Consider the following 127782-nt stretch of genomic DNA (forward strand, 5'->3'; position numbering starts at 1 on the left):
AACTTCTTTAGAGAGTGACATCCGAAATAGTCGACAAAGGGGAGCAATTACACCAGTCGAGCAATTTTTCAATATAACTGCCGGTAAACCGTCAGGGCCAGAGGAGGTAGACGACTTCATGCAAGCGATTGCCGTCCGAATCGAATCCTCGTCAATATGAATGAGATTTAAAGAATTATTAGATTCTGGAACGTTGAGCGCGGCGAGTGTAATTTGTTGCGGGCTTAAAGTTTCGTTTGTAAAGACACGAGATAATTTTTCCGAAAAAAGCTGGCAGATTTCCCGCTTACACGAACCAGTAAACTCTCCAAACTTCATTATAGAAGGTAACTCAGACTCCTTCCTTTGCTCGTTCACGTGTTTCCAAAAAGACTTCGGATTGGATTTCAATTTCCGTTGTACATTTTTCAAGTAGCTGACATGACAACGCTTGACAGTTTTCTTATATAATTGATTGATCTGGACATATTGATTACGCAGTGTGTATCCGCCATGTTTTGAATACCGTTTTAGGACGGCTCTTTTAGTCGTTTTCAGTTGTCTCACTACGGTGGTCTGCCATGGTGGATGCAGGGACAGCCGTTTGGATCGTTTTGGTACAAAGAAGTCAATCGCGTAGCTCATGACGTTAGAGAACGTTTGTACAGCAGCGTTGACATCATCATTGTCGAGAATTTCCTCCCAGTCAATATGTATTAGAAAGTCGGTCATTTTAGTGTAGTCAGCTTTATTAAAATTATAGCTGATGATGTCGGTCGTGTTGTAGCCATCTGGTGGAAGATTAGAGTTGAGCACAATATGAAGTGGCGGGTGATGTCGAACAGATTTGACCAAAGGAAACGGTGAGGCACTAATTATAGGTGCAACATCTGCTCTGCTCGAGAAGCATAGATCCAGCATTCGGTCGTTTTCGTTGGCAACAGGATTCGATTGGCGAAGTAAGTTCACACTATAACCGTCGAGCAAGGTCGTAATGCCAACATGGAATGTTGAAAGCGTCGGATCAGCGAAAAAGAATCCACCGGAAGTTCCTTGCCATTTGATTCCGGGAAAATTGAAGTCTCCAACAATTAAAATTTCGTCGATTGGACGCGCGTGAGTTGAAAAAATTTCATGAAGGGACTCTAAGTGAGCATTGATTAGAGCAAGATCGCGACATCGATCAGGTGGAAGATAGACCACGCAGAGGAAGAGTGTGAACTCGGCTAGCTTGACACTGATCCACAATTGCTCGACACGACTACCAGGCGTTGATTCGATCAACTGCGCTTCGAAACGTCTATGTACCGCAACGAGCACCCCGCCTCCGGTAGATTTGGGACTGTTAAGAGTACTGCGATCGGTTCGAAAAACTTCGTAACTGGCACCAAACCCCTGGACAGACAGCGTGTTTTCTCGGAGCCAAGTTTCGGTAAGAGCGATAATGTCAAAACAATCGTCTGAACTTGCTAACAAATACTCGTCGACACATGAGTTCATACCACCGACGTTTTGGTAGTAAATCTGCAGATTGGAGTTACTTGATCGGACTTGCGATGGAAGGCTGGAAACTGGGATCGGATCAGTGCTAGAACCGTTCAATGCAGATGAGTACTTGCCATTTGTGGTGGTTTGGAAGACCCCCTTTTCGTTTCCGCACACAGGACCGGGACGGCTGACGATCGCTGGCGGCAGTGGCTCGACTGTGGGGAACGTATCGGGGGCTTCCATGATGCTAACTATGTTGCGTCCCAGTCCAACCTCAAACGATAAATCACGCGCATCAATGGTGCTGGGCAGCAAGAGGTTTCCAACGAGGGGTAGACATCTACAAGCGCGAGCAAGATCAGGACTTGGATGCAAATAAAAAAGACAATACTTGCCGTGGAGAAATGTTTGGAAGACTCCTTCATCACACCCACACACAGGACCAGGACGGCTGGAGGACGCTGGCTGCAACGGCTCGACTGTGGTGAGGGGTTCAGGAGCTTCCAAAATGCCTATAACAGTGCGTCCCGGTATATTTCCATGCAATCTCATAACGTCATTGGTGTTGTCAAGAGGGAAAAAGGCGATCCAGGTGTACCTTGCTGTTCCATACTCACAGGCGTACTACGGTCATTCTTATCTGGAGTAGGCGGAGAAACATCGATAGGCGGACACCAGACATCCTGCTTCCGGTTGTCCTCAAACTCGCGAAATAGGACACCTTGAGGCCATGTGTCAGGATTAAGTGCAACATCACGATACTTAGCAGGAATTCCAACTTTGAAGGAGATAAAGTTCAGGGTGTTGACGTCCATTCCTTTTTTCACCAGCGGGATGACCGAAATTCCGTCATTGCAATTCAGTCCATCTTTCGTTAGTTTTTCGACCATCTCTTTACTAACGCTGGGATGAAAGCGAGAGAGGTAGATCCATGCAAGAGGGGAAGCTAGCGGAACCGTTGCAATATTGCAGTTTTCGGCTGGTTTCCGCCCACCCATCAATGAACTGCTTGTCTCAAATACCTCTTCGCGACGACGTTTAGCAGCCGGACGAGAAACTGGATTCGCTGGCACCGATGACGAAGTAGAAACGATGCGAGACAGGCGAGATATTTGCTGGCTATTTTTTGTTATTTCGGCTTTCAGCTCAGCACATATTGACTCAGTTTTTTCAGCAATAGCTGAGACAGCACACCCAATGGAGGAAACTGTCTCGCGAAAACGAGCAAGTTTTATCAATTTACAACATTCGTCACAAATCCAGAGCAAATTGGGGTTCTCGTCAATTACTTTCAAAAACGGCTTGTTTAGTTTTGCGCACTTCATGTGGACTACATGATTGCAAAAACCCGAACACCCTATGAAATCATCATCTGATTTAACGGTTTTAGCACACCGATCACAAGCACTAGCCATCGTGCACAAAACTCACAATGCTGACACTGAGGTTCAGATGGCGCCTCGAACGGGAAAAATAGAGTGAGTAGTTGGATTTCTATATAAAACGAAATCTTCGGTAGCCGGCACTATCGTTCCAAACAAATCACAAACAGCGACCAAACGGATCGAAAAAACACTTCGAAGTCCTTCGCCTCGACACGACACGAAACACAATCCGGATCTCGTCGAAATCGTCAATAACGCTTTCTTGCTTTGTGCATGCTTATTCCAGCTTTTCGGCTCCGTGTCCATACGACATATGGTAAATGCTGAAATTCGAAAGTAGCATCAACTACATGTCCGAACTTGTTTTTTTTTTATTCCTACCATACGGTATATTCAGTGGACTTTGTTTTTGAGAAGATACTACAAATAACAGACTTCACTACATTTTATTCATACGACCCATTATTGCCAGACTGACAGTTGTATTACCTGACTTGACGGTGCATATTGGGTTTTGGAAATCCATCTCAACTTATGAAGTGAATATTTTTAAGCTAGATATGTAAGTATATGGAATCATTATTCAATTGTTGTTGATAGAAAAATATATAAAATTTTGCCGTTCAATATTCTTGTGAGCACCGCAGTGACTACCAAAGATATGAAATTGAATCCTCCATTCTATAACCATGATCTATTGGAATGACATCTTTTAACATAATTGTATTGAAGAAATTACATTTTATTTGCGAATAGGGTAACAGAGGTATTTTGGCCACTTCATATATTTTGGCCCACCTAACAAACTATATGGATTCAATCGATCTTAGGTAACCCATGTTGCTTCAGTTTGAAGCTAATCACATTAAATTACCTATTGCGGAAGGATTTTTCAAAGATATTTAAACATTTGGTGGATATTTTTACAAAGTGGGCCAAAATAAAATCGATCCTAAAGCGGGCCAAAATACCTCTGTTACCCTACATATAAATACAGATATTTTATACGAAGCAATACAGATTTTCTATAAAAATATCTGGCAGCTCTGGCCAAAACCATTACTAACAGAGATGCCAAGTCGGCAGATTTGACAGTAAATCTGAAAATTTCTAAAATAAGCTGAAGACATCTTTTTGTTGCACTTTTAAAATCACCGCCGTTTGTTTAGCTTGCTAAATCGATTCCGTGCATCATCTTTTATTGAAAGCTTCAGTCCGCTGATTTGTTTTAGAGTTTACGAACTTTTTCACTAGGTTACAGACTTGCATCTCTGATCACTAAACAAGCAGTGACCGATTTATGCAATCATTTAATGGAATTTAAGCGTTTTCTATGATAACCAACGTTGCCTGGTATACCAATTTTTGCCTCCTGTGCCGTAATACAGATATTACTATAATTTCTTCTTGCGCTTTACACAGTAATGAACGGCGTGGTGAGGACCACCAACAGCAGCAAAAAAAAAACAGACAGATCATCTGGCAAAAGATTATCAGCATTCAGTTTCTGAATACCGGGACTGAATTTTGGATTAGATTCTGGAACCAAATCCTAAAACTGAGTTCAGAACCTGCTTTTTGCGCCACCAGAATCTACACAATCAACTAATACGAACTCTTAACTATATTAGGAAATGTGAAAGAAGTCTGTGACATTACTCAGCCGCCTTTAGATAGGAAGTATTACCATGTTAGAAACTATTTCCGCAATTGATACTCGGTTCCTATCATTTGCTAGCATCATCGTTTTCTTGGTTTATAAAGTAGAAGACGCTGAGTTGTTTTGAGTTTTGCATTTTTAAGTCAATAGTGGTTTGAGGATAATTAAAAGTGATTATCTATCTGAAAATGCCACCCAATAAAGGAGCCATTAAATTGTGTTGAAGTCTCGATAGCACTGAACATTTGTTTGGAATCGCTTTATATTTGAACAAATTTTATTTGAATTTAGCAACAGCTCTTATCGAACGTTTTGCGGCCCTTACACGATCATTGAAAGTATCATTATTAAAAAGTAGTGTTTTTTCTAATGAACGTGTAAGGGCAGTAATGATGAATTCTCCATACAAATTTGGAATGTCATTACTTTAGTAATAATTTAAAATGACATTAGTAATTCTTGTGTAACGGTCGCATCAATTAGGTGAAAAACTGTGAACAAAACGTTGACTTGAATTTACGAAATTGTCATCAGAGGGAAAAATATTTATATGTTCACAATTAGAAATGCTGCTTCAATGATATTACAGCACTAGCGCCTATGTCTGGAAAAATCTCCGTCACATAGAGCAGAGAAACATTACTTTTGGTATGCATCTTCCGGCAGTAAACATCAATTAACGTTACAAAATAGTTATTAAAACAAAAAAATGATAACCTTTATCCATTATATGATTCCCTTAACAATTTTCTTTGCATGATTCTCATCACGAGCTCTTTTAGCTCCTCGACTTGGGCTCTTTTGACGAATGATGAAAAGCGTTCGCAGAAAATTTATTAAAGAAATATTAATACGCATATGGCGATCGGTAATACTTAAATATATTATAAACACTTACTATCTTTAATGTGCTGGCCCAGGCCGTTGACACATCTCGGAATAAGACGACGACAGGAAAAAAAAAAACAAAATATGGTGTCGTCTATAAAAAATTATCAGGTACAAAAAGAAGTTTTAAACAGTAAGCTTGCTTACCTGGCATTTGCATTGCTTCTGCATCACAATCACCAATTGTGTTTAAGATTTGATCCACTTATAAAATTTTGAAATACGACTTGCAAAATGGCAGGTTGAACACTTGCACTTAACTTTATATTTGATACACGTTAATACAAATTTACAACAATTCGGCGAAATAAGAACGAACATTCCGCAAAATAAAAACACTTGCTGTGGACTCAGCATTTATTTTACCGAACAATTTGACAGCAGCAAATACAATCTACTTAGCTGATAAAATCAGTACAAAAATAACATTGTACAGTAATCTTTCGAACAAGTGCTGAATTTTTGTTTTTCTATTAACTGAATACAGTTTAAATATGAACGGATGGACCAGTACTAAATTTTACCGAACATCGAATAAGCAAATAATTGTGTCTATCAAAACCAGATTCGAAACTGACTCGAATTTTAGATCAATAACGTTCAAACTAGGATCGAAACTGGCTTTAAGCAAACGGTTTGACAGCAGTTAGGGTTGAAACTGGGTTAGGTATGGCATCAAGCGAAAACGACATTAATGTGTGTAACCAATGTGAATTACCTGAGGGTTCAGTGGAGTGTGATAAAGACATGAATGCTAAAATATGCAATATTTGGTTTCAATAATTTATTTGACTCTCTCTTATTCTATTGCATTGTATATAAATGTTGAAGGTGTTAGAGAATGTGAAAATATTCTGATTACCACTGATTGCTTTAGACACAATATTTAATATGAAACTCTTTTGTAAAAGCACTCTTCCCGTGCATACAAAAATACATTAATAACAGCAGTGTAAATACTGAACTACATTTGAATCTGCTAAACTTTGATTCCACTAGGAATTCACCTGACCAACAGTTCGTTATAACAAAAATGATGGAAACGTTGTTAGGATTCTGAATAGACAGAATGTTATTTTGAGATAAATTACTTGGATCTAGTTCTGCAAACCTGTCCACCAATATACGACTAAATAAAAGATTTAGAATGAATAACATATTATTACAAATTTCGAAGCATTTGTAAACGCTTTCTTGTACGAATAATTCTTTTCTACGGTGATTGCCATTGGTAGGAGTATAACACAAAAAAAACATGTGAAATGCCGAATTACTACTAAAGTTGCATTTTTTGTTTCTACAGTAGAAGTAATTTTCCTCTCGAATAAGTAAAATCGGGAGTGTGGGAGATAGTACTCTGTGATTGGTCGAAATTTTACTAATTGCATCAAATTTGCCAGTCGTACGTTATTTTATTCATTAAACTACAAGGGGATAACCTTGCAATTGGTATCAACATCGTGTCTTTGTTAAAAGTAAAATTGCCAAGCTAGTGTGAAATGAAAAATGCCTATATTCGTTGGTGCATGATGAAAATCGAATGCGTTAAATGTACTTTTTTAAAGTTTCTTCTAGGAAAAATTTTGATTTCGTCGTCGCAATTCTTGTGAATTGACATGTATAAATGCGAAGGGAGTTTACTCATCTTTGTATATGTTTCTTCTATCGCAACCAGTGAATATCAGTTATGTTCGATCAATACAGGATGGCATATTTGGTTCCTGTGAAAATTGTTATACTAGAGCACATCAAGACCGCATTTAAGGCGCATTGTACGGTGGAATTGTTTTCATTGGTTCAACATCACTTTACTTTAGTTCGATATTTTATGATGTTGGTAGGCTTCAACATTACTTTACTGAGATTTCTCATGATGATTTTAGACTAAGTGCGTAGATTTCAAAACCAAGTGTAGAAAAATTGTAAAGCTGCTCTAAAACAAACGAAGGACGTTATCTGATGTTTCAATAAGTAATACTAACAATTAGAAGCGGAAATCTTCACGTGATGCCAACAAGAGATTCAAAAGTTACTAAGTGTTACGCCAATCCAAACAATTCGAATGGTAGTAAAGTTGTACATTTGAATGCTAAACAAAATAATTTACATCTATCAACTAATTAACGTGAGTTTTTGATTGGCATTACAATTGAAGGCGACAAATCGTTATCGGTTAACTTAGCTGATAAAGTAAATCTAGTAGGTCGTTACAGTTGAAATGGTCTGTTGCTGTTGTTGGACCTGGACGGACCGATCCCCCTGAGCGATTTCACCGTTGCTGACGGCTTTGTACTTCAGAAATGCGTCGTATCCGTACGCGATCATGGCACAGTAGCCGAAAAACTGGAAAAAATACTTGGTTTTTAATATTTGTTCATACATTTTTTTATCTGAGCGATCTCTATGTCTTTCAATGGAGCTAGTAATCGTTATTTTTTATTACTTGCATAAACGCATATTTTAAAAATTTTAACTCACTGATTACTTTCACTAATTAAAAGACATCAAATAATTAAGTTGATCATATCCTAGATGATAGAAAGAATTATTTAAAAAGTTGCGAAAAAGTGACCCATGTGTGGAAACACGACTACGTGGAAACCAAAACTGCCCGACTAACGCAGCACCAATATCTCAGGTTTACTTACCGCAGCTGCCTGAAACGCCTCAACGTTGGTCGCGGCGGCCAGCGATGAGGCCAGCATGTAGAGCAAGGCCCACGCCGCACAGAAGTACATTTCTATTTTTAACCACGGTATCTTGTGGAATCTTTCGCACACATGAAATAGATAGAAGACTAGCATTATGCCCGTGAACCAGAACCCCATCATGGCGACAGTGTTGAAGAAGGAACCCCGCGAGTGGTAGCTGAAGTACGAAACCTCGATGCATATGAACCCAATCAGGTTCAGAACGATGCACACGATCTTGATGATTCCGGGAATGGTTCTTATGTATGCTGGGTCATAGCGTATGTACGGTTGGGTGACTGTAGTCGTCTGGGTCACGGTTGCCGTTTGCGAGTAGTCTGCCATGCTGGGTGGGGAGCCTCGTCGAATGGGGATGATAAGTGTTACTGGAAAGAAACAAGTGAGTGTTAAGTACCTGAGCTCAAAACTAATTAGTGAATTTTAAAGCAAGCAATTATCTCTAACAAAACAAATCGATAAATCGCGCATACACTATTTCCTTTCGATTTATTCAGGAGCTCGAGGACAACGTGTTGACATCACTGTGAAGAACACGGTTTATACTTGATGTCAACGTGAAGAAATCTCACCACACACATGCAAATGCGCAATAATAGAGATGACTCAAAATCTTGAAGAAAAAATCACATCTACGCCCAGTCAAGGCAAAGAAATATGTATATTTGATATTAATTTCATCACAATCAACCACACGTATGTTGAAAAAAGAGTGGCTCAACGAATGGGCGTGCTGTCTATAATATGATAAGAGCTTTTTTTCGGGTCTAATCAAATGCAAGTTCCAGGAGGAGCGACGAAATGCAACACTTACCTAGACTAGATTTCAATGACTGGATAGTTCTCAAGAACGGCACACTTGTTGGACTTGATCGTCACAACATACGCAAACGGCAGACACTTTCGCTTCCCGATCGAATACTATTTTATTTTTATCAGAAATGTATGCTACTGTCAAAACGTATCACTTTAGTGGCAATGTTGGTTCGTCTGTTGATCAGTAACTATCGAATATGATAGGCGAAAATGAGCGACCAGTGCTCAATCGGCAACCAGTGGTCGAGTCAAAGTTAACAGCATATTCACGCAAACTATCGACACAGCGAGCGTTTGTTTTTAGAGGCGTATTCGCGAGCGGTGAAGTAATCATGGCATCGCAGCCGTCGCAGGCGTGTTGCATTGCGTCGAATGAAGGAAAGTGTGACGGAAAATAAATAATAATATGCTTATGCTGTAGTAGTACGACGTGGGTGAGTGAATGAATATATGTGTGTTGATGTAAGAATCGATGAAAAGATGCTGTCAGAGCTTTCTGTCAGCAGAAAGTGATCGATAAACCAAACATTAGCCGATCGAGGGAACTCAGTGTTTTTAATATTTTGGAATAAGAAATAGGTCTTGCTATACGTTATGAAATAATTGGTAGAAGGATTTCTAGTACTAAAAAGATCGAAATTTCGAAACTTACATTCTATATGAATCGTACTTTATTAAACTGGGATATGTATTTCATAGCCCAAACGTGTAAAGAAAGCCCTATTGCAAAAACCGGAATAAAATATTTCGGTGCAAACACGGTTTTTCTCGAAACGGTTAGATCCGAGATAATAATAATAACGGCTATCCTTTCATCCGCCTTTTGTGTTTTTTAAGAATTACACTTGATCAAATTTTCTGGTGTTAAAAATTTGTATACTACGTACTTCATGTTTGATACGTATTATAAAGCGGGGGAAGTGTTATAAAGCGCCCCTGTTGGCCAAAACGCCCCTGTTCCTTTTTTAATACTTCGAATACCAATGGGGGTTACAAAGTGGGAACGCTAATTTTGACTTAGCCATTTTTGGACCGATTTCAAAATTTTTGTTACCATTAGAAAGATAAATTCATTCGGAATAAAATCCATTTGAAACAATGGAAAACCGAATATTCTATTGAAAGTTATTATAAAAAGTTCCAACTAAAGTCTTTTGAAAAAAAAAAAGTGGGAACGCTTACTTTGGCTGGCCATATCTCAGCTGTTGGAAGTCCGATTTTGAAAATTTGTTTATCATTAGACAGGTACGTCTATCACAACATAAATTGAACAGAAAATTTTTCAATTACACTTTGTTAATAAAAGTTATAATCAAAAACCTAACCAAAAGTCCAAGCATAAATTATCGAAATCTTCGTATTTTCGACATATCCTTACATTTAAAGCAACGACATATGCATTTTTATATACCAACTAGCTGGCCCGTCGAACTTCGTCTCGCCTGAAATTATTTTTTTAAATTTGTGTTTTCGGACAGCAGAGTTGTCAAACGTTAATGTTTCTTTCCATTATTTTACTGATTACTTGGCTTACAATAAACGAATTACGACAAATTCATATCCAACATCATGAATTATTGTGGATATGTTCAATGCTTTTGTTACGCAAAAACTAAACAAATGCACCAATTGCCATCTCATCCTTCGAGTCAGTGTATTGAACAGAGATTGTATATCTCTCTCAAACTAAAGATTTGACATGTGGGATGATGGATTTGATTGAATCATATCTGACTGGTCGTAGTATGACCGTGAAAATTGGCGACTGCGTTACTCCATCATTCATCGTGAGCTCTGGCATTCCTCAGGGAAGCCATCTAGGACTATTCATATTTCTGATATATCTAAATGATCTAAATTTCGCATGCAAAGCATGAAGCTATCATTCGCCGACGATTTCAAGCTGTTTCATCTCATCAAATATCTGAAAGAATCAAACTTCTTGCAGTCACAGTTGGATGTATTTTTTAACTGGTGCAACGTCAACAGAATGGTTATAAACGCCTTCAAATGTTTCGTTATCTCCTTCTCTCGTAAACGAACCACGATCATGTATGATTACACTATTTCGCAAACTGTACTAAAACGGGAGACATCAAATAAGGATCTAGGAGTGTTATTGGATTCAAAACTTAGTTTCAAAGATCACATAGAATCTCTAAAGCATTAAAAATGCTAGGATTCATCTTTCGCATCTCAAAAAATTTCAATAACATATACTGTCTGAAATCGTTATATTGCGCTCTAGTTCGTTCTACACTGGAGTATGCTGTTGTTGTTTGGGCACCATATTACCAAACTGATAAGCTGCGCATTGAAACTGTTCAGCGCAAGTTCATTCGTTTTGCTTTGCGTCGCCTGCCCTGGAGAGATCCATTTAATCTTCCAAGCTACGAAAATCGTTGTAGGCTCATACACTTCGATTTGCTATCTGTCCGCCGTGATACACAAAAAGCTGTTTTCGTCGCGGACCACATCCAATGTCGAATTGATAGTGCAGATCTCCTACAACAGCTAAGTTTTGACATTCTTCGGCGTAATTTGCGGTTTAATCCCTTTCTCAGAATTCCTCGTGCTAGAACTAACTATGGCTTCAATGAACCGTTTTCGAGTATGTGCCGCGTATTCAATACTTGCTCTGATGAATTTGATTTCAATTTATCTCGTAACACCATTAAAACCCGTTATCTCCGAATCTTTTCCTTTTCTACTTTTATTTACATAATTAGACGATATGAATAGTTGTTAGTTAGCTTTGTAGTTTAAATAAGGGTAACTAAAGATTTCGTTATGTATCATTTGGTCAAATGTTATCTGTTGATACAAAAGATGAGAAGGTTTTATGCCGGATGGAGAAGGAGAACCAAAATCTCAGCTCCAGCAGGCTTTTCCCTTGCTCCTAAATAAACAAATAAACAAATTAACAGATGGATGAAAAAGAGATGACCAAGATAAATACTTTAAATTGACCCCACAAATTTCCAAAAGCAGCCCTCGGGGATGGTTGTTTGTCATTGAATGTTAAGACTTATTTGTACTGAAGACGTTTAAAAATTTAATAGCAAATCCTTAGGGATTATCGAAAGTAATAAACTAATTTTGAACGGTTGTCCATAACTTGCTTCACCGCTAGTGATATTATTTAGTCGTGTTTGATGAATGTTCGTAGCAGGATAATGACAGGATCAATTTTCGATTAACGAATTAGCGATAAAATGAAAAATACTTGGACATTCGAAAGTTCAAATTACCCTTTTATTAAATATTGTGTCCATTAACTTTGACATGAACGCTGGATTCGTTCAAGAATTGTATCAAAAGGTCTCTCATTCGTCGAGCCACCACATCGTTTTTCTTAGTATTCAGTCCTGAGAATCATGATTCTGTTCTAGCGGAGTGAACATGAGGAGTGATTATACCAGTATTCTTCTTATTGTTAAAGCCAATGTATAAAACAGCAGATCTCACAACTAATGGTTCTTACATGCCACGATTTCTCCTTCAGATATGATATTCACGATTCCCATATGGTAATTCGTCAAATAATCCAAAGTTCGGAAAATGAAATGATTTGACTTAAGCAGCTTACAAATGTCATGAATACCATCCGTTTTGAAGTAAACCACTCTTGAAAACTCACCCGAATCGGCTGAACAAACTTCAGCATGCTAAATGCAAGGAAAATATTTTCATCTGAACTCATTATTTCAACAGCAGAATCCTATCATTGATACGTAAAAAAATCGTTACATAATTTTATTTGTTCAACTCACGCCCACGATGGCCAACATAATTCATCTAACTACATCTACTGGTAAATGATAACTTAGAACTTGTGCTTCTGTTTACGGTATAGCTAAAACAGTCATTTGGCAAGTAATGATTTTGATACCCTATTAAGCACGTGTTTCCAAATGACGAATCAATCATGCATGTAAAATCTCCACCCAAATCTACTCGTTGCGCGCCAAAAGATTCTTTCAACGATCTAGTATTCCTTTCTTCGACGGCCAAACACTTATGCAACTCGTTATGCGCCAAACACCTATCAATGATCTAGCAATCATTGGCGACTTTTTCAGTGGAAAATTCCATTGTCCATACAAAATAACTTTATTGGTTTTTCCCACTTTTCCGGTAAGTTTTCCTAATTTTTTTGATGTACGAACCCGGTGGGGGTAAAAACTGATCAAACAAAAAAAAAAGCATCTCAATCCGTCCATCCGTTCTTACGTGATGCGATTACAAAGAATGATCTCTGCATTTTTATATATATATATAGATAGATTGCATTTGATATCAGCTATACGTTTCAGAAGAAATTAATTTCAACTTTACTGGAAATGTTTGAAAAAATTCGATATTTTCACAGAAATTTTAGAATATTAGAAGAATTCGAAGAATGCTAAATACAACTAAGCTTTTTGGTACACCAATCAATTGAATTTGATACCAGCTATAATGTATGGGAAAAAAAAGTTTCAAATTTACTAAAGAAAATCCAAAAATTTGATTTATCACAGATCATTTCAAAATAAAAATTAAATTAAACCTGACACTCAGCATGAAATTTATATCGAACATTTAGGCATTGTTGATCACCAATCGTTTGAATATTGCTAAATGTTCGATATGAATTTCACGCTGAGTGTCAGGTTTAATTTAATTTTAATTTTAAAATGATCTGTGATAAATCTAATTTTTGTATTTTCTTTAGTAAATTTGAAACTATTTTTTCCCGTACATTATAGCTGGTATCAAATTCAATTGATTGGTGTACCAAAAAGCTTAGTTGTATTTAGCATTCTTCGAATTCTTCTAATATTCTAAAATTTCTGTGAAAATATCGAATTTTTTCAAACATTCCCAGTAAAGTTGAAATTAATTTTTTCTAAAACATATAGCTGATGTCAAATGCAATCTATTGGTATATACAAATGCATAATGCAATCTATTGGTATATAAAAATGCATATGTCGGTTTTTCAGTGGAAGAACGCCCGCCAGCACTTCGAGGCTCATCGTATGAGTCGATTGCATGCAACCCAAGGCAATACGCAAACAACGATACTGAATTCTTTCCAGCTTGATGAAATGAGTGTTCGCCACTGATCGGAAGCAGAAGCATCCGTATTCCATCACGGACAATATCGTTGTTTGATACAACCTGATCAGGTCTCCTGGGTGGGCACCCCACCATGATCCGGTTATTGTACGAAGAAAGTTGATTCTTTGCTGGCATTTTTGTTTCAGATACCTAATGTGACATCCCCAGGTGCCTTTGGAGTCGAACCAGACCCCGAGATATTTAAATGTGAAGGCCTGAGCTATGGTTTCACCCCCTAGTTGAAGCTGTAATTGTGCTGGTTCTCGCTTCCTCGAAAATACAACCAGCTCAGTTTTCTCCGTAGAGAACTCGATACCCATTTGAAGAGCCCATGATGATAAGTTGTCGAGAGTATCTTGCAATGGTCCTTGGAGATCGGCAGCTTTGGGTCCTATAATAGACACAACGCTGTCGTCGGCAAGTTGTCTTAGCGTGCAAGATGTGTTGATACATTCATCGATATTACTTACGTAAAACTTGTATAAAAGGGGGCTTAAGCATGAGCCCTGAGGAAGACCCATGTAGCTGAATCGTATTGTCGACAAATCACCATGCGCAAAGTACATGTGTTTCTCAGACAATAGATTATGTAAAAGGTTGTTCAAAACTGGCGAAAGACCATGCTGATGCAACTTCATAGATAGGATATTTATAGAAACTGAGTCAAAAGCCCCCTTAATGTCTAGGAAAACTGACGCCATTTGTTCTTTACGAGCAAATGCCATTTGAATTTCTGTTGAGAGCAACGCAAGACAATCGTTCGTTCCTTTGCCCCTGCGGAAACCAAATTGTGTATCTGAAAGTAAACCATTAGTTTCGACCCAATTGTCTAGACGAAACAGAATCATTTTTTCGAACAATTTCCGAATACAGGAAAGCATAACAATCGGCCGATACGAATTGTGATCGGAGGCTGGTTTCCCTGGTTTTTGAATGGCGATAACTCTGACTTGTCTCCAGTCGTGTGGGACAATATTACCCGTGAGGAACTTGTTGAATAAATTCAGCAAGCGCCTTTTGGCGGGGTCAGGCAGATTTTTCAACAAGTTGAATTTTATTCTGTCTAATCCCGGGGCTTTATTGTTACATGACAAAAGTGCAAGTGAAAGCTCTACCATCGAAAACGGTGATTCGTTTGTATTTGGTGTCGCGGCGCGTGTGATCTTCTGTTCCGGAACAGAGTCTGGGCATACTTTTTTAGCGAAATCGAATATCCAGCGGTTGGAGTATTCCTCGCTTTCATTCGTGGTGTTATGATTGCGCATTCGTCGGGCTGTGTTCCAAAGAGTGCTCATAGATGTTTCTTTCGTTAAGCCGTCTATAAACCGACGCCAGTAACCGCGTCTCTTGGCTCTAATCAAGTTCTTAGTTTTAACGTCTAACGCCGCGTAATTCCGGTAATTATCAGGTGTTCCATTTTTTCTGAATTTTTTATACGCGGAGGCTCTCTCCGCGTTTAAATTTGTGCACTCTTTGTCCCACCACGGGTTGGGAGGACGGATGTTAGTTTTTGCGCCGGGTACACGTTTCGTCTGAGCTTGAATCGCAGTATCGAGAATCAAGCCAGCCAAAAACGTGTACTCTTCCTCCGGAGGAAGTTGTTGAGTTCTTTCAAGTTTCTCAGATATCGAGGTCGCATAGCTATTCCAATCAATATTTCGTGTGAGGTCATACGAAACATTGATTGTCTTCGATGGTTTTAAGCCGCTGGTGATTGATATTACGATCGGTAGATGATCACTACCGTGGGGATCAGGAATTACCTCCCACGTGCAATCCAACCGTAGCGATGTCGAGCAAAGGGATAAATCCAGCGCACTTGGTCTTGCTGGTGGTGCAGGAATCCGTGTCATTTCTCCCGTATTCAAGATTGTCATATTGAAGTTGTCGCAAATATCATGGATCATAGCTGATCTGTTATCGTCGTGAAGACAGCCCCATCCCGTACCGTGTGAGTTAAAGTCTCCTAAAACCAACGTCGGTGCGGGAAGGAGCTCTATGATATTACTGAGCCGCCGATGCCCAACCAAGGCTCTAGGGGGAATGTAGATGGAAGCAATACAAAGGTCCTTACCTTTGATTGTAACATGACATGCGACAACTTCAATACCTGGTATCGAGGGGAGGTTAATTCGATAAAAAGAATAGCACTTTTTGATCCCTAAAAGTACTCCTCCATAGGGATCATCTCGATCCAGGCGAATAATGTTAAAATCGTGGAAGTTTAAGGATATTTCAGAAGTTAGCCAAGTTTCGCACAATGCAAATGCGTCACATTTCAGATTATTTACTAGAAATTTAAAAGAATCTATTTTTGGGATGATACTTCTGCAATTCCACTGTAAAACAGTGATTAGATCCGTGACCTCGGTGGATGATTTAGCCATCGAAGGATACAATCGCTGAGAGAAGGGGCCAATTTGCAGTCAACTGCTTCAAATATGTTTTTACTGTTGGCATGAAACCAATTAAAATGCTTCTAAGAGGGTCTGAAATATTGAAAGTTGTAAAAATCCAGTCCACAACATCAGAGAACTTGATAAGTCCAGCACCTAGTTGGTTCTCTGGTAGATTTTCTGGGACGCTTGGGGATTTTGTAGTCCCGGGAAGTCGTGGGAATTCCATCTCGGAATTGAGTTTTCCGAGACCAGGAGCTTTTTGCTTCGGTGTTGTGTCCCGATTCCCGTTAGCTGTAACTTTTCGAAGCCCTTCGGAAGACATCTTCGAACCCTTACTAGGTAGCTTATGAGAGGATTTATTTATTCTTTTCCTACAGCTATGAGGGACCGCCGAAGATGGACCTTCCAAAGGGTCGTCAGAATCGCTCTCGTCAGTTGACAAGCAGGCATATGGGTTCGTTGTCTGTTTAGGAGGGGTGGCACTTTTAAGCATCTCTGCGAAAGAACGCCTGGAGTGCTCCTTTAGGGAACGCTTCATTCGATCACCTCGCAGTTTGTAAACGGGACAATCAGAGAGGTCATGCGAACCCTCCTTACAGTAGAGACACTTTTCAGCATCCTTACCGCAAGAGCCGTCCGCATGAGCTTCCCCACAGTTAGCACAACGTGGCTTATTGCTGCAATGGGTAGCTGTATGCCCCAGTTGTTTGCAATTAGTACAGTTCATTACTCGGGGTACGAATAGGCGAACAGGCAAATGAACCCGGTCCAAGAGGATGTAGTTGGGCAAAGCAGAACCGGCGAAGGTCACACGATAAGAGTCTGATTGGGGATAGGACTTTGTTCCATCCCCGGCGATCGATACTGAATGCAATCGCTTGCAATCCAGTATCTTGACATTCTTAAGTGAGGGTCTTTAAAACAACCCGCCCCGTACTTAAGAACGTCCTCGCAAGTCAAACTCGAATCGGTGACCACACCGTCGATTTCTACTTCGCGAGCTGGCACGTAGACGCGGTACTCCCGCGTAAAAGGATCATTTTGAACGAGCTCATTAGCCTGTTTTGAACTGGTAAACAGGACCCTGAGCTTGTCTGGACGTATCTTATCAAAACTTTTTATAGTATTGTATCGCGAGGACAGGTCCCGCGATATTTTTAAAATATTTAATTTTTTTTTCTTTCGATTTGGTCCGGAAATAGACCGCATAAGGACCGGCCGGTAGTGCGAGCCCATCCGGATAGCTCTTTATGCGAGACTTTTTATAGTCAAGGGAAGTCTCCATTTGATCATCGGGAACGGGGGGGTCAGAATTTAGACTAGACATGTTGCGGAGCTACCTCCGCACAGAAATAAGTGAATCGGGGAGAAATAGAACAGTCGAATGCAGGAAGGAAAAAAAAAACTAAATAATGATACTTAACTTAAATCCAACGGGGCCACCAAGGCCTAGCCCTCGTCGATCGGCGTATCGCCGCTGCGATGGTGTGCAAAAAACCTCCGAGAGGAAAAAGCACACTCTTTTTTAATCCGCACAGTGATATCACGTAAACCGCTGGGCCTGTTTTGATCGATCGAACAATCACCGGCTAACGGTACTGTTTCGATCGTCCGCTCACAACAATACACTGCTTCAGTATATAATGTGCATAAAACCTCTCACAGGAAAAAGCACTATTGTCTATTACACAATAGCGATCTAGTTTTGATCGTCCGGTCACTTTATCACACACGGCACTGGTTTTCAACGCTTTCGCAGTAAACACAAAGCACGTCCGTTCACTCGGAAGGTTGGAACGGCAATGATTGATTTCCACTTGTAATTAATTGATTATGCCATTGATTTCTGATGCAAAGAATATCTTCTTTATCTGCTTTTCTTCTATATCGGCATTTCAAGGGGCATATTGCATCATTGTTGTGGGGCATACCACTGATTTGTTGTGAGGCATATGCAAGCTTATGGCAAGCGAAAAAACTGAGAATATGATCGTTTTGGAAAATGTGTTTGTATCAATCAATTCTCATCACTTCTACCGAAATCATTGAAAATTATGTTCCTCAGGCGTATTGCAAAGAAATACCTACATTCTCGAAAAAAATATATCAGTACATTTAGAAATATCTCAATGTTTGCTTAAGGGGGGCATATTTTAACACTTTACCCTATATCATAGATCTTCATCCCACACCACAAAAAAAAAGATGCTACAATTTTTTGCACTTACCATCGGTAGATGTCAATGTATATAGATATCAATGAATACAATCGAAGTTCATTTTTAAGTGAAGAAGGTGCATGTTTTGGGTAACAATAGTCGTAGATCTTGTTCTGAAGAAAAAAGAATATTGTAGATTATTTCTTGGGAAAAAAATTGATAAGTTCACCTTGAGCCAATAATTTGAAATTGCGCATTCTAGCATATTGATACGAAATACCATTAAAAATCATTCTCGTTCCACACTATTCATTTTACTCTATCACAAGCGCAGTCAGTTTTTTCATATGTTCAGGGTAACCAGTTTATCGAAGATGCGTTTAAAATTTAATTTCAAACATTCTAGTTTTCCTATATTATACATATGCTCAAAACAAATGTAAAGCATTGATTTATATTGAAATATTAATTTTGATCAATATATCGTCGTGGTTTGATATACAATCGTACACAGTCTTAGTTTTTGATTTGTTATTACACATTAGAAAGTTGAGCTACACTGCTTCAGTGCATCTGTATTGGATTGCGCTACACAGAATAAACAAAATTGAACATGTTTTGTTAGAAGGCAGTTTTCCGAAAGAATAAAGAGTTTTTCATCAATATACCGTATATATTTGCACGGAGAAGAAAAACAGCTTACTTAAATGGTAATTCAGTTTTTTCAAGCATATTACACCCAAACCTCTATTTACGAACCTTATATATGTATGTATGTATGCTTACACACTCACCCGTCTGCATATACGTGTATATATTTATACATATAAATGATCGCTTTTACTTCACTAATATTTATATGTATTAAGAAATACAAATATTTGCACACATGCGTACGTATATTAATACATATATACATATATAAGTTACGTAAATGGAGGTTTGGGTGTATTAGGTTGTTCTAGAGATAAGCATATACCGGAATATTCATTTTAAAATTCCCGCGCTTGTCCAATCGGTAAACTTTTATTCTCTCAACGTTGGCAACACTTTTATACATATTCTGTCAAATTTTGACGCATATCGTAGGATTAGTTTTTGTTTGACGTCTATACAAAGAATTTGAGAATAATTTACATTCCATTTAATCCGAAAATGAGTCTTAAAGAAACCATTCATGTTGTCTTTGAATGAAATATGAAATGAAATGTTTATTTCAACCATATATAATGCTTGAAATATGACAGTTTTTCCAGAGCATAAATTTAACCATATGTTCGAATAGAATATATATAGCCTATGCAAGTTTGATACGATTATACTTAGATTTATTTCCAAACACATTCTGTATAATTGAATAATCCGTTATTTTAAAAACAATTTCAATCAAGACTGATAGAAACTGAGTCGTTCATTTCTCTTTTAACGGAATTGTTTCAAAAATGAAATTCTGAGAAGGAAAATAAGTTTATCTGAGTTATACGCCATGGGCCGGGTAATAACGCTTCCAGCTCGTCTTTTTCTATAATTTTTAAGTCATCTAAGGTGTAATTGCTTGCTGAAACTGACCACGAATAAACATTAAATATATCATCTTCAGCAAGATACACTACAAATTACTGAGAAAACTTTCGTTGGCCGCACCTGAAAGCTCAAACGTTTTGAAAAGCTCCGCCCTTTTCAGAAGTTTCAATAAAAATATTTTCGTTTTCTTGACCCAACGCCAACGCCGTTTTCTTGACCCAACGCCAACGTGAGCCAGAATTGCCAGACAATTTGATTTGCACAGACGTGAGAAACAAAGTTTAAACGCATAGTACTATTAAAAAATAATCTGCAGCACACAAATAAGCTAACATAATTGAACACACCCATTTACTGTCTATATAATAGATACCAGGTCAAATAATTCAACATCAGATTTAAACAAAATACCTTTAGAAAAAAAGGTGACAATAGATATGAAGGTTTATAATGACCATTTTCATGATTGACTGTAACTAGAAGGCTCTGTTTGAACAAACTATATTATGGTTTTATGGAACAGTTTAGCTACTAACATATTAAGCGCTTAAGCATAACAATAAAATATGATTGTTTTGAACATGAATATGGTGGTTTGTCAAATAAATTTAGTGTTGAATTAACTAACAGTTAATATCAAATATCAAATGTGATTATTGTTGTTTCAACATGCCCAGTTTCTTCTATATAGATTTTCTCTCGCGGATTTTGCTTAAAGAAAAAAAAAAAGATTTCCATACCTTGTTATTAAAATTCCAGCGAAATAGAAACCTTTGCTCGAAGAAGCCACATGGAGCTTCTTCGAGCAAAGGTTTCTATTTCGCTGGAATTTTAATAACAAGGTATGGAAATCTTTTTTTTTCTTCAAGCAAAATCCGCGAGAGAAAATCTATATAGAAATGTGTTAGTTTCTGATTGATGTGTGGTAGTGCAAGTAAACTGGGAAAGGTTTCATTCAAAGTTTCTACTTTTCTTGAATTGTCATAATAAGCAGAAACGACTGATTTGTTTCATTTTCAATTGTATGATAGTTTTATCTGATCAAATCCGGAAAAAGATGATATAACTGATTTCACGCACACATTATCGACATTACCTATACGCTTGCAAGGTGTCTTTCCCCTTAAAGCAATTTTACACTAGAAGTCTGTAGACTGAGTTCTGCACTTGTTTGAAAAATTAATTGAACAAGATTGCCAAAGTATTGATTTGATTTTTACATTCCGCAACTTCTCTTTGTAAATAAACCTGTTTTATTCCTACCAATCTACACCAAAAGCTCATCCGATTCCGCATCAGCATGGTTAAGTAAGTACGCCATCGCAGGAAACACTTTTCAGTCCGATTTTTCTCAATGGTTACGAGACCCGGACTATGTTTGCAGAGGATCATCGCGCCCTTACGTCATTTACCTCTTCAGGTCAGAAAACTTTCTGATCCTATGTGCGGGGGTTGGGATTCGAACCCAGGCGGGTTGCCTGAAAGGCATAGATTTACCGTCATTGCACTATGGACCGAAACGGGAAATTAGCGTGACAAAAATATTTTCGCTATTAAATATTAGTTTTTTGTAGTTGGTGTCTTCACAAAAGTTGTTTGTAATCAAATGGCGCTCCTTTTGATGAAAAATGTTACTAGGGTGGTTCTCATTTAGATTGAAATCAAAAATATAACTTTCCTTATTGAACTCAAAAATGATTTTGTTGTACAATAAAGTTGTAGGAAATTTTATTTTGAGCAACTTTGCTGAAAAAAAGCACCTATCTAACTTTTCATTTGATCGAGTTACATCAATTTTCCCGAGTAAAAGTAGGGTGGCTCCTGAAAAAGCACTTTTTTTGTTCTAACTTTTTTTGGTTCCTGAAAGTAAATAAAAATTTAAGAGAAAATTATAAGGGTCTTAAAAATACCTTCAAAAATCTCAAAAACATTGCCTAACTCTTAAACGGCTTGACGTATCAATATACTTCCTTCAGCAAAATAATAGTATCAAATTAGTTCTACAAGTGTTCCATACATTGTCCTTTCCAGAAATGACACACAAAAACTACAGCCGAAAATAGATTTTTTGTAAGTCAAAGCACTTCCTGAAACCCAAGAAAATCATTAGTTTCATTTAGGGGTTAGCCAAATTTTGTGCTAGGGCACATAACCTTTTTTATTATTTTTACGTTTCGTCTTTGACTCATCAGTGCAGAGCAGTTCAAATTGAACTGCTTACTGCTAAACTCGGCAGTTCAATTTGAATCGCTAAGCAGACGTAAAGTTTCTGCTACTTACAGAACACTTTTTGTTTTGCAACGGAGTGCAATTTTCTGACGTGCCGAACGAAAACATGTTTTCGACTATTTCTGGCCGATGCAGGTTTGGTCATTTAGGGGTTAGCCAAATGGCGGTGCTTAGCGGTTCAAATTGAACTGCCGAGTTCAGCAGTAAGCAGACGAAACGTAAAAGTAATAAAAACGGTTATGTGCCCTAGCACAAAATTTGGCTAACCCCTAAATGACCAAACCTGCATCGGCCAGAAATAGTCGAAAACATGTTTTCGTTCGGCACGTCAGAAAAGACATTGCACTCCGTTGCAAAACAAAAAGTGTTCTGTAAGTAGCAGAAACTTTACGTCTGCTTAGCGGTTCAAATTGAACTGCCGAGTTTAGCAGTAAGCAGTTCAATTTGCTCTGCACTGATGAGTCAAAGACGAAACGTAAAAGTAATAAAAACGGTTATGTGCCCTAGCACAAAATTTGGCTAACCCCTAAATGACCAAACCTGCATCGGCCAGAAATAGTCGAAAACATGTTTTCGTTCGGCACGTCAGAAAAGACATTGCACTCCGTTGCAAAACAAAAAGTGTTCTGTAAGTAGCAGAAACTTTACGTCTGCTTAGCGGTTCAAATTGAACTGCCGAGTTTAGCAGTAAGCAGTTCAATTTGAACTGCTCTGCACTGATGAGTCAAAGACGAAACGTAAAAATAATAATCATTAGTTTGTTAAAATGAGTAGAATGTATTTATTCGAACCAAAACTCATTGTGCATCGTTTTCCGGTTTTTACAGGCTATTCGGAATACAAGTGGGTGAGAAAGAAGGGCCAGTGTCATAGGCGTCTCGGCACGACGTGGATAAAAATATTCGCATTTTACTAACTTGCACCAGCTTGTTGGAATGGTTGTCGAGATCATGAAAATTTCTGTTCATTGATTTATCATGGCCAACTAGTTCGGAATAACCATATTACACAGTATCTCTAATCCTCAGTTGCTCAAACTCAATTGAAGTAGTTTTTTTTGTAATAAATTATTTAAAATTGTTCTGCAATGTATTTTCGGCTGTAGTTTCTGTGTGTTTCATTTCTCGAAAGGACAATGTATGGAACACTTGTAGAACTAATTTGATACAATGATTTTGCTGAAAAAAGTATGTTGATACGTTAAGGCGTTTAAGAGTTATGCAATGTTTTTGAGATTTTTGAAGGTATTTTTAAGACTAATTTAAATAAGTTAAAAAAAATAACACCCTTATAATTTTCTCTTAAATATTTATTTACATTATGACCTTTCAGGAACCACATAGGATACGTTTATATCGATCTGGCATCTAATGAATATTGATATTTGAAGCTTGACTAGTTTTTGATGGAAAAATAATCATAACTTTTTATTGGTAGCTCATATGAAAGAGCTTGGTTAAGCAAAATTATGCGCAATAATTAGTACAACAACTCTTCTGAAGAGAACTTTTCCGTATAACGTTTCACAAAAAAGTGCTTTTTCAGGAGTTAGATTTCTGATTTCAATCTAAATGAGGACCAACCTAGTAACATTTCTCATCAAAAGGAGCGCCATTTGATTACAAACAACTTTTGTGAAGACACCAACTACAAAAAACTAATATTTAATAGTGAAAATATTTTTGTCACGCTAATTTCCCGTTTCGGACCACTGCGCATTGTTATAGGCGGATCGGCACACGAGTTGAGAGAGGAGTCACAATACATCTGGATGGGATTCGGAAAAAAAATACTAGTGTTTTTTTTTTCTTTCTAATTTGCACCTGATTGTAATCAAGCTAATGCAAATGGTAATGCCATAGCATAACGTTTTCATTAAAAAGAATTTTTTCGGATTGCTATAAAAAATAAGCTAAGACCGATAATTACTTTTGATAAATTTCACATAGAAGATAATTATTTAAGCTAACTTGGAAAAAAATGTTACGCCCTTGCGAGCGGCAACAACGGTATTACACATGTACTCGGTGCGATTCGATATTGCCGTAGAGAAGGTTGTTTGTGCATTTTTAATGTCATCTCGATCGGTCGTATCTTGTGCACAACTCTGAAACTTTTTTTGGATTTGAAACCGTTTTTACCGTCACTTTTAATCTTAATTTTATTTGACAGTTCAGTAGTATTATTTGCATGCTCGTAAGGCAACTTGGTTCAATATAAGTCAGACTTAAGGCGAAGCCCATTGAAGCAATACTACTGTACTGTCAAAGATGAACGCTTGTTCATTTGTGAAGTCACGATGAAAAATCTAATATACCAAAATGAAATATTTCCTTCATGCAAAAATTAGACGATGAACAATATTTTGAAATAGAATAATAATGGATTAGAAGGATTTGTTGTATCAATTGGAAATAGATATTTACAGAGTAGGTAACGGTTTCATAGTTTTTAGTTCTTTAAAGCGCAGCTATCAATTAAACAGAAAAACAGTACCATATGCTAAAAAGTTTGAACGCAACCCAGTTTGCTCAATGACGTCGTTTGTACAGCGCAATTAAAATTTGACATTGTGTGACACCCGTGATCCATTTGTCATTTATCATCACTTAGCCAACCACTCCCTTCACGTTAGTTGATATGTACGATCATACGCGGTTTTGAGTGTGTTCATGTCGCAAAAATTTTAATTTCATTTATGTCATACACATGTTGGTGATCCTCTACGTTGATTCGTCTCGAGGGAATACAGCAAAAAGATCCTCGTTTAAATTGACATATGAGATTTGAGACATGAAACTGCTTGTGAATGGAGTAACAAATCAAGTGTTTTAGAGCAAAGCTAACAAGTGTTGTTTTGATATAGATGACTGACCCGAGCTGATGAGGATTATCCGACTCATTGAGAACAGTTGGCAGACATGTCTGTATTGAAATTGAGAAATAGGGATCACGTATTCTCTACAGGGCAAACAATTTACAGGTTTGAGAAACTGTTATGATCTATTGATTTGTAAAATGGTATTTTGGGAATGTTAAATATTTATTATTCTGGCGTTCACGACGAAATAAAGAGTCAATCCATGCCAAATTAACATATTTCGGCGCATACCAATAGCATTGCCAGTATTAAAATAAACTTTATTTGTGTGCCCCAAACTAAATGAATGACCTTTCTGTTTTGCTCGGTGAGTCCCGTCAAGGTTGCTCAACAGACTAAAAAATTTCACTGATGTTTGTCGTTGTTGTTTTCTGGGTCGCGAGGAGCATTTCAAAGAGGGGTCCCACGGATGTCTCACGGTTTTAACGCCGTTAGTAGTGTTCTTCTGTTTTTGGTGGGTTTATAAGTTTGTGATGACCGTCCCAGGTGGCGTTCAGTGTTGATGCAGCTACCGTTTATCTAACCCCTCGCGATGCCGGGAGCCCGTCGATCCCTACTGAAATCGGTTGCGCTAAGGAGCTTGTATGGTTGGAGCCAGAGATGTCCATCTCCTCTGTGTGACGAAGAGCAAGCAAAATTTCTCCCCTCGCACTGACAACTTCAACGAGAGCTCTTTTCTTTCACATATATACACCACTGTTGTATAAAGTGTGCACGCATCATGAGTGCGTTTGTTTATTTCCTTTTACCTCCTTCACTGAATCGCACCAAAGTGCTAGAGCATTAGATAATAAATTCTCTGAGGTGGATGCAGATACTTTCACAGAGGTGTACACGCCGGTGAGCACTCTGGTGTATGGTTTGCGTAGAAGAAGCGTGGGCACGCAAAATCAGCAAAATAAAACAATTCATCGTAAAATTTTCGGTTTTCATTGCAAATTTTTCATAGCAAGGCCAGATCTACTCTCTATTAATTGAAGTTCACAGAAGTGTTCGCTCACCAACACGCGCCAGTGATCACTTGGGTGTATTTAGGCGAGAGCACGTGAGAGCGATTCGTGCGAAGAGAATATTATTCTCTCGCACCAGCACGAACTCAAAGTCTGTCTGTCTGGACAAGAAAGAAGTGCGCTTTCCGCTTTGTGTGGAGCGGAGCAAATTTATCCGCAGTGTGTAGTTGAAACCTACGCTCTGGTGTATCACTCTAGTGAAATGCCATCTCTGGTTGGAGCAAATAAAAATGGTACTTGTTGAGTTGAGTTCATAAAATACGAATGTAGTTTCCAACAGACTTTATGTCTACTAATGTTTCTATACAGGAATACAGTGTACAGGCGACAGTCAATAGATGAGACAACTAATTGCTCACAAATTTTTATCTAATACGTACCCGTAAATCTATGGAATTATTTAATTTGAACGATTAATTTTCTGTTTTTTTGTTATAATCCTTCACCTTTTGCCACTGCATATTTGTTTTCGACTGTTCTATCATTTTTTTTAACTACATTCATGAACAATTTACATGTCTCCCTCCGTGCAAAACAAATGGACGTCTGCAAAGTCTGATGACCTGTGGCCTACTTCTGGAGTTGTTCAGATGACTAAATCGATTTGTCGAATTTTTGATTAAGTACAAATCGATGTAGTTTTTAAAATTTGCAGTTTCACCTTTTTTTATAAATATAAAAAATCGGTATACAATTCACTCAATCTTTAGAAAAATTTCCCGGAGGGCCGAGTGTCATATACCAATCGATTCAACTCGACGAACTGAGCAAATGTCCGTGTGTGTATGTGTGTGTCGGTCGGTCGAGATCTCTGAGATGACTGGACCGATTTTGATCAAACTAGTCGCAAATGAAAGATCTACCCGTCGTCTCGAACGCTATTGAATGTTTTTGAGATAGGATGTTTACTTTTTGAATTATTCGAAGTTTGATGTTGAAATGTTTTTTGACAATATTTGTCACAATTGACCTTGAAAACAGAATATGTTTTCAAACTTAGATTCCGCACAGTAATAGCTATCCAACAAGCCATAGATTGTTAAAATCCGTCCATTTTCAACAGAGATATAGATATTTTTGTGTAAGCGTTACGGCCGTTCCGGCATAGTGCGAAAAGACTTTTAGACTCATACGAACAGTCCTATGCTCCCATATAAGGTTTCTGAATTTCATTTCGGTCCGACTTTTAGTTCCAGAACTACAGGATGATATGTGTAATGAAATTAAAGTAATGTCACTCATTTTGCTCGTAGATGACTGAACCGATTTTGTCCATCTAACATTCAAAAAAAGATATTGAGGCCTGAGGACAGTGTGTTTTAGGACGTTTTAGAAGGCTATTTTCACGCTTCAAATCTGGATTTCTCAGAAACTGTGACGAATATCAAAAAACCCAACTGACAATCTCTTAGAAAATTAGTTTAGATTATTCTGTAAAAATTTCAGAATGATTCATTGACTTTAGCGGTCGGGAAAGTCTTTTTTCTGAAGGAAGAATTGCGTAGCTGAAACGCCGTCTTTCAACTTGTTAATTGAATATATCGCCTTCAAAAGCATGGATCAAAAAATCCATCCTGACAATGTCTAGATAATTCAATTTAGATGCGATTAGTGCATAAAAACATATATGTTGTCGTGATAAAAATGAAGTTAATGTTATTTTTGTGAAGGTAAGTCGATTTCTATGACGATTTTTTCTGAGAGAGAAATAAAATCGGCTCAGAAAGGCTGCCAAACAAGCGGTAGTTTTATTGTATTTTATGTAATGTAGTCAAGCTTGTAACCGAAAATATCAAAACTTTCATGGCCCGGCCACATCGAGAGTCATTTTGCACATTTGCGAGAGAACATGGAGAGAGATATAATACGCACAGCGAGCCACGTGGTTTTACGCGACCTACTGGCCTCAGCCCTTAAGTTCCCCCCTTAAGATTTTTAATCAAATCCGACTTCAGGTTCAGGAGGTACAAGGTGATTAGTGTAAATATTTCACATAAATTCATCAAGACTTTGGCCTCACCGATTTCCGAATTCCTTTTCCGAAAGTGTCGGGAATAGTGAAGTTAAAAGAAGGCCAAAACGAATTTAACGAAAATCAAAATTATTAAAATTAACTAAATTTGTGAATTTTATCCGATTCTGATTTATTATTATTATTATTATTATTATTATTATTATTATTATTATTATTATTATTATTATTATTATTATTATTATTATTATTATTATTATTATTATTATTATTATTGTTATTATTATTATTATTATTATAATTATATCGTTTATTTACCCCCGGTTTTAACCTAATTATGATCGTTCACCGGGGAAATTTTGACTTCCGATTTTGAAATTATAGGGTAATGAGTTTTAAAATTCAAACGGTCATAGAAGATGACGATACAAAAAAATCTTCGAAGTTGGGCTCAAAACTATTTCAATTTATTCGTCATACTAATTCGTGGACATACGAACTATTTTGGGTTATAGTGGTATTTGAATACCGTTTCTTGAAGTACCATCAATAAAGACAAAAACTTTAAAGAGGAACTCACTTCTACATCTCATGGCCATGCTTAATCGATTGTCACGCATTTAGATTGAAAGGAATAATTTTAAGGTTTCATACAATTTCTATCTTCGATTCGTTTGCAGTTCTAAATTTTTAATTATAATACATTTGAAACGACGGTCATCAAAATAATTTCATAAAAACTAAACACAACGAAGAATATTTACGCGAAAATCACATGCTGATTGATAAAAAAGGTATCATCTCACTGCTAGGTGGATTAAACACGTTTTGCCTTTCTTTCTATCCTGGTTCTCAGTTTCCGGTTCCTGAAGCACCGGAAATAGTGGTCATATATTCCAAAATGGATCTCATTAAATTTTCTCAGCGATGGTTTGACCGATTTCCACAAACTTAGGTTCAATTGAAAAGTCTCATGTCACTTAAACTGGCGAAACAAAAACCGTAAAAAAATTTCTAAACTGGACTCAAAACCGTTATTCCCAATCTTAGGGTCAAATGAAAGGTCTTATGGTCCCATCGAAAATTACTGCATACTTTCGGATACAACAAAAATTTAAATCGTGATTTAGAGTACGATGGTAAAATCGAAGAAAATCTTCAAAATTTGAATAGAAACTAGTAGAGTTTGTACGTTATGCTAGTTGGTGGCCGTACGAACCGACTTCGATTATACCGGTTCTCGGGTTCCGGTTACGGAAGTACATATAATAGTGAACCCACTTCGTTTTCTGAAGGATGACCTACGCGAGCAAAACACTGTTTCATTATGTATGTTATACTAGTTAATGCACAAACAATCGCTTGGTTTGTTTCAAAACTCGAAGAGAAACATTTTAAATAGAATACCTCAGTATTATATATATGTATATATATATATATATATATATATATATATATATATATATATATATATATATATATATATATATATATATATATATATATATATATATATATATATATATATATATATATATATATATATATATATATATATATATATATATATATATATATATATATATATATATATATTTCGGTAAAGAACTCGAATTTCAAAAAATCATATCTCGAAAATTCCACGTACCATATTGAAATAAATAAATACGTGTCGAATATTTTCGAGTTCTTTACCGAACAAAATAGTCAGATGAAAAAAAAAATTACGTTAATGGAGGTTTGGTTGTATAACATTTACAACCGATTATAATCTTTCAATGAAGAAAACACTAATTCGCTCGAATGATCAATGATACAATAGGTCTATGATATGAAAAGTACGAAATATATCCACGGCTTTTTACAATAATGTTTTCAGCAAGCACGAGCAAACCTCCGAGTATAGTAGCTTATGAAGGATCAGCTATCATACACAACTTGATATTCTTGTTCATGGAATCAATAAATTTAATATTATCTTATTTTGCGACATCTATATTGAAATCCCGCACAACTATCATCGGTGTATGTTTACGAGAATATAAAAATAAATTACGAGTGATGAAAAAAACTTCTTTATTAAATGTCAAACGAAAAATTTCCTCTTAATGTTAATGAACAATAAAATATCTGACACCACTTGCGCACTCTGAAGTCAACAAATCGCATTGAAATCAATACACACAAAATTCAAATAAAAAAGAACTGAAGAAAAATGTGAAATTTTTTTCTATTTGAATCTGTGGGACTGTAAACCTTCACTAAACTAAGTATATTCACTTCCGATTCGCTTATTTCAACAGATAAGAAATTATTAGAAGGGCTGATTTTGCATAATGTTCCCCATCCCATCTTGTATTTTTCTCTAATACAAACGACCAGCAGCAGAATGATCCAATCGCTCTTATTTGAAGCAAAGCTGTCTCTGCGAACGTTCCGCAACAGAACTGCTTCCTGTGCGAATTGATTCAATACTAAAGCTATTTTGGCGAAGGGTTTTCAACATACAGAATTTTGATGTCGACTATTTCATTTCGGATTATCATGTTTCAGTGAAAGAAACTACCAAAATGTTGTACGGGATTCAATTCTGCCATTCAGGAGAGCGAAATTTAGCAATTTTCTACGATATTCAAAACTGTACGGAGCATTTCTCTCAAACGCGAAGCAGTCAATTGCTGGCTTTATTCACACTCGTTTGGTGCAATTTGCGCACTGCGAAAAGTGCACAAAGCTAATTAAATTATTCCAGATTTGCACTACTTTGATGATTTTTTATCTCCGATTTCCAAAGAAGCAATCTTCATAGTTCTTTAGATAATATTTGGAGCCATTAGAAGGACACTTGATGCACTTGCTTTACTTCCTGTTCAGTCAACTGTCAGTCATAACCAACTACGAGAGAGGCGTCATGAGTTTGCTTCTTTGATACTCTTTGGGATCAGGGTTACTTTTCCGAAAGCCATTTCGCCAAAAGCCGTTTCGCCGAATGACATTTCGCTGAATGGGCCACTTCGCCGAAAGGGTCATTTCGCTAAAGAAGACCGTTTTGTTGACCTACAATTTCTTGAATAAAGATGGGTTCTTGTACTATTGAATGAAGATTGGTTCATGAACCTCAGAACGGATGTGGTATTTTCCGTTTACTAAATAAAAAAATATCGAATGCAGCTTCGCCACATCGATTTGATTCGTGTGCTGTCCGACCTCGGTACCGCTCGTTCGGACCAAACTGAAGCAAAGAAACCTAGCTTTGATTAGACAGGGCAAAAGATTCGGTTACAGGTTTGTATGCAAGAGGCCGCCGCTTCCGCATCTTGTAGTTTTCAATATAATTGTGATCATTATATTTAAAATCTAAAATATATGTTCAACCTTAAAGACAATAGAATATGGTGATATTTTCATTTTTGTTTTCTTTTACGCTTTCCTTCGACTGGTTAGTGCATAACAGTTTATGTTCACCTGATATTCCACCTAGCAGTTCAATATAATCCGCTAGACAGTTTGTTTTGAATCAAGAAAAGGTTGAGATTCAGTAAAATAGCTAGCCAACTCAACAAGAGTATGTTACTCCAATGGCGAACTTCATGGCGAATATCTCAAACAGTTGCCAGCTGAATTCGGAAACGAACAGTCAAGAAAACAGTTTCATTTTTTTTATGAATACTCATGGGGAACCTAAAAAACGTAGGATTTCTGACATTAACCTCAATGCTACAAACATAACATGTAAACAGCCATAGAACGCATCAGGCAATCGTCGCCTACTGTCATTCACTTCAGTGTTCTGAAGGGAGGGAGTAGAAACAACAAGAAATCCCTTGTCTTCTCTTCTGTTATAAATTAGTGAAAGCTGGCGCACTCTACACCCATCGTTAAGTCAAGTTTTCTTCTCGATGCAAGCGCGAAAAGGCGGTCGATTGAAATTGAAACTGAGCACAATTGTGAGCACTCTCCCTCTCGGGATGTACCTATAAATTTATTTGTATTCTATAGCCCGTGGTAGGGCGGCCGCTTTGGGTGTTCTGGTACCTCTGACATGACATCCGTCAGTGCTCATTTAACTTCGAAGAAAATCACATTCATTAGGTAGCGCGAAGCGTCATTTGCAAACAAGTGCACTGATTCGTAGAAGGGAAGCGTACTACGGGGGGCAAGTTCAGCATAATCTGTCTTCAAATTTTGCGTTACGTTCCCGGTTACGCTTTGTGGCAGCTCTGACCGCGTTGTTGCTCCCGTGAACATTCCTAACGGGCCACATGTGCATCTGGTGCGTGGTTCCATGCAAGAATTTCATTGATACTCGCCTGAAGGATAATTCACTAGCAGTCTGTTGGAGGAGGTAGGAGACACCCGCCAGTTGATTTATGCTCTCCTCGCCACATGTCTTACAGTCCAACTGCGAGCTAGCGTTTGAAGTATATGTGAGTGTAGATTTTTGTTTCTCGTGAAAGTACACATTTAAGTAATTATTCATACGAACGAAATCGGGTGTGAATCGTGGTGAGATTGATGTTGAGCCAGGTTCAGGTCGTTGAGCAGAACCAGACGGCGGCCACGGATCACAGCAGGGTGGTTGTGATGTGTGCTAGGTAGTCTGTGGTTGCCAAAATAGACACTGTGCGATCTGTTTATTTTTGCCATCTCGTAATAACAGCATGTGTTCGACCCGCAGGATCAACAGTGGAATATCTGTAAATGATCTGTCTAGAGTGGCCAAGTAGTACAGCATGAATAAGTGCTTTCACCTAGATTGTCAAGCTGGCGAGATTAAAAAACGGTTTTATTTTTTTACTCAGTAGTTTCAAGCAACGCTGCTCAATCAATCATTGCTAGACTTCGTGATAAAAAATCAAACACGTATTTTTCAATCAACAGTATCGGATGGTATCGATAATAAATCTTTTATCTTGGAATTTAGAAAACATATGAAATAATTGCAGAAATGTATTCTGTTTTTGAATTAGTTTCATGTTATTAATTTTCCAAATAAATAATTCATGAGTGTTATAGAATGGACACTTTTTTAATTGTGATGATTCGATAATCTCCGTGCAAGACAGGATATTCAAAGAAAATACACGAAAGGCAAAACATGTATTGTTGAGCCTTTATTTAAGTTTTATACTTTTAATTTAATGCTTTTTATACGTTTCTAATTTTACATAATTTTATGAGTGCTATTCTGGTGGGGGTTTCCGGGTTACAAACATTCCATACCAGATGATCTAGGCTATGATGGTCACATGAACACTGGTTATTCAGAAGCAAGGCAATTATCAAAATGATAAGTCCTTAGTTCAGTCGGTGTTGAACAGTCGTTGGCACCGCACGCGTATAGCTCTTGGCTCTTAGAAAAATTTTCTGGCTCCCTAGAGTTTTATTGATTCAAGGCTTCAGTCTTTTTCAAGGCTACCGGAATCACTAACAGTCTTTTTAAAGACTAACAATTAGTCAGCCTTTCTCAAGGCTATACAAAGAGTGCTATTAGAGTGACTAAGTGATACAAAGAGTGATATTAGAGTGACTAAGAAATTATTCAGCCTTTTTTAAGGCTAGCTATTCAAAGAACTATTCTTCGAACTAATCAGTCTTTATCAAGGCTTTTCCAAACTAGGAGTCTAATCGAAGACTAATTTAGCCTAGTTAATTTAATTCAAAATTTCATTCATTTCAAAAATGCCTGCGTCCAACCGGAAAGGCAACAAGCCTAAGGCTAAAAATAATTCAATACGGAATAAATCACAATCCGTTATTCAACATTTTTCTAATAACATTCACGATCTTATAGAATCTGAATGTAAAAATAAAAGACAACGGACGGATTTCCCTCCCGCTGATTCCATGCCGTCTAACAATATTTACGAGATTCTTCCTGAATCCGATTGAGAGGAAAATTCTTCAAAAATTTCCAAAATGGACGCCTGTTGTTCTGGGAAGAAACATCAATGTATGCCACCAGTGACGGTGATGATTTCCGACTTCAAAGCATTCCGTACTGAGCTTTCCACTTTTCTCCCGGAAGAAAAAGTCTCATTTCAAATCGGACGAAGAGGAGAATGTCGAGTCATGGTTGATTGATTGGAAGATTACGAACGTCTTATTCGATATTTGTCCAAGAAACTTCATAATATCATGATATAAAATTAGACAGACCCTTCAAGGCTGTCTTGAAAGGCTTATCAAATGATCAAAGTACTGATGAAATTAAAAATGAACTAAAAGAATTGCTTGGTTTTGCCCCTTCCCAAGAAATATTTAGGAAAAAAGAGCGAATGGTACTTCTAAACCACGCTCTGGAATTTCCCATGAATTTTCCCTAATACACTTCAATCGAAGTTATGTAAACAATTTGAAAACTTTAGAAAAAGTACGTTTCATTTCCCACATTAAAATTCATTGGGAACATTATAAACGGCATAATCGTATTGCAAACTTAACGCAATGTCGTCGTTGCCAAGGCTTCGGCCATGGAACCAAAAATTGTCATATGGATATACGGTGTTTGAATTGTGGTAAATTGCATTCGAAAGACGTTTGTCCAATTAATGAAACCACTGATAAATTTTCATGTTCAAATTGCGATGGAAATCATAAATCCAATTATTTGAAATGTCCTGTCAGGGAAAAAATTTTAAACGCTCGTTCGCTTAGACAACAAGTTAAATCAATGACCTTAAATTTACATAACATACCTGAAAATCAAAAAACCGTTACAAATGCCACGCCTAATTCTTCTAAGGCACTTATTTTTTCGAGCTTAAAACAAAACACCTATTTTAATCCACCTAGTGGTGTAATGATGCCTTTCTCATATTACTTATTACATCATAAATATAACCGTGAAATTCGCAAAAACAACTGTTTATTGAAAAGAAATAGGATAATTTGTTCGGATCTAATCTCACAAACTCTATAAATCCTGTTTAACCTGTAGTTCCGGAACCGAAAGTTGTATCCACAACAAATTGAGGAATTCCGTATGAAACTTTAAGACTTTTCTTTTGAACCTATAAGTTTGTGAAAATCGATTTGGCCATCTCTAAGAAAAGTGAGTGAGACCTTTTTGCAGTTTTTTTTAATTCTTCCGAAACCGGATTCAGATAAATGGAATAGCCGAAGTTGGTTCGTTTACTACCAACAAATATGACCTACTAAGTGGAATAGTTTTGAACGTAGTTAAACCTATACTTACTATCTCTTCTAATTTCGTTGAAAAAATGTTAACATTTCACGAATATTAAAGTGCACGTTGATCTACCATAAACATATAACTCGACCAACCAATCAGAAGCAAGGTAACATTGGGAAACCAAACCAAGATATACCATTCGGTAGAGTTTAGAATGCGCTTTTTTGCGGTACCACATTTTCAGAAATCGCACGATATGCTCATAATAGCTTGTTCAAAACCCGTTTTAATCCACCTAGTGGTGTAATGACACCTTGCTCATATCAATCATACTCCCATATACAATACTGTATTTTTCAAAATAGTTTTCTTCGATTTTTGAAAGAATAACCGAAACCGTCTGCTGATAAAAACTATCAATTGGAGTAGTTTTAAGGCCGATTTAGAATTTATTTTACGTTTTTTTGCCCTTCTAAGTGATGGTTAAAAATTTTTAACACGCTTTACCCTATATTTCCGGAACCGGAAGTCGGATCCGGATGAAATTTGGGAATTCTTTTTGAGACCAGAAGAATAAGTAGACGAAAAAGTGACAAAATCAGAATCGACCTTCTCCGATTTGGATGAAACTTTGCACATGGCTTCAGTATGGCAAACCATAAGTTTTGAACCGATTGTTGCATTTCACAAAAATTGCCTTTTTCAAATCGTTGAAACTCGGAAACCGTTAATTGTACAAAAATGGCGTTCAGGAAGAAGTTGTAGGGAATCGATTTAGTACTCTAAAAAAATATACACTGAAAGAAATTTTTCATTTTTTTCTCAATAATTACATAATAATCTGAAAAATTAAATAAAAAAAATCAGGGTTTTAATATTTTTTGATAATTTTATTTTAAAGCTCTTATTAAAACCTACAGATTGATGGCTATCCCATCCGTGCCTTTATTGAAATTTCGAATATATCTGTAAATTGTTTTAGCTGTAACTTCTTCATTTTTGAAAAGGCACGGATGGGATAGTCATCAATCTGTAGGTTTTAATAACAGCTTTAAAATAAAAATTATCAAAGAATAAAAAACTTAAAACACTGATTTTTTTTTATTTGGTAATTATTGAGAAAAAAAATGAAAAATTTCTTTCAGTGTACATTTTTTTAGAGTACTCAATCGATTCCCTATAACTTCTTCCTGAACGCCATTTTTTGTACAATTAACGGTTTTCGTGTTACAACGATATGAAAAAGGCAATTTTTGTGAAATGCAAAAACACATACGCCCGTTTTAGTCGTGAGTCGGATTGACCTCTCCATCTTTTCAAAACTTATGGTTTGCCATACTGAAGCCATGTGCAAAGTTTCATCCAAATCGGAGAAGGTCGAGTCTGATGATCTGCTGAGCATTTCTGAAATTGTTCACCACATGACCTTTCATATAAGTTTAAGTTTGTGAAAATCGGTCAAACCATCACTGAGAAAAGTAAGTGAGATCCATTTGGGAAAATATGATTACTATTTCCGGTGCCTCCGGAATCGGAAACCGGGAACCAGGATAGCCGGAATCGGTTTGTTTGGCCATCTACTGATAATGACAACCGATTAAAGTAGTCTTGAAGCCAGTTTAGAATATTTTTGTTCGTTTTTTTGTTTCGCTGCTCTAAGTGACAATATACCATTTTTGACATACTTTACCCTATAATTCCAGAATCAAAATTGGGATCCAAATGAAATTCAGAAATTTTGCTAAAGGACCATAAGACATCATTTGTATCTAAGCATGTGAGATTCTGTCACGCCATCTCTGAGAAAAGTTAATACACATATTTTCAGGAAGTCAGATGCAAACAAAATTAAGGAATTTAGTATGGGATCTAAAGAACTTTCATATAAATCTAAGATTGTCAAAATAGATTTGGTCATCTCCGAAAAAAGTGGTGCACTTACTTTCACATTTTTTACATATTTTAAATCGTAATTTCGAAACTAATATTCAGGAATTTTGTATGAAACCACAAAACCTTTCCTTTGAATATAAGCTTGTGAAAATCGGTTCAGCCATCTCCCCGGGAAAAGTTACTGCAAAAGAACATTACATACACACACGCCCATACACACAGAGACATTTAGTGTATTTGACGAACTGAGTCGAATGGTGTATTGCTGATTTGTCAATAACATGTTAGTGTCGGGTACACTCAGTGAAGTGAACATGTCGAAATTCTTGTCAAGTAAAGAGCATTTGCGAGAAGTGTTGATTCATTAGTTTGTTTTAAGAAAAAAAAGTGCTGCTGAGCCCTGTCGAATTTTCGTTGAAGCTTACGGGGAACAAGGTCCATCGGTTGCGACTTTGATTTAACCGATCTAAAAACGAGAATTTCAGTGTGAAAGACAAAGAACGCACAGACCCATCCAGAAACCTTAAAAATGTCGAATCGCAAGGATTGTTAAACGAAGAGAAAAGCTCAAAAACAGAGGTTTTTAATATCTTGAATCATGCTTGTACCGAAGCAAAAATATTGAGAGAATTCATTTAGGGGTTTTGGTATTTTGTGGGAATTGGTGCAAAGTGAACATGATGTTTCATAGTTTTACGTTTCGTCTTCAAGTCATCAACTCAGCATTAGCAGTTTGTGGAAATTAGAATGCTCTGATTATGATATTTCCAGGGAAAAGTCGCCATAACAAAATTCAGTTTTGAAATTTTGGAAACATAGATGGGAAAAGTCAAATGAATGAAAAACTTGCAGAAAATATCATAATTTTGAAAAAAAAGATACGTTTAGAGGCAATTTCGAACCTGCGTTCTAATGCATTTCGTGCATACGTGTTTTACTATTTCCGCCACCCTGAGCTGTTGTAGACAAAGTTCTTCAACAGAACCTAGTTAGTACCGCGGGCATGAAACATGTTCTAATCCTAGCTGTCTCGGCACCTTCTATTCAAACATCGTCTCTGTCCATCAGACAAACCAGTCTTCTAGCTCTATCTCTGCCATTGAGAGTATTTTTCCGAAAAATGATCTTTTCTGTGATCATTAATCTGACTTTTGCAAACTATGAAGTTTGACTACTGAGCGAGACTGTAAAATGTAGGTTGGTCAATTCATCGGAATCGAACCAGTTCCTAAACAAATTACAAGCTGATAATATTTTTGATACTGAGGCTATAAGTGAAATGATAAAATGTTTGGAGGGTAATGATGACATCCAAACTATAATAAACTGTTACTAGTTCTGCAACTCAAACGGATACAGGCTCTTCGAGCTTGATGGAGACGAATAAAGTATTATTTTAAATACTGCAGTAGCCTTATTAACCTTAGACGCGACACAGTAGGAAATTTTCTGATAGTCAAAATTCTGGAATTCATTTGCGAATATGTTATTTCTTTCGAGCTTAGGCGTTTCACGATAAAATATGATTGTGAGATCATACTAAGTGTAAAGAAGGGATAGGATAAAACTTCTAAGAAGTAATCGACAATATTTCCTGGTATTTACAGTTTGTACTGATAATGCTAACTAGTCTTTCAACATAAATATTTCTATTAAATGGATTGAGATGAAATATATTGCATTGTGTCACGATTCGGCAACTTCAAAATGTTCTTTTAATTTGAAAATAGGGCGCTTACTGTTTTTACAATGATACAGTGATAGTGGATTACATATTATTAATATATCTAACCTTTTCTTTGAATAAAATACAATGCAAAAGAGTATGATAGTGTAATGCGAAAAAAATTACCACGAATCGGTTTCAATGAAAACACAGCTGATAGTTGAATTACGCTGTCAATTTAAAAAAAAATTGATACTAAAATTGAAACCAATTGGCATGCAATCCGCAATGGAATCCCTTGGTAGTCGGTGCTGTTGAAAACCATCTGTTGGGAAACTCCGTTTCTCCTTTAAATCGAATGAGCGTGTTCTCAAGCTTCACTGACGTCGTATCCCGAGCAGAGTGTGAGATCAAATAGAAAACTCATTTTGATGTTGTGATGTTCGCATTTATCGATTACTCAATTTGCTGTTGTTTTGGTCGTTTTAAAAGGCAAAAAATCAAAATCGAAAGCAAAAAGATATTCCGATGATATCAAACAGAAAACTGTTTTTGCTAACAGCGAAAGCAAACTGAAATCTAAATAAGATATAGATTTTTTCTTAATTTAATTTATAAAGTTTTTATTTATACCCGGTTTTAACCTAATTATGGTCTTATCGCCGGGTATCAGTGGGGGGGGGGGAGTTTTGGGTGGGGGGGATTTTTGGGGTTGGGTGGTTTGGAGGGGGTATTTTTACATTTCATACGTTTTACAATTCATTTCTTACAGACTAGAGTGAGAGAGAGTGTGAGGTGAGAGACATTACATTTTTGTGTTTTGGTGGTTTATGTTGTATCGGGGGGAGAATCGGGGGGGGGGACAAGATGTGTGGCTTTATTGTTAACTGGTTATGTATGCTAGGGTGGGGCAAGTGGGGGACTGAGAGAGATGGAGACGGGTTGTGGGAGGTTTACGGCTATGATTCAATGGTTAAGAAGGCGAGCAAGGGGGAAGAGAGAGATAGAGACGGGTGGGGATGGTGGGGGGCTTAAAACTATAGTTTGTGATGCTGGTCCAAAGGTTGTAGTTCCAGATTTTTTCTTGTTAATAGCAAAACTAGTTCTCAATTTGAAATTATTATCAAATAACGAAAACAAAACTGGAGTGCATAATCAGTTTTTGATTTGCTTTAAAAAGACATTACTGAAAACCAACAAGTCGCGAGTATAAGCTAAAAATAGATTGGGCAAAAAACCCGGGATAGTATACCTTTAGGTGATATCACTAGCAACAATAAAAAAAGCGCTCCACAGAGGGACTGGGTTTCGAACCTAGGTAATTTGAATTCCGAACTCTCTGCGAATGCTATGGACTATGATGTTAAGCTGTAAGTGGATGGAGAATTTTCGATCATATGACAAGCAGTGTTGATTCGCAAAGCTGTATACAAGTAGTTTTAGCCGATGTACACTCGTTTCATCGCATCCGTCCCGCAACCGTCGTAAATGATAGTGCGGCTATTTGACAGGTATGAAAATGTCCTCTTTTTTCTTTCTCGTATCCAAAAGCTGTAGCATCTCATTTGATCTCATTCTACTCGAGTATATAATCACTTTGAAATACGAATTTCGAGGCTCACAAGAGCGAGCGCTTCAGAATAAAGCCTTTTACAGCAAAGGCTCACTGAAGACGTGAATTAGGAATCTGACAAAAAGCAATCCCAGATCATATATTATTTCGATTCCAAAAAAAAAAATGTCTGACTTATTACGACTAATTGGGACAATGAACCAGTATCTCACCTCTGGCCACAGACAGCATCACACTGATTTCGAAAGTTTTTAATTTTTGTGTAGACTTAAATTCGGGATCATTCGATGAAGATTTATTTCGGAGCGAACATCAAGCAATTCATTTGCTTGCTTCAGATAAAATGGAGTAAACATAGATAATTTATGGAAATCTGATTATTTGGAGAATAGGGTTTTCTAAGTTTTTCAAATATTAATGCAAAATAGCTAGTGTGCAAAAATACGATCTAGCTCAGAACCTGAAATCTCCAAAGCTTTTTTCTGTGGAAAGTTGTTCAGGATGTCAAGGTCTACATTATGAAGAATATGTTAGATAGGACGAAACTACTGAACGGATTGCTATCAATTTTGGCACAGATACTTCTTGCTCTTCAGAGATGGTCATAAGTGTATGTTTATGGGGAAGGGGGGCCTAGCAAGGGTCTTTAACAGGAGATCATAAAAAACATTATCTAATTGGATGAGTATCGATACTTTTTGAAGACCATTTTGAAGGATGAGTATCGATACTTTTTGAAATTGTTGGTTTGAAACATGTAAAGGATAAATTGTATATACGATAACTCCAAAACAACTCAATAGATTATTAACTATTTTAGCACAAGTAACTCTTGCTGTTCATAGTTTCTTATAAGAGATATTTTAAAGAGGAGGGGGCGGGGGAGGTGCTGGTTGGCCAAATGTTTCGAGTTTTACGAAATCGAAATTTTTCGACAGGCAAAGATATTTATTACAAATAAGAGATGATCGTTAGGATATTTTTTCTTGTCGAGATCAGATATTCATTGCACAGGTGAACAAAAGGTTGGAGTTTGTAGCAAGTGCCTCTAAAAAGAGGTTTATTGTGAAATTTATCTTATTCGTCGACAAACGAGGGAGGATATAGACTTAAAGAAAAGAGTCTCGAAAATCAATTTTCATCCCCCCCCCCTCTCTTTTTTTGACGGATACTTTTCACATTACTCAGAGGGTAGAGAGCGGTTGCAAGTTCACTAACAAAAGGCAGGGGGAATAAACATTCTTAACCAAGGGAGGTAAAATTGATCTGAATTGACGAAGAAATCATAAAATTAATGAGCATTTTTTTCATGTAAATTGAGAAAACTGTCGAACCGAGCTGATGAAAATAAGTTTACGATAACATTTGAATTAACTGAATCGTTATTCTATAGAACGAAAGTGTTATCTAACGTAGTTCTGAACAGCCTTTCGTTATCCAATAATCATTATCACAATCTTGAGCAATTGTGTGGAAATAAGTTGTGTTTCACTACGCTCTGAGTATTTCAATGGTCAGAACAATTTCTAAAACTGTTTTTGCGGCCTTGCCTTCACGAAACATTTCTGAGCAACGCCGGGTAATTCAGCTAGTATGATATAAAGAAGAGCGTATTATTCAAAGGACTTGTTAGTTGATACACGGAAAAACAATCACTTTGGCAATGCCGTTCGTCGATTTCTGAACCACAGACAATAACGGTCAAAACAACGACCGAAAATAATAGTCAGAACATTTAACATCTTTTTTTAACTAAAAGCGAAAACTGTTAGAGAATCTGATATTTAACGTATCCCACCAGAAGAAAATCGTTGACGTCAAATGTCTTTTTGATATCAAGTTCCTGAAGAAGGTCTTTCTGTGGCTGACGATTAGCGAGATGAGAATGCCCAGGAGATCGCTAACTTCAGATAAACGTGGCACCAATCATCACCAACCTATCCAATGTTCTCCAGATGTGTGGTGCTACAACAATAATCTCGCAAGTAAAAATATACCTTATTGGTGTAAAAGCAGCAAAAGTTTTGACAAAAATCTTTTCCTTGATCACGGTTATGGTTCCGGACAACTGCCACAGTAAGCATTTTTTGTAAAACGCAACGTAGAATTAAAGGAATATTTGTTCCTTTAAAATTTATTTTTGCATTTTTGTATCGCCTAATGGAATTAGTCCTATTTTGATGCAGTTATTAAGTTGTTGCTTTTGAATAACCATTTTTGGAGTTTCCAAAAATTTTTGCTCGCAAGTTTTTTTTTCAAAAGTAACAGCTAAAAGATAACATAATGTGATATCAATTGAAAAATTGATGAGCTGAGATCAAATTAAGATTTCAATGTGATGTTGCTATCAAAATAAGATTTCAATTTGCTCTCGTTTTGATGTTTGACTTTGCTCGGGATGCGTGATTCATTCATCCGATGCTGATTACTTATGAATTGTAGCACGTGCTGATTTGTTTTCCATCAGTGATTTGTAGCGAAATTTCTTACTGCACTGCTTGATTTCCAAAAGATGCATCGTTATTTCGCGGATGAGTTCTGTTTTTGCCGAAATACTGGAATATTGTCCACTGTTTTGCCGTTAATGGTCGTCGTTTGGATAATTCATAAATCTTTTTCAATTTTAGCCTCTATCATCATCAAGAAGATAAACATTATTCTCTTTACTCAAATAAATCTCCAGTGATCATCAGTACGTTCCGACAAACCGGATTTGAATGGAAAGCATCGTTTCTAACTGGATCAAAAATACACATTTTCCAACTTCGTGATCTTTCCTGTTCGCAACCTTTCGATATTTTATTTATAATCATCCATTCGCGAAGTGATCAACACTGTGAATCAATGTTTACCCTATTTGTAGCATATTGTTTACGTTCCTAATTACTTCAAAGTGGCTCGTTTTTCGCGCTTGTTTTGCTATATGAACGGAATCAGCAGTTCCCGGGGGATAGATGATTTGTGCGCTGCTCGACACCGGGATGAATGAAGGGCACAAGATCCTCACTGCACGTTGATGTGCTGCTCTTGAAAAGCTTTTCTCGATGAACCTTGGCTGGTATTCTAAATACGGAACGAGTTTGTAGAGCGGTGAGTTTATTTTTCGATCGGGTACGTCTAGTGTCACCATTTTAATTCGCACCGTCTCTACCTCTAGTACTTTTTATTACCTACCGCTCACACAGGTTTAAAGTCGGAGTGTTGTTTAATTGCCACGCAGATTAGGACGTTGTGAGAAAATCGTGAAATTATTTGTGGCAATTTCTCTAGTCGTGTCGGTTACTGACCGGTGGTCGATTAAGGGGAATGTTTTGACCAACCGAGATTTTCAGACAGCACTATGAGCGAGAATGTTGCAGCTGTTTGGCGAGCGGCGCTTTAACCTATGCGAAATGTAGTCTATCTTGCGCAAGTGATGAAAACAGCGGTACGACTGTTCGGACTCGTGGGTGGGTGCGATGTGCTTATTTGAATCATTCAGTTCCAAGAAAGTAATTTATTACACTGTCGGACAATCTTGACATGATAGACGCACGACTATTGGTTACTGAATCGTATATCGTATTCGCGCGGAAAATGTTTCGAATTTCTAGCTCAAAAGGGACCGATGAGTTGTGTTAAGCCAGTCTATGATAGATATGTCACATGTGACAGCAAGTCCAATTACCACAATATCATAGGATACAAGAGGTCGAAAATAATCAAGGGTCGAGTAAAACAAAACGATAAATTTTGAAAATGCCGCATGTAGGAAATTGTCAAGAGCTTGAGCGACCACTCCTGGTTGTTACTCCGTTGATGATTGAAATTAGTTGAAATTGTAGTAGAATGCAAGGAATTTTAAACCAATAGTCTTATCTGTCATTATCTAACATCAATCTATACGAAATTTCTTTCATCGTATTATTAAATCTAATTTTTTCATAACCAATCTAACAGATAAGACATATTTTGTGCTCTCTGAGATAGTCAAGTGGTTTTCGTGATTTCAAAAAAGTTTTGTGCATATAAAAACTTCATTAGTTTTTCGGCATTAACGTATTAACGCACTGCATAACTCGAATGATCAAACAATCGTAATTAACGTACCGGTATAAAAAGCAATAGCAAACTTATATCAAACAAATAATTCATTTTGATATCATTGCTTATTTATGATTTTTGCCTTTCTCATATAGAAAGGTTATGCAATCACTGTGAAAACCGACTTTTGAACCTAGGCCCGGAGGGCCGAGTGTCATATACCATCCGACTCAGTTCGTCGAGTTCGCAAAATGTCTGTGTGGGTATGTGTGTATGTAACGTTTTTTTGTACTAACTTTTCTCGGAGATGGCTGAACCGATATAGATTCAAGTGAAAGGTCTTGTGGTCCCATACAAAATTCCTGAATATTATTTGGGTCCGACTTCCTGTTCCGGAATTATGGGGTAAAATGTGCAGAAAATTGTGAAAATAAGTACACTAACTTTTCTCAGAGATGGCTGAGCCGATTTTCACAAACTTAGGTTCAAACGAAAGGTCCTGTGATCCAATGCGTAATTCCTGAATTTCATGCGGATCCGACTTCCGGATCCGGAAATATAGGGTAAAAAATTGTATACCATCACTGAAAATGGGGAAAAACCTTAAAAAGTTTTCTAAATCGACCTCAAATCTTTTCAAATTGATAGTTTTTATCAGTAGACGGTCAAACAAACCGACTTCGGTTATTCTTTTTAGAATCGAAGAAAAGATATTTTGAAGAATACCACAGTATTATATATGATAGTATGATTGATATGAGAAAGGCATCATTACACCAAAGTAAAGTTCTGGCATTACATCCCTTTTGTGGAATTTGGCCTTTCTGTTTCAACAGACTTCGCAGCCGATTCTTAGTGTACAGAATCATTGCATGGCTAGTACTATGGATCCTACTGACACTAAGAATCCTTCCAGGTCGGGGATCATTACACCACTAGGTGGATTAAAACAGGTTTTTATATTTAAATTGCAAAATAATGTTACAATTAGGTATGGTAGCTTGTTTTGCTGTTATTCCGCAATGTAGTCAAATAATCTATGTAGGTATAAGACCAACATGTTAAATAAATTGTTAGAAAATTTTGTCAACTTCTAGAGAAGTTTTGAAAGTTTTCAATAAATTCAACAAAATAAGCTGAGCATTTCATGTAAGAAAAGTATAAAAAAGTCTCCAAGGAACAATCTCACCAGTATCCTTCCTCTTCTATTCGCATTGCTGTTGACAACGTGAGATGAAACACGACCACTGAAAAAATAAAATAAAACAAATACTCGCGAATGGGTTTGCTGCAGACCAACTTCAGATTTTCCGATTGAATCACACGATTGACCTGTAATTTTTTTACACATTCCATAGAAATCTGATAACACCGACATTGATATGCATACGGCGCTTTGATCGGTTAATATCGTTGAATTTTGGTGCGGTAAATTATCTGTTTCCGCCGCTTGAGCATTTTTAGTTTTGCGAATCAACATTTTTCAATAAATAGCTCTCTCACTACTGAACACACACTTGCCAAATCTGCACTATCACTCAAAATAACTGTTTCAACCAAATTTTTAACTATACGTATCAAACAATACATTGAAAATAAACATTTTTGAGAGCTGCACTTAGACACCGCATCGTACTCCCAGTGATGCCAACTCCTTTTCCTTTTCAATAAATTTAGCAAAATGCAAGAAAAACTGAAATTTTATGTGATATTCATTAAAATTTTGGAATTTTCAATGTACAAACTTAGCAAAATTATAAAGCAATATTATTATAATATGTCATTCATTTGATAACTTCAATCGCGTTCCTTCAAAGGTAATTCAAATACATTTTAAGTTTAGCCACTGTTTTCTACATTTCAATATAACCATGTTATTGTTTTGGTATTGGAAATACCTCAATTGGATATCACTCTGCTCATGCGGGTGACAATTTAAGGTATTCTGTTTAGCTATTTTAGCTTTTAATTCAACCTCACGAATATCATCATATTTTTCGCCTCGAACAGTCATCGGGCGCGGTTCGCTTTTTCGAGCGCTCCGCAAGTAATTTATATTTATTTATTCTTTGACGCGTAGTCTACGTCGCGCGCGGGCTTTTTTCATAGCCTTTCGGACAAATTTTATTTAGAATAATGAAGTGCGGTGTAAAATCGTGTGTTAATATTGACGATCGCTTCCTTTGGAAATGCGAATTCTGTGAAAAATCGTACCATTCAGCCTGCATCGGCGTGCAGCGGCATCAAGAAAATTTTATTCTGGCATTTATGGTACCAGTGTGTGCCGACTGTCAACATTTAATAATGACAGGAGCTGAAACTCTAAAACTACTTCATCTACAGGAGCAACTTCTAAAGCACACAAAAAATCAAACGGAAACGTATCACCGGACCACTGCAGACATGAAAACCCATTCGACAGTGTCGAGCGCTTGCTCATCGACGTGAAGCAGTCATTGTCCAGTATCAGCAGAAACGACCACAACATTTGCGGTAAAGTAGGTCAGCGCATGCAGTCATTCGAGGCCTCGTTACACAGTGCCATAAAAAACGTTAGCGATTTTAGTAAAGTCAATGACCAGCACATCAAGGAAATGAGCGAACGGCTTCTTCGCCTCGAAGAAAAATTCTTACTACCTACGAAATCTGAAGTCCCTGCAATAATACCTAACACTATTCTGGAAGAATTGAGAGATGAAGTCAAAGCAATATCGACTTCAATCTCCAGTATCGGAACCAAAGACCAAAATACCAAACCTAAGTCTCTAGCTGAAGAACTCAAAGAGAAGGAAATTCAAACATGCGACAGTGGCTGGCGCTTTATTGGAAGTAAAAAAATCTGGAAACGAGACTGGAGTGAGTATGACAAGAAACAGCGCACTCGACGGCTGCAAGAAAAACAAGCTGAAAAAGCAAACCTCAGACGAAAACATCGGAAGCGGAAACAACAAAATAATACAACTTACAGTATACGCAGTAAAAACAACAACTACACCAACAACAGCAAACACGACAACAACAACAACAACAACAACAACAACAACAGCAACAACAACAGCAGCAGCAACAACAACAACAACGACAATAATGTGCACTACAACAGCAACTTGAACACTAATAGTAACAATACCTGCCACAACAATAACAATAATATGTCATTACAATATACCTTACCCTTGGACAAAGACCTACTAGCAGCTGCACGGGTTCAATTCTCCGGGAATCCAGGTGCAGATATTGCCTCAAAATTCATAAATTTTCAAAAAGGTGAAACCATCAACCCTTACAAAGGAACAAGAAGTATTCAAAACAACACTACTTCGGTCTTAGGAAGTAATGACATCGAAGCTGCACCATCCACTAACTATGTGAACACATCTTCAATACCACAGAACGTAAATACATCTACAGTATCACATGACATGAGTACAGACAGCCAATTCGAAATTGATCCAATGCGTCCTCCAATTGTACGTCTTACTTCACAATCTGCAAATGGCGACGAACGCTTCTTGAAAGCAAGACTTCGTGACCCGAAAATAATGCACGTCGTCCGTCTGTATTTGTCATACATGAAAAATCAACAACCTACAGTATGCATCGAGGGTATGACACCAACTAGTATAAAAATGCTATTAGCATCAGAAGGCCTTCCAACAACACCTGACCACCTTCTACGAATCTTCATCGAAGTGCATCAGGAATATGGAATGAAACCTAAGGAAGCGCAGGCCGATCTGGACTCTTATGGGAAATTTTTGACAAGTGAACACATCCGCCGACTCCAACTAATCCGGGAAGCCGAACACAATTTTACAAGGCCGAATTTTCGGAAATAACGACGCCCTCTGACGAAGGAATAGAAACAGGAATTAGTAATGTAAGTATTTCAGAATTCTCAAAAACTTCTTCGCTTCATAGACAAAATGTGACTGAAATTTTGGTCTATTGCCAAAATTTCAACCGCATGAAAAGCCCGGCCAAAATGAAAGAAATTCATCAAAATTTAATAACCTCCTCTTTCGACGTAATCCTTGGAACTGAAAGCAGCTGGGATGAAAGTGTTAGATGCGAAGAAGTATTTGGAAATAATTTTAACGTATTCCGGCACGACCGAATTTTATCTCTCTGTCAGAAAAAATCTGGAGGTGGAGTCCTCATAGCCATAAACTCTTGCTTTACTTCTGAAGAAATTATTACTCCTAAATATAAAGAATTTGAGCATGTATGGGCCAAAGTCTCAATATTGGGAGAAGAACATATTTACTGCTCTGTCTACTTCCCACCCGAAAATGCGAACAAATTCTCTTTTGAATTATTCTTTCAAGCTTTAGACACAATTATTTCGAATATGGAACCCGAAGTAAAGCTACATATTTTTGGCGACTTCAATCAACGTAATGCGGACTTCATTTCTGACATTGAAAATGAATCAATCTTACTTCCAGTCGTAGGAGAAAACCCAACATTGCATTACTTTTTCGACAAAATTTCTAATTTTGGTCTGCATCAAGTAAACTCCGTAAAAAATCAACAAAATGCATATTTAGACCTTCTTTACACAAATTGCACAGAAGACTTTTGTGTGAATGCATCAAACCTGCCATTATGGAAAAATGAAGCATTTCACACCGCAATTGAATATTCATTATTTACACACAATGCATCCCTTCCCTACGACTTGGAATATGAGGAAGTGCCGGAATACAATAAAATTGACTTTGAAGAAGTCAAGTGTAGACTAAGTATAATAAATTGGCGGAACATACTGAGTACAGAAGGAAATATCGACGTCGAAGTAAACAAATTCTATCACATTATAAACAAAATATTATCCGAAACTTTGCCCATGAAAAGAAGAAGAAAAAATCATAACAGCAAGTTACCTGTATGGTTCAATTCACAACTAAAACATTTGAAAAATAGGAAACAAAAAGCACACAAAACTTACAAACAAGAAAAAAGTGACGCTCATCTTCAAAATTACTTAAATCTATGCAATCAACTCAAAATAGCCATTAACACAGCACACGAAGAATACAACCACAAAATTGAAAACGAAATAAAGACTTGCCCTAAGAACTTTTTTAACTACACAAAAACTAAACTAAAAAGCAACAATTTTCCATCTCAAATGCACCTCGACGAACATGTAGGGAAAAATAGTACAGAAATCTGCAATCAATTTGAAAATTTTTTCCAAGAAGTATATACATCTTATTCAGAAACTGACCGTGACCGTGAATACTTCTCTTTCATACCTGCATTTTCTAGCTCCATCTCTGTAAACTATCTATCAGAACATGACATTTCGACAGCACTGAAAAACTTAGACGCCTCAAAAGGGCCTGGACCTGACAGTATACCACCAATATTTTTAAAAAATCTTGCTGAAGAACTTACACTACCACTACAACTACTTTTTAACTTATCGCTTAATAAATGTACTTTTCCCAAAGCATGGAAATCTTCCTTTCTTGTACCAATATTTAAATCTGGTGCAAAATCTAACATTCGGAACTACCGTGGAATAGCCATTATCTCATGCATTCCAAAATTATTTGAAAAAATTGTAAACGAAAAACTTTTTCATCAACTTAAAAATGTAATAACAAACAAACAACATGGCTTTTTTAAAGGCCGCTCAACTACAACAAATCTCTTAGAATTTATGACATTCACACTGAATGCAATGGACGCCGGCAACTACGTAGAAACTCTTTACACTGACTTTAGCAAAGCCTTCGACCGTATTGACATACCTTTACTTCTACACAAACTACAAAAATATGGCATAAAACATACTCTTCTTGAATGGCTCAAATCATACTTAACGAATCGTGTACAGGTAGTCCGCTTCCAAAACATTCTGTCTGAACCAATTAATGTAACATCTGGCGTACCTCAGGGTTCTCACTTAGGGCCTCTCCTTTTCATTTTACATATAAACGACATTTCCTTCATACTCAAAAATCTGAAAGTGCTTATATATGCAGACGACATGAAACTCTTCATGGAAATAAAAAATATCAACGACGCTGTAATATTCCAGAATGAAATCAATCTATTCTACATTTGGTGCTGCAAAAGTCTACTCCAACTCAATGTAAAAAAATGTAACTCAATAACTTTCAGTAGGAAAAGTGAAACTATACCCACAAACATACATCTAGGAAATCAACTTGTAGAAAAATGTAAAATTGTAAGAGATTTAGGCGTAATCTTAGACTCCAAGCTCACTTTTGTGGAACACTACAATACCATAATCAATAAAGCAAATAGCATGCTGGGCTTTATTAAACGCTTCAGTCATAACTTTCAGGACCCATACACAATAAAATTATTATACACTACATATGTCAGACCTATTTTGGAATATTGCAGCCTAGTATGGAATCCATATAATATTATTCACGAAGAACGCATCGAATCTATTCAAAAACAATTTCTTTTATATGCACTTCGTAAATTAAACTGGACAGCATTTCCTCTACCATCATATGAAGCACGCTGCATGCTCATCAATATACAAACACTTAAAGAACGCCGCGACCTTGCAATGCTTTATTTTATCAGCGGCATTATTTCTCAACGCATTCAATCACCTTCTTTATTATCGCAACTAAATTTTTATACACCTAGCCGTCAATTACGAACCAGGAAATTATTTTTAGAAAGAAACACTAGAACAAATTATGCAAAATACAGTCCAGTCAATCGAATAATGCGCCATTACAATCAATACTGCGAATATCTTGACCTTACTATGTCAAAAAATCAAATCAAATCTCAGCTTTGTCGTAGAAATAATGCGTAGTATGTAAGAGAACATTGTAAACAATTTATATGTAGTCTACATTGGCTTGACGAAATAAATAAATAAATAAATATCACTTCAAGCTCTTCAACTATTTTCTTCTGATCGGGTAATCAGCCCAGTAGCTCATACTTGCGTGATTGTTCTAATACAGACGTGCAAAGTCTGACGAATACGCGATGAAACTATTATTTTAAATTCATATGTTCTGTGTAATATTAGCGCCCGAAGTTATACAGGAGCTGTCAACCATGCACTGATATGAACGACAGCACTAAAGAACCTTTGAATGCATACTCAAGTTATATGGGAAAAAGATGAAAAGGTTTATTTTTTCGCTGCACCAAACTTTTCGTGTTCCTTTTGGGTCCCATAAGAACTATGCCAAATTTTAGCTCGATCAGTGGAACTATATTTTAGCGCTCGAGGTTTAAAGTTTGTATGGAATTTATGTAGTATGGGAAAATTACCTTTTTACATAAAATCGGCAACTCTAAAAATCTCCTGGACATCTTATGGTCGTGAAAAAGTTAACATGTTTTAACGTTCGATCTGTGTTATTTGATGTCAAATAAATATAGAAAATAGGTATTTAATTCGCTCAAACTTTAGATAAACTTACTTCAACTTTAGTGTCACATACCAATCGACTCAGTTCGACGAACTGAGCAAATGTATACGCATACGTGACCGCGATCTCAGATCTTGATCGAACAAGTCGCAAATGAAAAGTCTCTTCGTCAGCCCGAACGCTATTGCATGTTTAACATAACTTCATAACATAACTTCTAACACCAATATACCATTCGAATCAGTTCGTCGAGATTAACAACTATGCTTCCATATAAGGTTCCTGAATTTTATTTGGATCCGAATTCTGGTTCCGGAAAATATGTGTAATGACATTCAAATAATGTCACTAATTTTTTTAGTAGATAGCTACATTGATTTTCAAAAGTTTGGAATCAAATGAAATGGTTTACAATCCCTTAGGTGAATTAAATTGACTTCGTCTACACAGCTTTTCGATTTCCAGTTCTGAAAGTTTCGGGAACAGAGCTAATAGAAGTAATTTTCATCAACGAAAACGAGGGAACTAAAATGCACCCTCAGCTCCGCTTCCAAATTATGCAGTTTATGGAACAGTAGTTTCAAAATTGTGTTTCTTCTTTCTTTCATTTACTTTTTCAGTCATTTTCGGTTCTCAATGAAAATCGTATACTGTGCAGTGTCGATATTCAACCAAAGCGTCCAGAATCTATAATAACATAAAACGATACACAATGAACCTTTCCTGGTGGTGCTCGAATCTGTAGTAGTTTCGGTTTCCAAAGGAGTTCCGGGGTGTAATCACATCGATTTATCAAAAACGAATATGAGGCTGTAGAATTGGATTCTTTCATTGAGAATGCGTGACAATTTTAAGCTCTGATCGAATATAGAGTGGTTCAATCGTTTTCTCAAAAAAGACCAAAACGAATTTCAAAATCAAAAATTCAAATTGAAAGACCTACGATTCCATACAAAATTAGTGAGTTTTATCCGATTCTGACTTCCGATTATGGAATTACAGGGTGATGACTTTCATAGAAGATGGCGATACAAAAATATATTCAAAGTTGGGCTCAAAACTATTCCAATTTATTCGTCGTAAGGAGTGTATCGAAAAGTAGTTAGCAACATTGATTATTGAATAAGAAAGCGAAAAAAAACATATTTTGACATCAGTTTTCGATATATTGTAGAAAAATTACATTTTTATGCATTTCACTGATTATATTGAAGAAAATCCTAGTTTCTGTGAAACGCTCGCACTGTGGACTTGACATTCTTCATTAAATTCTGCACAGTTACTTTTGTGACTTTCCTGGTGGCAGCTGTCCAGTTTTTTTTGAACTCCTGCGTGTTTTGTGACACTGTACCTTCCTTCCGAAAGTGCCGCTTGACAACTGCCCAATACCTTTCAATTGCCCGAAGATCCGGGCAGTTCGGTGGGTTGATGTACTTTTCCACGAATTGTACATTATTTTTTGACAATCACTGTAGAACGGAGTTGGCGTAGTGGGCTGAAGCCAAATCCGGCCAGAAGAGAGGAGAAGCCTTGTGCTCTCTGTACAGTGGCAGCACTCTCTTCTTCAAACATTCTTTCTCTTAAGGTGTACGTTAATTATGCCCTTCGTGAAGAAAATCGACAACCGCAAACCACAGGTACAAATTGCTTGCCAGACCAACACCTTCTTTCCAAACTTTTCCATCGTCACCGTGGTGTCAGCGTCGTCCAGGTCCTGGTACACCGATTTCGTATAATATTGCGTTCCGGGCAGTGCTCGAGAGTCTTCCTTGGCGTAGGTTTCGTCGTCGATCAGGATGCATCCGTCTTTATTCTGTAGAATCCGGTTATACAGTTTTCGCGCTCTTGTTTTGGCCTGAACTTGCTGTACCAGGGACTTTTTCGGCACCTTCTATTTCTTGTACGTTTTCAGGGAGTTCCGAACTTTGATCCGTTGAATCATCCCGATGCTGGTGTTGAACTGCTTGGCCAAATCCCGCGTCGACGCCGATGGGTTTTTCCTGATGTACTCAACCACTTTTAAGTCCCGGCCGGGCTGGCTAAGACCCGTTTTCCTACCGGATCGGGGCAAATCCTTCATGAAAAGGGTCTTACCGAACTTCTCGATAATAGTTTTGACACTGGTGTGGTGCACTTTCACCCGTTTTGCAATTTCGTTGTACGTGACACCACTCTCTGAGCACCAAGTGTGCAGAATTTTCTTTCGCGTTTCCGGATCAACTCGACTCATCATTGAAACGATAAACCGTACCGAAACCAATCGATTGCGCAACTGTTATTGACATGTAAACAAACATGACATCGTAAAACACGCTGCAACAAATTAAGCCATTTCAGAGTAATAACTGTTTGAATGTTGCTAACTACTTATCGATACACTCCTTATTAATATATCGCTATACGAACTATTTTGGGTTATTCATAATCAAATAAAAATCAATAGATTTCTATGGGTTTGCAAGGCCTTTAATTTGAATTTAACTTTATTGAAATATCTGTTCAGCAATATCTGAGAAAATAGAGTGTCTTTTTTGCCATTTTTTTCAATTATTTCTCTATAAATCCGGAACCGGAAGTCGTATTCAGAGAAAATTCAATAGCGTTCTATGGGAGAGTATGACCTTTCATTCGAGCCTAAGTTTGTGAAAATCGGTCCAGCCACCTTCGAGAAAATCGAGTGACATGATTTGTCACACACTCACATACATGCATACACACAGACAGTTGCTCAGTTCGTCGAAGTGAATCGAATGGTATATGTCACTCGACCCTCCGGGTCTCGGTTGAAAAGCCGGGCTCCACAGTGATTGCATAAATGCGAAATGCGAAAACTGCTTAACTTAACCTTTGTATGGTGGCTTCACGACAAAATACCACAAAATATAAACCATTTATTTGAATTTCAAGCCACCCACTTGTGATGACGAAGGAATCATGAGATTCAACTGCGTAGTTGCATTGAATCAAGCAAAAATAAAAACCAATTGCCATTTTTTTTTGCATAAATATCTGTTTATTAATCTTATTTTTGTGTATTACATCAACATTTTACAGTACAAGTGTTTTGACCCTTTGGCCTTTCATCTTTGTTGTTCATACGATTCGTTATTAATAATAGGTGTTTTAGTTACTCTTGTTTTACATACTAATGTTTAATCATAATATTTATTTTAATTATTTATAAAATGTCTACCTACTTATAACTATCCCTAACCTAATACGTACAAATTTTGAATTATTTGTATTTCAGAGATTGAGCACCTCTCTTCAAATTTCGTGCAGTATTGTTCGAATTTTTGTTCTAGTATATCCAGGGAGGCCATCTCATGTACTTCACTAGTCCTTGTCCAAGGGGGTAGATTTAGAATCATCTTTAAGATCTTACTTTGAATGCGTTGAAGCCTAAGTTTGTGTGTTCGTGCACAACCCCGCCAAACAGGGACTGCGTATTCAATTGCGGGGTAGATGATTTGTTTATAGACAGCCATCTGATTCTTCAGGCATAGTTTAGATGTTCTACAAATCAGCGGATACAGAGACCTAATGAGTATGCTGCATTTTTGAACGATTTTGTCAACATGTGACCTGAATATCAGATGTCTGTCAAAGGTGAGTCCTAGATAGATAACTTCATCGGACCATTGAATGACCTTATCACCGAATCGTATTCTGCATTCGTCTGATGGAACAAGTTTTGGAGATCTTGAATGTGGAAACAAGATGACCTGAGTTTTTGCTGCATTGATCACAATTTTCCAGCTTGTAAAATATTCTGTTAAAGCGTCCAGACCTGTCTGTAGTTTATTTTTCAGAGCATTAATGACACGACCTTTGTAAAGAATGGCAGTATCATCAGCAAATTGTGACAGAACACCACCACCTGGAAGAGGTGGGATGTCTGATGTGAAAATGTTGTATAGAATGGGACCTAGGATACTTCCCTGGGGTACACCAGCAGGAATAGTAAATCTTTCTGAAAGTGCATTATTCAGAGAAACCTGGAATGCTCTATCTGCAAGATAATTTTTGATAATTTTAATAAGATACATGGGAAAATTATACCGATGCAGTTTGAACACCAGTCCATCGTGCCACACATTATCGAATGCCTTTTCAATATCCAATATTGCCATGGCAGTCGTTTTGGACACTGATTTGTTTTGCTGGATGACGTTGTTAACCCTTGTGAGCTGGTGGATGGTGGATCTTCCTTTCCGGAACCCAAACTGTTCTTCCAGAAATATATCCTGTTCATCTGCAAAAGCAAGAATTCGCCTTTGTATTGACTTTTCAAACAGCTTGGATAGGGCAGAGAGTAAGCTGATGGGCCGATAGCTCTTGGAAAAGGAAGGATCTTTCCCCGGTTTCAAAACTGGGATAACTTTAGCTAACTTCCACTTTGAAGGGAAGTAACCAAGCACCCAGCACCTGTTAAAAATTTTAGCTAAGAAGACAAATGAGCGAATACTCAAATGTTTCAGCTCAATGTTGAATGTGTTGTCAAAACCGGGGGCCTTCATATTTTTGGATTTTTTCACAAAAGCCATCAGCTCATTCGCTGTGACTCTACTTTCCTCAGGAACTAAGCTGTCTGATTGGTCAACCTCAGCTACGCTATCAGCAACGGCTCTTTCATATGGACTAACAATGTTGAGTCCTAAATTGTGAGAACACACAAACTGCTGGCCTAGCGCATTTGCCTTCTCTACTGGTGTGATTAAAGGTATTCCTTCAGCTGCGTCCTGGGGTGACATCAGAGGAGGAATAGGCTTCGGTTTTTTCTTAAGCACCTTCGTTAAGGACCAGAAGGGCTTTGAATGTGGGAGAATTTCTCGAAGCTTTTGCTGGAAGTTCCTGTTGCGAAGCTCAGATATCCTTTCCTGGATTATCCTAGTTAAGTTGTTATAAGTAGTCTTCCTATCTAGGATGCCAGTTCGTTGATACTGCCTCCGGTAGATATTCCGAAGTCGGATGAGTTTCTTGGTGACACTGTCGATTTGAAGAGAGGAACTCGGCATATGTTGTACTGGAACCGTCCTATCACGAGCGACTGTGATTGAATGCTGGAAGGAAGATAGGGCCGCATCGATTTCCATCGGGGAATCTAGTGGAACATTGATATTAATAAGTTGGTCGGCGATTTGTTGAAATTGGACCCAATCGGTGCGATAATAGTTCCTCCGTGGTTGAATAGGCACTGTTTCTGGTGAAGATCCCAACGTCAATATTACTGGAAAGTGGTCAGAAGAGAGCTCGTAGAAGACAACCGGAGAGCTGTCTATGGCGATGTTGCAGATGAATATATCCAAAATGGAATGAACTCCCGATCTGGAAAGTCGCGTTGGTTGATCCGGAGCGAGGATGTTGTATTGTCCAGCTTCGTAATCTTCGGCAAGTACGAATCCGTTTCGATTCTGTCTTCTGTTTCCCCACAGCTCATGCCGTGCGTTCAGGTCCCCAGCAATGATGAATTTGTTCTGTCGTCGAGTGAGCATAGCCAGATCTCGCTTCAATGATGCACACGTACCATCTCGAAGATTGGTTTGTTTGGGGCAGTACGCTGCAATGATGATGATGGGTCCCATCGTCGTTGTAATCTCAATTCCGATGGCTTCTATGAGTTGCAATTTAAAGGCTGACAGAAGCCTGTGCTGAATGGATCGTTTAATGGCAATGGCAACTCCCCCTCCTCTGGTAGTTGCCCTGTCGAGCCTGTGAATCCTGTAATTGGAAATAAAAATAGAAATTTCAGGTTTAAGATGAGTTTCAGTTAAAATAGCAATATCGGCATTCTTCTCTTGAAGAAAGTCGGACAATTCAGCAGTTTTGCTCCTGAGTGAGCAAGCATTCCAATTTACTATAACCAACCCATTATATTGCATATTCGATGATGAATTTGCCTAAGGCGTTGATTTGCTCTAACCGCGTTCTGCAGTTTCGTAGTTTTGTTGTCATTGTTTCAAAAATGACGATCAGTTGTTCAGCAGAGAATAAATCACCAGAGTCATCCTTTGCTTGTGGTTGATTATTGCCCCATCCAGGAGGGATTCTTGAGGAAGATTCTTTTTGAGATCCAGCGGCTGAAGTCTTTGGATTGCTGCGAGGAAGTGGCGGCAAATTCGGAATATCCCTCTTCGGTGGGAGCCGTGGGAAATTAACTTCATCCTTCTGTGGAACATTCTTGCGCGTTGATTGTTTGCGGGACGCCTGTTGTCGAATTTTTGTGAACTCAGCACGTTTGGGACACGATTTGCTAGTAGATGGATGGTCGCCATCACAGTTCACACATTTTACAGCGATGTCATCTAGTAGGCAATCGTTGGTATTGTGTGATTCGGCACATTTCCCGCACCGACTTTTCATGTGGCAATTCCTCGCTCCATGGCCGTAGTTCAAACAGTTCGTGCACTGTGTGACATCCCGATGTACCGGTTTATACTTTTGCCATTCGATGATTATGTGAAATAACGATTTAATCGTTTTCAGTTGACTCATGGTGATGGAGCCCTTCTCCAGATGAATCAGGTACAGTTGATCTCTAAACTTTTTGTCCGTATTATGGCGCTTCATTTTAAATACCATCAAAGGCTTTAGTCCAGCCTCCGACAGTGCCTGCTTTAGTTCGGCTTCCATCATGTCGGGTAGTCCTCGAAGTACAACCTTCATAGGTTTGTTGGCGGCAATATCGTGTGTGAAGTATTCCGCTTTTGTCTGCTTCAGATAGCATTCCACTCCTTTGTAGTGGTTCAAAGCCGGAACAGTTATTTTGTAGCCTTCAGTACATAAACGGATTGTTGCCTGTAGTCCTTTGCTGATCAGTGTGTTGAAATCCGAGCGTAGAGTTGGTGGGAAGCCCTTCAGGTAGAAAGGCGGCATTTTTTCCTTCTTCTGCAGTTCCTCTTCGACATCTACTGGCAGATCAGCATATTGGTTTTTACTCAGCAAACGGTCGTTTACCTGTACATCACTTGGCTTCAGACGCTTAGCATCCTTTGGATCCTTCTCGGATCTATGGCGGTTTTTACCCATAGCTTGGGTAGGTAGACAACTGCGAATAAAAAATAAAACAAAATCGAAATTAGTCGTAATAGGTTATTCGTCTATCCACATCGAGTGTTAGATGACGAATAATTGAGATGAAAACCAATTGCCCTTTCATTCAATTTTTTGAGCATCTGTTTTTGAGATTAGTAGAGTAACGAGCTGAATACAAAATTATTCGCTAGATTATTTTCACATCATTGGCACAAGTTTCGCATTCACATTAACGTTTTCTTGGCATCGATGATCTTTTTTTCCTTCCTGTTCGATTGGAGAGGGTCTGTACTGATATTAGAGTATAATTAGGTAAATGTAAAACGTTGATTTTTGCTTCTGCTCCGTAATGAAACTAAAGCCTGCTTCTAATGAATGAGATGAACCTTGCCAAGTCACATTAGGCCATTTTACTGTAACATGAAGAGCACCGAGAAGTCATTAAGTTTTAAAGTAAGACAGAAGACAAACAAACAGTGTGTCGTAAATTCAATTAAATAACTCTTATTATGAATAATAACATCAAGTTTAATTTAACACTCTATAATTTATAGTGTCAGTTTCATCTCCACTTGGCAGCACTAACAAGTCACAGTCATTGTTTGATCTCCCAGCAAATCTTCCTGCTACTAAGGATAACTGCAAAGAAGGCACTGTATTCATAAAAACAATTCGAACTAAAATACACTCAATTCTGTGATTGCACGGGATATACGTGACGCGTGGAAAAAGCTCTTGTAAGAAAAATGTTGTTGAGGAAAACAAAGTTATTTATAATTTGTTATGCATAGCTTTGACATTGGATTTTTTCTTCATGTGTTCAACAAATTGCACAAAAAGGAACATTGAGTGTGTCTGCTAGTGAACTAGGCGTCAATAAGGAGGCATCAAGGCTGATGCACCACAGCGTCCATATATCAGAAGAATAAATTCCGGACAGTAATTGTTGTTTCCGCTTTACTATGCATTTGCTCTGCAATTTTTGCTGGAGTTATTAGTTTATTTACAAAAGTGGAATGCTGTTCACAATATAGTAGGATACTAATGTCGTTTTCGCTTGAGAATCCTGGAAATAACCTAGGGTGGTTTCTTCATGCAATCAATTTTCACGAAACTTAGTTAAGTTCCCACTCAATAAAGGGGTTGTAAGTGAGCCAGATTTTTAACTGATCCGAATTTTAGTTTAATGGCGTTGAAATTATGTTCGAACTGGGTTTAAACGAACGGTTTGACATCATCAAGCGAAAATGACAAATTATGACGTAACCTATTAAAGGGTCAGTTTTTAACACGATAAAGATATGATTTTTGAACAAAATGCACATGCGTAATTTCTCTTTTCGATTAGGAGTGCCCCTGGAAATGTCAAAACTACATAAAATGACGGTTAAAACCGGGAAAAAAATAAACATAGGCCCTTATTACCGTTCTCACTTCCACTTTTACATTCACTTCACTTACATGTCACTTCACTTGATTTTACCTATTACCAGTATCACGCATCGTGAAGTGATCACTGTGGTGGAAAAAATATTTTTTTCAACAAAATATTGGTGGCGTGATGTTCATAATGGCATCAAGTTCATCCAAGTAAATACTTTTGTCTTTAAAGCGACTTCCGTAATAAGGACCTACATTCACTTCACTTGATTTCCACCGTGAAGTGATACTCATAATAAGGGTCACAGTCACTTCACTTGGTTTTTCACCATGTAGTGACACCGGTAATAAGAGCCATAATACATAATAATACATGAAATTGTTCTACAGATGAGAAAGATACCCTGGCGCTGGATCTCGCACATACATACTTATTTAGGACTAAAAAGATGTACGCAAACATTTTTTACCCGAATGTTGATTTCAGAATAATGGAGTTATATGTACATTAAAAACAGTTGATTAAAATGTTAATCCTTTTTTCTATGAAATGTTCTAACGTTCTTAATGCCCGGTACTTTTCCATTGGTTATACAGGGTGATTTTTTAAGAGCTTGAGAACTTTTTTAAACAATAAAACGCATAAAATTTGCAAAATCTCATCGGTTCTTTATTTTAAACGTTAGATTGGTACATGACATTTACTTTTTGAAGATAATTTCATTTAAATGTTGACCGCGGCTGCGTCTTAGGTGGTCCATTCGGAAAGTCCAATTTTGGGCAACTTTTTCGAGCATTTCGGCCGGAATAGCCCGAATTTCTTCGGAAATGTTGTCTTCCAAAGCTGGAATAGTTACTGGCTTATTTCTGTAGACTTTAGACTTGACGTAGCCCCACAAAAAATAGTCTAAAGGCGTCAAATCGCATGATCTTGGTGGCCAACTTACCGGTCCATTTCTTGAGATGAATTGTTCTCCGAAGTTTTCCCTCAAAATGGCCATAGAATCGCGAGCTGTGTGGCATGTAGCGCCATCTTGTTGAAACCACATGTCAACCAAGTTCAGTTCTTCCATTTTTGGCAACAAAAAGTTTGTTAGCATCGAACGATAGCGATCGCCATTCACTGTAACGTTGCGTCCAACAGCATCTTTGAAAAAATACGGTCCAATGATTCCACCAGCGTACAAACCACACCAAACAGTGCATTTTTCGGGATGCATGGGCAGTTCTTGAACGGCTTCTGGTTGCTCTTCACTCCAAATGCGGCAATTTTGCTTATTTACGTAGCCATTCAACCAGAAATGAGCCTCATCGCTGAACAAAATTTGTCGATATAAAAGCGGATTTTCTGCCAACTTTTCTAGGGCCCATTCACTGATTTGCAAGCGTTGCTCGTTAGTAAGTCTATTCATGATGAAATGTCAGAGCATACTGAGCAAATAATAATGCATGAAAATCATAACCTCAAAAAATCTGAGCAAATACTAATGCATGAAAATCCTAACCTCAAAAAAATCACCTTTTAGTTCTGGAAAACTCAAAAAGAGGTCAAATCATGTCAGCACAGAACTGGAGATTTGTGGCTTCTGATAAATAGTAGTAAGCGCTTTTGCAGTCATTCCTTATTCATAATACCGATAGAAACGAAACTTTTATATTTTCGACCACAGCTACATATGGCCTGCCAAACCAAATACTTATTCAATTATGTGGCTCCAATTTTATACGAAAATGCTCGGCAGAGGTTTCCATCTCCTCTGTGTGACGAAGAGCAAGCAAAATTTCTTTCCTCGCACTGACAACTTCAACGAGAGCTCTTCTCTTTCACTTATATACACCACTGTTGTATAAAGTGTGCACGCATCATGACTGCGTTTGTTTATTTCCTTTTACCTCCTCCACTGAATCGCACCAAAGTGCTAGAGCATTAGCTAATAAATTCTCTGAGGTGGATGCAGATACTTTCACAGAGGTGTACACGCCGGTGAGCACTCTGGTGTATGGTTTGCGTAGAAGAAGCGTGGGCACGCAAAATCAGCAAAATAAAACAATTTATCGTAAAATTTTCGGTTTTCATTGTAAATTTTTCATAGCAAGGCCAGATCTGCTCTCTATTAGTTGAAGTTCACAGAAGTGTTCGCTCACCATCACGCGCCAGTGATCACTTTGGTGTATTTAGGCGACAGCACGTGAGAGCGATTCGTGCGAAGAGAATGTTATTCTCTCGCACCAGCTTCTTTCAACACAAGCACGCACTCAAAGTCTGTCTGTCTGGACACTGAGAAGAAGTGCGCTTTCCTCTTTGTGTGGAGCGGAGCAAATGTATCCGCAGTGTATAATTGAAACCTACGCCCTGGTATATCACTCTAGTGAAATGCCAGCTCTGATGCTCGGTAACGGTATTCCTGCGCATTGCGGTACAAGAAGCCAGACCTGGAAGCTATTTAAAGTCTTCGAACACGTATGTTTCGTCGTCCAATATGGTACAAAGTTGTTTAAAATTTTGCTTTTCCTTACGGTTGGGTTCCTTTTTCACGTTGTACGCCTTCAGACCTTGCCTCTGCTTTACTTTTTCTGTGTATGATTTGGACTTCCCAATTTTGCGAGCCACATTCCGCACAAAAAACAGAAATTTTTCTAAATAATGGCTACCATCTTCTTGTCCATTTGTCGAGAGCATACTTTTCGAAATGTTATACAGGGTGATTTTTTAAGAGCTTGAGAACTTTTTTAAACAATAAAACGCATAAAATTTGCAAAATCTCATCGGTTCTTTATTTTAAACGTTAGATTGGTACATGACATTTACTTTTTGAAGATAATTTCATTTAAATGTTGACCGCGGCTGCGTCTTAGGTGGTCCATTCGGAAAGTCCAATTTTGGGCTACTTTTTCGAGCATTTCGGCCGGAATAGCCCGAATTTCTTCGGAAATGTTGTCTTCCAAAGCTGGAATAGTTACTGGCTTATTTCTGTAGACTTTAGACTTGACGTAGCCCCACAAAAAATAGTCTAAAGGCGTCAAATCGCATGATCTTGGTGGCCAACTTACCGGTCCATTTCTTGAGATGAATTGTTCTCCGAAGTTTTCCCTCAAAATGGCCATAGAATCGCGAGCTGTGTGGCATGTAGCGCCATCTTATTGAAACCACATGTCAACCAAGTTCAGTTCTTCCATTTTTGGCAACAAAAAGTTTGTTAGCATCAAACGATAGCGATCGCCATTCACTGTAACGTTGCGTCCAACAGCATCTTTGAAAAAATACGGTCCGATGATTCCACCAGCGTACAAACCACACCAAACAGTGCATTTTTCGGGATGCATGGGCAGTTCTTGAACGGCTTCTGGTTGCTCTTCACTCCAAATGCGGCAATTTTGCTTATTTACGTAGCCATTCAACCAGAAATGAGCCTCATCGCTGAACAAAATTTGTCGATAAAAAAGCGGATTTTCTGCCAACTTTTCTAGGGCCCATTCACTGATTTGCAAGCGTTGCTCGTTAGTAAGTCTATTCATGATGAAATGTCAGAGCATACTGAGCAAATAATAATGCATGAAAATCATAACCTCAAAAAATCTGAGCAAATACTAATGCATGAAAATCCTAACCTCAAAAAAATCACCTTTTACTTTGTCTTAAAAAATAACTATCAAAAATTAATCACCCAGATTGATATCATTGCACTTCTGATCTGCACAAATGTTCGTAAGTAAATGTGAAGAAGGAATGCTTCTACGCTCGAATCAACAGCCTGTCACAGTGGTTTCCGCTGTTACAGTCAAATAGTGATAGCTTGCTATGCAACCATTTAAAAGAAAACTTTTGCACTTCCAACCTTCCGATCCACAGTCAAGTGCTGGTCAAATGGTTGACAAACATAAAACACGATACTTTCCGGTAGTTTTAGTTTCTTGGTAAAGTCGCGTATTCGCGTTTTCGCACTTCCACTTGATTCGACGTAATTTTACTGAATGTAACAAGAAAGTTGTATCACGAAAAAAAAGTGGATAGCATCAATTGTCATCTAAGTGAAACGTTTCAGCGATCAGTGAAATAATTCAAAATCAACACTGAAAGAGAATAGTCTGAAATATAACTTCACGTATTAAAACTCGTACTCTTGTATTCAAATGACGTCGTTGAAACACAGTATAAATATCGTTGGCTACCCTGCGGAATTCCGGATGATGTGATTAACTCTTTGAAAACATGATCCCCGATTTTCACTGCAATACGAGGATTTCTGAGGTATGAGTGTAACCATTAAAGGCTGTTCGAAACGAATACAAATCTGTTCAATTTAGCTTGAGCGACCACCCCTGTTTGCTTCTCTGTTAATGATCGGGATTAGCTGAAATTTTACATTGTACAAATTATGATCCGACCAGGGACTGGCAAAGCATCCTTCAATGTAGATCTTCTGGTAACTTCAGAATTCATTGATCAGTACCGGCGCCGACCAGCCCCGAACGTAGATCGCCTAAGGAATTTGATGGAATGTTAGTCCAACACTTGTTGTTACTGGATGCCGTATATACTACTGCGCTCTCTACAAGTGTCACGGTAGAAGGATATTTGTTAGTATAATATCAGTAATGGTAGTATTCGCGCGCGTAAATTCCGGTTTCAAGATGCTTGGATGCACCACTAAACTCACCGGCTTCCCGAGTGAACGTTTCAACAATATTCGATATTGAAGTCCAGAAAAGTCTTGATTCCCAGTTCTTATTCGTAGAAACTGAAGGAAAACTTGAAATACAATCGCGTAATGAATAAAAACTTCAATATTTTTTTCTAAATTGTAGCAGGTAAATTCTAAAATTTACCTGTAACAACATTACCGAGTGAATAGGATTTTGACAAAACATTTTTTTTAAAATAACTATTTATTGGAATATGAGTTAAAATTAAATTATTAAGATTTAAAATGGGTGTTCAGCCATTATATATATGATTTGATTATTATCATATGAACTTCATTTGCTTCCGCAATTCTGAGATTTTTGTGTAGGGAAAATTCTAACCCTACTTGTATTGTGTAATGGGGAAAAAGAACTTATATACTAACTTGCTAACTAATACAGAGAGCGAATCGATTCAATTGAAGATTGTATCGATTTTTGTCGGAATTTGCTTACAATATTATGTGACATTACATCTAATGGTTCTATATTTGTGAGACTGTGTAACTCATTTGTACTAAACCTGGGAGGACGCTTCAAAATCATTTTCAGAATTTTATTCTGAATCCTTTGAAGTGTTTTCTTCCTGGTGGAACAACAACTTGACCAAATTGGTACTGCATAAAGCATGGCTGGTCTGAAAAATTGTTTATAAATTAACAATTTGTTTTTTAGACAGAGCTTAGAATTTCTGTTTATAAGAGGATATAAACATTTAATATATTTATTACACTTTGCCTGGATTCCTTCAATGTGATCCTTTAAAGTGAGTTTTTTGTCATACGTTAAACCTAAGTATTTAGCTTGATCAGACCATGTCAATTCCAAGCCATTCAATTTGAGAATGTGATTATTGTTTGATTTAAGAAAAGAAGCTCTTGGCTTATGATGAAAGATAATTAATTGCGTTTTTGCTGCATTTGGTTTAATTTTCTATTTTGACAGTTAATCACTGAAAATATTTAAACTTCTTTGTAGGCGACTGCAGATCACTCTTAGATTTCTACCTGTGACTAACAGACTTGTGGCGTCACAGAATAGCGATTTCTGACAACAAATGGGTAGATTTGGAAGATCAGAAGTGAAAATATTATACAAGATTGGAGCAACGCTCGAACCCTGCGGAACACCTGCTCGTACGGGTAGTAATTCAGATTTACAATTCTGATAGCTAACCTGAAGAGTACGATCAGTTAAATAATTTTGAATCATTTTGATCAAATAAATAGGAAACTGGAAATCAGACATTTTTGCTATTAAACCTTTGTGCCAAACACTGTCGAATGCTTTTTCTATGTCTAGAAGAGCAACTCCAGTGGATAACCCAGAAGATTTATTTGCTTTTATCATGTTCGTTACTCTGACAAGTTGATGAGTAGTTAAATGTTCATGACGAAATCCAAACTGCTCTGGTAAAAAAAATTGAATTCTCATTTATATGAGACAGCATTCTCAACAAGATAATTTTTTCAAAAAGTTTACTGATAGAAGAAAGTAAGCTAAATGGTCGATAACTTGATGTTTCTGCTGGGTTTTTATCAGGTTTGAGGATAGGAATTACTTTAGCGTTTTTCCATCTTTTTGGGAAGTAAGCTAATGAAATACACTTGTTGAAAATATTAACCAGGAGTCTCAAGGCAACATCGGGAAGATTTTTAATAAGAATATTAAAAATTCCATCATTACAAGGAACCTTCATGTTTTTAAGTGTCCTAATAATTGATTTAATTTCATCAAAATTCGTCTCAATAATGTCATCTTGTAATAACACTTGAGTTGAAATATGATCATATTTCAGTGAGATTTCATTTTCGATAGGACTCACAACGTTCAAATTAAAATTGTGGACACTCTCGAACTGCTGAGCAAGTTTTTGAGCTTTTTCGCCATTTGTAAGAAGTAGGGTAACAGAGGTATTTTGGCCACTTCATATATTTTAGCCCACCTTGCAAACTTTATGGATTTAATCGATGTTAAGTAACCCATGTTGCATCAATTTGAAGCTAATCACATCAAATTACCTATTGCGGAAGGGGCTCTCAAAGATATTACAATATTTGGTGGATATTTTTACAAAGTGGGCCAAAATAAAATCAATCCTAAAGTGGGCCAAAATACCTCTGTTACCCTATTTGATTTCCTTCCTTGAGAGCAGGAATTGGTTTCTGATTGACAAAACAGTTGATTCATTGTAATGACATTCCATAATTTATATAAAATCATTTTAAATCACCAAACACGTATCTTGATTACTTATTATTTCCACTGTATTATTTACCGTGATTTTATGGTTAATATGTTATAATGGTTGATCTGGGCAGCCGGCTACCAAGAACAAATTATTAATTTATCAAACAAACAAGTATCTATGCTATCTCTGTTATTGACATTGTAATATCAACGGATCTTCGCAATAGTTGATTTTTATCATTCAATTTATAATCGTGAAAGATCAGCAATAACATAGAATAAACAAACCAAATAAACTTTTTTTTTTCAGAATCTAGGTGGAATTTATTAGTTGAATGAAGTTTAATGAAGAGATAATTTAGTAAAATAGAGTAATAAAATGTGAAATGTTGGAAAAATCTTATAACTGAAGGGAAAAGACACTCCTGCAATTGTCGCTATTTACGACATGGAAGCAGAAACCCAGTGGATGTACTCTTGGTTACATTTTTTTCCGCCGGATTCCACACGGCATCTAGCCTGGTACTGTCCAGAGAAAGATAATAGATACTATAAATCTCCTAGTGAACCCCAACCCCTAAATCTGTTCAGTTTATTTGATTATATCAAAAGTTGAGGAAAGATCACAGTAAATAAGGTTTGTTTGAAAATCGTTTGACATTACGGAGGACATAAATGACAATAGGTGGGGGGTTGTGGAGTTATATCGCTTGCAGTGGTTGAAAATTGGTGTCAGTACAACCTTCTAAACAATATAGGTACATTTTGAAACCTTTTCTTTAATAAAGGGGGTCTAAAAGAAGCTTTCCGTATGTTAGAGAAAACTACTTCAGAGAATAACAATCAAAATAGTCAAGCAAGGGCAAAGGTTACCCCAGCCGAGCATTTTTGCCTTTTTCATATTGCACCAATTGTCATGTCATCAGAAGAGTTGCCATACTATTTTGCCGATTACTCGACATTCAATCAACAAATTGTGATAAAATCGGATACAGTATCTTTACTTCGACTCAAAAAAGTAATACCGCAGAAAAAAAGTTCGAAAATTGTGTATTGTATTGAAGAAAATCTATCGAATGGGGACAGAACATTTCACTTTAACCAATGGTTTTCGTATATGAAAGTACTACTGGAGCTGAGATGAATGGGGGTACCGTACTGATGTTTGAAACAGAAAGGTAAATTCCGCATCGGAATGTACACAGAAATAAATAATGAAATTCATACGACATGTAAATTAACACTAATTTGAAATAGAGAGTAGTAGTAGGATCGCCCTTGATTGTAATCTATCAGCGATGTGAAACTATATTGGAATACATTGATTTTTCAGTGAATAATACTGTAGACATAAATTATCGCTATTTTTTGCTTTTAAAGAATATTGAAACATAAAAAAGGCGGGTGGGTAATGTCAGAGACATAACTGGATGTCGTGAATACGAAAACAACTGACATGTTCATTAACACTTCCGAATATCAATTAGGTGATCAATTGTATGAATTATGCAAGCATTCCCCTTTTTCACATTTTTCACAAAATCAAAGAAGGCTTCACTTGATCTCGATTACTGTGAATTTCACACAGCGAAAAGTGCACAAATCTAATCAAACTGTTCTAGATTTGCACTGAGGATATTTACCTTCGATTTGCAAGCAAGAAATCCTAATAGTTCTTCAGAAAACTTTTAGAGCCATTAGAACGGCTGATTTTGTGTGATGCTCTCCACCGTTGTCCTCTTGTCGTTGTTTTTCACCAATGCAAATAACTGGCAGCTGTGACGTAATCGTTCTTCTTTTAAGCGAAACTAGCTTTGAAAACGACACACAATATATCTGCTAGCAGTGGCGATAGAATCCAAACTGATCAAATTTTTGTTAAGACGTTTCTTTTTACGAGATTTCGTTTATAGCTTATTTACTAATGGGCGGTCCTAACTTCTATAAAAAAAGCCGCATACAGAATTTAAATGTCGATTATTTCACTTTGGATTTGCATTTCATTGAAAAAAACTATCAGGATGCTGTATGGGATTCATTCGTGCCCTTCAGAAGGACCAAAATGTGTAACTCACTACGATATTAAGCACTGTTCGGAACACGATTTGTTGTACAGCAGGTGATATTTAGTTCTCTTCCTCAGAGTGCGTTCTGGTTGGCTGGTGTTGACATAGGTCAAATGAGTCAGGTTTTTCAACAGTGTACTATTGAAACACTTCAATGCTATTGCTATACACGTTTAAGTTGAAAAATTTCGATTCTATTGGTAGTTAGACTATATAAATCCTTTCGCAGATCACTGAGCTATGATCTTTCAAAATACGAGAAATCCGCCTTATGAATTATCCTCTATGATACTCGTTTATACCAAACATTTCAGAAAAGTTTATTTTTGAAATATTTGAGATTATGTCACAGACCTGAAAATTTTATAATAAAATTGTGATCATTTTTCCGATAGCATGTAGTAAAAATTAAGTTTGTTTCCTTATATACAACAAGAGATATTTACGATAAAAAACTTATCGCTCTCTCAGAGGGTAGATTTTGAGAAGGCGCCCCATAGTAAAGTAAGTCGTAAGTAACTAGTAATTTAATTTTCAATTTCCTGCTATATGTGCGTGAATATAGCTGTAAATTTACAATTCTATTTGTTTAATACCATGGTATGGTTGCTTTTGCCTGCCTAGTAATATTGTGATAGATTTATCCAGTTTTTTTATTTCGGCAATAATTAAAAAAGTTAATCACGTACTTATGTGAAGCATCAGCTTTTGAGATGTTGGAATGATTGATTTATTTAAAGAGTTGATTTCATATTCGCCTAATCGAGGTGAACATTTATTTTTGCTAAACATATTTAACAACGATGTATTACTAGTTTCAGTCGATTTCCGCATTTCGTTCGGATGGATAGTTACTTTGTAACTAAAACATGAAATGCAAGGAACTGTCCAGCATCCATCAATTAACGGTTGATTGCTGCTTCTGGATCACTTTCATCAAGCTGCACTCCTCCCTCGTACTTATTTTTCGCAGTTCAGCGATGTGTAATGTGATTCTATTGTTAGTCCTTTCTTAGCACTTTCACCGACCGTCCCTTCCACACCAATTTGAACCGACAGAGGTAAAATAATCCGGCTGCTGGCATAGAGCCGTGCATTGTTGCATGCTGCTGTACGTGTAAATGTTCCGATGGTATTTTCACTCATGTTTTTATATTGCGTGGATGTATATAGTACTTCATTAGCGTGGATGGTACCGTTCTTTTGAAAGCAGTACTACTCTTTATAGAAAAGTTGGCCAATTGCAGCTCATAGTAGAATATTTAAAAATAAAGCTAGCAAATACACGTTGGTCTTCTACACTCGATTCCTAAACATCAACCAGAGGTTTCAGTGAAGCATAGAGCGAATCAATACAGGATAAGAGCTGATTAAATATATTTTGCGTCAAAGTTGCTCAAACCTACAAACAGTATTTAGGGGCGAAGGAATGAAAAGAGAATAAGCTACCTTCATCACATGATTTCGGAGCCAACATTCTTAAAATTTGAAACTAATAAGAATAAGCCAACAACTACAGGTAATATAAGCACATTGATTAGGACAACGAAATTCACATTCATTGCTATTGCTCGAAGCCGACAAACTTGTGTTCAAAAAAAGTGTTAGAAAAACTCACATAAATGGGTCCGTATGCCAATATTATACGGTTATCACTTTTGTTGGTTCTTACTAACGAACAAACAAATGATCAGAATTTTTCAAAAACAATTGTGCCGCATCAAATTAAATCTAATCTAATTGTTATAACTTTCGAAAAGAATGAGAATCAATTTTAAATTAATTGTAAATTTAAGGAAACCCCGAATCTACATTTGATTTGCGTTCACTCGGCACTAACTCTGTAGGACACTAGAAGAGGCTAACGCAGCGAAACGGATGTTGTTTATATTCACGAGCTCGAATACTTGTACAGTTTCATCAATGGCCAATTGCAGCGATACTTTCCAGCGTAAAAGTCATTGACTCTCTCGTTATTGTCGTCTCTGATAGGGGAAGGTTGTCGACCAGTACAGAGAGTTGAATTTTCATTAGACGAAAGAAGACGGTATTAGGAATTTTATCATGAATATTTAAAAATACATAGTTTTATCATTCAAATCGATACGTAAACATATTTTCTATTACACCGAAACCTCCATTTACGAACTAACCGGGGGTTTGTAAATCGAGGTAGTTCGTAAAAATAGTTTTGTATAATAAATGTGGATACCTGGAACGATTCTTAGTGTCAGTAGGATCCATAGTACTAGCCATGCAATGATTCTGTACGCTAAGAATCGGTTGCGAAGTTTGTCGAAACAGAAAGGCCAAATTCAAAAAAGAAATGTAATTCCAACACTTTGCTTTGCTTGAATACCCCCAATCAGAAGACTATTTTCGGAACGAAAGGGAAGAGTAGTTCCGGTTTATTATTATTCCCTGAAACCCCTTACAATTACCGGATATTTTTGAAACGGATTTGATGTGTAGGTACCGAAAAATGATGTTTGAGGTCGATCCGAAATCCAAGATGGCAACTTTCAGTTTTATGGTATTTCTTGAAAACTCTTACAGTATGGATATTTCCGGAACGGATTTGTTTTGTGTGATGTGTTTTTCTGCACCTATTCATCAAATTCGTTGTAAGGGTTTTCAACATTTTATTCCGGCATCTATTCATCAAACCCGTTCTGAAAATAATCATATTGTAAGGGGTTTGAAGGAATATAAATAAACCAGACGTCGCCATCTTGGCTTTTTGAACGACCCTAAACAAGGTCTTTTGGCACCTATTCGTTAAATCCGTTCCGAAAATACCCATATTGTAAGGGTTTTCATTGTATGCAAAAATCTCTTTTTACGAAGTAGGTTCGTAAAAAAAATTAACGTTGTTTGGGATTTGGTTCGCAAAAATAGTTACGTAAAAAGAGCTAACGTAAAAAAGTGTTCGTAAACGGATGTTTGGGTGTAGTAGGTGCATTAATATTACGTATCGAAACAAAATAGAGTTGTAAGTGTTGAAATGCTGGTAACTTTTCTTATATCTTTGAATTTATAATATGCACTCAATACATAAAATAGAGAATTTTTTGCATCAAAAATCTTTTTTCGAACGATACATTTCAAACCGGTTTTACCCAGGCCCAATGCATACATAAAATACAAAATTTAAATAACTAATTTTTAGTTTTATAACCAATTTTTAGTTCTATAGACGAAACAGAAGCAGAGCGTTAAAAGAAAGTTGTACATCGTTCTAAGCAAGTGGTAGGCAAATGACGCCTAACCTAGAATACAAGGCGGACAAGGCTTAAATTCCCTTTCCCCAGTACCCAAACAGTTTCTAAACGCAGTCACACCATGTGAACATGTTTTGTCGTTTCTCGTTCAAACTACTTGGAATATTTTTTAGTATAATCTCTAATTGTCTTACTTTGGCGACGATTTCAAAACTTTCTGGTTCAGATAGCTTTTTGTTTACCATGTTCATCGGGAATTTGTGTCTATTTGCGCTTTGAGCTATTATTTAAAAAAATACTTCTCCTTATCAGTATAATGCGATTAAAAACTTTGGATACACCTCGGATTTGCCACATTCGCCTACAACTCATTTTTCGCCTCCGCTTTTTAGATGAATACCTGTGCTTTCAGGCGTAGTAGCACAGATTTTTGTGTCACGTCCAATATTGTAGCTTCTTGTATCTGATACGGATCACTTGCATCTGATTCTGGGTCTCCAGGATAATCGTTTTCGAATCATTTTAACACGTTTATTCATCAACGTAAGTTCCGGAAAATAACAAGATACATCTGTAAGCACTTTTAATCATATAATTATACAGACCTAATATCTGAAAACCCTTTTTAATCCACCTAGTGGTGTAACGATGCCTTTCTCATGTTTCTTATATTTTCAAAAATATCTATAGAAGATTCTGTGAAGAATTTTATTTTCAATCTTGAATAAAAAAAGGCGGGTGGGTAATGTCAGAGACATAACTGGATGTCGTGAATACGAAAACAACTGACATGCTCCTTAACACTTCCGAATATCAATTGTATGAATTATGCACGCATTCCCCTTTTTCACATTTTTCGCAAAAACAAAGAAAGCTTCACTTGATCTCGATTACTGTGAATTTCACACAGCGAAAAGTGCACAAATCTAAGCAAACTATTCTTGATTTGCAGTAAACTGAGGATATTTCCCTACGATTTTGTTGAGAGGCTTGTTTCTACCTGATTTCGTTTGTAGCTTTTTCACTAATGGGCGGTCCTAACGGCTATAAAAATAGCCGCATACAGAATTTTAATGTCGATTATTTCATTTCGGATTTGCATATTTTATTGAAAGAAACTATCAATATGCTGTAGGGATTCGTTTCCAGCATTCAGAAGAGTCAAATTGCGTAATTCTCTACGACATTAAACTCTGGAACATTTTTCGCAAAAAAAGGCTTCACTTGATCTCGATTACTGTGAATTTCACACAGCGAAAAGTGCACAAATCTAAGCAAACTGTTCTTGATTTGCAGTAAACTGAGGATATTTCCCTACGATTTGCGAACAACAAATCCTAATAGTTCTTTAGAAAACTTTTAGAGCCATTAGAACGGCTGATATTGTGCAATGCTCTCCACCGTTGTTTTTTTTCCCAATGCTAATGACTGGCAGCTGTGACGTAATCGCTCTTGTCGAAAGCGTGCAGACGACACAAAACACCTCTGCTCGCAGTGGCGATTGAATCCAAACTGATTGAATTTTTGTTAAGAGATTTCCTTTTATGTGATTTCGTTTGTAGCTTTTTCACTAATGGGCGGTCCTAACGGCTATAAAATTAGCCGCATACAGAATTTTATTGTCGATTATTTCATTTCGGATTTGCATAATATATTGAAAGAAACTATCAATATGCTGTAGGGATTCGTTTCCAGCATTCAGAAGAGTCAAATTGCGTAATTCTCTACGACATTAAACTCTAAAACATTTTTTGCAAAAAAAGGCTTCACTTGATCTCGATTACTGTGAATTTCACACAGCGAAAAGTGCACAAATTCAAGCAAACTGTTCTTGATTTGCAGTAAACTGAGGATATTTCCCTACGATTTGCGAACAACAAATCCTAATAGTTCTTTAGAAAACTTTTAGAGCCATTAGAACGGCTGATATTGTGCAATGCTCTCCACCGTTGTTTTTTTCCCACTGCTAATGACTGGCAACTGTGACGTAATCGCTGTTGTCGAAAGCGTGCAGACGACACAAAACACATCTGCTCGCAGTGGTGATTGAATCCAAACTGATTGAATTTTTGTTAAGAGATTTCCTTTTATGTGATTTCGTTTGTAGCTTTTTCACTAATGGGCGGTCCTAACGGCTATAAAAATAGCCGCATACAGAATTTTATTGTCGATTATTTCATTTCGGATTTGCATAATATATTGAAAGAAACTATCAATATGCTGTAGGGATTCGTTTCCAGCATTCAGAAGAGTCAAATTGCGTAATTCTCTACGACATTAAACTCTGGAACATTTTTCGCAAAAAAAGGCTTCACTTGATCTCGATTACTGTGAATTTCACACAGCGAAAAGTGCACAAATCTAAGCAAACTGTTCTTGATTTGCAGTAAACTGAGGATATTTCCCTACGATTTGCGAACAACAAATCCTAATAGTTCTTTAGAAAACTTTTAGAGCCATTAGAACGGCTGATATTGTGCAATGCTCTCCACCGTTGTTTTTTTTTCCCAATGCTAATGACTGGCAACTGTGACGTAATCGCTGTTGTCGAAAGCGTGCAGACGACACAAAACACATCTGCTCGCAGTGGTGATTGAATCCAAACTGATTGAATTTTTGTTAAGAGATTTCCTTTTATGTGATTTCGTTTGTAGCTTTTTCACTAATGGGCGGTCCTAACGGCTATAAAAATAGCCGCATACAGAATTTTATTGTCGATTATTTCATTTCGGATTTGCATAATATATTGAAAGAAACTATCAATATGCTGTAGGGATTCGTTTCCAGCATTCAGAAGAGTCAAATTGCGTAATTCTCTACGACATTAAACTCTGGAACATTTTTCGCAAAAAAAGGCTTCACTTGATCTCGATTACTGTGAATTTCACACAGCGAAAAGTGCACAAATCTAAGCAAACTGTTCTTGATTTGCAGTAAACTGAGGATATTTCCCTACGATTTGCGAACAACAAATCCTAATAGTTCTTTAGAAAACTTTTAGAGCCATTAGAACGGCTGATATTGTGCAATGCTCTCCACCGTTGTTTTTTTTTCCCAATGCTAATGACTGGCAGCTGTGACGTAATCGCTCTTGTCGAAAGCGTGCAGACGACACAAAACACCTCTGCTCGCAGTGGCGATTGAATCCAAACTGATTGAATTTTTGTTAAGAGATTTCCTTTTATGTGATTTCGTTTGTAGCTTTTTCACTAATGGGCGGTCCTAACGGCTATAAAATTAGCCGCATACAGAATTTTATTGTCGATTATTTCATTTCGGATTTGCATAATATATTGAAAGAAACTATCAATATGCTGTAGGGATTCGTTTCCAGCATTCAGAAGAGTCAAATTGCGTAATTCTCTACGACATTAAACTCTAAAACATTTTTTGCAAAAAAAGGCTTCACTTGATCTCGATTACTGTGAATTTCACACAGCGAAAAGTGCACAAATTCAAGCAAACTGTTCTTGATTTGCAGTAAACTGAGGATATTTCCCTACGATTTGCGAACAACAAATCCTAATAGTTCTTTAGAAAACTTTTAGAGCCATTAGAACGGCTGATATTGTGCAATGCTCTCCACCGTTGTTTTTTTCCCACTGCTAATGACTGGCAACTGTGACGTAATCGCTGTTGTCGAAAGCGTGCAGACGACACAAAACACATCTGCTCGCAGTGGTGATTGAATCCAAACTGATTGAATTTTTGTTAAGAGATTTCCTTTTATGTGATTTCGTTTGTAGCTTTTTCACTAATGGGCGGTCCTAACGGCTATAAAAATAGCCGCATACAGAATTTTATTGTCGATTATTTCATTTCGGATTTGCATAATATATTGAAAGAAACTATCAATATGCTGTAGGGATTCGTTTCCAGCATTCAGAAGAGTCAAATTGCGTAATTCTCTACGACATTAAATTCTAAAACATTTTTTGCAAAAAAAGGCTTCACATGATCTCGATTACTGTGAATTTCACACAGCGAAAGCGCACAAATCTAAGCAAACTATTCTTGATTTGCAGTAAACTGAGGATATTTCCCTACGATTTGCGAACAACAAATCCTAATAGTTCTTTAGAAAACTTTTAGAGCCATTAGAACGGCTGATATTGTGCAATGCTCTCCACTAGAGATGGGCAATTCGCTCCTGAGCTGTTCCAGTGAATCGAATCATTGAAGTGAGCTGACAGCTCACAGCTCTTTTTAAAAGAACCGCAGCTCACCAGCTCACTCATTTGCTACCCAGTTCACTGCATTATGACGCAGGGAACACGCTACGAGCTGATCGGATCTTCGGCTCTTTAAGAGATTCAATTTAGTCGACATCAATTGAAGATAAATTATTTCGCATGGCATTCATTGCATCATTGCAAATCAATGATTCAATTTCGATCATGCATTTGAAAAAAAACCGGTGCATAAGAAAAACGGCGCACAAAATGAACCTTAAGTTCAAAATAAAAGAGCTGATGAGCTGATACATCGAATCGGTTCACTTTGGTGAGCTGATCGGTTCGGAGCTGTTCACCAAAATGAGCTGTTTTGCACGCCTCTACTCTCCACCGTTGTTTTTTTCCCACTGCTAATGACTGGCAACTGTGACGTAATCGCTGTTGTCGAAAGCGTGCAGACGACACAAAACACCTCTGCTCGCAGTGGCGATTGAATCCAAACTGATTGAATTTTTGTTAAGAGATTTCCTTTTATGTGATTTCGTTTGTAGCTTTTTCACTAATGGGCGGTCCTAACGGCTATAAAATTAGCCGCATACAGAATTTTATTGTCGATTATTTCATTTCGGATTTGCATAATATATTGAAAGAAACTATCAATATGCTGTAGGGATTCGTTTCCAGCATTCAGAAGAGTCAAATTGCGTAATTCTCTACGACATTAAACTCTAAAACATTTTTTGCAAAAAAAGGCTTCACTTGATCTCGATTACTGTGAATTTCACACAGCGAAAAGTGCACAAATTCAAGCAAACTGTTCTTGATTTGCAGTAAACTGAGGATATTTCCCTACGATTTGCGAACAACAAATCCTAATAGTTCTTTAGAAAACTTTTAGAGCCATTAGAACGGCTGATATTGTGCAATGCTCTCCACCGTTGTTTTTTTCCCACTGCTAATGACTGGCAACTGTGACGTAATCGCTGTTGTCGAAAGCGTGCAGACGACACAAAACACATCTGCTCGCAGTGGTGATTGAATCCAAACTGATTGAATTTTTGTTAAGAGATTTCCTTTTATGTGATTTCGTTTGTAGCTTTTTCACTAATGGGCGGTCCTAACGGCTATAAAAATAGCCGCATACAGAATTTTATTGTCGATTATTTCATTTCGGATTTGCATAATTTATTGAAAGAAATTATCAATATGCTGTAGGGATTCGGTTCTAGCATTCACAAGGACCAAATTGAGGAACTCAATTTGGTCCGTCGCTGCTGGTTGATGATTCCACTCCCACGACGTCTGCTTCCATCGAACGCACGAAAAGAAATGATCGATTTTTGCATTTTTTTTTTTTTTTTGCATAAATATCTGTTTATTAATCTTATTTTTGTGTATTACATCAACATTTTACAGTACAAGTGTTTTGACCCTTTGGCCTTTCATCTTTGTTGTTCATACGATTCGTTATTAATATTAGGTGTTTTAGTTACTCTTGTTTTACATACTAATGTTTAATCATAATATTTATTTTAATTATTTATAAAATGTCTACCTACTTATAACTATCCTTAACCTAATACGTACAAATTTTGAATTATTTGTATTTCAGAGATTGAGCACCTCTCTTCAAATTTCGTGCAGTATTGTTCGAATTTTTGTTCTAGTATATCCAGTGAGGCCATCTCATGTACTTCACTAGTTCTTGTCCAAGGGGGTAGATTTAGAATCATCTTTAAGATCTTACTTTGAATGCGCTGAAGCCTAAGTTTGTGTGTTCGTGCACAGCCCCGCCAAACAGGGATTGCGTATTCAATTGCGGGGTAGATGATTTGTTTATAGACAGCCATCTGATTCTTCAGGCATAGTTTAGATGTTCTACAAATCAGCGGATACAGAGACCTAATGAGTATGCTGCATTTTTGCACGATTTTGTCAACATGTGACCTGAATATCAGATGTCTGTCAAAGGTGAGTCCTAGATAGATAACTTCATCGGACCATTGAATGACCTCATCACCGAATCGTATTCTGCATTCGTCTGATGGAACAAGTTTTGGAGATCTTGAATGTGGAAACAAGATGACCTGAGTTTTTGCTGCATTGATCACAATTTTCCAGCTTGTAAAATATTCCGTTAAAGCGTCCAGACCTGTCTGTAGTTTATTTTTCAGAGCATTAATGACACGACCTTTGTAAAGAATGGCAGTATCATCAGCAAATTGTGACAGAACACCACCACCTGGAAGAGGTGGGATGTCTGATGTGAAAATGTTGTATAGAATGGGACCTAGGATACTTCCCTGGGGTACACCAGCAGGAATAGTAAATCTTTCTGAAAGTGCATTATTCAGAGAAACCTGGAATGCTCTATCTGCAAGATAATTTTTGATAATTTTAATAAGATACATGGGAAAATTATACCGATGCAGTTTAAACACCAGGCCATCGTGCCACACATTATCGAATGCCTTTTCAATATCCAATATTGCCATGGCAGTCGTTTTGGACACTGATTTGTTTTGCTGGATGACGTTGTTAACCCTGGTGAGTTGGTGGATGGTGGATCTTCCTTTCCGGAACCCAAACTGTTCTTCCAGAAATATATCCTGTTCATCTGCAAAAGCAAGAATTCGCCTTTGTATTGACTTTTCAAACAGCTTGGATAGGGCAGAGAGTAAGCTGATGGGCCGATAGCTCTTGGAAAAGGAAGGATCTTTCCCCGGTTTCAAAACTGGGATAACTTTAGCTAACTTCCACATTGAAGGGAAGTAACCAAGCTCCCAGCACCTGTTAAAAATTTTAGCTAAGAAGACAAATGAGCGAATACTCAAATGTTTCAGCTCAATGTTGAATGTGTTGTCGAAACCGGGGGCCTTCATATTTTTGGATTTTTTCACAAAAGCCATCAGCTCATTCGCAGTGACTCTACTTTCCTCAGGAACCAAGCTGTCTGATTGGTCAACCTCAGCTACGCTATCAGCAACGGCTCTTTCATATGGACTAACAATGTTAAGTCCTAAATTGTGAGAACACACAAACTGCTGGCCTAGCGCATTTGCCTTCTCTACTGGTGTGATTAAAGGTATTCCTTCAGCTGCGTCCTGGGGTGACATCAGAGGAGGAATAGGCTTCGGTTTTTTCTTAAGCACCTTCGTTAAGGACCAGAAGGGCTTTGAATGTGGGAGAATTTCTCGAAGCTTTTGCTGGAAGTTCCTGTTGCGAAGCTCAGATATCTTTCCTGGATTATCCTAGTTAAGTTGTTATAAGTAGTCTTCCTATCTAGAATGCCAGTTCGTTGATACTGCCTCCGGTAGATATTCCGAAGTCGGATGAGTTTCTTGGTGACACTGTCGATTTGAAGAGAGGAACTCGGCATGTGTTGTACTGGAACCGTCCTATCACGAGCGACTGTGATTGAATGCTGGAAGGAAGATAGGGCTGCATCGATTTCCATCGGGGAATCAAGTGGCAAATCGATATTAATAAGTTGGTCGGCGATATGTTGAAATTGGACCCAATCGGTGCGATAATAGTTCCTCCTAGGTTGAATAGGCACTGTTTCTGGTGAAGATCCCAACGTCAATATTACTGGAAAGTGGTCGGAAGAGAGCTCGTTGAAAACAACCGGAGAGCTGTCTATGGCGATGTTGCTGATGAATATATCCAAAATGGAATGAACTCCCGATCTGGAAAGTCGCGTTGGTTGATCCGGAGCGAAGATGTTGTATTGTCCAGCTTCGTAATCTTCGGCAAGTACGAATCCGTTTCGATTCTGTCTTCTGTTTCCCCACAGCTCATGCCGTGCGTTCAGGTCCCCAGCAATGATGAATTTGTTCTGTCGTCGAGTGAGCATAGCCAGATCTCGCTTCAATGATGCACACGTACCATCTCGAAGATTGGTTTGTTTGGGGCAGTACGCTGCAATGATGATGATGGGTCCCATCGTCGTTGTAATCTCAATTCCGATGGCTTCTATGAGTTGCAATTTAAAGGCTGACAGAAGCCTGTGCTGAATGGATCGTTTAACGGCAATGGCAACTCCCCCTCCTCTGGTAGTTGTCCTGTCGAGCCTGTGAATCCTGTAATTGGAAATAAAAATAGAAATTTCAGGTTTAAGATGAGTTTCAGTTAAAATAGCAATATCGGCATTCTTCTCTTGAAGAAAGTCGGACAATTCAGCAGTTTTGCTCCTGAGTGAGCAAGCATTCCAATTTACTATAACCAACTCATTATATTGCATATTCGATGATGAATTTGCCTAAGGCGTTGATTTGATCTAACCGCGTTCTGCAGTTTCGTAGTTTTGTTGTCATTGTTTCAAAAATGACGATCAGTTGTTCAGCAGAGAATAAATCACCAGAGTCATCCTTTGCTTGTGGTTGATTACTGCCCCATCCCGGAGGGATTCTTGAGGAAGATTCTTTTTGGGATCCAGAGGCTGAAGTCTTTGGATTGCTGCGAGGAAGTGGCGGCAAATTCGGAATATCCCTCTTCGGTGGGAGCCGTGGGAAATTAATTTCATCCTTCTGTGGAACATTCTTGTGCGTTGATTGTTTACGGGATGCCTGTTGTCGAATTTTTGTGAACTCAGCACGTTTGGGACACGATTTGCTAGTAGATGGATGGTCGCCATCACAGTTCACACATTTTACAGCGATGTCATCTAGTAGGCAATCGTTGGTATTGTGTGGTTCGGCACATTTCCCGCACCGACTTTTCATGTGGCAATTCCTCGCTCCATGGCCGTAGTTCAAACAGTTCGTGCACTGTGTGACATCCCGATGTACCGGTTTATACTTTTGCCATTCGATGATTATGTGAAATAACGATTTAATCGTTTTCAGTTGACTCATGGTGATGGATCCCTTCTCCAGATGAATCAGGTACAGTTGATCTCTAAACTTTTTGTCCGTATTATGGCGCTTCATTTTAAATACCATCAAAGGCTTTAGTCCAGCCTCCGACAGTGCCTGCTTTAGTTCGGCTTCCATCATGTCGGGTAGTCCTCGAATTACAACCTTCATAGGTTTGTTGGCGGCAATATCGTGTGTGAAGTATTCCGCTTTTGTCTGCTTCAGATAGCATTCCACTCCTTTGTAGTGGTTCAAAGCCGGAACAGTTATTTTGTAGCCTTCAGTACATAAACGGATTGTTGCCTGTAGTCCTTTGCTGATCAGTGTGTTGAAATCCGAGCGTAGAGTTGGTGGGAAGCCCTTCAGGTAGAAAGGCGGCATTTTTTCCTTCTTCTGCAGTTCCTCTTCGACATCTACTGGCAGATCAGCATATTGGTTTTTACTCAGCAAACGGTTTACCTGTACATCACTTGGCTTCAGACGCTTAGCATCCTTTGGATCCTTCTCGGATCTATGGCGGTTTTTACCCATAGCTTGGGTAGGTAGACAACTGCGAATAAAAAATAAAACAAAATCGAAATTAGTCGTAGTAGGTTATTCGTCTATCCACATCGAGTGTTAGATGACGAATCTGATCGATTTTTGACCACGGTTCCCCTTTTATACGCATTCAGTTGAAGATATGTGCCTGACTACCTCAAAATCGTCGTCCTTGCGCGAAAAACCCAAGCGAAAGTAAGGTGTTTTCCGCGTTGTTTTCAAATTTTAAGAAAACTTAATTTTTGAGTTGTTTGTGGTTATCGCACACTGTTCAAAATATTATCCTGAATTCCTGATCATATTTTTGATGAAATGGTGAAAGAATTATGTTGCTACCATTAATACAAGTCGAGATATTCACGATTAAGTTCTGCCCATTCTTCCATATGGCTAATTTTGAAAAGGCGCCCCATAGTAAAGTAAGTCGTATTCACGACAAAAGAAACTTTTTTTTGGGTATAAACTAACATAACCTTTTCAATTTGTAAACAGTTATGTCAAGTTAATAAGAATTTTTCTTTGTTTTTCATTGTCGTACTAAATGATTAAACACACTTTACTTTATAGTTCTGGAACCGGTAGTCGGATTCGGATTAAATTAAACAGCAATCTATGAGACTATAGGAACTTTTATTTGAGCCTGTTTGTGAAAATCGATCAAATCATCTCTGAGAAAATTGAGTGAGTCTCATTTTAAACTTTTTGACCTATGAAAAATTTCAAATTTTAATGCGGTAACCCTGCACGCTATACGAAATTCAACAAAGCACGCTGCGAACAGATCAAAGCCGCACGTACCGTCGCCTACTAGTTTTGCATTTAGTTCCGGTTTTAAAGATTTTCTTCACTATTATCGGTGCTTTCGGAAGCGGAAACCGAGGACTAGGAGTCCCAAAGTAGTTTTATATATTCACTAACTAACAAGATCTGCCAATTAGATGAATTTAGCAGCAAGTTTTATAAAAACCGGAACCGGAAGTCGGATCTGGATGAACTTCTCGAAGACTTTTTAAAGAATTTTAAGACTTTTTTTTGCTTCTTAATTTGTGAAAATCGGTTAAAAAAACCGAGAGAATTGAGTGCTTATTATTTAATAATTTTGCACATATTTCCTTGTAATTCCGGAACCGGAAGTCGATTAAATATGAAATTCAAGAAAATTTTATGAGGACATAAGGCCATTCAATTTAATCTAAGATTGTGAAAATCGGTTCTGCCATATCTGAGAAACGTGTGTGACTGTGACTTTTCCTTTTTTTTATTGCATATCACAATGTAATTCCGGAACCGAATCCAAATGAAACTCAGGAACTTTGTCTGGGACCTTAAGACCTTTCATTTGAATCTAAGTTCGTGAAAATCGGTTCAGCCATCTCCGAGAAAATTGAGTGACATTATTTGTCGCATACATACATACACACACAGACATTTTGTGATCTCGACGAACTGAGTCGATTGGTATTTGACAATCTGCCCTCCGGGCCTCGGTTGTAAAGTCGGTTTTCACAGCGATTGCATAGCCTTTCTTTATGAGAAAGGCAAAAAGAAATAGCTCGTTCATAGAGTGGAAACAAACACGCAATTTTTCGATACTCAGTTACAGAAGCTGAGCATTCGAGAGAATAGCATTTCATAAAGGGAAAGTAGATATTAGTACTACACTATATGTCATGTTAGCATGCACAATATGGTAAATTAGGTAGTATCTAATCAAGTTGTTAATCAATAAAAAAGTTTTAATCGGTTAAAAAGTTCAAATTTATCCAAAAGATTCCAAATCAGATCAGTTTATTCAAATTGATTATTTTTAACTAGCTAACCATTGTGAAAATCAACTTTAAAAAAAAGTCCGGAGAGCCGAGCGTTATATGTCATTCGATTCAGTTCGTTGAGATTTTCTCGGAGACGATTTTCACAATCTGAGGTTCAAAAGAAGGATCTCACGATCCCATTGAACGCTATGGAATTTTATCCACATACGAAATTAAAAGCTGATTAGAATGAAATATTAAATTTAAAGAGCGCGTTTCTATACAAATTGACCTCATATTCTTAGAAATGCCTAAATCGATTTTCAAAAACTTAGGCTCAAATGAAAGATTTTGTCCCATGAGCTGTAATTCCGGTTTCGGAATTACATTGTGAAGCGTGTTCAAATCGTCATTTAGAGTGAAAACGTTAAAAATATTACTAAATTTTGCTCAAAGCTGTAATATTTCGTAGGTTTTGTCAGTTGCTGACCAAAAATACAATGAAGAGTGTTTTGAAGAATTCCATAGTAACATGAGAAAGCCATCATTACACCACTAGATGAATAAAAACTTGCTTTTATTTATTTTGTAACAGGTTTATTGAGAAAAACCAACATCCAGAGACAGTGTTAGGATTTTGAACAATCATCGGATTGAAGCTGTATTTATTATTGAGTTAGGTCCACTTTTACGGTTAAAATCGAAATTCGAAACTTTTATTGAACACCACTGAGAGACAATGGTGCCAAAATTAATGCATAAATACCACATCAAAGAGGCTTAAGAAGTTCTGGATTTAACATTTTCAATAACAGCATGCCTGATCAACCCACGTTGCTTAATGATTGAAAGGGTTAAAAACTTGTCGACACGACCCTCTTTCGATTTACCGCAATTGCATCAGTAACGTAAGCAAATGCATAGACAGCATCATCATCATCATCATCATCATCAGCATCATCATCGTCATGATATGTGGGACTGGGCCAGCCAGCAACATAAGTATAAGTAGCTTCCCCAGTAGCATCGGATCTGCTGCTTGGCAGCAGAACAGCTACTTTAGTTTTCTGCCGGTCGTTCGTACTGCTGGCTGGTTGGTAGATTTTTCTCCCCGGCACACGAAAGGTCCGCAGCATCCAATCGCAGGCAGTGGTCATGCTAGGCAGAGTAGAGCGCAAAGTTTGATCAATTTTTCGGTTTAGTTGATGCTTACGTTTCGTTTCGGGAGCATCGCCGTCACGACGAACGAACAGTGCTGTATTGCTTTTTTCTGGTTTAGACAAGACGCGCGCGTCAAATTCCTGTAATTTATAGTGAGATTATCTTTTTTCATTATATAATTTTAGCCATTGATATTAAAAGTGATCCATAGCATGGTGTACAGTTAAGATCGAGTGTTTCTGCTCATGAAGGTGACATAGTTTGAAAGGATCTATCGGCATCGAACGGCATCATATGCCAGGTAATCTTACATATGACTAAAACAATATCATCAACCGATTTATTACCAATAATCTGTTGATTATGCAGATAATATGCTTTATAAAAAAAGTTTTTCTCTGCATTTTGTGACTCAAAAAAAAATAATACCAGCGATACAAAAACAAAGTTTCCACTTTTGATCGAAAAGAACCTGCCAAACATACCAGCAATTTTTTTGCCGCATGCTAAAGTTTCCCATAGTGTATATCGGATCGAAACCGTTAGGGAAAATAAAACGAGAAATTTGTGATACTGATTTGCACATGTAAAACATTGTATGTTTTCATACAAGGTGGTTTGCAAATAAGCCAACCACCGAATGAATGGCTAGAGGAAATTTTGCTTTGTTCGCGCTATATGATACTGAGATCGTTGGTTCTACATTTCTACATCTACATTGTGTCTTTAGTCGGCGCTTCTGCGGTGATGCTGCGGTGGGTCAACAAGGTACGCAGGACAGATGAATAATGATGACTTGTATTGTAGTGGAGACGCGTGGTGCATTGCTGTACATATGTTGTTTACCGTTCATAAACGGGGAGCGGTGTTTTTGTGGCGCTTGCAAAATGAGATGATTAGTGGGTGCATTTGTTTCATTGTGTAAATATTGTCATTTGTAAAATCTTCGAAAACGATTTTTCAGCACTCGGTGTGAGCCGCGCAATTTCGTAATGGTTAGTAGGATTATCGGCAAAGAGTTGAGTCGCTTTATACCAGTTGGGCCTATTTGTTAGACTCATTAGAGTTCATAAGCTCATCATATTTTATTCGCAATTCAAATTTCGAGGTAACGGTAAATGATGAAGTGGTTGCAAAGTAGAAAACAATCTTATTACTTTCCAATCATTTTTTAAAGATGAGTATAGATTCCTTTTATGTCATTCTACCTCTTATGCCAAATGATTTCTTTTTGAATCATTGAAACAAACTATGTGATTTAGTTTGCTATTACGCACGCAAGAAAACTGAGCATATAACTGAGTCTTGGCGAATGTTACATCATGCTCTACCACACAATCAGATTTCGTCAGTATCTTCGTGTACAGCTTCCGCGACTAGTTTTACTTATAGTTAGGATTTGGAGTCACCTCCAGTCATGTAAGTCGATAAACCGGCTCATTTTTAGCTCGATGCACGGTTGTAGACGTTACTCCTCTTGCTTCGATGTCATTTTCACAATAGAAAACCAAATGTCAACATCAAACAGTAGGCATGGGATAGTAGCACCCTTCAATTGTATCAAAAAGAGGGACTTAAAATCGGGATGAAAAGTAGATGCATCTTAAATATATCTTAATATTCTAGAATAATAATTTAGTTTCCTATGAATAAACCGACATTTGAATTTGTTGCATATGGTCTTTGTTTTAGGCTGTTAAAATATTTAACTACAATCAATAAAATCGAAGATATAAAATTACAATTTGTAGTAGTAATGCAAGTAGTATATGTTGGGCTAAATGAATACTCTAGTGAACTGATATTTGGTCAACAGTTAGCATCAAAAACATAGAATACTGCCGTGATCAAAAAATTCCAGGAATTTATTCAGGAAATTAAAAATATAACATTATTCATCAAAATCGATATTGTCCCCTTCAAAGTACTCCCCATCGACTGCATCACATTTATGCCAGCGCTTGATCCAATCTTCGAAATATACACATCTAGAAAAAATCATGTAAACTTACGTCTTCTGAGACCGACATATATGAGCATCAAAAATGATTCAGTTTTACAGTAAATCTAATTTATATTTAATGCATTCGGATATATTATTAAGTGATAAAATATGTAAATTTACACGTTTGCTTGAAAGGTGGGGTATATTTGACGTATATTTATATCATTCTTGTAAAATTCAATCGTTTCACGGATTACGTTCTTATAAATTATAATTTGTGTCATATGTATATGTCCATTTTTAAAAATTGAAAATTGTTCAAAATCAAGGACACTCATAATCGCAGATGTACTCAATACAGAGTAACTTTTACAAATATCCAGGCCTCAAACTGAAAATTTGATAGAATATCAATGGCAGATGTGGTAACCCACAAAAAAATCTAATCGATTGATTGAGAATGTCACACGGTGGTGATTCCGGAAACTTTTTGTTCAAGGTAGTAAATGAATTAAAATACTGATGATTTAATTATTCGTTCAAATGAGCCGTTTTTCTTGGTAAAAATCTAGAGAGTATTTATGACTTTTTCATTTTGATTGTAGACGTTTTAACCTTATAGTTATTCGCCTCTTTGGGCCAGAAAATTTTTCTGATCTTATGTACTTGAGAATGGAACCTAGGTGGGCTACGTGAAAGGCATCGACCATCACGCAATACCCGTCCTCCTGTAATACTTTAAACAATTACCACAGAGAACAGACATCCAAGCCAGTACAAACTTTTTCAAAAAAAAGCTCTGTAAAGCATACAAGTAAAAATCCGATTAAAATCATCGTTGCGCACGACTTTGCATGAAAGCTCGAATGCAAGAGCCCATAAGCGGTTCCTGGGCTGCTCAAAGCGCATCTATAGAAAAATGGCGGAAAAACTCAAGTCTAATCACTATGCGCTAAACGCCAGAAAGTTACAGAAGAAAGAATTCTTTACATGTCCACGGAAAGTTATCCAATGTCATATTTCGATACATTAGTTTACTGTGACCATCCATACAAAAATCTTCTTTATCATTTTCTATAGACAATTGGTGTTTCTATTCAATTATTACCTCATCCCATTTTTTACGTCCGTCTGCCAAGGATAAAATTGATGTAGTTATACAAACAAGCCTAAAATATCCTTTGTGAGTTTTGTGTATCCGTAGACCTTCATTGTTAGACCACAAAGAACAGATGTCCAAGCTATTTAGTTCAAATATTTTTGTAAAACCGCTACCGCTTTCATGGTTTAGATTATCTAAGCAATCTCATAATAAAAAACAGTTTTCGTAACAATAGACAGGTCTCGTGAAAAAACCAAAATTTTCTAACAAATATCATAAAGAAAAATAGTTTGAATATGATATGTTGATTTGTTGTATTGTATTGTTCACAATAAAAGTCTTCCGTAAGAACAAGATGGATTTTACGTTAATAAGCTAGTTTCAGTTGAATCGATCGATAATCAATCGATCACTGAACAAGAGCTTCTGGTTGGATGTTTAAAATCGACATTTGTTGGAGAATGGACCGGTCATCTTAATTAGCATCTTAGATTTCCTCCATTCAAACTAGACTAAATGCTTTCACCACAAATGTGCTGCGGTTGAGTCGATTTTCTTGTACCAACTTATGTTGAATGGACTAGGAAGTGAGCAAATGGTTTGAGACAACACTGTCGCCTTCTAGATGACGGAGACTATGGGCGATGATCCTATTTGCATCAAATAGTTGAATAAAAAACAAGAGTGTGAGTTTCTCTTACATGATCCTACCATTTGATATTTCTATTGGCAGCGGACACGGCAACTGGTTGGCGTTTGACGTCGCATGTGTGTGTATGGCAAAGTTTATGAATGAAATTCGTTTTTGAATCCGCCTCCGTTGATCAAGACGCAGAAATCATCCTTGACTTGGCTTGGATAAAAATACCATTACTTTATTATGTGTGTTGTGTTCTAAAAATTAATCTTAATCCTCCTGCAAACGGCTTTACTCTATAAACGAATATTTTCATGACACATCATAGATTGTCTAATGAAAGCGTGAAGTGTTGAAGATGAACATAATGACGATAAAGACTTTACATTCTAGTAGTTCGGGAACTTGCAGCATGCTATTGAAGGAAAATAATAATTCTAATTGGTTTTCTTGTATTTAGTTATCAATGATAAAAGAAAAGAAGATTTAGATTTGAAGAAGTGTACTTAGAGTTATCTCATGTACGCAGATAATAGTTCGTAATTACATGTTATATGCTGAAAATGATCAGACACTTCAGCGACGCTTTTGTAGTGCAGTGACAATAAAGCGAATTTCATAAAAAAAAATCGTTAGATCACTAGATATAGCTAGGTATGCAAATTCCTAGACCTGAGTCAGACCCGTATCCGATCTAAAATAAAAATTTTCACCCGTAGCCGATCTGAACCAAAAATACCTGATATATGTTTATTTGAAACAGCCTCAGAAATGAAAAGATGGTGGTATAAAATGATCGTTGAATTTGACGACCAGAGTATTATGAGGAACATATACCTTTCCTGAAAGCGTACCTGTATCTGATTTTTTTTATTATTGCAATCCCGAAATAGAGGTAGTTTTTTTTTCGCAGAATTGAGCTTTATTTAGAGCCTGAATAAGCTTACTAAAATACAGTAAAATTTTGTTTACAACAAATTTTATCAGTTTCATCAGATATAGTTTTCGTATTCTAGCCTGTTGCATGGCAATCGGTACAGTGTACCGTAGAAAATGGAAGTACTATAAGTGTTTGGCTGCGAGCCATTGCTTAGGAAGAATAACGCTTGTTATCGTTTCCCAATCATGGCAGGTTTTCCTTATTTAAAATACGAGTGGTAACATGGTGAAAATTTCTATACAGTATTTATAGTCAAGTAATGATATTGAAAAGCATTCGTTTCAAGTCAAAGAGCATTAAAACAATTGACAGGGGACATTTACCACCCATGATCCGATGGAACATTTCATTAATGCTCCATTTTTATGCATATTAGAAAGGTTATTGCCGGGTAACCATGTGAAATCTGATCCCCAAAAGAATTCATATTGTTGTACCACATTTGAAAGACTAGAGACAAACTCTCCAAAATTTAAATCTTTTGACTGCCATATTGACAGAGCTAGGGTGGTTCTATTGAACTTTATTATATTTGATTTTTGAAGCAACTGCTCCACCGGAAAATTATAAAAAATTAGTAATGTTTCAGGTATTGTCGAGAAGGTTTAAAATTTTGTTTCTATATTTTTCAATATTTTTCTTGCATTGAAAAATACTTCAAAATTTTGAAATTATTAGAAGGAAACGCATGGCGCTTAATTCGAGTAGTTATGTACCAAGATTTTTTTTATAAAAGAATTTTAATGGAGAATGTTTTTTTTTTGGAAAAACTCAAATTGAGGTATTCCCCTTTTTAAAAAAGTGCCCAAAAACTGATTATTACAAAAAATACATATTCAACAAATTAAAAAAAACGTAAACCTTCCTGACATTGCTTAAAACAAATTTTCGGTGAACCAGTTGTTTTAAAAATCAAATAAAATGGAAATCAATAGAACCTCCGTTCACATGCTTATCCAGCTAAAGCCTTGATTTGTTATTTCAAAAAGTCATTAGCAGTCATTTGGCGAAACAGAGCCAAACATTTCTTTCTTGATAAATTGAATCAAATAAATGTAATTTAAACAATTAAAACAACAATAAATGTGTTACATAGGTTCTGTTTACTGTGAAACAAGTAATATGCAAGAAAACAATCCAGTAATACGACGTCAACAGTTCATAAGGTCACAAGGAGAGTTTCTCTTTGTTTACTTTCTCTTCTGTTAATAACTCCAAAATTTTCACGCTTAATTACAAAATATTCATGTAGAATGAAAGACAATATTTCCATTTTTCAGTAATCTCGAAACATTTTTTTTTTCAAAACTCATCCTCTATTTTTTAAGTACCAAAGAGTCGACTTTCTCAAAAAATAATTTTTTAAGATTGCGACGTTTCATGCAATTCGAAGACTTTTGGCATCAAAAAGAATATCGATTTCGGAAATTTCATGTATTCCGCTCTGTGGTGATATTTCAAGATCGAAAATTTTCAAACCTTAACCGCCGATTTAGCTCAAATTTTGCATGAATCGGTTCAGTCATCTCTGAGAAAATTTCTCGTTGAAAAAGATCGATAGAAGGTGCACATACATACACACACATACATACACACAGACATTTGCCGAACTCGTCGTGCTGAGTCGATTGGTATATAACAGTATGGGTCTCCGCGGCTCCGTTCGAAAGTCGGTTTTTGCAGTAATTCTAATACCTGTCTATAGAGAAAAGCAAAAAGCTTACCACAAATGACATTTTTGAACCAGCAAATTGTTTAAAACTTCAAAGTAATATCACAGAGAACAGACATCCAAGCTACTACAAGTAAAAATCATCGTTGCGTACGATTTTGCACTCATGAATTACCATTGTATGAAAGCTCAAACGCAAGAGCCCATAAGGGTTTACTGGGCTGCTCGAAGCGCCTCTACAGGAGAATTGCTACTTGGTGATTGCTTTTCAAAACAACCGTTAAATTTCTTACACAAATTGAAATCTCTTCTTGGATGTCTGTTCTCTATGGCAGTATTTCTACACAGACACGAAATAGACTCGAAAACGGGTAAGAGTTAAAAATAAAGTGTTTTGAATATTTTTAAACTTACTTGTAGACCAAATAAAATTGCTTAGAATTTAGAATTCATTTTAAAAACTACTAATATTTTACATCAGTAATGCATTCTAAATGAAAGTATTTCCGCCATCGAAGAACGAATCAATCCAATTGGTTCTGCTTCGCAGATTTTTTTATGTTGAAAGTTGTATGCTTGTCCCAAATTGTCTTGGCAAAATAGCAAATTACAGATAAAATGTAGGTCGTGCCAGGTTGGCGGCTCAATGCATAGGACGCTGGTCTTACAAGCCAGTTGTCGTATGTTCGAGCCCCGACCTGGAAGGATTCTTAGTGTCAGTGGGATCCATAGTACTAGCCATGCAATGATTCTGTACGCTAAGAATCGGCTGCGAAGTCTGTTGAAACAGAAAGGCCAAATTCCACAAAAGGAAAGTAATGCCAAGACTTTGCTTTGCTATGTAGGTTTTTGCTATCATTCATCTTATTAGATGTTTGAGAATTCAGGAATGTTTGGTAGGCATTATTTTTATTATTATTATTGTAGGGATGGCGCTTCTTTGCCTTTCTTACACATATAAACGCCATAGAGGTACACAAAATCATAACAACTTCTAATTGTTTGATTGTGTCTATTCAATCACAAAAACTAGAAAAGGTTTCGGTTTTCTTAAACACGTACAGCATTTTCCGCCCGCAGAGCAATCGATTGTGTGGCTTCAGTAGTGGAACAACTATCTATATGTGTTTCCTTGAGCTGATGTAGTGCATAATTTATTTTGAAAAACTTTCTCACACGATACCTCAATTCACCCTCAGCACAGCTCTTAGTGCCAATCGTGTGTACATACTTTTTTATCTGTAGTCACATGGATGACTCAACGGCTGGGTGACACAATATGAGTTTCCTATACCGTGTTCATAACGCCTTCCACGATGTGAAGTTGATAAGCAAATCAAACTTCATTTGTATACAATAGTTGAAAACAAAAAAAAACAGTAATTGATTGCTCTATTTACAGAACGACAAGTGGATAAAGATGGGTAGGGGAATACGGCAGGCAATCAATTCCAGGGGCTTACACACTTTAATTTAGTCATTTTACCGTGGTTCGTTGATTGATACACAATACGCATTTGTTGGTGCACATGGCGAACTAGAGTAAGCCCGACTAAAAGGGATTTTGGATCGGTCAGAGCTGAATGAAGTTTTAAAGTACTTTCATCGATCCCGCGGTTGCGTACATTCAAGTGGCTTCATCAGAGACACAAGTTGGGTCATATACTGCACTTATTCACATCACTAAGCCGCTAAAAGGTTTTCGATATAAATAAACTAATGGACGTCTTCCGATCTGTTCTGTTTTCGTTACAGACTTTTGTACCTGTATGCCACAATTTAGACGAGAGCCGCATCATCCTCAATTTATCCGCTGAGAAAGCGTCATCAGCAGGGCAAGAATTTTGATTGGATTACATTGACTTAAAAGTTCAAACAGTGACCATAGTTGGTATTAAATGAGCTGTGCCTAACAGAGGCAAAATAATTCATTCCTGTATCTTCAGTTCTAAGTATGACATAAATTTTGTGCCATTGGTGCTGGCGCTGGGATAACAAACGATCGACAACAGGTGATGTCAACGTCAAACGATCGCGACGAACTAATGAAATGCCAGTCCGACGGTATCGTGTCGGAATCAACATTTAATCTCCTTACGTTCTCGGTAGCGTCGGAATGCCATGACCTTTGCCTAGCCGAACAACATGTCTCCTCGGATAAAAATATCGAAAATGTTAACGACGGAATTCGAAATGACAACCAAAGCAGGACGGTGAACGCACGCCGTAGGTGGAAACTGTTGGCAAAGGCCCTGCGACATGATTCTAGCGAGGACGATCAAATACTAAAATTCAACCTTATCGAACTGGACCGTGCTTGCGATGAGAAAGATGAAAATATTTTTGTGTATAGGTTAGCCGACCGGTACCGGTTGAAAATTCGACTGATTGGAGAGAGACCCTGGACAGCTACAGAACTGATGGGGTTCAACAATACTGGTAACATTTGCGTGTGGCCTTCGGAAGAAGCTTTAGCATACTATGTACTGTCACGATTAAACATATTTGAAAACGCCAACGTCCTCGAGTTGGGTGGCGGAATGACTTGCCTGGCTGGATTGATACTGGCGAAATATGGCAACCCTGCGTTTGTTCACGTGACCGATGGGAATGATTTGTCAGTCAAAAACGTAGAGAAATCGCTTCCTCTGAACAAATTCAACTGCACAATAAAAACATCCGTCCTGAAGTGGGAATCTGCTAGTAATAATCAAATGTCTTACGATTCCGATCGTTCTCGGTATCAATTTATCCTGTCGGCAGACTGCCTGTTTTTCGACGAGTCGCGATCGCATCTGATCGACACTATCTGGATGTTTCTCGCTGACAACGGAGTTGCACTCATAACTGCACCGCGCCGAGGTCATACCTTGGTCCATTTTCTCGATGAATGCGTCGCGAAAGGTTTTTATTACGATTTGATGCATTGCTACAATGAAGCGATTTGGAACAAACATCTGGAGCTAATCCAAACCGATGGATACGACGAAAACATCCATTACCCGGTGTTGGTGAGAATGTACAAGAAAAAAATTTGATTTGCGTCACGGTTGATATTTTCGTCCAAGTGCATCTTTATTCGCAATTCCAAAGCAATACAAATTGAACACGTTGGATCGTTTGCGTTTTGCCAACTCAAAGATTGGCACAATGACCAGGTCCATGTTCTGCCGTGAAAGTGTGTGGAAGGTGAATAGTAGATATTAAACTGTATGCTTGAATAGTCTGCCTATATTTCTAGTCAATTCACGGGTGAGTCGTTGAGGCATTAATTTTAAAGGTTATTTTTATTGTCAAGCATCCGCATCCGTTGAGCTGCATTAGGTTAAGTGTCAGGAGAAAGAGCACGGAAATTTCCGCAGTGTAATGTAGAATTTCACACCGACTGAACCCTTTGTTCCTGAAATGACCAATGACACGTTAAAATAGTTATCAAGGTATATATGGCGGAAGCGTAGCATTGTAAAAGCCTTAGAATAGTTGGTACATATAATTGTGAAATAGTTAAAAATTTCAACATTTATCACATTTCCAGAGAGAACAGACAACCATGCTAGAAGAAAGTTTCTTTGTAAAGCATACAAGTGAAAATTCAATAAAAATCGATTTTGCATGCAAGTTATTTTGCGTTTAAAACATTATTGTATGCAAGCTGTACCACTAATGCCCATAAGCGGAAAAAGGAACTTTTAGAAATGAGAGTGAATTTTTTACTCACACGAAAATTTCATATGGATGTCTGTTATCTGTGATTTAACTCCCCACTAAGAGTGCATGTGTGCATTGAGCTATACTACACCGGTGTAGTACTGACTACACTTGCTCAAATGTAAGTGTAATCAGAATTTGAAGCATCCGTTTCTGTGTCAGTGTTGCAAACAAATGTTTCGTATATTTTTACATCTTAGTAGAAGGCAAAATTCCGAAAACCTTCTGATTTTTTTTATTCAGACTCTGAAGAAGCCTACAATTAAACGCGTTGGCGGTTTAGTGCGTAGGTTGCTGGTCGTACAAGCCAGTTTATGTATGCTAGAGCCCTGACCGTCATGCAATGTTTCTGTACGGAATTAGGAATCAACTGGAAAGTCTGTTGAAGCTTAAGCTTTACAAAAGGAATGTAATACCAATAATTGGACACGAAATACGTATCTGTACAGGTTAGAAAGAAAAAATAGTAGAATTAAAAGAACGGATTTGTCGAATTGTTGATCATCAAAAGTTTTATAGGTTTATTTTCAATTGTCTCTGAAAATTTGATACTCGGAAATTAGTGACGTAAAAATGCCCAAGCTCAGTTAATGAAGCAAGTGCCAGTTAATAATACATAACCGGGTATAGTAGAATGTAAGGCGATTAGGAATCTTGAGATTGAAAACGATTTTTTAACAACAGGTTAACGATTCATGTCACAATAAGATTTCAGTTCTAAGCTCGAATTAGTTTTCAAATAATCAATATTCAATAGTTAAAAGGTGTATAAGATTGATTTTAAATTCAGACGGAATAAGCAAAAATAATTCGTTATAATAAACAAGTTCTTTTCTTTAACGGGATGTAAATGAAACGTTAAAACTCTTAACATTTGGAGCAAATAAAGAAATTTCATCACATCAAATAACACGTCTAAGGTTTTAGATAATAATGCTCTTATATTTATACTTTTATATCGCGGACCCGAAACCCGACAAAATTCTTGAACCGACTCGTACAAGTTTAAAATCAATAACCGACCCCGAACTGCACCCGTCGGGTTCGTATTCGATTTTTGGGTACAAATACCCGAGACTGGTCTGAAAAGTCTTCTAGTGTGCAGATCACAATTTAGGAATGACTGGATTTGAAAGACCAATGCATTATTACAGTCTATCAGAAAAAAAGACCGGCGGAGGTATTTTTTGGAGCCAGATTAAGGTGTGATTTAAAGTCTTAAAATGGTCTTTTAATGACCATGTGACCGTTCATCTGAACTTTAGTTTGTAAATATCGGTCACGCCGATTTGACGAAAGTGACTAAGTAGTTTGAAATTGAAATTTTTTCCCTAATCAGAATGTAATTCCCGAATCCGAAAATTGGATTTAAGTAAAATTCAGAAGTATGGGACTACAAGACCTTTCATTTGAATCTAAGTTTGCTAAATTGGTTCAGCCATCTCTGAGAAAAGTTAGTGAACATGTTTTCATTTCTTTAATACATAGCGCTCTGTAATTCCGGAATTTATTTGAATCTAAGTTTGTTAAAATCAGTCCAGTTATCTCTGAGAAAAGTGAGTACACTAAAATTTTACATACTTATACACACATACCGACATTTTACGTACACGACGAACTGAGTCGAATGGTATATGAAACTCGGCCCTCGGTTAAAAAATTAAAGGAAAATGCTAACGTTAATGTTTTCGAAAAATCATCATTCTATTTAAAACGATATTGTGAATGAGTTGATATTTATTTTTTAATGTTCCATTCTACGGCAGTAGAAAAAACTGGTTTTGCTTTCCTCGAAAATTTCCTAAGATCGTAAAGTGCCGTTGAACCTGCCGATTTGAGTTAAATGAAAAATGACCGTTTCTTCTCGAGTGAAGTAAGAATTATGTTCGTGATTCTTCATGATTTGATATACTATATTTCCAATGTTTTACATAATTGACCAGTGAATATCGAGTATACAAGCTAATCAAAATCCACTTTCTAATTGAAAACGATTCCATAAAGAGTAAGTTAATAGTTGTTTCAGTTATTCATGCAAATGCTGTTGGATAAAATTTAAACGAAGTAAAAACCGGAGTGAAATGACATAATAAAAATAAAATTGAAACAAGTCTTGTATTGCAAAATCGAAATACACTGAAGTCTTTTATTATGCGAATTTACGTACCGCATAACTCTGAAAATTCGCATAAACAAAAACCGTATAACTCTGAAACTTCGCATAAAAAAACCGCATAACTCTGAAACTTCGCATAAAAAACCGCATAAGGGAAACCGCATAACTCTGAGAATTCGCATAAAAAAACCGCATAACTCTGAAACTTCGCAATAAAAACACCGCATAACTCTGAAAATTCGCATAAAAAAGTCGCGTAAAAAAACGGCTTAAAAAATGACCGTATAAAAAAGACCTCAGTGTAAATGTTTGCTCAACCGACGAAACAGTTTTCCCTTATTTTTCGGGTGTTGCGCTGAATCGCAGTTGTTCTATTTTTCATTAGATGTTGGAAATTATATTCTCCAATGACATGAATCTAAACCTGTCAATTGGAATTGACGAGGAAAACATTTTGTAAGCATCTTGGGTGAATCTTCGTTGCAAATTGATTAAAAAATTCGCGTCTACAATGATTGCTTATTCCATACATTTTCTCAAAACACGTTCACCCTTACTTTGCATTTCGTTCGAGCTGTAATATTTTGTAAAAATTTCCATTCTGCGTTGCGTTCGAGTGATGCTGGAAATCTCGAACTCGATTGAAATACAGAATAAAAAGCTTCGGATTCGATTACAGATTAGGGATGATTCCCTCACAAAAAAAATGTTCGAGTTCGAGTTTTCCATACAAAAGTATCACTCGATCGAAATTCAGAATAGGGGTGATTGAATTTAAAACTGGTATACGCCGTCGTTCTATTCTCATGTACTCTCGCAGCACCTTCCTCTTGAGTGCATTGATCTTCTTCCACCATATGCCAGTTCTACGAAGAACAACCGGTCTAATCGGTGTTGGGTCATCAATATACACACTAGAAGGCATGGGATAGATACTTGTGTGGGGCGACGTCTCATTCGACAACCATAAACCAACACATACTGATATTATAATGTTGACGTCTGTTCTGTGTTAATAGAATAAAAAAAATTGCTTATTGACGAAATCATGAATTACGGAGCATGTTGTGATAGCTGAGTATCTTATTTTTATTCCAGAACATCAGTGAACCCCGATTCCGAAATGTCCGAGTGAATAATCTAGTCACTAAGATAGCAAATATATTTAACGATGAAACACCATTGTTTGAATTGTTGGAAAATAAAACCTCTGTATTTCGGGAAATAAAATAAAACTAATTTGTTACGAGATTCAATCTGGGTGCGTTTATTTTATCCGAAAGAAAAAAACCACTTCATTCAGTAGGGGTGTAACCGCTGCCCTGGATGCATCTGACTGTGATAACCGCCCTGAGAATGTGTATGCGGAAGCATTCCGAGACCAACTCCCAACGGTGTTGGTCCTAGGCTGTGATGCGGGGCAATCGCAATGGGCTGCTGGATATGCGTTTGCGGCTGCGGCGGTGGAGCTGGCATCAACGGTACAGAAGGCATCGGGGTGTGCATTCGCATGTGAAGGTTTAGACTATCTGCCGTTGCAAATACTTTTTGACATTCTAGACATTTGTAGTTTTCGGTAGAACGATCGTGAAGGTGGATTTTTTTCTTGTGGGTAATCATGTCCCGATTTCTACTGAAACTTTTGGCGCAAATATCACAGTGGTAGTTTTTAATACCGGAATGGGACACCATGTGCCGTGAAAGGTCCCCGGAAGTGATAAACGCTTTATTACACGAGGGGCAAATGTGATCCCGCTGGTTGGAATGAATCTTTTTATGAGCTTGAAAGTTTCCTAGAGCTGAGAATTGCTTACTGCAGATTTCGCATTGATACGGACGTTCACCTAAAGGTATGTTTATCGAGTTATTTTAGGTGTGACAGATTTTAAAATCGAGGGCTACAATTTACCTGTATGTGTTCGAATGTGAATTGATAGATTGTGTTTTTGAGCGAACCGTCTAGAGCAATAATTGCAGGAATAAGGTTTTTCGCCGCTATGGGTTCTAAAATTGGGAATCAGCATAATAACATTAATAACATTAATAGTATCGATATCCGAAAACTTGTGCCCATGAGAACTCAAACATATAAAGATTAAAGCTAATCTTGATGAAAAAATTTTTTTTTTCAAACAACGTTTTTTAAACGAAAAACGAAAAAAAAAGAATTGAATTTACCGCAAATGCATTTGTAGTTGAGCTGCGCATTTAAACGTTTTATGACACTGATAACATGTTTGGGGTAGTTTAGGGGTTGGCTTTGGACCACGCTTTTTTCGATCTTCCGGTGGTTTGGGTTTGTATCTACTCCTACCGCTAGATCTCCTACAAAAGTTAAAATTTCACTCAACTAATTCATACATACTCTATAGATAATTTTTACTTTTTCACTACTTTACGGTCTTCGTCTGTTTTTTTCGAAACTAAAAACCACGAATCGTCCGTCATCGTTTCCTTATCCATCGAATTGGAGTACACACCGGTCATCAATCCGATATACTGCCTCAGTCGCATGTCGGAGTTTTCACACTGTTGCTTCAGATGGAATGCAACTCCCAATCGATACATGCAATTATTGCAAATAGTACTAGGAAGTCCATCATTTTTCGATACCTGAACAGAGAAAAACTGTACTGAAATTTGTCGCTAGAATTATTCAATATTTACCTTTATATTTGCACACATCGTGAGCATATCAGCTGGAGCCATTGCTACTAGTTCCGTATTGAATATTGAAGTGAAAACACCTTCTTCTAAACACACCCTGCACAACCTACTGATATTATAATCCATCGTCTGGTTTATACAAACACCGTAGATATACCCTTCTAAATTAATCGAACAAAAAACTAAATATTTTATGGGTCTGCTTGAAATTGTTTATATTGTGGTTCTCATCAGCTGTACAATCGATTAAACTTTGACATTTTTTTCTTTGCGTCTGAAGTTCTCACGCACTCAATTTGAGTGTGCATGAGTGTCAGGGCGTCCATTCATCGACGTTCAGTTTTCCTGTCGGTTTGTTGTATGCAATAATGGCGCGCTATTCTGGCGCACGTTGAATGTTGCTTAAAAACTTGTTTTGCTTGATGATTGTCGATGTTGAATCGATATCCTTGCTGACAGGGATCACTGTAGCAACCGGAAATTGTTTCTTACAGACGCTAATTTTTGCTTCGCTGAAATAGAATCATCTAAAATTGTGTTTAGGTAATATAATGGATCCGGAACAGAATCCTATTTTTGCCAGTGTTCAGGCCGACGAATTCAACGATTTACATGTCGATCAGACAGGGGTACTGGAAAAGGATCATCCATTGCTAGAGCGATTCCAACAGGCTCTTAAAGCGCATTTGCTTCGAGTGAAAGATCAATTAGAAGATGAAATTGCACAATTGGATCATCGTCTTGAGCAGAATGAAAAAGAATCAGAAGAGGTGGGAGCTAGGCTTTATGATCTTCAGGAAGAGATCGATAGTCAGAAAGAACTGTTGGATATCTATGGAAAAGAGATTCTAGAGGTTTCCGCAAGAAGACAAGCAGAAGACCAAAGACTAGCCGATTACAAAAGAAATTATGATGAACAGAACCGTATATTGAAAGACATTAAAAAAATCCACAATGAACATCTGCAAGAGCTAGACCACCTAACGGTGCTGGAAAGTGAATTCTCCAAGTGGGATAAGGAAATTAAAGATGAGATATCTGTTGCAAAAAGAGTTACTAGCAAAGATGCAAAAGACCAATTGGCTGCTGCCCAAGAAAAGCGCCAGATGGATCTGCTAGTTTTTAATTTGGACGCCGAGGTACGCAAAAAGGAACGAGAACTAGTTGGCATTGAAGAACAATTGAGTGAACAGGAAAGCGCTACAGACGTGATCAATCGTAGTTTGGCGGATGCAAACTCCGACTTAGAGGCACTTCAACACGAGCATAAGCGTCTGTTCCAAGCTTGGGGGGAGGTTATTGTTGCTATTCAGCAGAGGGATAAAGTTCTTTCCAAAACAAAGGATGAATTGGAGTATGATCACCGCATAAATAGAAAACGAGTTTTTTTGGTAATGTAATTGATTTTTACAGAAGCGTTTATGAAGAGCACAAAGTAATTAAAAGCAAGACTGATATTACTAAGAAGACTGCCATAAGGGAAATGGAAAAAAACGAGGAGCTATCGGGATTTAAATATAGAATTCAAGGAGACATCAATGCGTTGAACAAGCAAGGTATATAAACGGATTTGAACAGAAACATTTTTTATAACCACACTCTATTGCAGTTACAAAGGAACAAGAAGAAGAGGACAAGCTCACCCGACAGCTGGACCATTATGCCTTGATTCTGGAACAGACTGAAGCGGATATGCTGAAGGCTCAACAAGAGGGAGTGTTAATAGAGAATCATTTAAAATCACTTCGCCACACGTTGAACAAACAGAATCAGAAAAAGTTTGAACTTGAGGAACAAATTTTGGAATTGCTTCAGGATCAAATTACCACGGACAAGGCTGGTGAATCTCAAGGCAAAGCTTTGAGAGATGCACAGGAAAAGAGAAGGGAGTTGGAAATCGGCATGTCTGATACGGAAAATCAATTATCAATTGTACTGCTGAGTTTGGAGAAATGGCGTGGCATCGTAGAAAGATCGAAAGTAGAAGTTCAGAAAGTTAAGGTAAGTAGACCGAAGATAGTTCAAGGTCTAGATGGAAAACAACTGTTCTTTTATGCAGAAAGATCATGAATCGGTCGACAGCGAAGCTCGAAAATATGATGAAGAGATTAAGAAAATCAAGGAAATCGTTTCCACGAAACTTCGAAAGCTTGACGCGCTTAATAGGGAGCTCGAGCAGTTGATTTCTCAAGCTGGAGGACACGAGCTAAACCCCGATGAGTTAAAACTTTTAGACGTTCGCCATGATATTGCTGAATTGGATGCAAAAATCAAAGAATCTCAGGAATCTTGGCTGAAATTACAAAACAGTGTAGTGAACTTGTCTGAAAAACGAGTCCAGCAGCTAAATGAAATAAATTATTCTAGAAAAAGTAATTTTATGATATGTTAGCTTTATTGCAGGTTTGTTAATCACGTTTTCGATTATATTCGTAATAGAACTGCTTCTGGTAGAACAAAAGTCTGTTAAAATCGAAGCTCACCTTGAAGAGGTCGCGAACGAAAATCGCGAAATTGTACGCTCATTATCATCACTGAACTGCCGTTTGGATGCTGCAAGTATGGACCTGTTCAAAACCAAGAAGATTCACGAAAAAGAGGAACTGGAATGTGAAATCTCTCACCAGCATACAACAGAGCGCTTGAAGGACGCCGAGCTATGCGTGTTGAGTCTCGAGCAGGATTTGAAGGATCTTGGTAAGGAGATTGAAGATTGCAAACAAGAGGTTCTGGAAAAGCATCGCGAAGCATTGTCATGGGAGACTAAGTACAAGATGTCGGCAGAAGCTAAAATCTTCAAAGATGAAGAATCTGCACAGAACAGTGAGATTGGAATAATGAAAGCGGAAATTCATCGCATGCAGGTTCGGTATGGGCAATTGAAGCGCATGCAGGAGAAATTAGTCTGCGATTTGGAAAACACAGTTCATCATAGGGAGCACATTTTCGATTCAGTAAATGCTCGGGAGAAAGTTCACGGAAGCAAATTCAAAACAAAATCAAGCATGCAGCATAAAATAAATGAACTGAAGAATAAACTGAAGATGGTTTTCACAGAAATTTCCTATACAGAAAAAAATTTGATAGAAATCGATACTGCTCAAAAACTATTGCAGGCCGAAATTGAGAACAAAAAGCAACTGATTGAAGAAGAGAAAATTCAAACATGTTTAATTAAATCGGAAGTTGAACAAGCAACTCTACTGAAACAAGAGGTGAGATTGCGGTATCAGTTGGTAATCGTAAATTGTAAAATTATGTTTGATTACAGAACTTGGACTACATAGTACGTCATCAGTATCGTGCTAGGCGTTATCGAGCGTTCGCTAACGCTAAGCTACTTCCCAAATTTCGAAACGAGATTCTTATACAGGCCGATATTCAGCGCCAGCGTGAAATCAACGAAACAATGATGGGAATCGTAGAGAATCTTATATTAGATTTTCCAGGACAGAAGTTTAATCTGTCCAAAATTTTACAATCTTTGAAGTAATTTACATATTCACATATTCACGGGATTTCCTTAGAATATTGGAACCAGCATATTAAGGTTAGAAGAAACTCCTGAGTGGATGAATACTTATATCATTACTTTCGGTTTGTTTTGTGGTGAGCACTTTTCGAGGTAGTTGTATAACATAATTAAATAAAACATATATTTTATAACAACAATACAGATTCGAGTGGTTTAATTAAGTGTGTTTGTGTTCAATAAGTTTCCCCTACAGCTGAAGTAAGTATTACTACATTTGTCATCTTCCCTTGTCTTTAGAACATCTCATATTCGTATCTCTATTTCACTACTTCACATTCACATTTTTAGTTAATCCAAGAGAAAATAGGACTCACATTTACCTAATCTACAAAAACAAACCGTTTGCAGTACTCCTGATCGGAGTTCTGTAAATATTCATTCAGTTTCGAGTAATAATATCCACCGTCTTCGGTATGATGCAGATCGTGCGCAAGCTCGTCCATTTCGGCGCAACAAATTGCTTCGCTGAAAGCTCCTAGAAACGTTAGGAATCGAAAGGTATTCTGTTTGATGCTCAAGATCTGATTGTCGGCTGGTTCTAGTTGCACTTTGGGTCCGTTCACTTTTACAGTCTCCGTATGCTGTTGAGCCATAAGCATTGGCTCCTTTTGCGTTAGCTCCAAATCAACGCTACTATTATCAAAAATTTTTAGAATGAAGTCAACAACCAAGAAACAAACTGCATTCATGGGGAAGGCTCGAAGGAGTGTTGATGTCAAACCTCGTGAAAGAAACGCTAAACCTTCCGTGGCGTAGCTTTTACGGAGACAGTCAGCAATACCCCGATATTTTGGTTCACCGTACATTCCATCAGCTTGAAGTCTGGATTTCACCACATCAATGGGAAATGAAATCAGCCATGAAATAGTACCAGCCAAACCGCCGGCCATCAGTACGACGAATGGCGAAGGATCGTCAAACGTTTGAACCATCAGCTCGTAAGACACAAAGTAGCTTGAAAATCCGGGAATATCTCTGACAACTGTGATTCCTAAGCCTCGAAACAATCCTCTAAATCCATCGGTTTTGTGGATACCTCGCAAACAGTCCACAGGGCCTTTAAATTTGAATGCTCCTTTTGGGAGATTATCTTGCAGTTGCAGTCTTGTTTTAACTAGTTCCATCGGTGAACAAATGAAACTCTGTGCCAGTCCCGCAGCGCTACCGGCTAGAAAATGTGAATACAACGAACTAGGATCGGAAGTCATTTTCTGCACGTTCCCGTAGATTCCAAAAACAATGGCATTCACAGCCGCCACGCCCGCCATCGGGCTAGACATTCCACGATATAATCCACGAACAGACTCCTTGGCTATGATCTTACGAAAGCAATCGAATGTTCCTTTGTACAGTGGATTACGGAAATCCTGCGTCTGCAGGTTAACTTTGACCGTGTCGAACGGATACCCGACAAGCACACCGGCGCATCCTAGGAACGGGAAGTGCAAAATCATTATTATTAACTTTACCAAAAATGTTCAAATTATTTCAACACTGGATTTTTCATTGGGATGTGATTATTAGCAAGCACAATAAACTGTTCATTTTCGAGTTAATAGAATATGTTAACTTTATTTATTAAATGCGTAGTTTCTATAAATGCGTAGCTCGATGCAGACAAACATTTAAGAACACTATGCTCTACGAACCGATGAGATGATGATTCTTTCGACATAGTTCATTATAGAATTCGTAACATCATTTCTTAACTGGATCAAGCAAATTCCAATGTGATGTACCCACACGATTCATATGATCGACAGTGATGCAGATTTGACTATACATTTAGTTTTACTTATCAAGTAATGATGACTTCGTTCCATTGATGCTGTGACCTGTATTGGGTATGATCAGCCTGTCGAGCGAAAACAAAAACACATTTGATATGTGGTTTGATGATAACATGCTTATGGACCGATGTGAATGGCAGACGCGTGAGCTTGTTGTGCAGAGTATGGTTTACGATGCGAGATGATAAGCGCACACATGCCATAACTTCTACCATACCTCCAAGACATCCTGCTGCGAAATCGAGCGCCATCTTCGTTGGTGGTGTCCTTCGGTTGATTTCTGAGACACAGATGAGTAGTGTAGATGGGGTGTGGTGTAGTGCGGTCACAAAAAAAGCTCAGGGGGTCTTTTGGTGAGTAAATTTGAATTAGTTTCGGTTCTGTTTGATGATGTTTTAGGATCTGCCGAAGTTGGTGGTTGGCGATCTGTAAATAAAACCGGAGAAGTCTATTTGAACGCTTTATCATTACTATATAGGTTTTATTTAATTCCGGTTTTAATCATTATGGTCTTTCGCCTGGAGATAGACCGCTTTATGTGTTTTGAGCGCAGCTGTTTTTTCAACCACGGTCATGATTCGTGACCATGCAGAATATCATAATAATATAAATTAAAAATACATCATGATAACCCTTTGTACTTTGTTTAGTCGTTATAAAATTAGGCGAATTATAAATATTCCAGACCTTGGAAAAACATTTCGCGCATCCAAACCCGGTTAGGCACTGCAAGTAATTATGAACGCAGTTCTTGCGAATCAGTTGTTGTATGTTCGAGCTCTGACCTGGAAGGATTCATACTATCAGTAGAATCGAGGATTCTGTTGGAGCAAACGGTCAAATTCTGTTATCAACCGTGCTGCCCAGGTGATGTAGTACTTTAAACGCAAGACCAAACTTCGTGCTATCTGAACATGGATGACTTCAATCAGTTGAATTAAGAGCTACGATCAAAAATTTTCCACACAAGAATTATGTATTTCCTTCAGACTTTTAATTTGAAAAGCAAATCAAGTTCCATTTTCACTGAAGCTCCATTTCCCGCGAATGCGAGTTGTCGTACTTTTGTGTCGACTTATTGCATCAAGGTTTGTACAGCCTTTCTGGTCACTATATTTTTTGTAGAACGCCAGTTCGCCTAGAACATTCGTATCTGGTTGGGGTTTCGATTGATGATTGCGCAAAATTTTTCTACGACAACATTCGTTCACATCGGACTCCAATCGCGCAGCTTCGCTCTGGAAATTTTCTCGATCGCATCACGACGTCCATGCGAGTTTGTTTATTTTTTCTTTGTTTTATGAGTTGTTGTTTAGGGCGCGTACATCGTGTTTGTTTTATTCGGAGTCAGAGTCGCCCGCGTGTAGGTTCAAAAACGAAAACGGTATTAGTGTGGTTGTAAATCTCTGGCATCTTTCCTCTTCAAGTTGACGTAAAATGTTCTTGTCTGGGAGGCTGATTGAAGTCTGTCATGACGTTTCTTGTTGTTTTAAGGTGCACAAACATTTGCACATGTACAGCTTCTGCTGTCGCACTCTGATCGATTTTCTTTGCTTATTGTTATGATTTGGAGTTACCACCTTATTATAATTAGACAGTCCGGGTTGTAGACTACACTCTTTGCTCACTTGCGAGATTTCTTAGGAAGAGGTTGTGGTTTCGCCAGGAATGTCCAATTCAAACAGCACAGACATGATAATACACACTCATCTTGAAAATTTTGCTATCGAACACTTTTACTATGTTGATGACAGTTGATTTCGTGACGTTCAACAATTTCATCAACTTGGCGATGCACGAGCAACATTTCGATGCGTTGCTCCTCTTGTTTAGATGAATTCAACTGAAGTACAACTGTCATAATTAAACAGCATGCGTGTTGTTACACTCAAATCATGAAAATAAGTGATGTGCATGTTTTTAAATGTACGATGAAAAAAAAATGGTGTAAGTTGAAGTTGACCAAGTTTTGATCGTAACACCCTATAATTAGATGTTGGCAAGAGAACGCATATACACTAGTTAGTCTGGGTATATCTCGAATCATTTAAAAAATATAGACTCTACCGAGCTAAGCCTTAAACTCAGCATTCAGCAGCTTCTAAACAAGCCTTATCGAAATTCTTTGAACCACTTTCGAGAAATTATACCATTATACCTTATGATCAAAAAAGAACCGGAATTTTCATTTTAAAATTCAGGCGCTTGTCCAATCGGTAAACTTTTATTCCCTCAACGTTGGCAACACTTTTATACACATTCTGTCATATTTTGACGCATATCGTACGATTAGTTTTTGTTTGGCGTCTATACAAAGAAGTTGAAAAATTTTCGTGTGGCGATTTTTATAATGGATGAAAATTTAGAACAACGGCTCGCCTTCGAAGCGTCATTCGGTCGATTTTTGTGCGGTTTCGACGTCATATTCATAGATCCACACCTCATCACCAGTTATGATGCACTCGATGAATGTGGGGTCACTCTCTGCGTTGGAAATTATCTCTTTGGCCACATCAGCACGACGCTGTTTTTGAATGAAATTCAGCTTTTTGGCACCAGCCGAGAAGCGACGCGTTTCAAACCCAAAACATCAGTTAAAATGTGTTCGGCTGATCCATAAGAGATGCCCAACAACACAGTAATCTCTCTAATCGGTACAGAACGATTTTTCCACACGATTTGCTTCGCCGTTTTCTTCAGTAACAGATGTTGTTGGGCGGCCAGGGATCTCATCATGATCCAAGCTTGTACGACCACCTTTGAAGCATTTATACCACTCGTATGCCTGTGTTTTCCTTAGACACGATTCACCAAAGGCCTTTTTTAACATTTTCAACGTTTCGGAATACTTAAATCCATTTGCAACACAAAATTTGATGCACGCACGTTATTCTAAATTTTCATCCATTACAAAAATCGCCACACGAAAAATTTTCAACTTCTTTGTATAGACGCCAAACAAAAACTAATCGTACGATATACGTCAAAATTTGACAGAATATGTATAAAAGTGTTGCCAACGTGGAAAGAATTAAAGTTTACCAATTGGACAAGCGCGGGAATTTTAAAATGAAAATTCCGGTTCTTTTTTGATCATAAGGTATCTCCGGAACCAAAGGTGACAGCCTTTTGATTTCCGAACTTTATCGATTATTCAATATAAGCTTGTTAAAATCGAGAATCTAAGAAAAATAAGCGGTAAAAACAACGTGTTTTGTCGGTTACGTCACTTAATAGTAGCTTTCAAACGAGCTTAAAAAAGTCTTTGAATGATGCACGCACTCACCCACACTTACGCACATACATAGACAATTTCCGGTCTCACCGAGCTGAGTCGAATAGTGTATAATACTATGTGCCTAAACTCCTTTCGAAAGTTGGTTTTCCAACAATTCTATTACCTTTCTGTAGAAAACGGCAAAAAGGAATAATATGCGTTACCCAGGTTAGGTTCAAACCCAACGTATATTAAACGTATAGTTTAAATCGAATTTAAACTTGCATCAGCAAATCGATTCACGATCCTAATAAGAGTTCGAAAGCTCCTATTGACCAAACTCGAAGATCAAATGGCTGACACCTACGATTCCGGAGATACCGTTCACATTTTGACAAACCGTATTCTTTTCCGTTCGTTCAATTCTTTTGCGTTATTATCGCTGAAAAATATGGAACCGATCTGAAACTTTCTTTCTTTCTTTGTTTCGATTATAGATGTTTTAACCTTAAGGTCATTTACTTCTTCGGGCCAGAAAAATCTGAAACTATTTCAAAATTAACTCAATGGATAGAATGTTATTTGTATAACAAGAAAAAGGCATTATCACACCACCAGGTGGCTAAAGTAGAGTTTATTTTTTATTTTTTGTGGTTCACATTGGATTTGTATAATAAGTGCAAGCATTTCTACCTTACGTTTGGTATCATTTCTTCTTCGCAAAATGATTTAGTTTAGATAATAATATAGATTCCAGTGCTTATCAACCTTTTTATATTGCGTTTTTCGTGGACCCCCACATTTGAAATTGAACTTGTCTGCAGGAAATATATTTACACCATATTTTGAAAATAGCATAGCCTTAACGGTAAAGGACACACAAGTTTGAGAAATTGAAACAAGATTATTATAATTACATAAAAAAAAATATTTTTTTAAAATCGAGACAAAACAACAAAACGTACTGCTATTAGGGATGTCCGATACCAAGTCGATAGTCGGAATCAGGTACTTTTGGTATCGCAACAGATTGAAGACAATTCCTATTACGATGGAACATTTTTTTGTTTCAATTATAGACACTTTAACCTTAAGGTCATTCGCCTCTTCGAGCCAATGATTTGCGGGATTGGGAATCGAATCCAAGTGGGCTGCGTGAAAGGGACGCTATCAGAGCTGATAAAAGTCATTTTCATTGACCAAAACTTGACGAAAACGTCAATAAATTACTGTCACTCTCAGTTTCGCTTGCAAACTATCAGAACGAAATCCATGTCCAGTCAATGACATAAGCGGGACAGAAGCTACAAAGTTGTGTTCTTTCTTTCATTTGCTCTTTCAATCATTTGTGGGTTTCAGTGAAAATCCCATAGTATGCAGTGTCGACATTCAACCGACGCTTTGAGAATCGAAAATGACAGAAAAAGGTTTCACAATGACTTTTACCTGTTACTGCTCGAATTTGTAGTAGTTTTAGGTTCCGTAGAGGTTCTGGGATGTAATTACTTCGATTTGTCCCTCTTTATAACCAAACATAACACATTGTCGATACATCGATGAAAGAATGAGAATTGAAATTCTGCTGATGCTCCCTGAAAACGTTAGTTTAGTTTCGTCTTGTCATAGAGGAAAGAGTGACGTTGGCAATTATACTCTTTCTTTTTACAATGAGAATCGAGAATGATTCGTTTCTCTTCATTTGTTCTGGTGTCGGTCATTTACGAATGTGACAGTAAGATATTGAAAATGAGGCTCTTGGATTGAATTCTTTCATTGAGAATGCGTGACAATTTTAAGCTTTGCACGCTGTACCCGTCCCCAATGGAACATTTTTATTTCTTTGACTTCGACGAAGCGCCAAGCTCGTATTGGTATGACGTGGACTAGCCGTCGTTGAAATTCGTTCTCGATAATTTCACTTTGTCCAACAGGTGCGCTGAAAGAGAATGCAATGTGCAAAACACGCACATAAAGGTCATACTCTCAAAAGATTCAATCATTTCAATTTATCACACTCATTGCACTCTCTTTCAGTGCGCCTAATAGCGATGGAATAATAGAAATATGAATTGGCTTTTAGTGTAGTATTCGTGTATCGACATAAAGGTTATGACATGTAAATTGTCGAGAAAATAAGTGAAATGTGAAATCAACTCAAAGTGGCGTGCGGAAATTCTTTGACGTGGACCAAAAGTCACGAAAGGTGAAGTGCCAACTATGTGGCAAGGAATATGCATATACTGGTGGAAAAACATATTTCTGCACAGCACTAAAAAGAATTTTAAAAATCTTCTCAAATGCAATAATTTTCAGTTTTCAAAATATATTGCAGATAAATCACAGTTTATTACATCGAAACAACGTATTGAGTAGATTACATCTGCTTGACTGAAAACTTAGATGATACTGGTAGGAAATTATGCTCACTACGTATGTACAGCGTTTACAATATAATATCACAACAATCTTGGTGTCGATCTAAATGTTGTAATACTAAACGAAAAGATGCATAATTTCCCATCAGAATCGTATTCAGTCACGCGGATGTAATTTACTAAATACGTTGTTTCGATGTCATAACGTGTGATTTATCTGCAATATTTCTTGAAAACAGAAAATTATTGCTTTTGATGTTCAGTACGTCTAATTTTTTTCACATCGATTAATAATCACATTGAGATTGAATTTCTTTTTTGCTGTGTGGAAACATCTTTATGTACATCAGAAAATAATGCCACAGTCAATACTTTTATTTTGAAATGATTGCTGCGCAAGTATCAATTGATACTTACAGGTATCGATACTTTATTGCCTTTTGATACCTTGTATCGATACCCAAAATTTCGATATCCCGATACTCTAGGTATCGATACTTTACCTTCCGAGTACCAACCCTAACTGCTATAGAAACAATTGCCGACAGGAAAAAAGTTATTCATAAAAATGATTCGCGACTTCCCTAAAAAAAAACTTCGACGATCACATGTTGGAAATAGCTGATATAGATTATGGAGGAGGATTCTTCAAAGAAACGTGTTTCCATTGTGGTGTTTCTTTGTCTAATGTTATTAGTAGATTCACAACTTTATTTTGCATTATTTCATACAATACCACTAAAAATTAGAACGATAATTGAGTTAAACTGCTGTTATAGCGACACGAAAATTCAAAACGAAGCACCAATTTCCAATCATTCGTTCAGATATGGCTGACTTATTATAATTAATGCTTTTAGTATGAAGGATGAATGATGAAGCTGAGATGGAATGGGGATCTTGCAAGCTCCTTGGTATGAAAAAAAAAGTTGTTCGATATATGTACCGCTAACAACTGCAAACTTGGTTGCAGCATGAATTTCATTCCGGGTGAAATAGTTCCAATGGCGGTTTATGTTGTACTACTAATTTGCACTAGCAGTTGAACATGAACTACTACGCACTAATGAACCTTAGATAAATCGCAAATCAATCAAAAATACTATTTTGCCCCGGGTACAAACCGGTTGTTGGTTACCAAAGCTCTTAGATTTATTTTTTATCATCATTACTTTTCAAAAGAATCGCAGTATTATGAATTATGAAGAAGTGACCAAACATGTCACGAGATGAACAGATCTTCGGCTCTTAAAGCGCGAGTACTTATAGAAAAAAAACCTGTTTTAATCCACCTAGTGGTGTAATGATGCCTTTCTCATGCAAAATATTATGGTTTTCTATTCAAAATTTTTCTCTTCGATTTTTGAAAGAAACCAAGAGATTGTTTGTGCATTGACTAGTATAACATACAGAATTAAACATTGCTTTTCTCGCGTAGGTCATCCTTAAGAAAAAGAAGTGGGTTCACTATTATATGCACTTCCGGAACCGGAACCTGAGAACCGGTATAATCGAAGTCGGTTCGTACGGCCACCAACTAACATGACGTACAAACTCCACTAGTTTTTATTCATATTTTGAAGATTTTATACAATTTTGTCATCGCACTCTAAATGACGATTTAAATGTTTGCTGTATCCGAAAACATGCAGTAATTTTTGGTAGGACCATAAGACCTTTCATTTGACCCTAAGATTGGGCATAACGGTTTTGAGTCCAGTTTACAACATTTTTTACGGTTTTTGTTCCGCCGGTTTAAGTGACAGTGTACAATATTGAACACACTTTACGCTATAACTCCGGAACCGGAAGTCGGATCCGAATGAAATTCAGGAATTCCGTATGGGACCATGAGACCTTTATTTGAATCTAAGTTGGTCAAAATCGGTTCAGTCATCTCCGAGAAAACCTAGTGAGATTATTTGACACATACACACACATGCACACACTCACACACACACACACACACACACACACACACACACACACACACACACACACATTGTTCAGCTCGATGAACTGAGTCGAACGGTATATAATACTTGGCCCTACGGGCCAATTTTTACTAGTCGGTTTTTCAAGTGATTGCATAACCTTTCTATAGGAGAAAGGCAAAAACGTATCCGCCAGCATTCGTTCACTTTTCAACACAATTATTCATAAGTTTTTCGCACACTCAATAAGACAATATTTATTAGAAATCTTAGTACGCTAAGGTGTAACAAGGGATGCCACTTGTTCCAATATTCAATAAACGGTGATCAATAGTTTTGATTCGCAGATTTTGCTGATATGGCATTTGTTTATATTACAGACTGAAATTTGCTCAGTCATCTTCGAAGCTAATTCGTCAATACGGTTGTTTTGAATAGAGCTTGAAACCGATTCTTAGCATACAAGCCCCATTGCATCCCATGTATAGTAACTGTTACAATCCTATTGACAATAAGAATCCTTTTAGGTCGGGGTTCGAATATACGTCAACTAACTTGTAAAATCAGTACACTGCAAACGCCTCAATTCTAGTAGATTAATCTTTATGCCAAACGAATAAATCGTATATACTTCCTTAGGTATCGACAAATGTAATATTCTGTGTTAGGTATCATTCCCTGATTATGTTTTTCAAAGATCTCAGTAATTTTTGTACATTCCAGTCGTTAACTCGTTCTGCGAATTACTTTTTTATAAATGAATTATAGGAAGCATTACGTCAGTTGTGATCATAATCTCTGAGCTCTGTTCAAAACGTCAAATGCGCAGTTCCATTCAACTACAACGGCTTCAGCCCTTAATTATGCAATTAGCAAGTGTTTTATGATAATTTCTATTGCTCCTGAAATAAGCTTCATTTTTACATTTTTGTGCATATCAACGGTCTTGAAAAATTTGATCAGGCGTGAAAGAACTTTGTGGAAACTAGCCGACTTTGTATTCGTAATTGTGAGGTTGTGAATAGCTTCCTTAATGTATATAGACATTCGGTAGAAGAGAACTAGTAAGAAAGATATAGCCTAGAACACGAGGCTGTATTCATGGTAATGTGATGTTTACATCCATGCTGATATCACATTCTTTATTCAATCGTAGTACTCGTCACACGAATTGAATCGTGCTTTTCCATTTTTGGTATTTCGACAGGTAACACGCACTTTACAGATTACTCCAGCTTAGCTGGGTGATTTCAATCCTGGAAAGTAATCACGTTCGGATCAGGAACCGTAGAACAAACGAATAGACTTCGTCGAGGTTCAACCTGGTTCCTAACGATCCAATTCTTAAGTCTCGCAGGTAGGAATGGCTAACATTGGTCATTAGGTTTGTAAACACAGCACTGAAACGGAGCATTTGGCCATTTTCATCCTGCTCGACAATCGCACCTCACACTAAAGCGCTGTTCCACATGCCATGGGCAAGATATGTTTTACAGGACGAGTATGTTTTTCGTTTGCCTGATAACACCGAACGGCGATGAACTTTTCACCTTCACTTGATAGCGGATGTGCTTGCGTAGTGCTCCTTTGTCCCGGACTGGAGCTTGATCGCAAATCGAGAAAGCTGTTGTGAATTTTGGAAATTTCCCGAAACGTTGCTATATGAATAGTGATTTTTAGTAATCTGTTACAATGTTTTTATATAGTTCATTATGTAACATCAATCCTACTGTAGAAATTGCTATAAACTAATTTTGCTGATCATAGCGATGATTATTCATTTTCATCGTCCCTCCATGGAAACAATATTTAAAGCAAAACTGAAGAATTGCGTAGTTGGAGTTTCAAGTATGTAACGTAAGGTTAACGGTCATATTTTGTAGTAAAAATTGTTCGGAAGAAAATAACTTTTGTTAATCCCTTAGACAGCTTCGACATGGGAACTACTAGCCACTGCTTTCTATGTATCAGTCTGGATCAGTTTAAGTTCCAGTTTGATTCAATATAAATCTCGCTTTCAAGTTCCATTATTTCTTGATACGTTGACATAATTCAATCACATGCATTGCTTGTGCTCAGAAATAGTACCTTTTACTTATCACTGTTATTCAATGAAACTGAATCATTTTCATTACCTCTTGCAGGTGGTATTTTTTCCGCACTCGAACTTATTTTTTGACTATTGTCATGTACTGTCTATAAGAGGTTTACGTTTGTATTTCACACATGTCAATATCATTTCTGAGTAACTTTCAACCCCTTGCAGCTGCCAACCTAGCTCACTTCGAAGCTTCACTTGTACTCCAATTCGAGTGCTTAGTTTACTAAAATGCCAATCACAACTTCACGGTCGACCGGCCCGTATTCCTTGGACCCGAACGTAACTATTGCGTAGTTGTCGACGCTAAAAGCGTTTGACAGAGGCGGCACCAGCGCCAGACGATAACCTCAGGTTCATCGGTTCTACGCGACGGAAATGTGTTAATTATTAAGAGAGAGTTTCTTAGGTCCTAGACTAGTACTTCTCGTACTACCCGGGGGGTAACGAACAACCTGAGAAATCAAATCGTTCGACCGCGCGATACGTCGTAAACTTCTAGACTGTGGCGTGAAACTATGAGGTTCTCTGTAATAGGCCTCGATCAACGACGAATAAGAGTTCCATTGATTTTTGCAAGCTCTCGGATTGGCTGAATTGAACGTAAACAAACGTTAATCAAACACATACTGGAAAGTAGCAAACAAAAAAAAAAGAATCACAGCTGATAAGAATTAACGTGATCAGACAGCCTCCGTCCAGCCCGTTCTGGTAATGAAATAAGAAATTTGACAGTGTGAGGAATAAATGAAGACTACGTCAGTTATCTATGGATGACATCTAGTACAGATGGTCCTCCACATCCTTGAGGAACCGAAATCAACTTAGAAATTTTCAACTTGTTGACTAAACTTGTTATGTCTGTATCAAAACTGTACGGGTTGATGAAATGTATGATTTTAATAACATTATCAATGACTCAGATATTGTGATGGGAGTTTTTAGATCTGGAAGGGCGGGTTCATAATAGTAAACGAAAAATAAATCATTCTCGTTTGACGGGTATCAAAATAGCTGAAACTACACATCAAATCCACTCATGACCTATTGGAGTATCTTCGGTCATGTTGTATAAATTAAGTTTATAATTTTGAGCTCCCAATAGCTTAATTTCTAATTGAATTTGTTCTAATCTATTTTAGGAAAGGTAAAAATTGATGAAATTTAGTTCGGGATATAGCACCAATATTCCACGCTGAATTATTTTGTGTCATGCGTTAGTCCCGAAGTTCGTTGGCTTACTTGTTTCGCTGTCACGTGATTAAATGCGGATGATGACTTTCGACCGGAAATCCACGTTATAGGCATGCCACACAGGCTCAGAATGATAAGGCAATACGTATGAAAAATAAGCTGTTATGCCTGTTCTGTTATTGTAAAAAATCAACAGCTCATCTATTTTGATATGTAAATAGTAGTCCTATTAATCGGGTTTGTTTCGAACAGCTGGGGATTTATTGTGTGATGACATTCGTTTGTCTCAGAAAATCAGGAAGGTATGACGCAATACATCGAGCATAAAAACCGGATAATGCTCTCACCTAAGAAGGAAAAATTATTTTCGATGCTTTTCTTTACGTTTCGTTTTAGACTAGTCAGTGCAGAGCAGTTCAAATTGAACCGCTAAGCAGACGTAAAGTTAGTACTAACAACAAAACACTTTTTATTTTGGCACCGAGATGTTTGTATCCGTCTTAGGGGGAGGTAAGGAGTTCAGAGTGTATAAATCCTGTAACATTTTGCCCTGAGCTCGACACTTTTTTCTGAAAATAAATGTTTCAGTTGAAAATTTTCCGAATAGATTTCATACGTCCACTTTGGAGTCCTTTCGAGTTGAATCAGAAAATGTAAAAAGTCAGTTCCAATTTTTTAAAGCATCATTGCAGAATTCAGGCAAAAGCTCTCACCGGACATTACCAGTTCAACTATCACGTGGCTACTATATAGCGCTCTGAGTATTGTTAAGGTGATTTGATTAACGATGATTTCCTTCACGCAACTACGTATCCGGGATTTTGGATCTCCATACACAGTTAAAGGGTGTAGCCGGGTTTGCATATAAAAACTACTCCCAAACAGAAAAAAAAGTTGATATACGCTGTTTGAAAGGGTTTATAATGGAGATAACTCTCCCAAAATTTTAACCCTTTAACTGTCATATTGGTCGAGTTAGGGTGGTTCTTTTGATTTTCATTTTATTTAAATTTTTCCAAGACCTCTTTATCAAAAATATTTAAAAAAATCAGATATATTTTAGGAATTATGGGAAACCTTTCTGATTTTTTTTTTGATTAAATTTTTTACTAAATATAGTGTTAATTTGATTTGAATGCAATAAATATACTATATTTGCGAAAGCGATTGAAGTTCAATTTTCATACATACCTCAGTTTCTCATTCATTCTTAGTTAATACATATTTCGATTGAAGCAATAAAACAATACGATTTTCCGAAACTGTTTAATAAAAGGGGTTCTCTTCTGGAAATAGCAAAAAACTGAAAATGTTAAGTTAAAAATAAATGTTGTTCGTATACAAAATCGACGATGCGAATTAATACGTTCTTTTTGGGTCTTCGGGACTTGCTACAGGCGCTTCGACTTGATTTCTATCTGGTTTATAGTATTTCTTAGGACTGCTAATAGCTAACCTCGAAACCTCCAAACTATCCCGCAAGATGTTGAAGTTAGAAACGAATTACAACAGTCCACTGGCACACATGTTCACTAATGCATTCCATACATCATTGTTTGGTAAATCGAGCCAGGCGTGCGGCCGTGTGTAAATAACATAAGGAATAAAATTCTTTTATCATTATTAATTACGTCAATACTCAAGCCCTGAACTGAAGTTATAGATGGAAACGCATGGTATTTAGTTCTAGGAAGATGTGATATATGATTTTAGAACTAAATACCTTGCGTCTCCATAGGATGATGACAATTTGGTGGAGAAGCATGGTTTTCCGAATGATTTATTTGTTTAAAGTCTGATATTATACCGGTCCACATTTTTTAAAAATCTGAAAAAATTGCAGCGTAATGTACTCAATGACTTATTTTTTATGTAAAATCTAGAGTGGTACCAAAATTGTAAGTGCAATTAAAAAAAATTCGAAAATTTTGAACATTGTTTTTCACATTTTGAAAAAAATCAGAAAGGTTTCCCATAATTCCTAAAATATTCCTGATTTTTTTCAATTTTTTTGCTAAAGAGGTTTTTGAAAAATTTAAATAAAATGAAAATCAGAAGAACCTTCCTAACTCGACCAATATGGCAGTTAAAGGGTTAAAATTTTGGGAAAGTAATCTCCAATATAAACCCTTTCAAACAGCGTATATCAATTTTCTTTCTGTTGGGGGGCAGTTTTATATGAAAACCCGGCTACACCCTTTGTCTATGATGAGCTAAAACTGCTGAATAATCTATCATTTCTGACTCAATGTGTTAAGGAGCTACACTCAGAGGACCTCATCATTCATACTGGAGTGATCGAATCCCTGCTGTATTTATCATAATAGGTTTTAGAAAATTATTTTGCATCCCTCATGAGGCACAGAATTCACATCTGCTCATGAATATCTCTAAATTCTGGTACCTGCAAATTGTTCAGCATCCTTTCAGGGAAGCAGAACGATTTTTTTTCTTGTTATCTTTCTTCCTTACCTCCCTTTCCATGTTTGCTTATGTTTGAATGATGAGAGAGAATCCCTAATAGCAAATGTAACTTGTTCAAATCTCATGGAAAACAGTTGTGCAGCAAATAACCAACATGTCCATGTTGCACTAGTAACGTGTCGTCGTACAAAAAGGGAGTAACTATAAATATTGAGCACCTTATCCTAACCCCTCCAAGTGGCTGTTTAAACGGTATCAGACACAATATATGCCGACATGGTTTAAAATCTTTTGTGGAGGAAAAAACTCTCCACAAGAAAGAAAAATGACAAGGCAGACATATTCTTTCCTTTCACATATTTATGATGTGCTGTAATGTGATTGATGCTTTCGGTGGTATTGTTGGTGTTGCTCATGCTTTGGTCGTGATGTTTATCAGTTATTGTTGATAAATGGCTACGCTTGAAGATAAAATTATGCACCCAAAAGCAAAGCCTTGGTATTACATTCCTGTAGTGGAATTTGACCTTCTGTTTCAACAGACTTCGCAGCCGATTCAGAGTGTACAGAACCATTGCATGGCTGGTGCTACGGTTCTACTGACACTACGAATCCTTCTAGGTCGGGACTCGAACATACGACAACTGGTTTGTAAGACCAGTGCCCTATGCATTGAACCGCCAACCCGGGTACCCATAAGTTAACATTATAAAGACAACGAGAAATCAGTCGGTGTTGAACAGTCGTTCGCACCGCACGCATATAGCTCTTGGCTCCTGGAAATTTTTTCTGGCTACCTAGAGTTTCATTGATTCAAGGCTTCAGTCTTTTTCAAGGCTACCTGAATCACTAACAGTCTTTTTAAAGACTAACAATTAGTCAGCCTTTTTCAAGGCTATACAAAGAGTGATATCAGAGTGACTAAGTGACACAAAGAGTGATATTAGAGTGACTAAGAAATTAATCAGCCTTTTTTAAGACTATCTATTCAAAGAACTATTATTCAAAATTCCATTCATTTCAAAAACGCCTGCGTCCAACCGGAAAGGCAACAAGCCTAAGGCTAAAAATAATTCAATACGGAATAAATCACAATCCGTTATTCAACATTTTTCTAATAACATTCACGATCTTATAGAATCTGAATGTAAAAATAACAGACAACGGACGGATTTCCCTTCCGTTGATCCTATGCCGTCTAACAATATTTATGAGATTCTTCCTGAATCCGATTGTAGCGACATAGAAGAAAATTCTTCAAAAATTCCCAAAATGGACGCTTGTCGTTCTGGGAAGAAACAACAATCTATGCCACCAGTGACGGTGATGATTTCCGACTTCAAAGCATTCCGTACTGAGCTCTCTACTTTTCTCCCGGAAGTAAAAGTCTCATTTCAAATCGGACGAAGAGGAGAATGTCGAGTCTTGGTTGATAGATTGGAAGACTACGAACGTCTTATTCGATATTTGTCCGAGAAACTTCATAAATTTTATTCATATGATATAAAATCAGACAGGCCCTTCAAGGCTGTCTTGAAAGGCTTATCAAATGATCAAAGTATTGATGAAATTAAAAATGAACTAAAAGAATTGCTTGGTTTTGCCCCTTCCCAAGTAATACTTATGAAAAAAGAGCGAATGGTACTTCTAAACCACGCTCTTGAATTTCCCATGAACTTTACCTAATACACTTCAATCGAAGTGATGTAAACAATTTGAAGACTTTAGAAAAAGTACGTACGTACGGAAATCATAAATCCAATTATTTGAAATGTCCTGTCAGGGAAAAAATTTTAAACGCTCTTTCGCTTAGACAACAAGTTAAATCAACGACCTTAAATTTACAGAACATACCTGAAAATCAAAAAAACCGTTACAAATGCCACGCCTAATTCTTCTAAGGCACCTATTTCTTCGAATTTAAAACAAAAACCAGGTACGACTGCCAATTCGTCTTCTAACGAAAACAATTTATTAATAGGTAGACCGGCCAAATCATCTTCTTCTAATGGCAGTCTACCTACAAATATTCCTTCAATTCCATTCGCTTCTTTAAATGAAGTCGTTTTAGGCGATATAACTGAAAATAAAATGATCTACCTACAAGATCAACTTTTTCAAATGATCATTTCAAATCGGATGGAAATTTGCAAATAATATTATAATGAATTTAAAATTTAACAGTGATGTTAAATAATTATTTGAATATTTTAAATTGGAATGCTCGATCTTTGAAATCGAGTGAAGATGAATTTTATAATTTTCTCGAAGTTCACAAAATCCATATTGCCATTGTGACAGAAACTTTTCTTAAACCAAATGTCAAATTGAAAAGTAATCCACATTATGTGGTTCATCGATTTGACAGGTTTACTGGAATGGGTGGTGGAGTTGCCATTTTTGTCCAACGGCAAATTACCTTCTTTCAATACTAAAGTTATTGAAAGCTTGGGAATCGAAGTTGAAACCATTCATGGAATTTATTTCATCGCTGGAGCATATTTGCCATTCCAATGCACCGGCGAACAATTAAATTTCTTTAAAGGCGATTTGCAAAAACTCACAAGATATCGACCGAAATTTTTCGTAATAGGGGACTTAAATGCTAAGCATGTCCAGTGGAATTGTAGGCAAAATAACAGTAATGGTAAAATACTTCATAATCAACTCTCAGCTGGTTACTTCACAGTTCTTCATCCTACTTGTTTCTCTTCCGTGAAAAACCCGTCTACAATTGATCTGGTTCTAACGGATCAAAGTCACATTTGTAGTGAACCGATTACACATGCTGACTTTGACTCAGATCATCTTCCTGTAACATTCAGACTTTCCAACGAAGCCTTAATTAATCCAATTAGTTCTATATTCAACTATCATATAGCTAATTGGTTGGATTACAGATCTCACATTGAAAATCATGTGGATCATGAAACTATTTTAGAAAATTCTGCGGATATCGACACAGCAATTGATAATTTGAATCACTACATTATCGAAGCTAGAAATCTTTCAGTTCCCAAAGCTCCAACTACATTAAATTCTCCTATCATCGATGACAATCTTTAACTGCTCATTCGGTTGAAGAATATTTGTCGACGACAATATCAACGTTCTCGTGATCCTGCTATGAAAAACATAGTTAAGGATTTACAAAAAGAAATTAAACATAGATTTACTCTTTTGCGAAATGAAAATTTCGCTAAAGAAGTTGAACAAATTAAACCATATTCTAAACCTTTCTGGAAACTTTCTAAGGTTCTTAAGAAACATCAGAAACCAATTCCTGCTCTCAAGGAAGGAAATCAAATACTTCTTACAAATGGCGAAAAAGCTCAAAAACTTGCTCAGCAGTTCGAGAGTGTCCACAATTTTAATTTGAACGTTGTGAGTCCTATTGAAAATGAAGTCTCACTGAAATATGATCATATTTCAACCCAAGTGTTATCACACGATGACATTATTGAGACGAATTTTGACGAAATTAAATCAATTATTAGGAAACTCAAAAACATGAAGGCTCCTGGTAATGATGGAATTTTTAATATTCTTATTAAAAATCTTCCCGATGTTGCCTTGTCCTGGTTAAAATTTTCAACAAGTGTTTTTCATTAGCTTACTTCCCAAAAAGATGGAAAAACGCTAAAGTAATTCCTATCCTGAAACCTGATAAAAATCCAGCAGAAACATCAAGTTATCGACCAATTAGCTTACTTTCTTCTATCAGTAAACTTTTTAAAAAAATTATCTTGTTGAGAATGATGTCTCATATAAATGAGAATTCAATTTTTTTACCAGAACAGTTTGGATTTCGTCATGAACATTCAACTACTCATCAACTTGTCAGAGTAACGAACATGATAAAAGCAAATAAATCTTTTGGGTTATCAACTGGAGTTGCTCTTCTAGACATAGAAAAAGCATTCGACAGTGTTTGGCACAAAGGTTTAATAGCAAAAATGTCTGATTTCCAGTTTCCTATTTATTTGATCAAAATGATTCAAAATTATTTAACTGATCGTACTCTTCAGGTTAGCTATCAGAATTGTAAATCTGAATTGCTACCCGTACGAGCCGGTGTTCCGCAGGGTTCGAGCGTAGCTCCAATCTTGTATAATATTTTCACTTCTGATCTTCCAAATCTACCCGTTGGTTGTCAGAAATCGCTATTCTGTGATGACACAAGTCTGTTAGCCACAGTAGATCTCTAAGAGTGATCTGCAGTCGCCTACAAAGAAGTTTAAATATTTTCAGTGATTATCTGTCAAAATGGAAAATTAAACCAAATGCAGCAAAAACGCAATTAATTATCTTTCCTCATAAGCCAAGAGCTTCTTTTCTTAAACCAAACAATAATCACATTCTCAAATTGAATAGCTTGGAATTGACATGGTCTGATCAAGCTAAATACTTAGGTTTAACGTATGACAAAAAACTCACTTTCAAGGATCACATTGAAGGAATCCAGGCAAAGTGTAATAAATATATTAAATGTTTATATCCTCTTATAAACAGAAATTCTAAGCTCTGTCTATAAAACAAGTTGTTAATTTATAAACAAATTTTCAGACCAGCCATGCTTTATGCAGTACCAATTTTTTTTTTTTCATAAATACGTTTATTTCTTAAGGCAGTTTACATAAGTTTTTCTTCGCCGTAGCATCACTTTTACATAATATTCTTATCCTAATTTAATTCTAACATAGTCACAACGTTTTGCATTTATTAAAACATATTCTCTTATTACTTAAATATCATCTTAGGTAACTCGTCATTAATTATGAAATCTACTCGGAAATATTATTTGAACCAAACGATTAACTTCTATAAATTATAAAATAAGCTGTTATTTTCAGACATTTTGTTAATAATTTCATAAACTGTTTCGAGTTTGTTTGTATCATTACATTATTTTTATTCTAATTTAGCTATTGGTTGAACTCATGGACGCAGCTGGGATCAGAACTAAGTCTTGAAAGGGGCCTTTATTAAATTGAAACTCCAGTTTTCTTTATGAAATGATAAATAAGTTTCATGTATGAAAGGTCACGACAAGCAAGAATGTCTCGAACTGGGATATTGGATAGTCTACCTTGGGTACGCAAAGAATTTATTAGTTGAGATCTGACATCACGATACTCCACGCATGTCCAAACGACATGATCAATATCTCGATAACCTTCGTCACAAGTACAATGATTAGTCTCGGAGAGCCCAATTCGAAGGAGATGTGCGTCTAACGTGTAGTGATTGGACATGAGTCTGGACATCACACGAATGAAATCTCTACTTACATCCAGTCCCCTGAACCATGCCTTTGTCGATATTTTCGGAATAATTGAGTGCATCCACCGACCCAGATCATCTTTATCCCAAGAAGCTTGCCAGCTGGCAAGTGTTCTTTGGCGAGACGAGCTATAGAATTCGTTGAAAGCAATTGGTCTCTCATAAATTTCACCCTCATTAGCACCACGTTTGGCTAAAATATCGGCTCTTTCATTGCCAGGAATGGAGCAATGAGCCGGGACCCAGACTATAGTGATTAGATAATTATTGTTCAATATGTCGTTCAGGCACTGTTTTATTTTGCCCAGGAAAAACGGTTCAGTCTTGCCAGTCATGTTTGAGCGAATGGCTTCAATTGCACTCAGACTATCTGTGAAGAGGAAATAATGGTTTGGAATTAATGTGACGATTACACTCAAACTATAATGAACTGCTGCTAGCTCTGCTATATAAACAGATGCAGGTTCTTGAAGCCTAAATGAGGCCGAAACATTATTGTTGAACATACCAAACCCTGTCGCTTCTTCAATTCGCGATCCGTCCGTGTAAAACATTTTCTCAGAGTCAATATGCCTGAACTTACTTAAAAATATTTTTGGGATTTCCGTCGAGCGTAGATGATCCGGGATTCCACGCACTTCGCGCTGCATGGATGTATCGAAAAATAAAGTTGAGTCAGGGACATTTAGGAGGCTGACACGGATAGGAATATATCTTGAAGGGTTGATTTCCTGTGACATATGGTTAAAATATACTGTCATGAATTTTGTTTGAGATCGAAGCTCGACTAGTCGTTCGAAATTATTAATTACCATGGGATTCAGCACCTCACATCTTATTAGCAGGCGTGATGAAAGCTCCCAAAATCGATCTTTTAATGGAAGAACTCCCGCCAGAACTTCAAGACTCATTGTATGTGTCGAATGCATGCACCCTAAAGCAATTCGCAAACAACGATACTGAATTCGCTCCAGTTTGATAATATGAGAGTTTGCAGCGGAACGAAAGCAAACGCATCCATATTCCATCACTGAAAGTATCGTTGTCTGATACAATTTTATTAGATCTTCCGGATGAGCACCCCACCAAGATCCTGTTATTGTTCGAAGAAAATTTACTCTTTGTTGGCATTTTGTTATCAGAAACCTAATGTGTCCTCCCCACGTGCATTTGGAATCGAACCACACCCCGAGGTATTTAAAAGTTAAAACCTGTTGGATCATTCTTCCCATCATATGGAGCTGAAGCTGCGCGGGATCATGCTTTCTTGAAAAGACGACTAACTCTGTTTTCTCCGCAGAGAATTCGATACCAAGATGAACAGCCCAATCGGACAAGTTATCTAAGGTATCTTGCAATGGTTTATGCAGATCAATAGCTTTGGGTCCAGTAACTGAAACCACGCCATCATCTGCCAATTGTCTTAGTGTACATGGGGTTACTAGACAGCTGTCAATGTCATTTACGTAAAAATTATAGAGGAGCGGACTGAGGCATGAGCCTTGCGGGAGACCCATGTAACTATTTCTGAGTGTTGCCAAATCGCCATGTGAAAAATGCATGTGTTTCTCTGACAAAAGGTTGTGCAAATAATTATTTATAACCGCTGGGAGTCCATTTTGGTGAAGCTTGTCTGAAAGAACATCAATGGAAACTGAATCAAATGCTCCTTTAATGTCTAAAAATACAGATGCCATTTGTTGCTTTTGAGCGAAGGCAATTTGGATGTCAGACGAAAGTAATGCAAGGCAATCATTCGTCCCTTTATTTCTACGGAAGCCAAACTGAGTATCTGACAACAAACCGTTCGTCTCGACCCAAGTGTCGAGACGTCGTAGAATAATTTTTTCGAACAATTTTCTGATGCAGGACAACATCGCAATGGGTCTATATGAGTTGTGATTGGAAGCTGGTTTCCCCGGTTTTTGAATGGCGATAACTTTCACTTGTCTCCAGTCAGGTGGAACAATATTTTGCTCAAGAAACTTGTTGAACAATTCCAACAAACGTCTTTTTGCGAGGTTGGGCAGATTCTTCACCAAGTTGAATTTAATTCTGTCCAACCCTGGAGCGTTATTGTTACAAGACAAGAGTGCTATAGAAAATTCCATCATTGAAAATGGGTTATTAATAAAACCATTATTTGGAGGAGATTCCCGTATAATGCTCTGCGTAGGAACAGAATCTGGGCAAACTTTCCTAGCAAAGTCAAATATCCATCGGTTCGAGTATTCATCACTCTCATTGCCCACGTTACGATTCCTCATTCGTCTGGCCGTGTTCCAAAGAGTGCTCATTGAGGTATCTCTTGACAAACCTTCGACAAAATGTCTCCAATAGCTACATTTTTTGGCTCGAAGTATGCTCTTGTACTTGGTTTCTAAAACCATAAGTTTTTCAAAATTCTGAGGAGTTCCTCCTCCCCGTTTTAGAAACATCTTGCAAGCATTTTGTTTTGCGAGTTTAGCCTCTGAGCACTCTTTGTCCCACCAGGGGTTGGGAGGCCTTCTGTTAGTCGTTGGCCCAGGAAAGCGTTTAGTTTGGGATTGTTCTGCTGCCTCCAGAATCGAACAAATGAGGAAGTCATATTCTTCAAGTGGAGGGAGCTCTTCCATTGAATTCAAAATACTAGAGATACTACTTTGGTATTTAATCCAGTCGATATTTTTTGTCAAATCATATGGAATACTAGCGGAAGTAGCAATGCAATTGCTACTGCTAATTGAGATGATGATTGGTAAATGATCGCTACCGTGTAAATCAGGCAGTATTTTCCAGGTGCAATCTAGTCGAATTGATGTTGAGCAAAGAGATAGATCTAATGCACTTGGGCGTGCTGGAGGTCTTGGGATCCGTGTCATGCTACCCATATTTAGTACCGTCATGCTAAAATTGTCGCAAATATTATATATTAGAGATGATCTGCTATCATTGTAAACGGAACCCCACATGATACCGTGCGAATTTAAATCCCCCAGAATCAATCGTGGAGCAGGAAGGGCTTCAACCATTTCATTAAGCTGTTGCTGTCCAACTTGTGCTTTTGGAGGAATATAAACCGAAGCTATGCAAATATCTTTGCCTTTAATGTTTATTTGGCAAGCAACAACTTCTATACTAGAAGTTGAAGGGATGTTTAATCTATAAAAGGAATAGCATTTCTTAATTCCCAAAAGCACTCCACCATACGGAGAGTCTCTATCGAGACGTATAATGTTAAAATCATTAAAATTTAAAGCTATGTTTGAAGTAAGCCATGTTTCGCATAAAGCAAATACATCACATTTTTGACTATGCAATAATATTTTAAATGAATCAAGTTTTGGCATGATGCTTCGACAATTCCACTGCAGGACAGTGATTGTATCATTTGCGACGGGTGATAAATTATCCATCAAAAGATACAAAACCTGAGACTATTGGCCATTGAGCTGATAACTGCTTCAAAAAGGTTCTAGCTATTGGAAGGAATGCCATTATGAGGGTCTTTAAGGGTTCAGATATATTGAATGCTGAGAAAATCCATTCAACAATTTCCGAAAACTTCAGTAATCCTGTTGGTGGCTGTGAAATGGAGCCCACTGGATTATTATCTTTTTCTGTACTAGATCCTGGATTGGTTTGTGAATTTGACAAACCAGGAGGCACAGTCTTTGGTTTTGACTTTTTTTGTTTAACACGGGGATCTTTTTTTGAAGATGAAATTTTAGGTGTCTTTTTTGGTAATTTGGAGGAAGACTTCTTTCTCTTAACTGACCCTTGGGTAGTGATAAACGAATTACCTTCACTATTTTCGTCAGAGTCAGAGTCCTCTGGTTCCTCTAGATTTGAAAACCCGTTTTCGGTTTCCAAAGGGGGGACATCAATGACCGTTTTAAGCATTTCTGCATATGTGCGCTTAGACCGTGCTTTTAAAGAAAGCTTAATTTTGTCTTTGTGCACTTTAAATGCAGTGCATACTGAAATATCATCATGAGGACTATTCCCACAATAAATACATTTTTCAATTTCCTTGTTGCAATCATTATCTTTATGAGGCCCTTCACACTTAATACATTTTGGTTTATTACTACAGTAAGTAGTTGTGTGGCCGAATTTTTTGCAGTTCGTACAATTCATTACATTTGGAACAAAAAGCCGAACAGGGAGGCGAATTTTATCGACATAGACATGGGACGGCAACGCAGACCCGGCAAATGTCACTC

General features: G+C 37.2%; 5 protein-coding genes across 13 annotated transcripts; 2 read left to right on the top strand and 3 right to left on the bottom strand.

Annotated features, from left to right (window-relative positions):
* Positions 1-6169: 6169 nt before the first annotated feature.
* On the bottom strand, positions 6170-9276 carry LOC131430834 (CKLF-like MARVEL transmembrane domain-containing protein 4). Of its 2 annotated transcripts, none has more exons than XM_058596055.1 (3): positions 8923-9276; positions 8049-8476; positions 6170-7743 (listed from the first exon to the last, which is right to left on the bottom strand). In XM_058596055.1, the coding sequence occupies exons 2-3, from the start codon at positions 8433-8435 to the stop codon at positions 7597-7599; spliced, it is 534 nt and encodes a 177-aa protein (XP_058452038.1). In that variant the 5' UTR covers positions 8436-8476; positions 8923-9276; the 3' UTR covers positions 6170-7596. The 2 variants fall into 2 exon arrangements, with proteins under 2 accessions (XP_058452038.1, XP_058452039.1); XM_058596056.1 differs by lacking the exon at positions 8923-9276 and adding an exon at positions 8582-8727.
* Positions 9277-32272: 22996 nt separating this feature from the next.
* LOC131430838 (calmodulin-lysine N-methyltransferase) lies at positions 32273-98316 on the top strand. Of its 8 annotated transcripts, none has more exons than XR_009229571.1 (3): positions 84848-85241; positions 92992-94425; positions 98159-98316. XR_009229571.1 is itself a non-coding variant. In XM_058596061.1 (3 exons), the coding sequence occupies exon 3, from the start codon at positions 93252-93254 to the stop codon at positions 94272-94274; it is 1023 nt and encodes a 340-aa protein (XP_058452044.1). In that variant the 5' UTR covers positions 84848-85241; positions 92992-93127; positions 93183-93251; the 3' UTR covers positions 94275-97118. The 8 variants fall into 8 exon arrangements, 7 of the variants coding, with proteins under 7 accessions (XP_058452047.1, XP_058452048.1, XP_058452050.1 ...); XM_058596061.1 differs by lacking the exon at positions 98159-98316 and having other exon boundaries at positions 92992-93127; positions 93183-97118; XM_058596063.1 differs by lacking the exon at positions 98159-98316 and having other exon boundaries at positions 84848-85082; positions 85142-85241; positions 92992-97118.
* Positions 98258-100344, bottom strand: LOC131430837 (zinc finger protein 32). Its single transcript, XM_058596060.1, has 5 exons — positions 99728-100344; positions 99444-99673; positions 99239-99385; positions 98970-99064; positions 98258-98904 (listed from the first exon to the last, which is right to left on the bottom strand). Exons 1-5 carry the CDS (start codon positions 99851-99853, stop codon positions 98360-98362), a joined length of 1143 nt encoding a protein of 380 aa, XP_058452043.1. The 5' UTR covers positions 99854-100344; the 3' UTR covers positions 98258-98359.
* On the top strand, positions 100279-103346 carry LOC131430835 (coiled-coil domain-containing protein 40). Its single transcript, XM_058596057.1, has 6 exons — positions 100279-101081; positions 101141-101283; positions 101337-101728; positions 101787-102099; positions 102167-102942; positions 102999-103346. Exons 1-6 carry the CDS (start codon positions 100279-100281, stop codon positions 103218-103220), a joined length of 2649 nt encoding a protein of 882 aa, XP_058452040.1. The 3' UTR covers positions 103221-103346.
* A 10-nt stretch (positions 103347-103356) lies between these two features.
* Positions 103357-115179, bottom strand: LOC131430836 (mitochondrial basic amino acids transporter). The gene is made up of 3 exons (XM_058596059.1): positions 114714-115179; positions 105270-105478; positions 103357-104691 (listed from the first exon to the last, which is right to left on the bottom strand). The coding sequence occupies exons 2-3, from the start codon at positions 105301-105303 to the stop codon at positions 103583-103585; spliced, it is 1143 nt and encodes a 380-aa protein (XP_058452042.1). The 5' UTR covers positions 105304-105478; positions 114714-115179; the 3' UTR covers positions 103357-103582.
* Between the last annotated feature and the right edge of the window lie 12603 nt (positions 115180-127782).

The sequence above is a fragment of the Malaya genurostris genome, chromosome 2 (assembly GCF_030247185.1).
Source record: "Malaya genurostris strain Urasoe2022 chromosome 2, Malgen_1.1, whole genome shotgun sequence".
Lineage (NCBI taxonomy): Eukaryota > Metazoa > Arthropoda > Insecta > Diptera > Culicidae > Malaya > Malaya genurostris.

Coding starts and splice junctions, on each gene's coding strand:
- LOC131430837 (XM_058596060.1), bottom strand. CDS start 99,853: ATGGATTATAATATCAGTAGGTTGTGCAGGGTGTGTTTAGAAGAAGGT. Junction 99,674..99,727: donor CGATGTGTGCAAATATAAAG/GTAAATATTGAA, acceptor TTCTCTGTTCAG/GTATCGAAAAATGATGGACT. Junction 99,065..99,238: donor CAACTACAAATGCATTTGCG/GTAAATTCAATT, acceptor TCCCAATTTTAG/AACCCATAGCGGCGAAAAAC.
- LOC131430834 (XM_058596055.1), bottom strand. CDS start 8,435: ATGGCAGACTACTCGCAAACGGCAACCGTGACCCAGACGACTACAGTC. Junction 7,744..8,048: donor AGGCGTTTCAGGCAGCTGCG/GTAAGTAAACCT, acceptor TATTTTTTCCAG/TTTTTCGGCTACTGTGCCAT.
- LOC131430835 (XM_058596057.1), top strand. CDS start 100,279: ATGGATCCGGAACAGAATCCTATTTTTGCCAGTGTTCAGGCCGACGAA. Junction 101,082..101,140: donor AAAACAAAGGATGAATTGGA/GTATGATCACCG, acceptor TGATTTTTACAG/AAGCGTTTATGAAGAGCACA. Junction 102,100..102,166: donor AATAAATTATTCTAGAAAAA/GTAATTTTATGA, acceptor TATTCGTAATAG/AACTGCTTCTGGTAGAACAA.
- LOC131430836 (XM_058596059.1), bottom strand. CDS start 105,303: ATGGCGCTCGATTTCGCAGCAGGATGTCTTGGAG. Junction 104,692..105,269: donor CGCAGCAGGATGTCTTGGAG/GTATGGTAGAAG, acceptor TCCCGTTCCTAG/GATGCGCCGGTGTGCTTGTC.
- LOC131430838 (XM_058596064.1), top strand. CDS start 93,252: ATGTCAACGTCAAACGATCGCGACGAACTAATGAAATGCCAGTCCGAC.